The sequence below is a fragment of the Pan troglodytes genome, chromosome 1 (genome assembly GCF_028858775.2).
Source record: "Pan troglodytes isolate AG18354 chromosome 1, NHGRI_mPanTro3-v2.0_pri, whole genome shotgun sequence".
Taxonomy (NCBI): Eukaryota; Metazoa; Chordata; class Mammalia; order Primates; family Hominidae; genus Pan; species Pan troglodytes.
Window position 1 is genome coordinate 208,464,184 of NC_072398.2, and position 144,179 is coordinate 208,608,362.

Genomic DNA, 144,179 nt, shown 5'->3' on the forward strand with positions numbered 1-144,179 from the left:
GCACGATCTGGGCTCACTGCAACCTCCACCCCCCCCGGGTTTAAACAATTCTCCTGCCTCAGCCTCCTGAGTAGTTGGGATTACAGGTGTGTACCACCATACCCAGCTACTTTTTTATATTTTTGGCAGAGATGGGGCTTCACCATGTTGGCCAGGCTGGTCTCGAACTCCTGACTTCAAGTGATCCACCTGCCTTGGCCTCCCAAAGTGCTGGGATTACAGGCATGAGCCACCACGCCCAGCCCAAAAAAGTCCTTTTTAAGCGTCAAGTACTGAATGTGATTTAGCCTATTCTTAGCGGTTGAGAGTCATGACTATGAACCAAGAATCACTGAATCTTGATGTGGAAAAAGACCTAGAGTTCATCCAAGCCCCTGCTTGTGGAGTATGAGACAGAGGTGCCTTCAGGGCCACGGGGCTGGGTGGACTTATTTGCCCTGGCATGAAACGCCCAGGCTTGAATGAGTTTCTATCTCTTCCTTCTCCCTCAGGCTGTCAGCTGCCTTTTCTGTCTGCTGCAGGTCTCCTGCCTCTGACAGTTTCTAACTGCCTCCTGCATTGTGGTTTCTATCTCTTGTGGACTTTGAAAATAAAAAGGAATGCTTGTTAGAATTTTTTGTAGAGTAAGAGTCAATGGGCTATAAGTGAGCAACTGCCTTATGGGTAGAGTGTGAGGTTAGGGCCGATGGTGTGGCTGCCCAGAGGTCTCTTCTGCTTATTCCTGGCGGTTCTCCAGACATTTGTTCTCGGGTTGAAGGGTAAGGGAGGTGTTGTTCTAAATACATAAGAGGCTTATTAATGGCCAGGCATGCACAGACTAATTGCTTCCTGCTGTTTACACATAATCAATCACGTCCACAGTTTGGAACCATTAAGCAAGCAGCAGAGCAGAGTGGAAAGATGACTGGATGGGAAGGGGCCTCAGAGGTCTGGGCTGCTCCATCCTTCACATTCAAGTCTGTCCTGTCCTAACAAACCAGAATGAAAGCCTCCCTCACTCACCTGCCTTCTCCCTCTCTCCTCCCCTTCCAGCAAACTGCTGTTCTCATGGCCTCCCCATTTCCTTCTCTCCTGGTCTCCCCTCCACTCTGCTCATCTCCCAGTCCCTGCACAGCCCTAGATCACCTCCATCACAGTCCCTGCACAGCCCATTGTCACCTCCACAGCCCTTCAAACACCACCTGCCCCTGCCCCAGATGACGCCCTGGGCCTCTCCCAGCACCATGGGCCGCCCAGTTGCACAAGTCAGGAAACCGTTCTTTGTCTCTGTGCCTCCTTCTCCACCAGCCACGTGGCCAGGACAGCCCAAGTCATATTGCTGATACCACCTGGACATGTCTGGAGTGTATCCATGCTTCCAGCCTGATCTCCATCTCCACCGCCATCAGCCTGCTCTAAGCCTCCCTCACCTCTCACGGGGACAGCTACAGTGGCCACATCCCTGGCCTCTGTGCACACCCTCTGGCCCCTTCCAGCCGCTAGCCACACTGCAGCCAGGAAGCCATTCAGTGCACAAGGTCATGGTCAGCCCTGCCCCTGCCCTCCCCTCCTCTGACCTGATTGGAGCTTTTCCAGAGCTTTCCATCACTCTCTCTGGATAAAGACCCAAATCTTTATCACACCTGCAAGTGCAGGGAGAGAGGGGCGGGGTCTGGCCCCTACCACCTCTCCAGTCCCCGCCTCTCCCTCCCCAAGGTTTCTGGAAGGTACTGTGCCCCTCCTTGCACACGGCCTTTGTCTCTGCTGCTCCCTCCTTCAGCCTCTCCTCCCCGCCACCCCTCACTCCTCCTTCAGCTTGGCTCAGGCAGCCAGTCCTCAGGGAAGCCACCCGCCCCCTGCCCCGCCCCCTGGCCCAAGTCAGCTCTGTCCCAGAGCCTCGTCTGTCTCAGCGGCACTCTTGGCTGGGGCTGGAATCCTACCTGGATTCCTCAGCTGGCTCCTTGATTCTCACCACCCTCCTGGGGAGCAGGGGCCCCTTCTGCTCTCGCTGGATACCAGCTCGTCAGTGCCCGGCCGGCAGGTTGCCCTCCACAAGGGAGGCCCTGGCTCCTCCTTGAGGCCTGGCCCAGCCCTGGAACTGAGGCTGGATTGTCTTTGCCACTGCCTGCCTGTGTGACTTAAGGCAAATCACGTTACCTCTCTGGGGTGCTGCTCCGCATGGGGGAGGGCCTCCAAGGGCTCTCTGCATCTAGGATAAAATGACAGAATAGTCACTATTCTTATTAATCTTAATAACAATCCTTTGAAGCGAGTTCTATTATTATCAACATTGTCTCTATGTAAATGGGGATCAGGCAGGAGGGGGGAACGTGACGTGTCCAAGATGCCACAGCTATTAAGTGGCCAAGTCAGGATTCGCACTCAGATCTGTTTGGTCCCAAAGCCCAAGCACATAGTCATGAGACAGCTGGGGCCAGGCGGCAGGGGGAGGACTCCGAGCATGGAGAAGACCTGGGCGAGGGGCCAGGTTGGCAGTGAGGACCGAGCAGGCACCACGTGGGTGCTGGGTTATTGATTCGGGGGTTACCAGGTGGGTTGGCTGACCCTTCCCTGGCCCCTCAGACTTCTATGGGGAAGGTCAAGGAGCTCATGGCCCTGAGGAGAGGCCGAAGTCTCAGTGGGTGGAGCAGGGAGGTTCTGCCAAGTCCACGGGTCAAAGCTGGCTTGACTTCTAAGTGTGAACACGGGGCGGTGCAGGGGCCCTCCCTGGGGACAGCCAGGGTGACAGGGCTCCCAGGAAGCGGCTGAGGAAAGTCTCTAGACTGTTGGGAGGCAGCAAGGAGCTCTGGAGTCAGACCTGGTTTAATAAAAACCCCATGCCTGACCCTTCCTGTGTGCTGTGTGGCTTTGGGAGCTCACTCTACCTCTCTGAGCCTCAGTCCAGATCTGTAAAATGGGGCCACCACCCCCTGTCCTTTAGGGTTGTGAAGATTAAAAGGATGCCTGGCACAGAGTAGGTCTTCGGGCTTCACAGGACCTTTGCCCGCCTCTCCCTGCCCAGCCCCAAAGCCGCCCCCAGGGAGCAGGAGGGAGAAAGCCTCGGCTGGGTATGAGAGAGAGGAGCGTTAATGTCCCTGATATTCAAAAACAACCGTATCACCACTCTGCCTTGTTGGGGTGACAATGCATCGGCATTCTCACATATGGGAGGAACTCTGTGCACGCCAGTGTTTTCTAGAGAGACAGACAGACAGAACGAGAAGGAGGGGGAGAGAGCGTGTGTGTATGTGTGTGTGTGTGTGTGTGTGTGTGTGTATGAGAGAGATGAGAGAGAGAAAGAGCAAGCCAGTGCCTGGGTGACAGTGACTTGTGTGTGGGGGCGGGGATTGCGTGGGTGTGAGTGGGTGGGTGGTGGTGAGGGCACCTCTCTCGAGCAGGGGAATGGTTTAAGGAGAGTGACTTGGTAATACCCAATTCCGAATGTATTGAGATGCTAAGCAGCTCTAAAGATCTGTGTCTGATTCTCATTCAAGCTGCCGAGGCAGAGGGCGTGATGGGAGGGGCAATGGCTCCACCACTGCAGGGCAGGTCTGATTTCAGGAGCCAGAGCCAGGGTCATGGCCAGCACTGGAGCCACCCCCACCCACACCACGGCGGCCGCCTTCCCAGCCACTGCCACCATTGTCGTCACCACAGCCAGTGCCACACAAGGGATGCTCTGGCCCCTGTGTTAGGCCATGTTGGTTGCTGGACATCCGGGCCTCAGTCCCCAGTGCTGCAAAGGAACGGAGGGAATGCCTGCCCAGTGCTCTGCATTCGGAAGTCCCCCTCCCATGCCTCCTGGGCCCACGTGCTCATCTGTCACATGGGCAAAGAAGACCCCTGTCCCACCTCCATCCCGTTCCATCCACCCACATTTTCTGAGGCCTGACAGTGTGGAGGACCTGTGCTGGGTGCTACGTACTGGTGACACATAACCTGCCCTGCAGACACTCCTAATCTGATGGTTCAGACAGACTTATGTAGACCATTTCCTGGCAATGAACAAGCTACTGTAGGCTCCAAAGGAGGGAGAGCTGAACAGTGGTGTGGGCGTGGTGTGTATGGAAGGACGAAGGGAGCGATTGCAGGGCCCAGAGAGGGAAGGTGACTTCTCCCAGGTTGTACAGCCAGCAGCAAATCTGGGACCAGAACCCAATCTCCTGGCTCCTCATCCAGGGCTCTGGCTGCTACCTTGGGCCATGTCACCATGGAGCAAGCAGATCATGGAGAAGGAGCCAGGCTGTGGGTCTGTTCACTTGTCAGCCTCGGGGGAAGGAGGGATAGGGGAGTCTGTGTGCTGATCCCCAGCAGGGCAGGTGGAAAGCAGCAGCCGGAAGGGGCTGTCATCTGTGCGGTGCCCAACATGAGCTGGGTGCTTTGCAATTCCCCTCCTCCACTCACCTCTCACCAAGGCTGCTGGGGCATCACATCATTAGGCTGCCCAGAGTCTCAGAGCAGGGGAGCAACCTGTCCAAGGTCACCCAGCCAGGAAGCAACCGAACTAAGATGTGAACCCTCCAGCCCGCGTATGTCCCCTTGGCCAGAGAACTCCCTGGGGCAGGTTTGTTGGGAGGGAGATAGAGGGTCACTTGGACACTGGAGACCCATGTGGTTCAGGGATCACCTAGGAGCAGTTCTCGGGAGTCTAGTTTAATTTGGATTTGTCCCAAATGCAGGGTTACTCCCTCGGATGCGAGTGCAAGAGGGGGTGAGAGCCCATTTCCGCCCCGACCGCAGCACCCAGGGCCGCTGGGGATCCAGGCTGTCTGGATCCCAGCCGAGCTATTGCCAGTCCTGGCCCAAGGTCATTTTTTCCGGGAAGAAAGGCAGCTTCTCAGTCCGGCGTGTCCCGCCCTCCCTGGCTGAGCTGGGAGCTGGGGCGAGGCTGAAGGACGTTTCTGGTGAAAGCAGATTACCTGGTAAGGGGGCTGGCCGGGTGGGATGGCACTGTGGTGGCAGGTCCATCAGATGTATCTCCATGGGGATGTTTCCTAGGCTGCTGGTGACAGGCCCCCGCCTCAGGCTGTGGAGGGACTGCTGCTGAGGTGGAGAGAGTCTGGCCCCACGCCTGGGCTCGGCCTGCCTCCTCTGTGGCCTCACGGGCAGGGGCCCAGCCTCTCTGATGCCTCCTCCCAATAAACCCCAGAAATCGCCCAGGGACCAGCCTTGTTCTAGCTCGAGCCCATCTGTTGAATCCGTCCCCTCATTAACTCCATCACCTCCCTCTCTCCTGGCCACTGCCTCTGGGTGGCGGGGGCGAGGGGGGTCTTCCTGCCTCCAGGTGCCCCACCTCCAATTTCGCCTCCAACCACAGCCAGGGTCATCTTTCCAAAGCAAGATACTTCCCTTGGCATCACCTGCAGCGATCCCACTGCCTTAGGAGGAAGCCCCGGCTACGTGGCCTGAGAAACGAAACCCTTAGTGGCCTCTGCTTTGCTCCTCGCAACATCTTGGACTCCTGTCCTTTCTTCTCTGCTCTGGGCTCGGTGTGGGCTACTCCTTCTGCCTGGCACCCTCCCCTCACCCCACCACTTCCGACAGGGCCTAACTTGTACATCTCCTGCAGATCTCAGCTTGGACATCACCTCCTCCTTGAAGCCTTCCCTGAACTGAACCTCTGAAGTCTGGATGGGTGCCCCCCCAGGCCCCCTGGCCCTCACCCCTTGGTCATCCCATCATCATAACGGCTCACTGCGATCAGACTCTCAGGGGGAGTGGGCTGTGCCAGGCGTTTTGCCCACACTGCCTAATTCCATCCTGGCACTGACTGCAGTGTGGAAAATGCGATTGTTCATCTCACCCACCAAAGTGGGAGTGCCTGATGATCACCCCTTAATGAAGGAGGGAGTTGGGGAGGGATGCACTCAAAGGCAGGCAAGTGGCTGCTGTGGCTGAGTTCAAGGATCCCGACTTAGCCAGCACCCCACCCTCACATCCCACCCTGGATATCTTGGCTTCCTGGGGACTGTTCCCAGGTTCTGGGGATGCCAGCTCTGTTCAGATTTTAGCTTGAGACCAGCTCTCCCAGCAGCTCCTCCAGGCCCCAGAACTGAGCCACTTCCCAGGGAATGTAGCCAGGATTCACAGCCCTCTCCTCTCTGGTTCTCCCCCCTCCACTTCCCAGTCCCTCTGCTGGCCCCTAAAGTTACTGGCCTTCCCCAGTCACGACCTCCTGGCTTTCAGATGTCACCTCCTGCTGGTCCTGGATCGCCATCCACACTTCAGAAGCAGCCTCTTGGCCCACCCGGCCTCCAGCTCGCTGGCTCTATGGAGTGGTTTCAGAGAAAGGTTTCTGACCTTGGATCCCACCCAAGGCCCCACCCTGCCCTCAGTCTGCACCTGGGCTTGTTCTGTGAACCTGACCCCCTACCAGAGCTTGTGAACTCAAACGCCGGAGCTCAGCGCTCTGGCCCCACCTCCTCTCCCCATCACTGCCTAGGGGCTGGGGGCGCTGGGGATGATAAAGTCGTCTGGGAAGAAGGAAGCTAAAGATGTAAAGGAGCCCGTGAAATCCCCGGTGACAGCCGTGACCACTGTGGCTCCAGCCATTAAACACGGAGCTTTAACGGCCCCCAAAATACACCTGGGGCGCTTGTCAGCGGCTCCTGCTCATCACATGTGCACCTGCGGGCCGTGCACGCGCGCGCGTGCCTACACAGGCTCAGCGAGCGGCACAGAGGGTAGGATGGGAAAGCCCAGGAGGTGGTGCCACAGTCCCATGGCTTAGGGATGGACAGACCTCCTTCCATAGTCTGTCCCTCGTGGCCTCCCCTCTTCCACGTTACACTTTATATTTTCATAGCACTCGCTCATTCCCTGCATCCTTACAAAAAGGTTTTGATGTCAGTCGGATGCTATTCAGTATCTGCTTCCCTCTCGTTCCTCGGCATAGCCCCCGAGGACGCAGCACACACCTCGCACACAGCAGGCACGGGGCCATGGCTTGCTGCCCTGCTGCATCCTGTTGCCTTGGCCATCAGTGAAAATCCCTAAACCAGACCCTCAGGCTTCAGCTGAGTTCCACGTGGTCGTGTTGAAAGCCCTGGATGGGAAGCCCGGGCTCTGGGTCCTGGCCTTGCTGCTAACTTCTGTGTGACCAAGGCCTCCCTGTCTTTGGGCCTTGGTTTCCTTATCTGAAAAGTACTTTCTTGCCCTGGTCATAGAAGCATCCTGCGGATGGCTGGCTGGAGCCGAGTGGTGGGTGTGGGCAGCCTGTGGTCCCTGCAGCCTGGGCAGAGATGGTGGCCTGGCAGCTGTGGGACCCCAGAGCCCGGGGTGCACTCAGGGCTGAGGAGGCCCTGTGGGGACAGGGTGCTTCCTCTGTGGGCAATCGTTTTTGCTCAGACAGCACTAGGCTCGAGGCATATGGTAGAGACTCAGGTTTCTTAGGCCTGAACTTAGCCACCAAATCCCATTAGAGTGAATCTTCAGGAAACATTCAGGAATCCCTTCTGGGCCATTCCCCACCAAGATAGTACAGTGGCCCAGTTCTTGCTTCTCTCTCCAGCTGAGGGTCTCACCACTCCTACCTCCCCAGCTCCAGGGAAGAACCACTCTGAACTTCCCACTCCTGTCCACCAAGGACTCTCTGGTCCCCTCAGCTGCTTCCCCAGCTGGCGCACTCCTCTCCTGCATGCCCTGGCCCTTTGCCTGTGAACTCCACTTCAAACGACCCCAACTTCAGGTCTCCACAGCCTTCCCTGCTTCCGCTATCTGGGTCAGGTGTGTCCTTAGAGCTGCCTCAGCCTCCTGAATGTCCACATCACAGAACTCATCACAGCGGCACAGCCATGCTGCGTGGTGTCTCTCTTCTCCAGGCCCTGGGGACTTGAGGGGGCCAGGTGATGACTTCAAGGCTTGGCCTGGCACATGGTGGGGGTCCACACAGGCTTGCTGAGTGAATGAAAGACCCCAGGGCAACTCAAAGTTGGCAGGCTCTGGCACAGGCCCTGGTCATAGCAGCATCCTGGGGATGGCTGTCTGAAACCGAGTGGTGGCTGGGTGGCTTCCCACTGGCTCTGCAGCCACCCAATGCCTGACACGTGTGGTCATTTCTAGGGCCGGGGCTGCTCCATGGGGCCGCTGCTTTCACAGTGTGCTCCACTGACTGTGCCACAGGCATGCTTGCTCGGGGGCCATCCTTCTAAGATGCCAGGCACGGGGTCGGGTGGGACCCATGCCAGCCAATCCCTCCTGGGCACCTTTTCCACACACAGTGGGCCTTTCCCTCACGTCCCCGAGGGCTGCAGGGCTCAATCCTTCCATCTCAGTGTGGGTTAACTTTGCCCTCTCCAGGGGTCATCAGTCATAGATAACAGGAGGCAGGGTGTCAAGGACTTTTATGTTTTAAGTTCCTGAGTAGAAAACTGCCTGTCATTGCCCGGTGGTGGCCTGTAATAAGACCAAATCCCCAGTGGATGATCTGTGATGGAAAAGGTCAGACTAGGGTGGGCAATGGGTGATGGGGGAAAAGCAGGCAGGTCTGGCTGGAACGGATGGAGACCCCAGGCAGGCCGGCCATGTGGTGACAGCCCCGTCTGGCAGGTCGCCCCCTTGGAAGGGACTGACTATAGGGTTAGGGTCCTGGAAGGGGCAGGCAGAGGTGACCAGAAAAGATTTAAGTGCAGGCAATTGGCAAAGGGCAGGCTCAGGACAGACCTCCAGGCCTGGGGTTGGGGACCCAACAGGAGAGACTGGAAAAGAGGCTGGGGAGACGGTAGGTGGGGGAAGAACCGCAAGCCAGTTACTTAGCTTCTCGGGCTCCATTTTTCTCATCTGTAAAATGGGGATAATAAGAGTAGCTTCCAGCTGGGCATGGTGGCTCATGCCTGTAATCCTAGCACTTTGGGAGGCCGAGGGAGGTGGATCACTTGAGGCCAGGAGTTCATGACCAGCCTGGCCAACATAGCAAAACGTCGCCTCTACAAAAAATAAAGAGTAGCTTCCTCATAGGGTTGTTCTGAGAATGGAAGAGTTAACATAAATACAGCTCTTCAAACAATGCCTGGCCGGGCACGGTGGCTCACACCTGTAATCCCAGCACTTTGGGAGGCTGAGGCAGGCAGATCACTTGAGGTCAGGAGTTCGAGACCAGCCTGGCCAACATGGTGAAACCCCGTCTGTACCAAAAAATACAAAAATTAGCCAGTCGTGGTGGTGCGCGCCTGTAGTCCCAAATACTTGGGACGCTGAGGCAGCAGAATCACTTGAAGCCGGGAGGCGGAGGTTGCAGTGAGCCGAGATCACACCACTGTACTCCAGCCTGGGCGACAGAGCAAAACTCTGTCGCAAATCTCTGTCACAAAACAAACAAACAAAACCAAACAAACAAAAACAATGCCTGACACGTATTTGCTGTGCCTGTTATTATTAATGACTGCATGTGTTGTTGCAACTGTTACTATTATACGAACAATGGTCATTTATTGAGCAGCAAGGATGTGCTGGGTGCTTTTCATGCAATACCTTACTACACCCTAGGGATAAATACTCATATCCCGCTTTGCAGAGGAGGCCTAGAAGGATGAGGTCAGTTGCCCTGGGTCACACGGCTAGGCAGCAGCAGAGAGATGGGGACCTGGAAGCTGGTGTTTGACCCCAGAGCCCACAGTCAGACCTCTGCCCCAGGGCTCCTTTCTCTGTGTGGCAGTGGGATCTTGGTCTGGCAAGGGTGGGGGCTGACCCAGAGAGCCTGCTGTGAGGGAGCCCCCAGATAGTAACCATCAGTGCTGGGCATGTCTGGGAGGGTGGTTGGGAGGAGGGGCCCCCACTCCCAGGCCCCAGGATAGATGCCCTGCCTGAACCCTCCTTCTACCATCTCATTTCCAACAGGGACTCTTTTAAGAGCAATGACCAGCTTGCTAGCGGACTTCAAAGATAGTATTTGATGAGTTTTAGCAGCTTCAGCAAAACTCTAATTTGAATTTCAGGCGCTGGTGTGTGATTTCCTCGGTGACAGCTCCGAGGGATGCTTGGGCTCGGCTGTCATCCAGTGGGGCTTCTTGCTGGCTGCCGCAGTGCCTGCCTTCCCAAGGAGGAAAGGCGGGAGGCCGAGAGGAGCGGGGCGCCACTGAAGCTGGGGAGGAGAGGCGCAAATAAGTGACAGGGAGAGAGGGGTGTGGAAGGGAGAGGGACATGGGAGCAGATGCAGAGGGACAAGAAAGAGGGAGAGAGAGAGATGGAGAGAGAGGGAGAGAGAGCAGGGGAAGAGAGGGAGAGAGAGAGGGGTGGAGAGAGAGAGAGGGATAGAGAGAGATGGAGAGAGAGCAGGGGAGAGAGAGAAAAAGAGAGATGGAGAAAGAGAGATGGAGGGAGAAGGAGAGAGAGGGGGAGAGAGAGGGAGAGAGAGATGGGGGAGAGAGAAGAGATGGAGTGGGGAGAGGGAGAGAGAGAGAGAGGGATGGAGAGAGGGAGAGACAGGGAGGAGAAGAGAGAGGGATGGAGACAGAGAGAGAGGGAAAGACAGGGAGGGAGAAAGGGGGAGAGGTGGGAAGAGAGAGATGGAGAGAGAGAGAAGGAGAGAGAAATGGAGTGAGAGAGGGAGGGGGAGAGAGAGGGACAGAGAGATGGAGATAGATGGAGAGAGAGAGGGACATGGAAGAAGATGCAGAGGGACAGAGAGAGATGGAGAGAGAGACAGAGAGAGGGAGAGGGGGAAGAGACAGATGGAGGCAGGGGAGCGAGATGGAGAGGGAGGGGGGAGACAGAGATGGAGATAGAGGGAGACGGAGAGAGATGGAGAGAGAGGGAGAGAGATAGATGGAGGCGGGGGAGAGAGATGGAGAGAGGGGGAGATAGAGATGGAGATAGAAGGAGACAGAAGGAAAGAGATGGAGAGAGAGGGGGAGAGAGAGAGGAAGAGAGAGACAGATGGGGAGAGAGAGAGAGAAATGGAGAGAGGGAGAGATGGAAAGAGAGAAAGAGATGGAGAGAGAGATGGAGAGAGAGAGAGCAAGAGAGAGAGATGAAGAGAGAGGAGAAGGCCAGGAGAGAGTCAGAGTATGAGGGTGAGGTTGGGGGCCTTGGGGAGAGACAGCAACAGAGAAAGGAGATGGGAAGAGAAAAGAGCCAGAGGAGAAAAGGCAAGAGACGTGTGGAGAGAGAGATAGAGAGAGACAGGCAGCCAGAGAGAGGCCAGAAGAGACTGACCAGTCAAGCTAGACTGAGGGAGAGGGCAAGAGAGACCCAGATAGACAGAGGGACCCGCAAGGAGCTGGAGGGCAGAGGCGGAGACAGGGATTCGAGGAAGGCCGTGGGGAGCAGTAGAAGGACCAGGAGGGGAGGGAGGCAGAGAGGCAGGCTGAGGACAGCAGGAGCACCTGCTCAGTGCCAGCCCCATGGGTGCGGGGCCTGGGGTCCCAGCAGGAACCAGACAGGCAAGATCCAGAGGGCCGTGAGGGGGCCTGGGCTCAGGGCATCCAGTGAGAAAAGAAAGTTCCACCTCCCAGCCCCCGTTCCCTCCCACAGCCCCACTCCCACTTCAGCTGTTGTAGAGTCCTGCTCAGCACAGGTCTCCCCGCCACCCTGACCCCCCAGCATCAGGCAGTTTGCAGCCCCTGTGGGGCTCTCAGAGACAGGCCAATGAGTAAAGAAATTTATAAAACTTTTTTTTTTTTTTTTCCTGAGATAGAGTCTGTCTCTGTCACCCAGGCTGGAGTCCAGTGGCGCGATCTCAGCTCACTGCAACTTCCGCCTCTCGGGTTCAAGTGATTCTCATGCCTCAGCCTCCCAAGTAGCTGGGATTACAGACACATGCCATCATATCCGGCTAATTTTTGTATTTTTAGTAGAGATGGGGGTCTGGCCATGTTGGCCATGTTGGTCTCGAACTCCTGACTTGAAGTGATCCACCTGCCTCGGCCTCCCAAAGTGCTGGGATTACAGGCGTGAGCCACCGCACCCGGCCTATAAAACTTTCGATCCTGCTGGGTGCTCTGTAAAAAACTAAGATGGTGAGAGGATGGGGAGTGGCATGGGACTGTTCGGGGGAGTGTGGACAGTGAGGGCTCTGTCCACACTGTCGGAGAAGGTGATGTTTGAGAACCCCAGTGTCACTGAAGATCTCTAAAGACTGCAGACCTCAGACTCACCTCACCCCATGAGTGCTCTGATGCCAGACTCAGGGCTTCGATCCCTGCTCCACCTCCTAATACCTGTATGACCTTGGGCCAGTTACTCTCCAAGACTCCATCTCTTCACTTGTTGAATGGGGAAGACAGCACTTGCCTTGGCTGCTCTGGCCTTCCTGTGAGGACAGCCACGTGGGCAGTCCACACCCAGATGCTGACTCTGACCTGGCCTGTGCTGCTGAGGCAGACACAGATGACCGCAGTAGAGCCTAAGTTCAAGGATCAGGAGAAGGACAGGGTGCAGGAGCAGCACACAGGAGGACTTCCTGGAGGAGGTGACATCTGAGGCACGGCTCAAAGTGTCAGCAGGTGTTGGCCAGGAAGAGGCCAGGGAAGGGCCCTCTGGCACGGGGGCAGCACATGCAGAGGCTCAGGGAGGGAAGGGCCACTCTTCCTTCTTGCCTCAGAAATGGGGCTGGGCAGAGCTGGTGGGAGGATGGAGGCTGCTGGTAGTCTGCTGACCTGAGCGCGAAGTCCAAGGCAGGGGAGATTGAGTGACAAGCCTGGAGAGGTCGGGTCTCAGAGGGCACTGTCTGGCTAAGCTACCAGGGTTTCATCTCAGGCGCTGTGGGGGGTGAGGGTGGGCCACGGCGTGGCCAGATCTGTGTCCTAAATACATCCCTCTGACAGTTGAAGGCCTGTGAAGACAGCTCCAGGGCCCCGTGGGCCTTCCCTTTCCCGGCTCAGGGTCTCTAGGGCCCCCAGCTGCCACTGAGCCATCTCCTTAGCATGTGCTCTGCTTGTAAACAGCCCCCTGGAAGAGTGATGGATCGTGGCTCTCGGGCGGACAGCCCAGGGCCACCCGTGAGACAGCTGAGCAGAGGGCCTGTAGGGCCAGCGCATCCATCTCCCCTGAACCACCCCTGCCTCTCCCCACTCACCCCATCAGTGCCATTGGGATACGATCCTGGCTCCCTCTTACAACAGGTGTGATCTTGGACAAGTGACTCACTTCTCCATGCCTCAGTCTCCTCGCCTGTAAAATGGGGCAGAAACCTCTCATCATAGGTGTGAGTGAGCTCACAGATCTACAGGCTGTGGCTGATGACATCTGTGGGCCTCTCCTGCCCTCTCCTGCCTGATCCCCATGTGATGTGGTGGACGGGGCGGGGAAGGGATTTTAGAGGTAGGGAGTCGAGACTGAGAGGGAGCTGGCCTCTCCCAGGATACTCCGCACATTAAGGGCATAGTTGGGACCGAGACTCCATTCTTTTGGCACCTGGCCTAGAATTCTTTCCATTCTATCAGGTTGCCATTAAGATACATCTCTCAGGTTGAGGGACAAGGCTTTAATGGGGGGATTCCAGCATCTTCCAGGCACTGGCGAGAAGGTATACTGAGCTGAACTTGAAGGCCTCCCTTCGACCCCCTCTGCGCCCCACCGTGCCCAAGGGGATCAGTCTGTGGAGGCATCTGTGGACTGCATCTAGACACGGAGTTGGGGTCAATGGGCTGGCTTTCCCCGAGCTATCTAAATTCACTTGCTGCAACCTTGCTTGGCCCAGTATCGGGAGCCTCCCTGATGTGAAGCCCCTCCCCTGCCCCACTGCCCTCCCTACCCCGGCCCTGGCATGGCTCTGTCATTGGGTATAATGATTGCCTGTTTTATTGACTGTCACTCACTAGATGGTGAACTTCTTAAGGGCAATGTCTCTGAGCTTGGTCACCCCTCTGTCCCTAGTACCAGGACTGTGGCCAAATGAGTGTGGCTCCCAGCCCTGACCCTCCTCTCCTTCCCTTAACATGGTGTTGCTCACAATTTTTTCCCAGTATTATTCCCCAGGGATCCTTTTAGGACATCTTCTCCCCTAAACACTTTTATTTTTATTTATTATTATTATTTTTTGAGACAGAGTCTCACTCTGTTGCCCAGGCTGGAGTACAGTGGTGCAATCTCAGCTCACTGCAGTCTCCACCTCCCGGGTTCAAGTGATTCTCCTGCCTCAGCCTCCCGAGCAGCTGGGATTACAGGCATGTACCACCATGCCTGGCTAATTTTTGTATTTTTAGTACAGATGGGGTTTCACCATGTTGCCCAGGCTGGTCTCAAACTCCTGACCTCAAGTGATCCACTTGCCTCGGCCTCCCAAAGTGCTGGGATTACAGGCTTGAGCCACCACGCCCGGCCTCCCGTAAACATTTTAATACTACAGACATACAATATATCTATGTATGTACTACGTATCTACTTTATAAATAAAAAGAGCAAGATTTTTCTTCCCCCAATAGCCAGCCCCCTTGAGAGTCCATGCCTTGACCCCATTCACTTACTCATGAGTCCTGCGCACTGCAAACCTCACTTGCTAGGTTGACTTAATTGCTTCACCCAGTTCATCACCTCTCGGTGGAACATGACGACAGCAAAACCATTGTCAGAGCACATTTGTTGGTCAGATGGGTGTTCTGGGAGCAGGAAGCCAACACGGATCCATCCCCCAGCTCTGCCCAGGCTGTGGGGGCCTGGCCCAGAGGAGGGCGGGGATGGGCAAGTTGAGGTTATGGGAGGGCCAAATTGGTGGGGCACTTAAAGACTGTCTGATCCAAAGACGCTTTACCGATGGAGAAGGACTGAGGCCAAGGGAGGAATGAGGGGCAGAAGCTGGAGGAGGAGGGTAGAGAATTTGTAACCAGACTGTGGGCCTGTGGAGGGGAGAGGCCACGTCTTACTCCTTCCTGTATTTGGTACTCTGCCTGACATAGGTGGGATGAGCAGGGCGTATTGGATGAATGGATGGACAGATTGACGAAGAAGAGGCACATTGTGACACCTGGTCTCTGCCCCACGCCGAGGAAAGAGTGAGTCTGAGCTGCAGCTCTGGTGATGCCAGGTGCCAGCCTGGACCCAGAAAATGAAAGAGGAACAGTGGACAGGGTGACCTTACCACTTGAGTCCAGACTCGCATCTCTCTACCTGGACGTGCAGTAGGCTCTCGAGCTCAGCCTGCATCCCCCGTGTGCGCTGCCTGTCTTCCCTGCCTTCTTGAGGTTGTCCCCAGCATAGCACCTGGCAACTTCATGCTTCCACTTTCAGACCAAAAATCTTGGGAATCATCCTTGAACCTCTTTTTCCTTAAATCCCACATCTAGTCCATCCGGGGACCCGGTGGGCGCCACTTGATCACTCCTCACCATCGCCCGTGTCCACATCATCATTTTCCTTGCTTGGCTAACAAAGGAGCCACTCAGAAATATTTTCTGGCTGTGGCTTCATTTTCATTTTTATGAAATTCTGCTGCGATGAGATATTGCAATAGCCCCTTAAGTAACCTCCCAGCACCACCCCCCAACTCCCCACCTTATATCTATTCTCTGCACAGCAGCTGCAGCACCTCTGCTCAAAACCCTTCACTGGCCACAGCCTTAAAATGACCTAGAAGGCCCTGCATACTCTGGGCCCTGACCACTTTCTCACTTTATCTCTTACTACCCTCTCCCATGCCCACTCTGCTCCAGCCACCCTGGCCTCCCAGGCATCCTCAAGCAGGCCGTGCATGTTCCTGCCTCCAGGCCTTTGCACTGGCTGTCCCTCTGCCAGGAACATCCTTCCCTAGACATTCACACGGCCACTCCCTCAAAGCCAGCAGGTCTTTGCTCAAGTCATTGAATCAGCGAGGACTTTCCTGGCCACCCTGGAATTGCAACATTGCCTGGTACTTCCTGTCTGCCCCCTGCCCCCCAGTTTAATTTTTCTCCCTGGGGCTCACCATTATCTAGCAGACTATATATGTATTCACTGTCTCGACTCAACTGTGAGCTCCATAAAGGCAGGGACTGCAGTCTGTTCTGTTCACTGTGGGGTCTCCACATCTACGATGCTGTCTGCCCATCATAAGGGAATGAATGAATTCTAGGAGTTTTGGAGCTGGGTGAGGCAGGGGACTGTGCCTGTCTCAGGAAGTCTCAGGCATGGTGGTAGCATTCTTTGCCTCTTCATTTGCTCTTTTTGCTCAGTCACTAGTCACAAGGCCCTGTGGAGGATTAAGACGTGAACATGTGCTGGGTGCGGTGGCTCACATCTGTAATCCCAGCACTTTGGAAGGCCAAAGCAGGAGGATCACTTGAGCTCAGTAGTTTGAGACCAGTCTGGGCAACATAGTGCGACCCCGTCTCTACTAAAAATAATAATCAAAAAAAAATTAGCCGAGAGTGGTGGCTCCACCTGTGGTCCCAGCTGCACAGGAAGCTGAGGTATAAGGATCACTTGAGCCTGGGAGATTGGGGCTGCAGTGAGCCACGATGGCGCCGCTGCACTCCAGCTTGGGCGACAGAGACCGTGTCTCAAAAAAAAAAAAAAAAAAAAAAGACACGAACACAGACAAATACTGTATGATTCTACTTCTATGATACACCTAGACCGCTTAATTTCCTAGAGACGGGGTAGAATGGTGGTTGCCGTGGTGGGGTGGGGGTCAGGGTGGTTCAGGGAGAGGAGAACAGGAAGTGACTGACAACAGATACGAGGCTTCTTTCTGGAGCAAAGAGAATGTTTGATGGATACAGAGCTTCAGTATGAAATGATGAAAAAGTTCTGGAGACAGGTGGTAATGGTGGTTGCACCAGTAAGAATGTACTTAATGCTACTAAACATGACACTTAAAAATGGTTAAAAAGGTAGACTTTGTTACATATATTTTATCAAAAAAAAAAAGTAATAAAAAGACATGAACACACATGACCACATGCTCAATACTATGGGCTGTACAAAGTATGGGAGGAGTCCAGGGAAGGAGTTCCCTGGCTGAGGTCACAGAGGCCACTTTCTGCAGTGGGAGACATTTGGGCTGCGCTTGCAGGACTGGAGGGAAGCTGGGTGGGAAAGGCTGGCAGAGGGTGTGGGTTGGTGGATGGGGAGGAGGATGGCCCTGAGTGTGTGTGCTTGGCTGGGGGTACTCACAGTTCCATGTTGGGAACCTCGAGGCTCTGTGCCCCCTGCCCCCCTGGCAGTCTAGGTCCAGGTCCCCAGGAAGGCCTGTGAGAAAGGTTCTGACCAGAAGATGGGGGTGACCCATGGTGTCCAGGGGATCCTATCCTCAGGGCTCCTGAGTGTTCAGATGAGGAAGCCCTCCCCAAACCTGGGGTTCTGGTCTTGTTCACTCGGCCAGCCAGGCCTAACCCGAGAGACTTGGACTCCAGCATCCCCAGACCTCAGGCCCTGGTTCTCCCAGTTGGTGCCGAGGTCACAGCCTTCCCGAGGTCAGCAGTGGGGATCGCAGCAGACTCACTCCTCTCTGTTGCCTCATGGACACCAGAGGCCAGAGCACCCAGCACAGCCTTCTCCTGCAACAGCTGGGTCAGGCCCCAGGAAACTAATAACCACTACTGAGCCCACTCTGGCTGGCATCACACAGGGGCCTTCCTGGGTATTACATCCTACCCCCTACCCTCCCCATTTCACAGAAGATGCAAATAAGGCTCAGAGAGCTTAAATGGCATGCTTAGTCACAGTGCCGGGCAGCAACAGTGTTGACATTTGACCATCTGACTCCATATCCCTGACTGTCAGCCTGGGGGCTATCCTGGACTCTAGGCTTGCTTCAGACCAGGGCTGGCAGGGATGGCTGAGCCACTGTCCTCGTGCCCTGCTCCTCTCTTGAGCCATGCCCTCCCCTCAGCTCTGGGAAACGTCCCTCTTCCAGGACTAAATGCTTCTGTTACCTGTCCCTACCAGATCCTCCCAGCTGTGCCACTGGTGGGCACAGCCCCCAAGGCCCACACCCACTAAGGTGAGGGAGCAAGGCTGCCCTGCAGTGAAAGCTGCCACAGGAGGCTCTTTGGTGCTGTTCTCAGCACTGGTGCCATCTTGGCCCGAAGAGGGCATGTTTCTCCTCCCAGTTGAGGACAGAGACTTCTTCCAACATCTCTTCCTTGTTCCTTGAGATGGGGCCATGGGGTATCGCTGGGTCTTGTGCATGCAGCACAAAAGCGTTATCAGGACCTTCACTGAGCACATGCCCCATGGCAGCCCCATGCCAGGCTCTTCTTGTGCCAGATCTTGCTGGGCGCTCCCACTCCACAGGAATGGCATCCTTACAGATGAGAAGCCCAAGGCTCAGAGGTAAGTCACACACCGTGAAAGTGGCAGTCCGAGCCAGAACCCTGGTTTCTCTACTTCCCATGCTACCCAAGGAATCAGAAACGTTAGAGGAGGGCTCGTGGAGGCTATCTAATCCACTTGTGGGGGTGGGGCTGAAAAGACTCGACCAAGGTCACACAGCTCATGAGTGACAATGAATTGCGTCTTCTCATGACTTGCATTGTAAGTGTGCTGGAACTAACACATCTTGTTCCATGATGAAACAAAAATCGTATTTAAGATTACATATGCTTTTAAAAAAAACATTTACTTGAGGCAAGTGCTTTCTAGAATAGTTGTGAGAAAGCTGCAAATACACAGGCGAGGCTGCCCCCCAGGAGTGGCGTGCCTGGCCCTCTGCCCACTCTCTGGGAGCAGTGGCTGTGCCCAGACAGCATGCTCAGTACAATGCTGTCTTCTCAAAGATAGGGGCCAGCGAAGTGTGTGATGGGAAGTGGGAGGGCTTCCTGGCTGCCTCTGTGGCACTTTCTAATTTCGCTTTAGCTCTGGTCTGGAGCTGGTGAGAAACAGGAACAAAAATAGGGTATTTTGTATTTATGCCAGTGTGACCCTTCCAGTAAAAGCTGGTGACCTTGGGCAAGTTTCTCAATCTTTTTGAGCCTCTATTGACTCCGGGAAATGGGGTCACAGTAGTGTTATTGTAGATTCAGTATCAGGCTCAGTCCTGATGGAAGTAGAGCCCCGGCGCCCAGCCTGGGGGTGACGGGTGGTCAATATAACGGCATCAACACTGACGAGGATGAAGATGCAGGAGGGTACAGTGGTGATGTGGCTGTCCGAGCGCACAGCCAGGGAGTGAGGGGCAGCCTTCACAAATGAAATGAAGCCTTCTGAACCTCGCAGCCAACGTCCACCACTCGCGCGCATCTCCCTCCCGACACTGGGCGCCAGCGGAAATGCCACAGGCTTTGCAATCTCACAGATCCGGACTTGAATCTGGACTCAGCCACTTCCTGTGTGACCCTCAACCCCCTGAGCCTTCATCCAGTTCTACGCTGTCCAATAACAGCAGCCACGAAGCTACATGGGACTACTTAAATTAAAACTATGGTTCCTCAGGTGCACTAGACACATTTCAAGTGCCCCACAGTCACACATGACTAGTGGCTCCCACACTGGACAGTGCAGAATGGACCACTGTCGCCATCACAGAGAGTCCTACTGGCCAGTGACTGTGGGTGTGGCACCTGCATTGGGGATGAGGTACACACGCTCTGGTCCAGGGCAGAAGTCAACAAATGGCGGCTCTCACCCATCCCTGCTGCTAGGACTTGGACTTGAGTCTCCTCACTTGCCTGGCCTAAGAGGCACTTCTCCTTGCCAAGTGGATGTAATGCTGGGTCCAGCTGTTCTCACTGCAGTTCTGCTACTGACTCACCATGTGATGGAACAACCAACTGTCCTGAAACCTCGATTTCTTCATCTGCAAAATAATCATCCGCGCCCCTCCAGCCTCAGAGCACTGCTGCCAGAACCAAGCATGTAAATGACTGAAAGTGCTGTGAAACACAGGGAGGTGTAACAGGCAACACAGCGAGGTGGAGAAAATCCTGCGTTCTGTGTCAAAAACCTGGACTCCAATTCCACCTGTCACTAGCGGAGGAGCCTTGCGTCTAAGGCTGAGGTCTTGTACTGTCTGAATCCCTTTACTGTAAAAAGAGGTAACAATAAAGATACCTAAACTTTCATGTGACTGTAAGGATCAAAAGAAATAATGTATATGAAAGTATCTAAAAATAGCAGAGTGTGATTCCAGAATAAGGCATTATGGGACTACCATTATCCATGCAAAAGGGAGGGCAGGCCAGGGGGGTCACGCATCTGCCGCCTCCTCTCTTTCCGTGCTCCACCTGCCCCACAGCCCTACTCCTACCAGGTGAGGCCTCTGCTGCTCCAAGTCAACTGACCGCTGGTTGGGACAGAAATGGGGACACCATATGGGTAAGACGACCCACTCCTCAGCCATAAAAAAGAATGAGATCATGTCGTTTGCAGGGACATGGATGGAGCTGGATACCACCATCCTTAGCAAACTAACACAGGAACAGAAAACCAAATAAATACCCCATGTTCTCACTTGTTAGTGGGAGCTAAATGATGAGAGCACATGGACACATAGGGGGTACAACACACACTGGGGCCTTTTGGAGGGTGCAGGGTGGGAGGAGGGAGAGGATCAGGAAAAATAACTCATAGGTACTAGGGCTTAATGCCTGGGTGATGAAATGATCTGTACAACCAATTTCTGTGACATGAGTTTACCTATGTAACAAACCTACACTTGGATCCCTGAACTTAAAGTTAAAAAACAAAAGACAACCCATTCTGCTGATGCCAGAACAAGAAGCCAACTCCACTGGGGCCACATGGCCCAAGCCGTTGGGAAGCATGAGGTCCAGGAAGCCCCCTGCATTGACTATGCGCCCCCTGCATTGACTGTGCGCCCCCTGGGCTGGAGGGGCTTGTTCCAGGCAGGCTCCACAGTGCCACTGCAGCAGTGGGAGGAGCGCAGGTCTCAGGTCTCCGAAGAGCCCAGACCTACTCCCGATTCTGCTGCTTACCTGCTTATACGAGACATGTCTCCTCAGTGCCAGGATCTCTGGCTGTCCTACATCTCAAGGAAGAGCCCCAAGTGAGCTGTCAAGTGTCAACTGAGGACCGGTGAGACTGAAGAGCATAGGGGTCCAAAAAAGTGACAGGACCCAGGCCACTGATCCCACGCAAGGCAAAGGACATGACCCTTTGCTCCTGGACACATTTCTGGCTGATAAAAGCAGTTTTAGGCCTGCCTGGCTGTCTCAGGCAGGATGGACAGAGGGGACGGGAAAGGAGAGAGAGCAGGTGGAGAGTCCTTGGCTCTGTGACAACAGTCCAGGTGTGACAGCAAGGCTGCTTAAGGCATAGGAAGTGGGGATAAGCCACATTTTCTGGCTGATTAGGTATTAAACAAGAAATGCTTAAAAATAGCAAGGGATTTAAGAGCAGACTCTGGAGTCAGACAGCTGGGTTTGGACCCCAGCTATGCTGCTCTCTAGCTATGTAGCGACTTCACCTCTCTGGTGTTGGTTTCCTCATCTGTAATGCAGGGATAATAATAGCACCTACATTGTGGAGTTGGTGCTAGAATTCTAAGAAATAAGAATTACTGGGCCGGGCACTGTGGCTCATGCCTGTAATCCCAGCACTTCGGGAGGCCGAGGCAAGTGGATCACCTGAAGTCAGGAATTCAAGACCAGCCTGGCCACCAAGGTGAAACACTGTTTCTACTAAAAATACAAAAACTAGCCAGGTGTGGTGGTGCACACCTGTAATCCCAGCGACCTGGGAGGCTTAGGCAGGAGAATGGTTTGAATCCGGGAGGTGGAGGTTGCAGTGAGCCGAGATCGTGCCACTGAACTCCATCCAACCTGGGCAACAGAGTGAGACTCTGTCTCAAAAAAACAAAAAATTACAAAAAGCTCTTCATCCAGTGTCTAATGTGTGGTAAGCATGTAATAACACCAATTATTAATTAGGATATTTCTTTTTTTTTTTTTTTTGAGATGGAGTCTCGCTCTGTCTTCTCCAGGCTGGAGTGCAGTGGTGTGATCTCAGCCCACTGCAGCCTCCGCCTCCTGGGTTCAAGTGATTCTCCTGACTCAGCCTCCCAAGTAGCTAAGACTACAGGCATGCACACCACGTCCGGTTAATTTTATATTTTTAGTAGAGATGGGGTTTCACCATGTTGTCCAGGCTGGTCTCGAACTCCTGACCTCAGATGATCCACCTGCCTCGGCTTCCCAAAGTGCTGGGATTATAGGCATGAGCCATCGCGCCTGGCCTATTTCTAAAAAATATTAATCCTCCCCTTCCTTCCCCTACCCATGAAAAAGACCAACCAATCAACCAACTAACCAAAACCCCCACAGAATTTGTAGGCGCTGGGATCTTTAGATCTTGAGTCTGGACAGGCATGGGTGTTTTGGTACCTGTTTCTCATATATAATCCTTAACTGGCTGATGAGTCCTGTAGGAGCGGGAGCCAGGCACCATTTTAGCCTGGTAACAGGACCTCACCGAGTCCCAGAACTTCAGGTCTAACACACCTGTGCAATCAGGCACCTGATGTGCCAGGCTAACTGCTGGGTACACACGTGTGCATGTACGAGAGAGAACGAGGATAATGCACAGTCCTTGCCCTTGAAGGGGTCGCAGTTTAGCGAGGGAGGATCTTAAGTCATCCTGTGACAATCTAATAATCCCATGCTCCCAAACCCACATGTGCTCTTGACATCTCTCTCACCCCCACATACTCATACATGCACACACAGCTCCCGTCTCCTCAGCTCCAGCTCTGCCTTTCTGGAAATGCTGGCTTGGTGTGGACCCTGTGTGGAGCACAGGGGTTTCAACCTTAAACAAAACGAAAAGCTGTTTGGTCCTGTGCCAGCCCCACAGGCCCCCTTCCCCGCCCCCTGCCCATTTTTATCAGACCCTCCTGATGGCAGGGCTGTGAAATCTCCCCTGGAGGGGACCGTGGGTCCCTGGACTGACCTTGTCCTGATGTGTTTGATCAGCTGTTTCTGGCCTGTGCCGGGGGAGCCAGAGCTAGAAGAAGCGGCAGGAATGGTGTTTGATCAGAGCAGCTGGGAGTGGTGGGGCCTGGCTGGCTGCTCTTAGCCTTCTGCTAATCTCTTCTCAGAGGACAAAGAGAGGAGGATGTTCTGACAGACCAGCCCACGGGTAACTTGGGGTACAGCCTCAATGACCAGAGTAAAATGTGGAAGTTGGGTTCTCCCTGAGCCGAGAAATGAAGGTAAGCAAGAGGGGTACCACTTGGTTCTGGCAGAGCCTCTGTGTGCCCAACACAGCACTCCTAACTCTCAGAGAAACGAGGGCAGTAAACAGGATGTGGTCCCTGTCCTCATACTGGTTAGAATCTCAAATAAGATGAAGCTGTGTGAGGATTAAGGCACCAAATACACAACTGCATACCTAGGGTTTCAATCGTGTAGTGGATGGATTTGGGACATCGCAGAATACAGATTTAGGGAGTGACAGGGAAAGCTGGGGGAAGTTCTTTCTCCACGATGGAGCTCAGGATTCTAGCAGCACACGCAACCCCGCCAAGTGCTGGCTCTGCCTCACAAGGTTGCAGACATGAGGTGGATGGAGAGTAGATGGAATAATAGCGTATTCCACAACTGGCTAGAAACAGCTCATACTGAACATGTGGTGCAGAGCTGCAGAATAGGAAGCAGCTCCTCTACCCCTCGGAAGAGCGAGCCCAAGGTCAGAGTCCCTGTCTCCAGCAGTCGGCAGCATCTGCTAAGCATCCACTGAGTACTGCCCAGTCTGAGTATGCGGAGGAGATACAGAGGTCTTGGTGGGCATGGGACCTACACCTGCCCTGGTGAAAGGCCAAAAGGCAGGACAGATGCACGAAGAAAAGCCTGCAGAACATTCTCGAGAACATGAACTTGGTTTCTATGTCCACGTCCTTATAACCTCTTCATCTCTTAATGAAGAGTAAAGACCCTGGTCTAGGACACCTCTGCATGGCACCAGAGCCCCTTTAACCTTTCACTCCAAACATATCCTGAGCATAAGCCCATGGAGAAAAGGATAGACAGTGAACACTAAAGAGGCAGAGAAGCCAAAAATCACTGCAGACTTAGTTTTTCCATTTCCTTTGCTCTCACTGGATGTGTCCCCACCCAACATTCCCAGGTTTCTGCCTTTACTCAGATGCGACCCCTCTGCTGCAGTGCCAAAGAGCTGAGAGCCCCTGTTCCAACCCGGGAGATCCTGTTCCCCTCGTACCACTGTTCACTCTGGCCTGGGCTGGGGTCTCTGGGTTTATGCCTCCTCTTACCCTGGTTTTGGAGACCCCTGCACTGGGTTTCAGATCCTGTATCTAGGACACATTAGGTACCTCCTTTCCAGCTGTCCTCCGCCCCAGCTCTTCCTTTCCAGCTGTCCTCTGCCCCAGCTCTTCCTCCAGGCCCTTCTAAAATATTATAAACACGAACAGCCATCATCTACGAAGCGTCTATACTCTGTCAGATATTTTACAAATGTTAACTTTCTTCTCATAGTCACTGTCAGGAAAAACTCGCCCAAGGTCATCTGTCTAGTAAGATGTGGAGCTAGGAAGCTCCCAAGCCCATGCTTCTTTTCCACCATGCTGCTCAGCTCCTTCCAGCCAGCCACCTTGGCCCAGAAGATCACTGAGGGAACCCCTCGGCCCACTTCCTAGCTCTGCTCAATCCCACCCGACCTGCAGCAGCACTTCACCTCTGCATACCTTCAAATGTGGCTGGGGCCCAACTGTATGTTACAATTACCCAGTGCAGCTGGCTGGGACACTCTCAGGACTACTGCCCAAAATATGACATAGGCAGCTCCAGCCCTGCTCTCCAAAGACAGCACTTAGGCAGGGGAGCATTCCTTCCTAAACACACTTGCGGACTCTGAACAAGGGTCCATCTGTGCTCCTCCAGAACTGTCCCAGGAGGAGTGAGCACAGAACCTCCCCAACTCCCCTGCTCTCTACAGCATCAGGGCTGCGGGATCTGATGCCCCTCCCCTCGTCTTAAACACTGGGTGCTTCCTGCAGAAATCATGTACATCCCATCCGGGTCTCCTGCTCTTGTTTCCTTGTTGGCTGCCAGCAATGTGACATTTTCAGCTGCTCACCAAGAAAGGTTTAGTTTATTTTACAGCTATCTGCTCAGCACTTTGTACTTTGGGGGCAGTTGAGATTCAAGAGATAAATGAAAAGTGGGTGTTATAAGGATCCCCTAAGGCTTCAGAGAGGAAAAAGACTACATAAAGATACAGGAATGAACATTCTCTTTAGTGCCAGAGAATGCAGGGAATAGTTAACTTGTATGCCAAAAACTTTTATTAATAAAAGCTAAAATTTTCTACATTAAATACATTAAATCCAGACTTTTAATTGATATTACAATTCTGTAGGGCAAGCACAATCATTTTCCCCATTTTATAATAAAGTTGGGAGCCAGGAGGAGGGAGCTCAGAGAGAGTAAGCATCTCACACAATGTCAGTTAGACAGCGGGACAGCTGGATGTACCCAGGCTGGACACCAAAGCCTGTGCTCTGAAACCCTGCCCCACACTTGCTCCCTGGGAAGGAGGGTTTAGGAATGAGACTCCAAGTGACAGGAGAGCTTTCTTTCCCCCAGGCCATGTTAACACGGCCTCAAGGTACACAAATGGCCCCTAGGACACCAGGCCTATCACCCCTGTCCCCGTCTGACACTGGCCCAGAACCAAAGAGAAAGCAGGTCTATAACATCCCAGTCCATTTGAAACTCATGTAGCCTAATTTTTTTCAAAGTACATATTTTATTTATATAGATTAGTGCAAGCTGAACATGAATATGGTTTGTAATCCAATTTATACAGCATCACGTAGTGGCTGGCTGTCCTGGCCATGGGTGGAAGCAGGGCTGACTGGCCTTGGTAAAGGAAATGACACACATTCCCCCAATTTGGAAGCAATCTTAATTAGCCAGGGAGTGATTTTCTTCCTTCAGCAATGTAGTCCCCAAAGTACAGACAGCTTCTCTCTTCCTTATAGGCCGAGTCGTAGGAGTAGCAAGCTTCTAAATTTTGGCTGTGCCTCTGAGCTTTTGGCCTAAGTCCCACCAGCCCCAAAGTTTCCGTGACAACAAAACAAGGATCAACTTGCCTCTGACACTCCCTTCAGCCCCAAATTGTTCTCTTACTCCCATTTTCTTCCTACCTCCCAAGTATCACTGGGATACAAGCAGAACAGGGCTGGGGTGCTGAACTCACCCTTGGGGAGGACTCATTATAGCATCCCTGCCTTTTCTCCATTATCGTCCAACTGCCTAGGCCCAATTTAATAACATGCTGCCTGTCTCCCTGGAACCACCTGCCCACTCTATACACGGTTAGCAATTCCCTCCCTCCTTTGGTCAATGTGCAGCTTCCAGGCACGTGAGGTTTAAACGCACACCCGCCACCCCATTAGCCTGTCTTCAGCTTGTGGTGACCACGTCACCAGCCCGCAGGTGAGAGAGGAACTCTTAGGGCCCTTCTCACCATTCTCCTTCCTTTCTGGGAGTCCCTGATTGATCCCGCAAATAAAGGGCAGGGACCTGTCTCCCCACTGTCTGTCTGACTGGATTTCTTTTCACCCCTCAGCCCCGGTTATCATAACTCTAGCCCGAGGCATGAAGCTGACATGCCTTCCGTGGTCAGTGGGAAGTCAGAATGCTTCCTCAGAGGAGACCTGGATTGCCAGGGAAACCTGGTACTCACACTGCAGACCCTGCTACTCACTGGGCTCAAAGTTTCCCAAACACAGAGCTTCTGAGACAGAAGAGAGAGGCTGTCTCTTCATGTCTCTTTACCCATAAAATAAATGAGTAAAGACCCCTGGTCCCTGCCCCTCTGGTTCCAGGTTCTGCTCATGCGCGTGGACAGTAGGAGTCTCACCTTCCCGCAGTAATCCTTGCTCTTGAATCATCTATTTGCTGTCTCACTTACCTATGATGGGCAAATCCTGTTCCATAACTGACCCCAGTATTCCCACAGAATCACACTCCAGCCTGGAGTCTGACTGCCTTTCCCTCCTCACCAGCTGGGCCATGAGCTCTGGGAGCAGAGGTCTGGGGACCCACCGAACAGATCCATGTGTTCCAAGAAGCCCACAGACTCCTTCACACCACCCCAAAGGCCCCAGAGTTCAGTCCAGAGGCCATAAGGGCAGCAGCCTATGGGGAACGAGGCAAAAACAACACCGGGACCCTACGGAAGCGAGCGATGTGGACTCAGGAGACCACACAAACACTGTCCTCTATGGCAGCAATTCAGGTCTCTTGGGCAGAAGTAGGAGAAAAGGATAAAATGGCCAAGCAGAGTCAGAAAGTTTTCCTATAAGATCCATGCCTGGGCTTCTCTAGAGAGCAAGACTATAAAATCAGTCAGCCAGTGCGGAGCCCGCTCAGAGCACAGTAAACTCGGGAAGGGCCTTCCCCTCTTTCTTGATGAGAACCAGCACTGGGTTTGTGCCTTCTGCTGAGTGTGCCATGGGCCAGAGGGCATCTGATGGGCCCCGGCAGCCAGTCCACTCTCGGCACAGTAAGCTGCAAAGCTGGTGATTCCAAAGAAAACAAATGTCTTGTCACAATCTGGGTCTCCAACAGAAACCTGGCCAGGCGTAGTGGCTCATGTCTATAATCCTAGCACTTTGGGAGGCCCAGGTGGGAGAACTGCTTGAGCTCAGGAGTTTTAAACCAGCCTGGGCAACATGGCGAGACCCTGTCTCTACAAAAAAAAAAAAAAATACAAAAACTGGCCAGCAGTGTGGCTCACGCCTGTGGTCCCAGCTACTTGGGAAGCTGTGGCAGGAGGACTGCTTGAGCCCACAGAGGTTGCAGTGAGCCAAGATCGTGCCACTGTATTCCAGTCTGGGTGACAGAGCAAGACCCTGTCTCCCCCAAAAAAAGAAACCTGAGAAAGAATTTCTCAGTGCTTGAAAGGATCTGACACTGGAATTCAAAATTTACAGCCCTCTTTATTCCGAAGAGTTTTTTTTGTTGTTGTTTGTTTTTTCTTTTTAAATCACTTCCCTATAAGCCCTCAGCAATTATTTCTAGTTTTGTTTTGGAAGAAATTTTAATGACATTCACTGCAACTCCCAAGCCCCATCCCACAGCTTGTGAGGGGCTGGATTCTCATCCACTGGACTTGGCACCAATGCCCTGTAAGCATGTGCCACTCTACGACCTTTCAGTGGGTTTTCTCTGCTGCCAAGGGGATATTCAGTGCCATTTTGCCACCTGCAGATCAAGAGCTCTCCCAGACTGACAGTTCCCAGGACGGAAAAGCCTTAATACAGGCACAGCCTTGGTAGAAACAGTGAGCCCTTCACATGGAGATGAAGTCTTAAAGGTTTGAGCACCATCTTCTGGTCAGTTTTTGGCTTCTGAGGCCAACTCTGCTTTAGAAACTTCATTTATTTCAGAATGACAGAACTCTAATTGACAAGCTCAAGTGATCTGCGTATCAAAATGTGGACAGGACCAGAAGCAGGTGTAGTTGGCTGGGATGAGCTGTCCCAGGCTGGCCGGAGCTGGCGCTCGCTGTGGAAACCGTTGGGGCTGCCTGCACAAAGCCGGCAGATGCCAGTCAGTGGGCGTGCTGGTCAGTAAGGCTGTGCCTTCTGCGCTTCAAGCAGGGTGAGACCTGACCATGTGGGAGCAATAAAAGCTTCCATGGTGACCAAACGTGACTCCTGCCTCTGTACATGGCAATGTGAGATGTGCCTGGAAGGAAGGGGTGGCCCCATCTCTGCCAGTGTGGGATCCAACCAGGCACTCCCCTCCACAGGGGGTCAAGCCACACAAGGTGGCAGAGAGCCCTGCCTGGTGTGTAAACACTGCACCAGCAGACTCCAACCTTTGGCATGGAAGGAAAAGAAGATAAATGCTAGTCATTCTCTCCAAACGGCAGGAACCTACATCTATCTAATTGCACTTCATAATGGATTCCACAAACCATTAATTATCAGATTATATTTTAGGAACTGAAGATAAAAAAAGCTTTGTGAAATTCAGACTCCAAAGGATCACTGACCTGCAATAAGTGTGGCGGCCTGCGGGAGGTGAGGCAGCAGGCCACTCCCAAGGCAGGGAGTGGGCGGCAGCAGAGCCACGGGCAGTCACGGCTGCTCCTCCACACGCAGACAGGAATGCCTGCCTGGTGCTGGTCACGGTCTGCACCATATGACCCAGAGGGAGCGAGGCTGCCAGGTCAGGCAGAGATTTCAGCCTTTGATTAAAGGAAGGGGATGAAGATGACACGGAAGAGCTGTGGGAACCAGGCTTCGGGTAAGGAATACCAAGAAGAATGTCCTGGAAAGGCAGACACTGTCTAGCAGCTGATGCCTCACATTAAACACTTCCAGCAGAAACTCCAGAGCTTTGTTTTGGGAAGAGCTGACAACTGACAAGGGGTTATCAGGCATGGAAATGAGGGCTACCTGTCCTATAGCCATCAGTAGGGTGCTGGGCATGGCCACTGGGTGGAGGGGGAACCCCAGCAGAGGGTAGGATGATAGGACCGAGGAAGGGGCCAAGTGTGCCTCAGGAAGGGGCCTGAGGTCCCCAAATTGTCTGTTGGTGCCCCTCTCACTTTAAATGGCCAGAGGCAGTGGCAGCATTTGCAGCCCCCACTGTGGGCCAAGTCCCATATCTAACTGCCATTCTGCCCACTGAGTGCTGTCGGCACATCACGCCTCCTGGGGTACCTGGTCACCAGCTCCCATCCCACTGCTCTTTCAGACTCTACTTCTGAAGCCACATGTCACTTGGGGATGGACAGTGTCATAGAGGCCGCAGCAGCGGGCCTGTGGGCAGGGAGGCCTGTCTGCTACAGAGGATGGTGTTATTGGTGTTGAGGGCTCAGATGCTATTGGTTCTAGGAGAACAACGAAGCTTCCGTCTGTTTTCTAGGTGAGACTGTGTTGGTTGGTGCTAAGCTAAGATGCTCACCACTCAGGACAGCCAGGGATGGAGGGCAAAGGGCAAGCTGTGGGGCCTCCTCTCTGCTGCAAACGCAGGAAGGCTCTGCCGGATGAAAGGCTGCTCATTTGGCCTCACCACAGATCAGCGTCACTGTGCCATCCAGCAAGTCCTCCACAGTCACCGCCACGAGCTCAGAGCTGGCCTGAGATGCCTGAGAATCTGGCAACGTCACAAACACCTGCGACCCGGCAAGCTGGGTCTCCTCCAAAGTGATCACCTGCTCTGTCGGGGCCACCGGCTCTGGGGTTTGGATCACCTGAAAGAGAAAGACCGTGAGGCTGCTCTGGGCAGTGTTCACAGTTGGCTCCCTGATTTACATGGTTTTCATCTCATGCTGTAATGATGATATTTATGTTTTCACCTGAGGAGAGCACTTACATGTGCCTAATGGGAAGAGGCAAGTCTAACCCACTGGCGATGCAAAAGAGAAGGCCAGCAAACAATTTAAATAACTGTGCACTAAATTGCTATAATTTTGCTCAGTACGCCATCTCGGGGCGCCCGGACTCTGATTACACACCAGCGAACACTGGCTCTGTTTTTCACACTGGGCTTTCCTGTCTTGGGATGACACTGCGGAGGTGAATGCCATGTGAGAGGAATGCCACTGAAGCCAGCTGGTCTCATGCCTGGAACATGGGAATGGGATTGATCCACCACAGGCCCCGGTAGGCCCGGGGCAGCCTCTCTGGACCTCTCGCAGGCTCACAGCCTTCCCAGGAGGCCACACAGTGACTGAGCTTAGGAGGAAGACTGGATGAACCGTGACTCCACGCATTCATTCAGCTCACCAGCCTGGCGGGGCCAGTGCCCCCTTCTCTCCTCCACAGCCCACCTATGTCCCTTCCAAATCTGCATAATCTGTTAGAGACCACCTTTCCAACTGAGAGAGAATGAGTCTGTGGTTAGGCATATCCAATTCCCGCCTAAGCCTCCAAGTTGATGTTTCTGACCCATAGATCCCAGAAGAGCTAGATGCCCTTGATATTTTTAAACTAGAGGCCACAGCCACCTTGCTCTTGAGAATCAGTGAAGAGCAGAGAGCAGGAACAAGTGAGGAAGCCAAGCCCAGCTACTTCTCCGTGCTACAGGAGAGAAGAGATCAACTGTGATGTTCAATCAACAATGATCCAGGATAGTAGTTTTCAAACTGCTTTTCTTTCTTTTTCTTTTAGAAATGGACGCCCCAGCCCCACCTTTTCCCCAAAGGACATATTATCAAGAACCATAATATACAAAAAAGATAAAAGCAGAGCACCTTTGGTTGATATGACAGCAGAGTGTTGGCGGGAGTCCTGCCTACCTGACTTCCCCTCTGTTCCCCAGAGGCCTGTAAGAACCTGGTTTATAAATGACTGATCTGGAACTGGACAGCGGGACAGTCTAACAGACCAAAACCTCAATCAGTTTATGGTTCCTCTCCAACCCACCCACAAATTACTGACGATGGATGGACCTGAGTTTATTTTCCTTTTCTGCCCACCCTCTCTGCAGAAGATGGGAAGAAGAGTAAACGAGGATCTGGGAAGCAAAGAGAAGCTGGATCAAGCTTAGCCCTGAAGCATCAAGAAGAGGTGGTTTTTTTGCCCAGGTAAAGGTGAGAGGCCCAGGTGTGTGCAAGTGTGTACTGTGTCCTGCCCAGAGGCGCTCTCCAAGCACTTCAACTGCAGGCAGTCCCTGCCCAACAAAGTGTTCCTCTGTCTCCGAGGTTTCCTGCAGTTCTCACCACACCCCACGGTGTTTCTCAGGAGGCAGGGACGTATGCACTGGGAGGAGGAACCAAGCTGTTCCTCTTTTGGAAATTCTTGTTCCAGGCTCCCTCTACCTAAGGGCCACTTCCCATGTGGCCACCAGGAGACTAGAATTTTCTGTTCTGTTTTGTAAGAAGTCCAGAGAGACTCTCTACAAGATCCCCAAAGAGTATCGCTGGGTACTATGACAGAGCCACCTCTAGAGAAGCCTTAGGAACCATGCATTAGCATTCTATGTAGCTGATGACCCCAGAATCACCTGCGCCATCTGTGAGGCTGCGGCCTGGGTTTCCGTGCTCATCACCTTTGGGTGCTCAGATTCCAGGTGACTGTCAAGCTGGGCCTGGGAGGTGAAGAGTTCCCCACAGAGCTCACAGGGGAAGGTGGTCTCTGACTGCTTGAAGTGCTCCGTGGTGACATGGTGCTGCAATGCTCCAGGAAAACGGAAAGTAGCAGCACAGTACAAGCACCGGAATGGCTGGGACCCTGGAGGAGAGGGAGACAGAAGGGGAGGGCTGTGGGTAAAATTCTCTGGGTAAAATGAGAGAAATGAGGGCAGGAAGACATGAGAGGAAAGAGCAATGAGGATCGAGGCTTGGAGGCGGATCCACGTTTTGTGGGACACGAACGTTATTCAATCTGGGGGGCCTTAAGAAAAATAATACAAAATGACAAGAACAAAGCCTTGGAAGGGTCCATGCAAGTGAGGGGCCCTGAGATGACAGTTTCATTAGTATCAGATTCAGGCCAAATCTGCCTCTGCAGAAGCCCATTATTCATTCAACTGCAGATAAAGATGCTGACGATACTATATTTCATCAATTCTAAGAAATACATTTTAACATCTCTGAAGTAGGATCGATGGCACCTTATGACTTCTGTCGGCTAAGGCAGTCAGGTGCAATCGTCAATGCACACACCAACATCAAAAGTGGCAGCATCAAGACTTGCAGAATGGGCATCCACGGCTTGGAAGAAACTCCCTAAGACAGGAATGGTGCACGTTTTTAACTCATGGAAACCAAATGGTTTAGAAGGGAGGAGGTAAGTGATGAAAGGTTAGCTATATTCCCAAAGCAGGAATCAAAAGTAGACTAGTTTTACATAACGCTCAAGAGACCAAAACGAATGGCCTTCAATTCTTGATGGAATCTTCTATTATGCATTCCATCATCAATGTTCTTGATGGCAGAGTAAACACTGTGTGGAAAAACATGCTTGTTGACAATCTGAATTGAACGTTACTCTGAGAAGCTGGATTCTTCCCTTAATCAGTTTTTTTATGTTTTCCTTTTTATGTATGCACACTAGAGTGAGTGACATGATAAAAATCTATGTCAAATCAGTCCAAAACAGCACTTAGAATAACGTAGAAATTCTAAGTGATAAGAAAGCACAGTTTAACTGGCAGTAGTTTTTCTTTTTTAATAGTTCCTTAAAAATGGGACATCTTGGCTGGGCGCAGTGGCTCACGCCTGTAATCCCAGCACTTTGGGAGGCCGAGGCGGGCGGATCATGAGGTCAGGAGATCGAGACCATCCTGGCTAACATGATGAAACCCCGTCTCTACTAAAAATACAAAAAAAAATTAGTCGGGTGTGGTGGTGGGCGCCTGTAGTCCCAGCTACTCAGGAGGCTGAGGCAGGAGAATGGCGTGAACCTGGGAGATGGAGCTTGCAGTGAGCCGAGATCGCGCCACTGCACTCCAGCCTGGGTGACAGAGCGAGACTCCATCTCAAAAAAAAAAAAAAAGTACATCTTATTTAGTCGAGCATGGTGGCAGGCACCTGTAATTCCAGCTACTTGGGAGGCTAAGTCAGGGAGAATTGCTTGAACCCAGGAGATGGAGGTTGCAGTGATCTGAGATCGCACCACTGCACTCCAGGCTGGGTGACAGAGTGAGACTCTGTCACAAAAAAAATAAAAATAAAAATGGTATATCTTGTAACTGGAATTGTATTTATTTATTTTTAACTGGCACTTTAGATTTGATGAATATAGCAATAACAATGACAATCACAGTTACGGCTTAAGGGATGCTTATTGATGCCAAGGCCTTCAGTTTTTCACACTACTCTATGAGGCAGGTGCTACAACTGTTCCCATTTTATAGATGAAGAAACTGAGGCACAAGTTTGTTAAGCGATTTAGCCTAGGTTGCAAAGCTGCAAGTGGTGGAGGGGAGATTCAGGCCCTGAGTCTAGCCTAGAAGTATGCTGACAGGGGTACTGACCTGAATGCTGGCACTTGACATGAACCTGCAGCAAGGCTGGCGTGGGGAAGAGCTCCTTACACTGGTCACATTCATGGAACTTCATATCTGTGAAGTGCATAAAGAAAGACGTGCTGGGAAAGAACAAATGGTTGGCTCTCCAAGGCTGAAGAGTAACAGGGCTGGGGTTGGGGCGATGGCCAATACTTAGCAAGCATCTACCAAGTGCCAGGAATCTTATAACCTATGGTATATTTGTACAATCTAGTGGTAAAGAGCACGAGATCTGGATCCAGACTGCCTGGATGCTCAGAGGGATGTTGTGAGAATGAAATGAGAAAATATACACGAGGTGCTTAGCATAGTGTCTTGCACATAGGAAACACTCTGTAACTGACAGCTGTTGTGATTATCACCAAATTTACCTGCAAAGTAGGTTTTAATAACTGCCATCCTGGAGAGAAGGAAACAGGCTCAGAAAAGGGAAGTCACTTGCCAAGGTCATGTAGCTGATAAGTGCTGGAATCAGGATTTCCACTCAGGCCTGCCTACCACTGAGGCTGACACCCTTCCCAGGTGCCCCAACAAGCTCTCACTCAGGGCTGGTGGGAGCTTACACTGCGCTACGCTTCCAGGTTTGAGAACCACTGCCACTCAAGCTGCTGCTACTGACTGCTGCTGCTACGGACAGGTGCGCTGGGGCAGAACAAAGGCAATGACCACTGCACATCACACTAGACTATTAGAAGTGGGGATTTCTGGTGGGGCCCAGGAGGCTACACCATCAAGCCCCTCCCGCTCTCTGCCGGTGGTACCCAAACTCCACCTGCATGTTCTGCTTTGATGTGCTTCTTGTGCTCAATGGTGTTGGGGAAGGTTTTGTCACAGGAGCTGCACTGGAGTGATGAGAACTTGGAAGATCGGTGGTTCTGAGCAGCAAATACGTCAGGGTGGTGGGTTCGATTGTGGTACCACAAACCAGACAATTGCTGCAAGGAATTTGGCAAGTGTTAGGTCTTAGAAAGTTCCAGCAAGCTGGAGAGCTCACGAGGCGCTCATGAGGGAAAGAAATACATTTTTGGATAAGCTGACGTTTCTAGTATCACACACTCTTACCTATCACACCGGGTGCTGATGTGAGGAAAGCCTGGTGTTTGTGAGAATAAGGCAACTACATATTCATTGAGAAGCCACTACATGGCAGGGCTCCCAGGAGTCCTTCACATGCCCATTCCTTACAACAAGCCTATGAGGGAGGTGTTAGAGTCTTCCTAGTGAGCTGGAAGCGGAGACACCGAGGGGTTAAATGACTAATCATAACATCAGGAGATAGCAGGACCAGGATTCAGGCCCAGGCCTTCCAACTGTAACACCTGTGTGCTTTACCAGTGAGCTGCATCTCACGGCTTCCCAGGGAGCTGGGGCGCAGCTGAGCAAGCTGCTGGAGGAGTGCACACTGCCCTTGCCCCATAAGCAAGAGTCCCTCTCCTTCCCGGGTTCCAGAGCAGCACTGGGAATACTTTCCCTACCATTCCACGCCATCCTAGGGCTCAAGCCCAGGTCTCCGTTCTGGAACGCTAATGTCACAACATGAGCGTTGGCACAAAGTTAGCTCTCAGTTTTCGCTGAGCTAAAGTTAGCAGTTATGCTTCTTTGTCTATACCCAAATCTTATAGATGCCACAAGGACCGTTCTTTTCTCTGTAGTTTTAAAGCTTCTGATAGATGTAGTTTCTTTTTAGTTCTGTATGGGGCTTCACTTTAATTACATATCAAATCCTAAGGTAAAAAGCCTGAGCCCTTCCCTGGGAGTTAAACAAACACACACTAATTGTGCCAAACAAGGTAATTCCAGGTAGTGTTCCACTCCCCATTGCCGCTGTCATGCCCATTGACACATGGGAGCAATGGGTTCTATGGAAGGTGAGCATCCAAGGGGAAAAGCAACATTCAGTTCACGACAAGTCTGCTGTCTAAGAGAAGAAGTGTATGAACTCTCTGCTCCAATAATGAGCTCCCCCACTGCAGCACTCTGACCAGATCTCCTTAGAGAATCTGGATCACAAGCTGCATCCTTCATGAGAATCAGCCAATTGTCACATCCTGGATACAAGATATGATCTGCAAGCCACCAACCCAGGCATCAGGGAAGATCAAATGAAGAGTAGGTCAGGGGTGAGGGGAAGAGCTCCCAGTGGCACCTGAGGTCACCTGGTAGGCCTTGTTGCAGATCCCGCAGCTGAAGGGCTTCCCTCCAACGTGGGTCACCATGTGCCGCTCCAGCATGGACGGGGCACTGAAGATCTTCCCACAGGTGGGGCAAGGGTGGTACTCTTTGGAGTGCACCTCATGGATGTGCTTCCGGTGATCCTGAAGAGTGGGGAAACTCATCCTGCACTTCTTGCAGTCATAAGGATCTTCTATGTCTAGTTTCACGGGACATCCATGAGAGGAAGAGGTGGAGAGGAAAAGAAAACACCATAGGCAGCCATCAGTGAAACACTGGTTGTTGTGTACAGCAACAAATGTGAAGACTCTGCTTACATAACAAGCAGGGTCTTAGACTCCAAGGATCAGAAATCAGTGTAGCAGTCACCTGACTACCCCCACCTTCATCCTAGGAGGTGGGATTCCTCCAGGGTTTCGAGATTAACTATCTCTGCAGCATCGTGTAGTTCATCTCCATTCCTCATTTTACATCTTACAAGTTAAATTACACTTTATCACTTTCCAGGGAGTTTCACCCTGGCTCGTCCTGTTTGCAGTGGGCATTCTGGAGTTTTCTAATTCTCTGTAGAGGATTTCCAGCACACTCCCCAGAGCATCACTAATTCCTTTGTCATCAACAGCACAAGTGGAGGGATGCTTCCTTTCTCCCCACTTTAGATTCAACAATAAAAAGATTAGCATAATGAGTGCTCTATGACAGGCATATTCTAAGTGCTTTATGTAAATTAACTCACTTAATCCTTCCAATAACTCTATGAGTAGGTTCTATTATCATCCCTATTTTACAGATTAGGAAAATCAAGGTTTAGAGTGGTAAGGCAGTATCTTGCCCATGGGCACAATTAAGAAATGGCTGAACTGAGAAACAATCCCATCTCTCACTCCCAAATCCATGCTGTCTGAGAGCTACATGCTTAATTGGATATGCCAACCCTTCAGTGAGACCCCCACAATAAAACTAGTAGTGATGAAGAATACATTTGCCATCCTATGGCAGGAAACTTTGGTCTTTTTCTTAAAGCAACAGAAATCAAAATGTTTTAATAAAATCCTTTGCTCACAAGCCAATCTTTTATGTGCATTGATTCAGATTAATTCAGGAATTCTGACATGCAGCAGCATTCGGTATCACTAACTAGTTTCCCTGTGGACATGAGCTCTTGAAATCTCAGTTTTACACCATCTTCTAAGACACTTTGATGCAGCTTTCCATAAGCAATGATGTGGTTCTATGAAACAGGCAAGAAATGGGAGAGAGAGGGGGGCCTGGATGCTAGGCCTGCCACGGATGATATAGTTTAAGGGTATGGCAAAGTATTCTGGGTCTTCTCCCTTCTGAAAGTTAATAACGTCTTCCCCTTTTCTGACGCCCAGGTAATGCTACTGGGAAAGGAAGACTAAAGCAGAATGTCATTAAAGAGGTCAAAAGGACATCAAAATTGTGGCACTGGATCCAAGCCAAATCTCTCATCTGGAAGCCTACTGTAACTGGATTTTTTTGGACAGCCTTGTAAACTGCTTGGAGGGAAAGGGCCACACTTTATTTTCCCCCTGCATCACCCAATGTCTAGCCACATGCTGGGCACATAGGAGCTTTGGCAAAGTCCTTGCTGGCTGGCTGACGACAGACTTGGATGTGTTTACATAAAGCGCACTTGTGAGACACTGTATCTGCCAACAGCTAGAAACTGGTGTGTGGGAAGAGGGGTGGGGAGGGAAGAAGAGCATGTGAGATGCATGGCATGCAAAAAAGACAAGTTTTGATGGTGACAAATGGCATCTGAGAGGGTTGCTCTTGTCACCAGTAATAATAGTATCTGGCATTACTGAGCATTTTCTATGTGTCAGGCGTGGAGTGTCATGCTTTACATGTGATCTCATTTAATTCTAATTACAATCCAAGGTGGTGGCATTATTATTTGCTCTAGTTTACAGAAGGGGCATAAGAGGCTTAGAATGGTAAATAAATTTAAGGCCTCAAGAAAAGTAAGCGTCAGGGTCAAGATTCAAGTCCGAGCCTGTGTGATTCCAGACTCCAAGCTCTTAACTCCCCTGCTGTGCTGTGCTGTGCTGATTACACTCCTGCTGCAACAAGAGAGGCTGAAGAAAATGTGATGTGGCCAGCCAAATGCCACGCTGGTGATTTCCCGATGGTGTAACGAGGAATCACGGAATTTCTTTGTCCTTCCTTCCTGTGTGTGTATATATATGTGTGTGTGCCCACGCATGCATGCATGCCGAATAAAAGTGTGTTTCTGTCTGTGTCAGTTCTCACAGAAGGGGAGAAAGACAGGGGCAGACCCCACTAACTGTGTGAAATACAATGGCATTCGGAAGAGAATGCTGGGCAGGAGGTTTTTAAGGGAACATAACCAAGGCTCACTTACGAAGGTAGACATTAACTCAGAAAGTGTCTGGACTGCTCCTACGGGAAAAGGCAAATGGAAGATGGACTAATGGAAATATTCCAGTGCTCTGTGAGCCAATCAGTTATAGAGGCTTTCTCCTTCAAACAAAATCTGCCTCTGTTGGACAAATGGTGCCAGGTGGGCTAAAAAGGAAGACAGGGAAACAGCCTGGCCAGAGAGAAATAAGCGTTATATGAGATACCTTAAAATGAGATTCTTCCTGAACTAGGAATGAGGGACTCTGGGTTTTGCAGGGGAACAGGTAAGGGGAATGCACTGAATGGAGCTCGGGTCTGATGGATTGGCACCTCTGCTGCAATTGACACGCTTTCCCAGTGCCAGGCTGGCACTGAGGGCTTGAGATCCACAGTCTCTACATACTGTGAAAGGTGTGCAGATGGATGGAGAGGCCATTGGCTTGCCGGAAGCCCTTGCCACAGTCCCTGCAGACATAGGGCTTGTCCCCGGTGTGGGTCCTCACGTGGCGGGACAGCTCAATAGACTGGGCAAACACAGCATCACAGTACTGGCATGCATACATTTTCCCTGCAAATACACAGGAGCTTATTAGAGTCAGCACTAAAAATTTATGGCATTGCTACAAACAAAATCTAATTCTACAGCACGTATCAGGGAAATATCATCTGGTAGATGACATTAAAACATCAGGCAGTCTGCAATACGCTGGGTGAGATCTGAGCCGTCTCATCACATGGCACCTCACAAACACAGCCGATCACACGGAAGGTGCGAGTGTGGTTGGACAAAGGAATAAGGACGGAGTTCTCACTGCACAAGACAACCCATCTGTTCATCAGCCACCACAAGTATGGAAGAGCGCACTCTACTCCCGCAACCAGATACATCCCTGTGCCCAGAAACACGTGGGTTTGGATCCTCTGGCGACATATACAGTGTGGATCTGCAACTGTGCACAAAGGTGAGAGTCGTGGATTCAGAGAGGAATGAAAGCCTTCTTCCAGTTGCTTGCTATAAAGTTATTATGTATCCCTTGGTTTCTCTATTTTCACATGCATATAATGAGGATATAATGACCAGACTGCCAAAGATTATTAGAAAATGTGGATAAAGAACAAGTCTGGAGAACTGGCATTTGTGAGAAATGCTAGACCAACTGAACCTCCAAGCTCCCTTATGGGCCAAGAGAGCAAGCAGGGCAATCGGTGAGGCAAGGCTCCAGAACCCCGGATCCCAGGGTCTACCACAACTAAGGCAAGCAGCCTCATTTTCAGTGTTTATGTATTGGGCTGCCAAATAAGACTCTGTTAGGAAAAAAAGGGTTCCTTGAATGGAGAGGTGAAATTATTGAGGAGCCTGGGGCTTAGTCCTTGACGTTCTCAATCCTCAGTTTCTAGATGATCTCTCAGTGCCTCATACACCATCTGTAATGGATGCCTCCTGTAGTATAGCTCCAGCTCCCACCTTTCCCCAGAACTGCAGACCCATATGTCCAACTCCCCACTGCTCTGCTCTCTACCTGGATGTCTAGTAGGTATCTCCAATGCATCAAATAGGCCACTATTTGTGGTAATTTGTTACAGCAGCAGGATAAACTAACATACTTCACATAAAAACCCAAAGTCCTCATCTGTTTTGGGAGCTCAAAACAGAGCTTCCAATGCTCTATCCCCATCACCCCCACAGCCACCATCCACACACTCCCCCATCTCAGTAAATGGCAGCATCATTCACTCAGTTGCTCATGGCAAAGTCCCAAAGCCTTCAGTTCCTTTAGTTCCTTTCTTTCCTTCACATCCCACATCTAATCCACCATGAGTCCTGTTACCTCCATTTTCAAAAACATATCCTAAAACTTGAACATTCTTTACAACCCCCACTAACACAACTCTAGTTGAAAACTATATCACCTCTACACTGAACGGTTCTAACAGCCTTCTGTTTCCCTCTTGCCCTACTATAGCTCATTGTCTGGAGTGGCCAGAATTAACTTCTGAAAATGTAAATTAGATCCTACCACTCATTCTCTGCTCAAAACCCTTCTATGGCTTCATGTGGTAGGCGGGATAATGGCCCCCAAAGATGTCCATGTCCTAATTCCTCAAACCTGTGTGTATGTTACCATACATGGCAAAAGGACTTTGTGAATGTGACTGGATTAAGGATCTTGTGATGGGGGGGTTGTCTTGGATTATCTAGGTGGGCTCAATGTAATCGCAAGGGTCCTCATAAGAGGGAGGAAGAAGAGTCAGAAAAGGAGGTATGGTGATGGAGGCAGAGGTTGGGGTGATGTGGCCAAGAGCCAGGGAATGCGGGCAACGTCTAGGGGCTGGAAAGGCAAGGAATGAGATCTCCCCTAGAGCCTCCAGAAGGAACTCTGTCGAAAGCTTAAATTTAGCCTCACAAGACCCATCTTGGATTGCTATCCTCCAGAATGGTAAAAGAGTATATTTGGGTTGTTTTAGGCCAGCATTTGTGGTAATTTGTTACAGCAGCAGGATAAACTAACACACTTCACATAAAAACCAAAAGTCCTCACCTTGGCTTATAAGACCCTCCAAGGTCCAGCCTTTGCTAGCATCTCTGGCCTTATCTCTTAATGCTCTTCCTCGTTGATTCTGCTTTAGCCCCTTCTAGTTTTCTGTGGTCTCTCATGCAGGTAAAGCTCGTTTCCACCGGGGAGGCAGCTCTGCACTTGGGATGCTCTCCTTCTAGGTCTTCCACTGGCTCCATCTCTCACTTTGTTTAGGTTTCTCCACAAGTGCCATCTCGCAGAGGCCTTCTCTGATGATACAAATAGTGTCCCCCAAGCCCTGTCCTCTCACTGTGTACCCTGCTTTATGCTTCTTCATAGTAATAACTGCTATCTAAATTTATACTATATATTTATTTGTTTATTGTCAGTTTTACCCAGTGGGATGTAAGTCCCATGACAGGGGTGCGTATATTTACAATACCCCCTGCTGAAACAGTGCTTGTGAAATTCATTCACTCAGCAAATATCGATTGAGGGCCTACTATTGCCAAGTACTAGTCTAAGTCCCATGGATACAGCAGTGGGAAAAGAAAGACTAACAGCTTGCCACTCATGACACTTGCATTCTAACAGGGAAGACTAAGCAGAAATAAATTACTAAAGTAGATACTACATCATATGAGAAGCACTATGGGAGAAAAATACTGCATGGAAACCAGGGGTGGGGTGCTGAGACCTTACAGAGGGTGGCCCAGGAAGAGACTCACAGAGAAGGTAAGTGTAAGTAAGGTCTCAAAGGAGGTGAGGAAGTGAAACGTGAGGTGTCTGACGGGAAGCGTCCCCAGCAAAGGGAAGGGTAAGAATAAAGGTCCTGGAGCAGGTGCCTGCGGGCCTGAGGCCTGGCCAGAAAGCTAAAATGTGCAGGCCTAAGAGAGGAAGTCAGAGAGGAATCAGGAATGTTAATCACAGAGGGCCGGGGAGGCTATCTTAAGGACTCTGGATTTCACAACTGAGTGGGACAAAAAGCCATTGAAGAATTTGGAGCAGAGAAGTGACCTGATAGGGTTTATTTATTTTTTAAGTATCAAGAGAAATGGTGAAAGCAAGACCAGCTTTGAGGCTACTGTGACAGTCCACATCAAACAATGGTTACCTTATAATTTATAAAGAAATGCTCTAAACAATAGGTAGACTGCTCCAAAAAGCCTTCCCTGACAATGTACCTCCTCCTCCCCTCCAACTGGACTAGAGACCCCTTCTCCATCCTTCCTCATCACGCTGGTGTTATTCCACATTATACCGCTGACAATCTGCATTGTAACGGGCACTACACTCCCCTCCCCCTGCCCCCTTCAGGCCACAAGCTATGGGCACACAGGAATCCCAGCTCAGCCACTCGGCATCTGCCACTGTCTGATCCACAGTAGGTGCTTAGTCAGGGTCCTTCTCATGCTTGAACTCGACCTCAAAGCTCAAATAATTTTATGTAAATTCTCTATAACTTTTAATGGCAAAAACCGCAATGACTTTTCCACAAGACCTAATATAAAGTCATAGGAGGTTAGCCAGTCTCTTTCAGAAGCTCTCCCAGTAAGCAGTTTACGTCTGTGCACAGAGCTATTCCCAGTCGTCTGTTTGCCTAGAGGTTGTGCATTGTTTTTTTATTTTATTTATTATTATTCTTATTTTTGAGACGGAGTCTCACTCTGTTGCCCAGGCTGGAGTGCAGTGGCACAATCTCAGCTCACTGCAAGTTCCACCTCCCAGGTTCACACCATTCTCCTGCCTCAGCCTCCCGAGTAGCTGAGACTACAGGCGCCCGCCACCACGCCCGGCTAATTTTTTGTATTTTTTAGTAGAGATGGGGTTTCACCATGTTAGCCAGGATGGTCTCAATCTCCTGACCTTGTGATCCGCCTGCCTCGGCCTTATTTTTTTTTTGATACTTAACTTTTGTGGGTACACAGTAGGTGTATATATTCACAAGGTACATGTGATGTTGTGCTACAGGCATGCAATATGAAATAACTGCATCATGGAGAATGAGAGATCCATCCCCTCCAGCATTTATCCTCTGTGTAATAAATAATCCAAATTACACTGTATTTAAAATGTACAATTAAGTTACTATTGACTTTAGTCACCCTGTTGTGCTATCAAATTGTTTTGTTTTTGAGATATATATCACACCTAATCCAAATGGGGTTTAGGCAGTTCGCAGTGAAAGTCTGCAGGAGAAATGAACTGTGCCCCACCTTACCTTCCGAGTGCTTCTTCTTGGTGTGATAGGCCAGGGCGGAGGCCTGGGTGAAGGTCATGAGGCAGTGCTTGCACATGAACGGGCGGTCCCCGGTGTGAAGGCGAAGGTGGTTCTTCAGGGTGGAATTGGCTGCAAACTTCGCCCCACACTCTTCACAGGAGAAAGGCTTCTCATCGAAGTGCTCTGTCAGCTTATGGTACTGCATGCCTAGGGAAGCCAAGGACACCAGAGGCCAGAAGAGATGCTACTAATCAGTGTTAGGAATCTAGCACAGGATACCAAGAGCACTGTCTCAGCCCAGGCCTCCTGGTACCCACTGCACACAGCCACGCTGCTCTCTACCCACCAACTGGCATCCCCAAAGTCACCTGGCCTTACTCCTGGATGGAGCCGGTGGAAAGTAATGCTGGGCTTATCTTCCCCATTCCCTTCTCTCTCTTAAATAGGACCCTGCCACCCAGAACTAGGGAAATTCAACTTGCTTTTATATTTCGTTAGGTTTATCCAAATTCTAGGACAAGGGAAAACCATTCTGACTGTACATCCCATGATTTCCATGACTCTTGTTTGTTACCAAGAAACAAGTGGCACATGGAAACATGAGCCAGGTATTAAGTAGCTGGTTATCACTGTAAACAGTAAGAGCTGTAAGTTATTGTGTGCTCACTCTGTTACAGGCAGTGCACTGGTGTTTAGCTCTGTTACCTTAAGTCTTCATAACAATCCAACAGAGTAAGTGGTATCAGGGTGCTGCTTTAATAGATTTGGGGAAATCAAAGCTCGGGGGCTGATTCCAAAGCCCATGCTCTTAAAATATTCCCCTGCCTCTGTAGGAACCTGCTCTATTTTCTAAGCCCACCCACAGCCCTCACTGCACACAACTAAGGGAAAGGCCTGAAATCCAAGCTATAAAACCCACAATTATCATCCTCTGTTCCTTTGCCTTCTTGAACGTACCTGAGGCATGGGCAAATTCTCTGCCACAGAGGTCACATGTCACTGGAAGCCTCTTCTTCTTCTTCTTAGGGGCATCGGGCTCTCCACCTGCACCATGGGCCTCCAGCTGATGTTTGTCCAGCTCTTTCTTTGAATCCTTGGTCTCACTGCACTCCTTACACTGCACCTGTTTGCTCTTAGCCACCCGGCAGCGCTTCATGTGCACCTTTAGGCGGCAGTAGAAATGGAAGCTTTTGTCACAGGCCTTACAGATGAAGCTCTTCTTGGCAGGGTCTGGGGAGGCTGAAGCCTCCTTCTCTTGCTGTCCTGGCAAGGAACCAGTCTCTCCTTGATCATTCTGTTCCCCAGGCTGGCTGTTTTCTTTGGCTGCCTTTTCATCTTCTTTGTTGTTGGCTTCAAGGTGAAATTTATTACTCACCTTCCACGTTTCCTTCTCTCCATCTTCCTTAGTAAGGACACCTGCATAAAAGAGACATCTCGTGGCTCTGCGAACTCTCTGTTTCTATTTTGCTTTATAACGTTTCTAACACACTTCTTACAGGAGACTAGAGACTACTTGAGATCCTCAAAAACACTCTGAAGTAATATCATTGTCCGCCTTACTTTCCAATAAACACAAAGAACATTTTCCCCCTATGTCTCATGACTTTTTTAGGTATTGAGAGCATATAAAATGAATACGTAACTTAAGGTTGTGATAAACTATGATATGAAATGCTGTCTCTTTCTTCAAGAAACAACCTGGTGTGCTGACAGGAACCCCCTTCCCACCTGGCCCGTTCCTTACCAATGTATGCTAACTCCTGCATGACAGGCTGCAGGCCTGGAAAAGATTTGTGGACACTGCACAGGAGGTGGCATATTTCAATGGCCGGGACTGATTTTTCCATGGCTCTGCTCAGCACTGCTCTCAGGGAAGCTTCAGGGCTGGCTGTCTCAGAGGAAATGCTCAGAATCTAAATGAATACCAGGAGACAAAGGTGTGGGGTTAATCTCAGCAGATTTTCCCCATGGTTTTCAACCTAAAAAAAAAAAAAAAAAGCTAATCCCAGGAAGGCACTGCTCCATTTATAAGCAGTTTATACATCGCCTTGTGATAAATGTAGTGGACAGCTCTGCTTGCCAAAGAACAGGAAAACTAACAAAACAGAAAAAAAGAAGCATGTATCCAGATAAATGTGCAAATACAAAGAAGATACATGCAGGGAAGCATAAAGCATTTTCTCTAAGAAATAGCTTATCAGAAACTAGGAGTCTCCCAAAGACCTTTTCTGGATCTTAATACTAAAAGCTTGAAAAGCTATAGGATTTGGTCGTCGGTGTGTCTGTCTTGAAAATCAGAATAGGTTTTCATAATATATAATTGTCTCAATGTCTGGAAGTAATTCTGCATGATCAGTGGCTTCATATTTTTAGATACTTAGATGTACCCATTTAAACGTCATTTTCTTTCACAAAGAAACTCAGCGTTTTAAAGAAGGTTCAAATAGAAGCTTTAAAGAGTCCAAGAATATTATTTCAAAGCTGTCGTCCTCTTTCAGAATGTTAGAGCTATCAGCAGAAAGAGTCGGTACACTGAGAAAATAAAGCTAAACCATCCACAGATGGCCAAACGGAATTTTCATTTTGGAAGATATTTTATTTCTGCTCTTTTCAAGTCTATCTAAATAAACCTGATGTCCCTGGAGGCAGGCATGAGACTAATTAGTGAGGCTAAAACTGATCAACTGCAGAAGCCCCATCTCTGAAGTTACGGCGTGCTGGAGAGAGTCTAACAGATGAGTCTTTCCTCTGAAGCCCCACAGAAATGTGTGCCATCTTCTTCCCATCTGAGTCAGACCAACATGTGGCTGTTACCTGCATAGAGAGAGTTAGAAACCCGCCCTTCTGCACATCTTCCACACCTACCTGAATCAAAAGGGCACTACATTTGAATCTGTAGTTTAATTTCATGTTCCTTTCTTGTTCTTCCCCACTCAGGATGCAAATGATCCTGGGCTGGACACCCATGAGTTCCCCCAGTCCCCACTTGGTATTCCTGGGATGCTGGCCACATTGTGTGAAGCCTTACAGAAAATGAGCTGGCACTATTTGCTACCCCATATGGGCAAAAGCTTTGTTTTATCTACGTTTATCTTGGCTCTTTCTAGAAGCCAGAATAGAACATGTAATAAGACCAGTTTTACTTTCCTTCATCTGAGAGAAGCTGCTTCTTAGAACAGGTAAGAGAACAGTATCATGGCTCCAGGGGATACCAGGTTTAGATAAATGGAATAAATTGGTTTGAGTCATAGGAAGCTGGGTTCAAATCCTGACATCATCTCCTCCCTGCCGGAGCATTTTAGACAGGTAACTTAACCCTTTGGGGCCTGAGAACCCTTGTCTATAAAATGTGATAACATCACCTGCCATGTAGAGCTGGAAGGATTAAAAGAGCAAATGTGTTAGGAAGCATTAGCCTAGCAAGGGGTACAGATATTAGTTCTGGCCAGGCACAGTGGCTCACACCTGTAATCCCAGCACTCTGGCGAAGCTGAGATGGGTGAATCACTTGAGGCCAGGAGTTCGAGACCAGCCTGGCCAACATGGCGAAACCCCGTCTCCACTAAAAATACAAAAAATTAGCAGGGCACGGTGGTGCTCACCTGTAATCCCAGTTACTTGGGAGGCTGAGGCAGGAGAATCACTTGAACCCGGAAGGCAGAGGTTGCCATGAGCCAAGATCGTGCCACTGCACTGCAGCCTGGGCGACAGAGCAAGACTCTGTCTCAAAAGAGAAAAAGGAAAAAAAAAGAAGGAAAAACAACCCAACCAACTATTGGTTCCTCTCTTAGGAATGAAGACAGTCCCAGGCAACAACTGTAAAACTCTCTGGCATTTCGCTTTTTATTCCCACCACACCTCTTTCACAGTCTCTGCCAGGTGCTCCTCCTCCGAGGTAAAGAGTTTGCACTCAATCTTCTGTTGGATGGCCTCCAAGATCAATTGGTTATGCCTCAGGATTGTTTCTAAAGTGGCACGTTCTGGGGTGGTCACTGAAAAAAAGGGGGATCAAAAACTCATTAGGCAAACAATGAGCACCATTTTTTCCTACACCCTTCCTCCACTCAACTCTTCATAATGAAAATGCATTTCCCCTATCTCCTATCTGAGGTTGGCAGTGGGGAAAACGGCAAATAGCACTGTAATCAGAGTATAATAATGAATGTAAGCTTAAGATAATTACTGGATCTATTTTTTAAAAGGTTTACAAACTCTTGTGTCCTTGAACAAAACTGCCAGTCCTTACTTCTAATAGTAGGGATGTAGGTGACTACCGTTAAGAGAGCTCTTCCTATTTTCTAGGAAGACTGACAGTCATCTCTAGTGGGGGCAAAACCCCCCCAGAGGTCAGGTAACTTACCTGCCCGGAAGAAAGCATCGGCACCAGGCTCCCTTCGTATTTCCTCCGTGAGCAGGTCCAATGGGCAGGTCTTTGTCTCCTGAACCACCAGCAGCAGTTGCCAAACGGCTGCGGCAGAGAGAGTCCGCTTTTCTAGAACTGCTGATATCAGAGAATTGAAACCACCTGAACCAGAGTCACGTTTCACAAGCTTCTCCATGACCTTCAAGATGTAACACAAACACGTAAGAGACTCTCCAGCCACTAGCCCAGCTGCAGAGCTGCAAGTCTAGATATTGGGTTACAGTGAATATGTTTGGGGAAGGAGTTTTTCAACATCCTCACCTCTCAGTCTGAGAGATTTCTTATACATGACAAAGTTCTTCATTTCTCCTTTTGAATGCCTTTCCTTATTACCACAGAAATTAGAACTATTCTATTTGTTATTCCACCTTAGAAACTGAGATACCTTCTATTTCTCCTCTACTTAGCAATTCTCAACATGGCTACATATGTATATTTACAGAAAATATAAATGTGTGTGTGTATTCATATTTTTTCCTTCTTTCTCATTTTACCCTCCCCTCCCTCTGTTTCTCTCCCTCTCTTACCTCTCTTTCTCCAGGGGCTAAACTTGTCATGTGTGAGATCATCTTTAATAAAATCTGGTTGTCTGTGAAAATCTCAGAGAGGTTTTCATGATAGCGTCTCAATAGCTCAGTCCCATAATCATCAGGGCTTGGTTGGACTGTAAGGATATTAGCAAAACAATAATGTTTGATGCAACAAAACCTCCTACAGAAGACTCCAGGATATTACCAATGAGAGAGGAAGAGAGCAATCAGCACAAGGGCTCAGTGTCCTCTGCAGAGCCCTGGCTTGGGGCCTCATACACATATGTTCGGAGCTCCTCTGCCTACACTTAATCGCTTGGCGCTTCAGGGTCATAAAGCCGTTAACACTTTGAAAGTCAGTGCCTGGTGGTAGGAGCTAGCAATTGCTCACCAGGGGGGTAATTAGAAGGCTGTACTTGTAAGAGACTCAGATGTGCAGGTTCAAGGGGGGGTGTTTGTCAAGCCTGAGGTAGAGGATCCGTGTGGCGATCCTAAAGACGAGCACGAATCAAGGCTGTGCGTGTGAAGCTGACCCGTGGTTTTTCTATTTAGGTGCCCTTTGGGCCAATTTGTTAGGTTCTCTCTTTTAAGAGGTCACATTTACTTGGAAGTTAAGAAAAATTGAAACTATCAGGCATTTCTCTTAGCTTTGCAGATATTTAAAAATGTACCCTTTTCTTTAGCTCAGTAACTCCACTTCTGGAAATCCAACCTTAAGAAATTATCTGAAGGTCTTTGTCTATGTACAAAGACAACTATCAAAGCATAATCTTTGCCGATGATGACAGTGAAGATAGCAACTAATATTTACTGAGTGCCCATGTGCCGGGCACAGTGCTAAATGTTTTACATGTATTATACTAGCCACACAAAAACGAATGTGATAGGTACCACTCTTACCTCATTTCACACAGCAAATGAGGTTCAGAAAGATTAAGTCACTTGCTCAGGGTATTACAGCTACAGAATGGTGCAGTGAGGGTGCGGCCCCAGGTAGTCTTGACACCAACGCCTACAGTCCTAACCATTATGCTACATCCGCTCTGAAATAAGGGCATGAATAATACACCATATACATCCTTATGATGGAAAACTACACAGCCTTCAAAAACTAGGATTGTGGGGAGTTTTTCTGAACTGTGGAGAAGGCTGCTGCAATGTTACATGGGGAAACCATAAAATTATACAATATGATAGTATCTCAATATTATAAAAGTGATGGATAAAACATGTCAAGGTGTTAATATTGGCATCCTTGAGTGGTAGGATTTTAAATGGTTTTCTTCCTTATATTTGGAATTGTCCAAGCTTGTGTAAGTACATACTACTTTTATAGGCTAGGAACAAATATCCTTTTTCTGAAAACCATCTGAGTCCTAAATGCTCTGGGACAGGGAAGAGTTGGCTTGAGCTGGATTGTCTTTCTAAGAAATAGGATATGGACTCATTTCCCCAAGCTGAACGGACACCAGAATAATGAGTTCTGGGGACTGCTGGAAGCAAACAGCACTCTAGTGGAAATGGGGCGATGGAGATTTGAGGCTTTGCTGCTCCTATTTGCGAATATGGCTGACAGAGTGCTGAGCCTTATGAGCACATTTGCTCCTCTGGCTTTCACAGGTGATCCTGGATAGCCCTGGGAAAGTCACACGTTAATAAATCCTGAACCACAGGAACACCATGAAGGAGCTTAACCGAGAAGAGTCACTCTCAGATTTCAGACCTTAACTCCAGAGAGATCGAGAATTATCAATTTATGATGGCTAGTTTCTATTCTGCAATGACATTTCTTAATATTATCTTATCTCCCCAGCATGGAGCCAAAAGGGTGTTTCAAGCTACAATTTTCTGGAAGAGTGGTTCCAGTCCAGAGAGTCAACAATTAACTAATACCTGTGGCGCTTGGAAAAGTGGCTGATTTCTGCAACTTCTCTAGCAGAAGGCCCAGGTTTGGGAAAGTCGCCTTCACAGCCTGGAGGAGTTTTACCAAACCCTCAGCAGTCAGTGTCTTCTCTTCAGTCATTCTGTGCAACAAATTTTCTATTGTCTCCTTGGGTGTTCTGCCCTCACAGCAATTCAGAATCACCTGCAGTGGCAAGCAATCAACAAGACACCAGTTACTGGCAATTCAACATTTATCTGACACACTACTGGAAAACCTAGCAAGATAGCATCACAAGATGCCTGATCTCCAAGTCCTCTTCTGTTGGTCTCTAGCATTACTTTTTTTCATAGTTTCTTCCTTATTCTGTTTCAATAAAAATCTTAAATATTTTCCAAACAAATAACTGTGAAAATCTTTCTTTCTCAATTGCAGGTCTGTGTATCTGCTCTGCCTCCAACAGCTTGCATTTTGTGAAAACATTCCTAAACTAGGCCTATATGATACAGCAAGTAGCATACCTCTAACCTGGTTCTTTAGATGTGGCTTGTCTGGACGCTAAGATTGAGAAACACAGATTGATAATTAATATAGTTTAATTTTTTTGGTCTTTTTTCAGTAAAGTTCATAGTATTAGCATAGGTTATAATTTCATAGGTTATAATTCCATTGTTTTACTTTACTTGCATAGTTATCTGAATACTCAGATAATTTGTATAATTAGTCTGTGGACTCCAAAATATTAGATTTAAAGTGCCTTTCTGGATTATTTTTCTTGTGGATTCCTTATTATCCATTCCTCTCATTCTCAACAGCCACATACATCAGCTCCAGTCATAATTCAGCAATTCCACTCCTTTGTCCTTCCTTGGTGTGCTAGAGGATTTTGAGTCAAAAGGGCACAGAACTCTAGCAAAAGGATGAAAATAAAACACGTGACAGATATTTTACAGATATTTTTATATTACAATAGAACTATTTCTTAATGGACTACAGCATAATATGCATAGCTTAGCTCTTATGGAACTGATAAAGCAGGGGATTATTTCAATACATGTAATCTACAGATTCACAGGAACTGAATTTTGAGCTTTCCTTTGGGAAAATGCCAGCTCCTAGTCATGGTAGTATGCCAGAGGCTGCCATTATCAAATTAACTTCTATTTTAAAATAATGATTTTAGCTTTAAAACCAAATTGGTTTTATATATATGAAAGGAATATATACATAATAAATCAAGCTGTCATATTCTTTGTCAGTACAGAACATAGTCATTCTCTTTAAGGTCTAATATATAGATTTCTACTAAATAAATCATAATTTAAAAATTAAGAGCTTGTATCTAAACACCATACTGATTTCAGAGCTAAATCTTGGTTCCTAAGCAATAATCTGATACACAAAGAGGCAGCCAGATACTGGTAAGAGTAAGCATAGGCTTTAAAGCCAGACAGACCTAGTTCAAATTGCACTTCTAATATTTATCGCCTGTGTGACCTTGGGCAAGTTATTTAATTCTTCAAGCCTTATTTTCCTCACTTGCAAAAGAAGATAATACCAACTCTTGCACAGTTGTTACTGTAAAATGAAGGTGCTGTTCATAGGGCCTTGCCTAACTCCTAGGACATATGTGATCTTTAAGAAATGACTGTGTTATTGATATGATTAGGGAGAAGTACTCATAGGGGTTAAGAGAATGTGCTTGGATTAGAAGTCTAATTCTTATTACCAGCCCAAACAGCTGTGTCTTTGGGTGAGCTGCTTCACCTCCCTATGCTCTGTTTCTTCATCTTTAAAATAAGGGTAATATCCATGATGTCATAAAGTTGCTATGAGGGCAAAACTTAATAATGTTTAAAAAGTCCTCAGCACACTGCCTGGCACACGGTAAGCAATAAATAAATGACAGCTATAGTAATTACCTTTTTTTTCTGTTTCCAGTCCTCATGTAAATATGTTCCTGGTTACTGCTTCTTACAAAACCCAACATATTTATAAAGGCCATGGCATCCATTATTAGCATAGTTTCTAACCAGAAAAAAAGTTCGAAAAGGCCTGGGTACACATTCCACACGATGTCAAAATACTGTGGCTATTCAATCAACATTCACCTCTCCACTCCCACTTTCTTAGTCTGCTTCAACTTTCATGAGAAGGAATCATTTAAAGAAGCTCTGGTGGAACCCCAATCTTAAGAAGTGTTTTTGTGATTTATAACTAATTTAAGCTCTTCTGCTTCAGCTTTCTCTGTCAAGTAAACTGAAAGTGACAGAAGAAAATGACAGTGTGGTCTATCTTGCTGCAGAGAATGAAGCTTTGGACTCTATCTATAAATGCTGTTTTACCAAGATAATGAAACAGTTCAAAGGACACATTCAATCTAGCTAATAAGAAAAAGGTCTGAATGAGTAATCGAATGAAATCACTAAAGAGGGAATCAGGAACTGTTAGAGCTATAAGCAACTTACTTAAATTGAGTGCCTGAAATTACACTTAATTTGAAGACTAAGGAGAAAAAAACAGAAGTTTAATCTTTGTATATTTTCTTTCTCTAAGAAGTTCAAAGGACTTAAAAATTTAAAAACAAATCACAAAATGTAATTCTGAGATTAAAGGTTGTTTCCATTGTGTGTGTGTGTGTGTGCGTGTGCACATGTGCAACATAACATCACTGAGAAAAATAAAATCGAGGATCTAGTCCTCACTGTAAATTCAGGGCTTAGCCATTATACCAGTGGCTTCTAAACGTTTTCTCTCCTGAACACTTAAGTCGCTTCCCACAGTTTTAGGAATTGATGCCACAAAAGTACTCTATCCCTATTCCTTCCTTCCAGATATAAAAGTATTTTTAGCACAAAGTTGAAATCAATAACACCAACAAACATAGTTATCTAGTTGCCTTGAGAAGTCATGCCAGCAGTTTTATAAGGACTTTAGTAGCTAGCTGGTGGGAGAGTAAATTGGTACAACCTTCCTGAAGGGCAATTTGGCAATATATATCAAACACTTGAAAATTTTTATACTCTTGATTCCAAAATTCCACTTCTTAGAAATTATAGTAAGGGAATAATTTCAGAGGTATGGAAAGATTTATGTGCAAGAATGTTCTTCACAACATCAATGATAAAGAAACAAAATCCATATTATAGGTATAGCCATGTATTAAGATATTAGGTAAAAAGTCAAGTTAGAAAACCATATGTTCTATATAACCTCATCCTGGGATGACTCAAATAAGAAAGAGGGGAACACATGCTTCAGCATGTTAGCAGTGTCATCTCCGAATGGTGAAATCTGAATTTTTTCTTTTTGATCGCTTTCCCCATTTTCTACATATTCCAAATGTACAGTACATTTCTATAAAGAGGAAAGGTGTCATAATAATTACAAAATTTCCTTAACATTTTAATTCTTGATACAGTTGTTTACAGTAAAAATTGAGTCACAGCAGGAATAGCATATATCCATCTGTCCGTCGGTCCATCCGTCTGTCCGTCCATCCATCCATCTGTCCAACTGTCCACCCATCCATCCATCCACCCACCCACACATCCATCCATCCATCCATCCATTTTCCTTATGGCTCCATGTGCAAGGCCCTCAGCAAGCTACCGTGAGGAATGCAACAGGATATGAAACAAGCACCTTGACTTCGAGATGCTTACTATGCAGTATGTATTAAAATACTGCAAAGTATAAAGTGCTATGTGCCACAAAAGAATTTTTTTAAGTGCTATATGAATTCAGGAGGAGGGAGGAGACACTTGACACAGTTACCCTTTTTTCAGTGCCAGTCAGGAATTCCTCCTTGGCTGTTTCCAGGAACTCCATAATAGGTCTCAGCTGTGTTACACACTGTATCAGGTCCTCTTTGTGTTCTAGTAACAGAACAGACAAGGTCTTTCCCTCCTCTGTGCTCCCTGAGGGAGAAAGAGTTAGAGACACACAAGAGAAGCTAGTCAATTTGAAGAAAATGACAGCATGGTTTGTCAAGAGAGATCTAACAGAATAGTAAAGTAAGTGATTTTCAGCTTATTCTGAGCACCTGAATGCAGAATCGCTTTTACAGAGAAAAATACTTTATTATTCTGTTTAAACTCTATGAAAGGAAAAATGTTTCATTTATCTGTCGAAACACAAAGCTGCAGAGCCAGCCAGAGGTTAACTTCTGGTTGGCAAGGCCACTGCTTTGTACCTAACCCAAATGAGAGAAACTTCAGCCTTAAAGTGCTGTCAGCGAACCAGTCCAACCTGGGTACTCAAGTCATTGATTTGGATGTGTGGCTTTTTGAAGGGCAGGAGAACGTGGATGATATTCTCCAACTTCAAGGTGTCAGACTACTTAACTGTGGGATAGAAATGGAGACTCAAATTTAGTTGGTGTATATTTAACATGCAGCTTCTGGAATTTACATGTGAAACTTATGTGAAAACCACTTAATAACTAAGCCACCAAAGAAACATATCATTGGAACAAACTTTATAGCATCATCCCAAAATAAAACCCTGCCATTCCAATGCATAGGATCTTCTCCTACCTTTTGGCTGCACTGTGTCTACATCTTCTGGCTTCCTGTCTAATAGTGCTGTTTTTACTGCAGGATTAGAATATTGGTACAGCCTCAACAGGGACACAACAGTTTGAACATCCAGGCTTTCCTCTCTTACTTTACCCAGGATTCTCTGGAATGCTGAACGTCCTCCTTCACCCTCGAAACATTTCACTATCATCTATGGAACAAAAGTACCCAGAAAGATAGATTAGCGAACCACAAGAACCATCCGCTCCTTGCATTTGGCAAACAAGGCCCTCAACAGTTTGATTCCCGCCAGCTTCTCCTGAAGCTCCTCACCCACTGCACTTTCTTCCCCAGCAGCAGTTCCAACAAGCCCTGCGGCCCCATGCTCCTGCCCCTGTCTTCTGGAGGACTCCAATTCCACGACTCCATGCTCTAACCTTGCTCAGGGGTTACCTCTGCTGGGAGGCCTTTCCTGGCCACAGGCCCTACCTCCTCTTCACTGCTTTTAATTTGACATTTGTCACACTATATTATAATTATTTTTTTTTCTCCTACTAGACTTCTTGAAGACAGGAATTATGCTTTCTAGGGCTCTGTATCCGCAGCAAATAGCATAGCCTGGCACACAGTAGGGGCTCAGTGAATTTTTAATAAACTTAATGCACTTCTTACCTAATTATACCTTTCTGAATCTGGCATTTTAAGTATTTCATGGGCAAGGATGTCTGAATTTAAATTTAATGAACTGTCATTTTATTATTTGAGAATGCAATTAAAATCTCACAATTTAGGAAAAAAGAATACCTTAAATCATTTACATTATAAATGACAGACTATTTAAAAAGACACGGGCCTTATTAATTTTAGATATAGTCTGTAACAATTAAGGCTAACAGTGTGTTGGCTTGTAGTTGCCAGCTGTAAGAACATATGACTCACATGTTAATTACCCCGTGTGAATGACTTGCTTTCAGCCTGAAGGGGCTTCACAGCTTCTTCCCCTAACCAACATTTATACAACAAGCCTTGCCTCTGGCTTTGTGCCACTTGACCTTTCGGTGGCACTTGGCAGTGCCTCTGTATCACAATTCTCTTCCGATTTCGGCAGCACTGAAGTATGTGGGATAAGAACTTGCCTTCCTGACCACTCCTTTTCAGCCCTTCCCACTGGTTCTTCTTCCAAATCCATAACCATTAACAGCACCTACGACTGGTCTCAATCTTTTATTTTTTTCTCCTTTTATATGCTCCCTTTTGAAAAGCTCTCACGTGTATAGCTTTAACTATCACCTTTATGCAACCTTCTCTGAAAAGCAGCTCTAACCCTGCACTATTTCAATCCAGAGCTGCCACACAGATTCTGCTGGACACACCTTGTCCTCCAGAGGTCTCAGGGGCGCATATAAAACCAAACTCATCATCTTGACTCTTCTAGACCCTTCTAAGACATCAACAACCCCAGTGGTAAAATAAACAAAATTAGCATTCCTTTCTTTGGTCTGACAGAACATCTCTCACACAAATGCAAGGAAGGTCAATTGGAAGGTAAGGTTCACATTTCCACTTTAGCAACAATGAATTTACTTGAAAAAATCTGGTAACCAAAACTGAATTTCACGTGTACAGTCATATGTATAGGCTTTATGTTTCTACTTGACAAAACTACAATCTACCTTTCATGTTTTTTAGTGTCAAGATTATAAATAGAAAAATTTTCTCACCAGTCTTTAGAGAGCAAAAGGTTAGTTTTCTACACACACATGTCTCCCCACCACACTAAAGGAGCTCATAAATACTGTATCAACACAGCAAAATTTAGCTAGACAGCTGTTATTACAAATTCTGGTAGTAAGTATATGTTTAAGATTTTTATTTAGAGAGATTTTATCTTTCTCCTCTCCTCCCAAATAGAAATTATAAACGAGTTAGACCTTGTGTTTCTTGGCTTTGCTTTAGCTTGCTTCCTAAGCACAGGATGTCTGTATAAAGCTAAATTAAACTTTAAAAGTTTCCTGTGTTTTTCAGTCATCTCCAAAAGTACACATAGACAAAACACAGTTTAATAATCCACATCAACATATCACTAGCGTAAGAAACTTCTGAGAACCTAAGGTAACTCATCTTGTATTTAAAAAATAATAAACAAGAAATGAAGATGTCAGTTGAAAGCTAAATTAAATCAACTTTTCATGCTTTTGTTAGTTGACTTGAAATCTCTTTAAAATGCCTTTTCACTGACAGCAGTAGGGAACCCAAGGCAGGCAGCACCTAAAATGGACCCTAATACCTGACTCTGGGTATTCATGCTGTTGGATTGAACCTCGTGACTTGCTTCTAAGAAGCAGAATATGGTAAAAGTTACAGGATGCTACTTTTGAGGTCAGGTTAGTTTGACTACCATCTTGCCTGTGTTTTCTCTCTCTGCCCTCGCTCTGTGAGATGCAAGCTGCCATGTTGTGAGCTACCCTACGGAGACACCCATGTGGCAAAGAACTGATGTCTCCAGCCAACAGTCAGGGAGTAAGCTTGGAAGTGGATCTTCTGAAGCCTGCCAACAGCCATGAGAGTGGGCTTAGAAAAAGATACTCCCCCAGTTGAGCCTTGAGATGCAGCCCTGGCTGACACCTTGACTGCAGCCTGTAAGTGGCTGAGCCAGAGGATTCAGCTGAGCTCTACCTGGATTCCTGACCCACAGGAACTGTGGGAATAAATGTTTGTTGCTTGAAGTTGCTAGATTTTAGAGCAATTTGTGATACAGCACTGGATAACTAATACAGAGCCACTTGCTGCTAATACCCTCAGTAAACATGTTTCTTCCTTTTTATTTTCCCTTTCCTTCCTGCCTGCCTTTTGTGCATCTCAATTGATACAGCATATAGCTATCTCATTCTAGCCTAGGCCAGGCTTCTTTTTTTTTCCACCTGAAACTCTCCGAATATCCCAAATCCACATCTCTCAGTATCCAATTTGTCTGGCATTATCATTTGAGCCAGTGGGGAAGGGAAGCCTTCATCAATGGTGGCATCTGATATGCTTCTCATTATCCTCTCTGCTGTCTCCCTCTCTGCAGAACTACTCAGCAGTGAAATTAAAGCATTTGTTCACTTCATTGCTCAACAGTGATGCTAGGGAGGCCATCTGGGAAGAGAAGCAGGGGTGGGCTAATGAAAGGGCCAGGAGAGGGCAGTTAGCTGCATGGACAGCCCTGCTCTCTCTGCTCTTTCTTTCAGAACCTACTGGGGACCTACACCAGTGCCAACACTACAGCAGTTACTCCATCAGCCCCCTAAAGCTGCCTAGGGCTCCACAGTGGAATAAGCAAGCAGGCCCTTTTCTGCAACAGTTTCTCTGCCTAAACAGAAGAGTATTAGGATATTAGGATAGGCAGGGGTTCATCAATTACTATCATGTAACAGAACTCCAAAAGCTGAACCAAAACAGAGTTCTGTTGAAAGGGCTAAGTTCTTTAACCATACATTTGGAACTAACTCTTAATTCTCAGGGGTAAAGGTACTTCAATAAATTCATGTTAATAAGGTCACAGAAGTAATCTAAATACTTTACCTAGGAGTGAAATATAAGTAAATATATTTCAAGATGAGACCATTTCTTTTCCCTCTATAAGTGAAAAACCATTTAATCTTTCCCTTAACTCAAGCCTTTTAACTGAGTTGACTTATTTACCCCAATTGTTCGCCTACTGCCTTCAGATCTGTTTGAGTTACACTATATTCTTGTTCACTCAGGCCTCCCTTGACTGCTGAGGGGTGGGTGATGGCAATAATGATAGAGACTACAATCGCTCCACATCATCCTGGACACTGTGCCATCTACCTTCTTCCTCACACCAGGCCTGGGAGGCGTTACTACTACTACTTTAGATGAACTTCAAAGAGGTTAAGTAACTTGCTTAAGGTCACACGTCTAGTAAGTGGAGTAGCTGGCACCCCTTTCACCTAGTTCTACCTCCCAGATTTAAGCATAATCAAATCTATTTACACTGGGTTCTATTAGACTTACCAGAATCAATACCGGTTTGAATACTGGGTAGTATGTAGACAATCTGTAACACTTTTCTTGGTCTCAATGAATATAAAGACTGGTACATAGTAGGTGCTCAATAAATGTTTAATTGAATAAAATTCCCTTGCCATAAAACCATTAGCCCTTCTATCTATGGCTGCATATCTTAGGCTTAATCATTAACAGAAAGGAGATTTGGAAAAACAACAACTTATTTTCACCTTTCATAGACCTGTAAAATGAATCTCATTAACTCACTCTCAAGAGGGCTACCCAACCCTGTCAGTGAACAGAGCCCTCCAAACACATATCTGCATTTGACAAACCTCCAAAGCAGCGACACGGCTGAAAACATCAGATTCACATAGGAGAAGAGATGTGTTTGCCTTTGAAATAAAGTTGAAGGAGAAAAAAATGCTACTAGGCCTTCAGCTTTGGGAGTCTTCTAGATTTTTAGGTGAAGAGTGGACCAAAAAGCACAGAAATCAATAGTAGAAAAATTATCTCCTTATTCTAGTTAAAGATCCACTTTGCTGTATACACAATTAATTAAAAGCAGAGACATGGCTAGGAATAAAGAAGGAAGACAATTTCAGCCTTCATCTTTCTCCCATGCTGGATGCTTCCTGCCCTCGAACATCAGGCTCCAAGTTCTTCAGCATTTGCATTCTTGGACTTACACCGGTGGTTTGCCAAGGGCTCTCCGGCCTTTGGCAAAAGACTGAAGGCTGCACTGCCGGTTTCCCTACTTTTGAGGTTTTGGGACTTGGACTGATCCACCACTGGCTTCCTTGCTCCTCAGGGTACAGACGGCCTATCGTGGGACTTTATCTTGTGACTGTGTGCCACCTACCACGGCTTTGGCCACTTTCTGTTGGATTGCACCTGAAGTTAGAGCAGCTGCTGCCATTTCTGTCACCATGAGGGCAAGCCTTTCTGAAAGTGGAGGCCACAGAGAGGAAGCGTTGCTGAGAGACAGGGAGAAAGAACCCAGGTCCTGATGATGGTGTTGCCATACCTGCAGCCAGTCATGGCCAGAGCTATCTCTCCTTCTACACTATGAAGTCACAGGAGCCAACAAGTTAACTTTTTGCATAAGCCAGTTTGGACCAGTAGATTGCACACAGAAGGCGCTCAAAGGAATCCCAGAAGCCCAGCGCTGGAAAGGGCCCCACAATTCAGCTGGTCTGGTGTTCCTTGCGGTATGTGAATGGGTTTACAGCGTCCCCCTACAACTGTCTCTGATATTCCCATGTCTACCCTAACTTAGTTGTTTTATATCAATGTGGTGCCTCCCAGGCAACGTAGTGTCCTGGATGAGAATGGGATCTCTGATGCCTCCATGCTTCTGAGCACTGCCTGGTCTGCAGGGACCATGGGTGGTGTCTGAATCCCCAGTGAAATTCCCTGAGCCTCACAGTCCCAGTGGGGCTTGTCTGTCACTGAGTTGCAAGCCACGCTCAATCCCTGGGGATGCTGAGTGCTGTTAATGGACACGTGATGCCAGCTAAATAAAAACAATTTTCAACCTCCAGAAAGTATCCCAGCCACTCACAAAATCATCCACTGTGTCTCATTGTATGCAGGTCTTGTTAGCTCCATGCTGTTCTCGATCTATAGCATCCCTGCTGCCTGCACGTCAGGAGGCAGACACATGTCAGAAAATACAGATGAGAGAACTGGAAAATGCCAGTGCCAGCGTCCTGTCCAACCCCTACCTTGCCTTTATTTGTTTGTTTTTACCCACATGAAAACTGGCACAAAGAGGCAAAACAACTTGCCTAAAGCCACAGAGCAAGTAAGTGGCAGTGTTGAAACTTGTTAGTGCTAATGTCCAGAAGAGTTAAATGATTCCTAAAATATAAAAAAGGCTGGGTGCGGTGGCTCATGCCTGTAATCCCAGCACTTTGGGAGGCCAAGGCGGGTGGATGGATCACCTGAGGTCAGGAGTTCGAGACCAGCCTGAACAATATGGTGAAACCCCGTCTCTACTAAAAATACAAAAATTAGCCAGGCATGGGTGTGCGTGCCTATAGTCCCAGCTACTCAGGAGGCTGAGGCAGGAGAATTGCTTGAACCCAGGAGGTGGAGGTTGCAGTGAACTGAGATTGCACCACTGCACTCCAGCCTGCGTAACAGAGCAAGATTCCATCTCAAAAAAACAAAACAAAACAAAACAAAAAAAACCTAGCACAAAAACTGAAAAAAAGTATGAGTCTGGCTCTAAATAACAGTTTTACTCAGCTTAGCCAGAGGTCAGAAGTGACCTATTAGGTCACTACTTGCTTTTCTAATGCGTAAGGGCTATTACACTGATATAAAGACAGGCAGAAGACATGTTCCCATCCCAGCACCCAAGAGATTTCTCTTTAATAAGTTTTGGCTTTGGTTTCTCACAATTCAAGTAGCCCAGCTTCTTCTCATGTTGCTGCAATCACTGTTCAGGGAATGGCTTTGCCACCTTTCATCACTGATCTCAGGAAATAAAATAATCAGGACACTAGTTCATGGTGTCCTCCCTAAACTCAATCCTGCCCAGGTGCACACCTCACAGCTGTGTTTCAGAAACGGAATGACACATCCAGGAGTAGACTGTTTTTAATGTTAAGCTGTCCTCAAGTTAAGATTAACTAAACAACAACTAATCACAGGACACCACTCAAAGCTCTTGGGGAGCTAAAAATGTATAAACAGAAAAACAAAATACCCCAAACTGTAAAATTGTACGGAAATGTGAAACAATGTTGTTCTAAGTGAACAGCTCTTAAATGCGCTCATTGCCGAAGCCTTACGGTGAAATCTGTAATTTGGCGACTCCTCTGCATACTTCCCCCAAAATAATCACACATGTGGCAGGATTTCTCTGCTGTCAAGATACTCTTTAAGGACAAGGATCAAGTCTTATTGAAGTTTCTCTGCCTAGCAAGCGGCTCAGTCTGGCACATATCAGTTGCTCAGTAAACATCTGCTAAATCAAAGGGTAAGCAAATGAGGAAAATGGGTATTCGGTGGCCTCTCATGCCACTGAAAGGTGCCAGCACAGACATTATGACATCTGCCATCACACACTAAGAGTTTTGTAAGCCATTCACTTCTCCAACTATGCTTCTCAAAATGTAGTCTACAGGTTCCAAAACAGCAACCCATGGGGGAGCCTGTTAAATATGTAGATTCTCAAGTTCTAACACAGCCTAAGAATCAGACACCACGGAAATGAGTTCTGGAGGTATACATTTTAACAAGCACCTCAGATGATTTTTCTATACATTGCTAGAGACTGATTGCTACGTACTAGACACTACCCCTGCAGTACAGGAAGCTACTTCCTCTAGACACTGTTCTAGAAAGTGATTGCTTCAGACTAGACACTGCCCTTGAAGTTTAGGAAGCTACTTCCAAGTGGATGGTGGTACCTATCTGAAAGCATGCCTTACAAATTAAGCTTAAAGTAACAGCAAACCATCTCGTGTCAGAGTAAATGGCCATGGCACCAGGATATTATAAGACATTCAGTGAAAAGGGGGTTTCAAGGTCTATTAGGTCTAAAAATACTGAGTTAATGTAAAAACAAACAATAGCAGTTGTTACCTACTGATCTCCTACTGAGTGCCTGGCATTTTACTATGAGTTTTATATAAATAATCTTAATTCACAATGACCCCATGATGTAGGTGATAGTATCCCCTTTTTACAAATGAGGACACTGAGGCTTATAAAGATGAAGCTGCCTAAAGTCACAATGCTAGTAAATAGTAGAGGTAGATAAATGAATTGTATATCCACACAATGCACACAACTCAGCAATAAGAAGGAATGAACACAGAACACTAGGGGCGTATCTCTGCAGCATTCACAGAAAAAGAAAAAAGGAAAAAAAAAATACATGGGTGAATCTCAAGATACTTACGCTGAATGAAAGCCAGACAAAAAATACATACCATATGACTCCATTTATACAATACTCTAGAAAATACAAACTTACGTACAGTGACCGAAAGCAGACCAGCAGTTACCCAGGGCATGGGTAAGTGGAAGGGGCAGGAGAGAGGGGTAGTACACAGGGACAAGAAGAAACTTTTGGGGGTGATGGAGATGTTTACCATCTTAACTGTGGTGATGGTTTCAGGGCATATACCAAAAGTAATCACACTGTACACCATACCTAGCTACAGGTTACTGCATGTCAGTCATAGCTCAACAAGGCTGTCTGAAACAAAGTATGAGAGAGAGACAGAGAGAGAGAGAAGTAGAGGCCCAAGTACAAAGCAGCATCTCCCTAACTCTCTATTTAATCATATGTTCTTAAAGTATCTGTTCCCTTTTTCTTTCTGAAGTTCAAAGATTATGGACTGTAACAGAATTGGCTTTAAAAACAGCCACCAAGTGATTTGCAGAGCTCCTACTCTGACCTCTAAAACTGAGGAAGAAATAACATAAGCCTATAATGATCACCAACAGCAAATCAGTGTTCTTTTGAAGTACTATTAATGATATTGCCATCAAAAGATTAGAACAAGAAATGGAAAAAAAGAAATGTTGAACGAATGCATGTATAACAGACATTTCTTCATCACCTGTTACATGCCACATACTTTTAGGTACCAATGTTAAAAAAAATGCATAAGACACAGTTCAACTAAGTATAAAGGTGACACTAACAACTTGAGTATTGCTGATCTAAGGAATAATGTTACTCCTCTGTAGCCAAAGTTAAGTGGAGAGGAAGCCTTAAGAGAAAATGAAGAGGTGTGTTTAGAAGCTATCAAGGTAACAAACTAATGACAAAAATGATGGATTGAACAGTTAAGAGAACACGCAAGTGCAAAAATATAAAACCATAATGTCCTTCAGCATAATCAGTACAAAGAGTACCAAGGATTTATGACTTGAAACCTCCCAAAGAGAGTCATCAGGGTTAGCCTAGCCTTGTAAATAGCTTGTCTCCCAAGAAAACAATGTATAGCCGACTGTCAGTTAACACAGCTAAAATAAATACTAGACCTTGACTTTGTTTTTTAAAAAAGTTGCTATGAATCAGGAAAACATTTAATTATTAGAAGGCATGTATTACTTGGACTAATACAAAATTGCCTATAGCAACATGGGAGGACCGACCCACACTACCCCCTACCAATCAGAGGAGCAAGCCTGCCGGGGCAGTGCCCTCTCGCTCTGCCAGCAGCCTCTCAGAAAGGGGAAGCAGGGCTGGGAGAAAAGGGAAATAAATGGAATTCTAAATTGGTTGTGGAGTTGAATCCTGCAGGGTCAGGTGTGAAGAATCAAGTATTGAGAGATCACACAGGTGGAAATGCGTCTCAACTGAGTTACTTAAAAAAAGAGGTCAGCTAAGAAAGCATGATAGCCATTTGGCAGTTTCCTGTCAGGCGATTCCTAAACACTTATACATATATGCATCACTTTTACCCTGTTGGGAGGCAGTATAAACTCAGTGTGTAAGCAAGCAGCTCTAAAGTTAGAATGCTGAGGTTTCAATTCTGGCTCAGGGTCATATGAGCTCTGTGACCTTCGCCAAATTACACCACCTCTTTGAGACAGTTTTCTCATGCATAAAACAGGACTTAACAATAATACTCACACTGATGATTTTTGTGAAAATTAAATGCGGTAACAAATATGCCAAGCTTAATACAGGAAGTGTTCATTGAATGTTTACTATTACTGTTTTTATGTCTGAAAATGGCCACTGTTATTCCTAAATATTAGATGCATTTTACCAATAATTTATAAGTTTATATAAAGTCCTTTTTGTTCATGTTTTGAGTATCTATTGTTTTGTTTTAATTTTAATGGTTTAAGTCTCAGGTTTGAGGTTATACATGGCTACCTTCTTAATCTTATCTGTGATTAATCAGGAGGAAATGGTATGATCAGTTAAGTAGTCTGGATCAAAACTGGTTAGAAGCTAGGATTCTCCTGGTGATCAAGATGTAATGTCATTTTGAAAGTATCCTGCCTAAGTACTTTTGCAAGACTGCCCTTTAGGGAATAAATGTCCAAAAAAAAAAATTAAAGTTTCAAAACATTGAAACCCTGGGCTATTTCTGCCCCATATAAAAAGTTAGTAAGGTATCCTGAGAACACTAAACTAGCAAACAAGTACAAAAGTCAGAGGTGCCTACCTCCTTCTGTGGACCTTTAATTTCTGAACACATTTCTAGTTTTTTTAAAACATCCTGGGTAACCATGAGTGCATCTGAGAAGATACCTTCATTTTCTAGAAGAAAATTCAGCTGGTAGTGTTTCCTTTCACATGCTAAATGTAGAACAAAATAAAACAAATCAGAAATTCATTACTTGAAATAAGTTTTTACAAGTTTAAGCTGTCTGAGCACCTTCAGGTCATATACTGCACTTAACTGATCTCTGTCTAGCACATTAGTTATGAATAACAGACAACAGTATCTCTCACAGCTTCCTCCTTTGTGCTGTCCTCAGCCTGGTTAAAATAGCAGATAATCAGCAGGGCACGGTGGCTCACGCCTGTAATCCCAGCACTTTGGGAGGCTGAGGCGGGTGGATCACGAGGTCAGGAATTCGAGACCAGCCTGGCCAACATGGTGAAATCCCATCTCCACTAAAAATACAAAAAATTAGCTGGGCGTGGTGGCGCATGCCTGTAATCCCAGCTACTCAGGAGGCTGAGGCAGGAGAATTGCTTGAACCCAGGAGGCGGAGGTTGCAGTGAGCTGAGATCATGCCATTGCACTTCAGCCTGGGCAACAGAACAAGACTCCGTCTCGAGAGAAAACAAAACAAAACAAAACAGATAATTATCGAAATGGTACATCATTATTCCAATACTGCTTTTCTGCTCTGTAGTTCATGTTTGGACTTTCAATGTTCAAAAACACAGACACTTTTAAAAGAATGGCCCAGTACGGTACTGCACTGAATTTTGGTTTTCTACCTAACAGTGGTCTTTGATAAATTTATTAATCAAACATTAAAACTGATAAAGATCATTGAAAACAGAAGGATGGAATATAAAACAATGACTGTTACCTGGTTCTGTGCTTGTCTTCTTTGCCTCACTAAAGGTTTGCACAGCAGGGGAGGGGGAACAAGCTTTAGCTGTAGTAGGAGTCTCCGCTGGGGTTTCTGCATTCCTCTGGCTCTCCTGGGCTGTGGGAGAATTCACACTCATCTCTTGTGAAACTGAATGGGCTGCTTCCTCAGTCTCAGCTTTCACAGGGCCCCCTGGAGTGGCAGCAAGCTCTGGGGAAGAATGAGGCTCTCCAGCACCTTCAGATGAAAGGATTTCTACTTGAGGCTTCTCTGGTTCCTTTCTGAATGTCTCTGAGGATGGCGCAGAGACATCCCTTACCACCTGACCCTGAACCGAGCAGTTTACAAGGCTGGTCAGAAGATTTTTGCAGCTAACAGCTACATCAAACATCTGTAGACTGTCTGCTAAGGAGATGATTTTGGAGAAGTTGTGCTTGCCCACAGGTAGTTTGCCCGTGTACATCATTTCCAACAAGAGCGCAAACTCCTCGGGGCTCACCACAGATGCATCGATGGAGATGGTATCTGTGTTATCCAGCAGGGTTTTGAACAGGAGGCTGGCAGCAGCCAGGACAAGCTTGTGAGCCCTGAAGTAAATGGTACCAATGGAGATGGTGCAATCACAGAACTGCTGCTCCTTGCACAGAGTGTACAGCTGCTGCAGCAGCTGCCGGCTGTAGTTGGGGAGCTCCATTGCGTCAACTCTGCCCCAAGAACTGCTCTTCCTCTCCTCTCCTAGAGTTGGCTTTGGGAGGACAGGCCCTAGAGAAACCCACAAAATACCAGGTTAAAACTTCAAAAAACCATAGGGAAAGGCCTTGAATGAAACGCTAAATGAACAGAAAGGCATTTCACCCATTCATCCAACAAATGTTGCTTAATAGGAAGGGACAGTATGCCAGGTATACTAAATCAGTAATGATCATTATCATTATGTGTTTAAATATATGAAAGAGACTGTGCATAATGCTTTGTATGGACGGTCTCATTTGATTCTCACAACGATTCAGTGGAAAAGATATTATTTCCTCCCCATTTTACAGATGAGATTGGAGCTTTGAAGGACCAAGAGAATCACCCTAAGGAAAAACAGCCATCTCACTGACTTCGAAGCTCTAACTACACTACCATTCCTGCTCCCAAAGAGCTCTCAGCCACCTAGAGGAGATAAATATGTAGACGGAGACTTACAATACAATGTCCTTGGCTTATTCAGTCTAGCCCTAACAAGGGACGGAAGTCATCATTCTCTTCCTCTGAAAATACATTTTTCACTTGGTTCTCCTTCTCACTCACTAGCCATGCCTTCTCAGTCTCCTTGGTTGAGTCCTCTGCATCAGCGCAGCCTTTAAAGGTTGGAGTGCTCGAGGACCCAGTCATCCCGCCTCTTACCTTCCCTCTCTTCTGATTCCATAGCTTTGAAATATCATCTAAATGCTGACAGCTTTCAGATTTATGTCTCTGGCTCAGCCTGTTCCTCTGAACTCCTGATGTAGACCTCCAACTACCTATTCAACATCTCCAACTGGAACCTGGTTTCTGAAACGTAACATATCCAAAACTCTCCTGCCACTTTCCCACCTCACAGCAATTCTGTCCTTCTAGTTCTTCAGACTAAAACCAAGTCATCCTTGACTTTTGCTTTTTCTCATACGCTATATCCAATCCTTTATAAATCCTGTTGGTTCTACCTTCAAAATATATCCAAAATCCAACCGCTAATTTCCTTCACTGGCTCCTCTCTAGTCAGTCCAAACTGCCATCATCTCTTACCTAGATTACTGCAGCAACCTCCTAATTAGCCTCCATGCCTCCATCCTCCCCTACTGCTACCCCTACCTCATCCTATCTTCGACCCAGTAGGCGGAGCAATCTACTTAACACACAGCCAGATCTTGCTGCTTCTTTGCACAAAAAGCCTTAAATGGCTTCCAGTCTTAGAGTAAAAGTCAAAGTTCTTACAATGGCCTAGCAAGCCTTTAATCATGATCTGGCTGTCATCGGCTCCTAACCTCATCTTTTACCACTCACTCTCCCCCTCACCCATTCTGCTCTGAGAACTCTGCCTTCCTTGCTGACCTGGGAATATACTAAGCATGCTCTGCGTTCTCTGACTCAGGGCTGAGCATGCTTAGTATATCTGTGCCTGGCTGGCTGGCTCATTTCTACCAGCCCTTTGCTCAGAGGCCATGTTAGCAGTAAGGCCTTTCCTGACCATGTTTTTTCAACAAGCAACCTCCCCTCCAACCTCAGAACATCCCGCTCCTTCGTCTGCTTTGTTTTACAGCATAGCACTTATCGCCTACTGACATACTATATTTTTATTTGTTATTATCTATCTTCCTTCACTAGAATGTAAGCTCCATTAGGGTAAGAACTTAATTTTATCACCTGCTGTATCCCAGTGCTTAAAATTCTGCTTAACACAAATACTGTTGATTACTTGGTAGAATGAATAAATAACTAAAAGGCAACATAATGATGGATTTGTACACACAAACACAGTTTGGGGGATAGGAGAGTCCAGGAGTTAGAGTAAAGCTTTGAGGGAATAACAGCTGACCTGTGTCTTAAAAGATACGGACGCACAGATGAGGTAAAAAGAATGGGAGGAAAAGGCAATCCTGGCAGGGACGCCTGCATGAGGCACGCAGATAAGAAAACATCCCGTGGTAGCAGGCAGGAGGATTAGGAACTGAGATTATTACTGGAACATAAAGCAGGGAATAGGAGTGTTAAGAGATGAATCTGGAGAGGCAGGCAGGGGTGTTGGCCACAGAGGGATATATAGGCCATGCTTACGAGTTTGGAGGTTATCCTAAAAGCAATGAGCAGCCATTGAGGCGTTTGAAAGGCTTTAAGCAGCAAAGTCATGTGGTCAGATATGCATTTTAAATATACCACCTAAGTAACATGTGTACAGAATTTGAGGGGGATAATGCTGGAGACGGGCTCTATTATTGCAGGAGATCAGGAGAAAATCAATGAGGGCTTCAAGCAGGAGAACTGGTAATAGGAGAGAGCCAAAAAAACATTGCGAAAGTATAGCTGTCATGACTTAGGGACTGAATGGATGTGAAGGACGGAGAGAAACAATTCCCAGGTTCCTGGCTTGGTGAATGGGTGGATGATAAGATGATCCAGATAATACAAGAACAGACAGTTTAGGGGAAGAGACATCTAGTTCAGTTTTGGGTTTGAGGATCTTATCTTTGAGGATGTTTGAGGAAATTATATAATCTCACTTGTAAAAGAAAAAAGTACGCTAAGAAAAGGGCGGAAAGACATATGTCAAAAAACCAGTAATTGCTTTTGTTAGAGGATTATGGATGATTCTCTTTCCACTCCACCATTTCTACATTTACTGACACTGAAATTGACAGATAAAAATATAAATAAAAATATTTCAGAGTTCCAGTTTCCATTCTGGTATGTCAGGAGCTTAGAAGTCACCACGTCCTAAAAGCAAACAGACTGAACAAACTGAAAAATCAACAACTCTTCTTTAATTCGTCAGAAAAGAAAGGTCACAGGGCAAATCACTGTTCCTAAAATTAGAGACAGACAGGCAGACACAGAGAATCACAACTTATTGAACAAAAAACACAAGCCAGGCGCAGCAGCTCACGCTTGTAATCCCAGCACTTTGGGAGGCTGAGGCGGGCGGATCACTTGAGGTCAGGAGTTCGAGACCAGCCTGGTCAACATGGCAAAACCTCGTCTCTACTAAAAATACACAAATTAGTCAGGCATGGTGGCGGGCACCTGGAACCCCAGCTATTCAGAGGCTGAGGCAGGAGAATAACTTGAACCTAGGAGGCAGAGGCTGCAGTGAGCCCAGATCATGCCACTGTACTCCAGCCTGGGCAACAGAGGGAGACTCCGTCTCAAAAAACAAAACAAAACAAACAAAACAAAACAAAACAAAAAAAACGTATGAACAAACGCCTCTGTAGGAACAAGTGCCAGGTTAAGAAAACCTGAACTGCAATCGAATCACTGGAGGCTCAGTGTGCACAACTCTGAGAGTTAAAAACTCTGGGGGGGACTCAGTCATAGGGGTCCCCCAACACTTCTGTGAGCTTTACCTCCTAGAGCTCTAACAAGTCCTCACAATGAATAGTGAAGAAAAATCCCCTCTTGCTTCCAGCAGCGGGAGAGGGAAAAGGAACCATTTTGAAATCTGCCAGAGCACTCTGTTTTTAACAAGGCCTGCCTTCAAGAAAACTATTTTACAAGAGCCTAACTGGCTACAGTTTTCTCAGAGCCTAACCTACCTGGAAAAAAACAAATACCCAACTCCAGCTCCCTCTAGCCATCCTGTACCATCTAAGGAGCAAAAAAGCCTGAGAGCACTTGGGAAGTTCACAGCCCAGGGGCACAAGCTCACCAAAAGATTGAGACTGAATCCCAGAACTACAGAAAGCTTCTCCTCCCCTGCACCCTACTACCACATCACTAAAGGCCTAGCTATAGCAGTTCCTTTTATGCAGTACATCATGTCCACCTTTCAACAAAAAATTACAAGGCATACTAAAAGACGAACAAACAGACAAAACCCAAAAACAGTTTGGAGAGACAGAGCAAACTTCAAAACCAGACTCAGATATAGCAAGAATGTCCGAATTAGCACACCAGGATTTTTTTTTTTTTAAGACTATGATTAAATAGCCAGGGGCTTTAATGGAAAAAGTACAAAACATGTAAGAATACATGGATAATGTAAGCGGAGAAATGGAAATTCTAAGAAAGAATCAAAAAGAAATGCTAGAGATAAAAAACACCATAACAGAAATGAAGACTGCCTTTGATGAGCTCATTAGTAGACTGGACACGACTGAGGAAAGAATCTCTTAGCTTGAAGACGTAACAATCCAAAACGAAAAAGCAAAGTAAAAAAAGAAGAAGAAAACAGAACAGAATATCTAACAGTGGGAAGACTAGAAAAGAAATAACTAATGCAAAATGGGGACACCAGAAGGGGAAGAGAGAAAAGCAGCAATATTTGATGCAATAATGACTGAGAATTTCCCCAAATTAATGACAGACACCACATCACAGATCCAGGAAACTCAAGACATTAAGCCTAGGCATATAGTTTTCAAATGTCAGAAAATCAAAGATGGCCATGGTAACAAAGAAAAAAAAAATAGACAATACAATGTATTAATATCAGTATCACTGTATACCCCATATACATTAAAAATATAAGGTAATTTATGAATGTCCACAAATATAACCTAAATAAAATGACCCAATTCCTTGAACGATGCAATCTGTCAAAACTCACACACGCAGCAATAGACTATCTGAATAGGCCTATATCTATTAAAGAAGGTGAATCAATAATAACCTCCCCAAAGTGGAAGCAACAGGCCCAGATGTGTTCACTAATGAGTTCCACCCAATATTTAAGAAAGAAATTATACCAATTCTCTACAAACTCTTCCAGAAGATAGAAGCAGAAGGAATATTTCCCAACTCATTCTTTGAGGCCAACATTAACCCTCTACCAAAACCACACAGAGACATTACAAGAAAAGAAAACCACAGACCAGTATCTCTCGTTAAGATAGATGCAAAAATCCTCAACAAAATATTAGCAACTTGACTCTAACAATGCCTAAAGAGAATTATACATCATAGCCAAATGGGACTTCTCACAGGTATGCAAGGCTGGTTCAACATTCAAAATCAATTAATGTGATCCATCGCATCAACAGGCTAAAGAAGAAAAATCACGTGAACATGTCAACAGAAAGCTGCAGAAAAAGCATCTGGCAGAAATCCAATGCCCATTCATGATAAAAACTCCAACAAACTAGAAATAGAGGGGAACTGCCTCAACTTCATAAAGAACATCTACAAAAAACCTACAGCTGGCATCACTCATAATGGTGAGAAACTCAAAGTCTTCCTGCTAGGATTATAAACAAGGCTGGGACATCCCAGTTCACCACTGATCTTAAACACTGTACTGGAAGTCCTAGCTAATGCAACAAGACAAGAAAAAGAAATAGAAGGTATACTGATTGGGAAGGAAGTTAAAACTGTCTTTGTTTGCAGACTACATGATTGTCTTTACAGAAAATTAAAGAGAAATGACAAAAAACCTCCTGGAACTAATAAGAGATTATAACAAAGTTGTAAGACATAAGGTTAATATACAAAAGCCAATTGTTTTCCTATATACCAGCAATAAGGTAGAATTTGAAATTAAAAACTTTACCATTTACACTAGCACCCCAAAAAGAGAAATACTTAGGTATAAATCTAACAAAATATGTACAAGATCTATATGAAGAAAACAACAAAACTCTGATGAAAGATATCAAAGAACTTTAAAAATGGAGAGATATCCCATGTTGTTAGATAGAAATATTCAATATTTTCAGAGACTCAGATCTTCCCCATGACCAAAATAGCTAACTCAATATTGAAGGAGAAGACTGAAGTTGGAGGACTGATACTGACTTCAACATTTACTATTTTAAAGCTACAATAATGAAGACAATGTGGTATTGGTGAAAGAATAGACAAGTAGACCAGTGGAACAGAACAGAAAGCCCAGAAACAGACCCACACAAATATAGTCAATTCATCTTTGACAAAGGAGCAAAGGCACTAAAATGAAGCAAAGAGCATCTTTTCAACAAGTGATGCTGGAACCAACTGGACATTCACATACAAAAAAATGAATCTAGACATAGACCTTACACCCTTCACAAAAATTAACTTAAAATACATCAGAGACCTATATGTAAAATAGAAAATTATAATTCCTAGAAGTTAACATAGGAGAAAACTTAGTTGACTTTGGCTATGGCAGTCTTTTTAGGTACAACACCAAAGGCACAATCCATGACAGAAATAAATTTTGCTCCATGAAAGACAATGTCAAAAGAATGAAAAGACAAGCCACAGACTGGGAGAAAATATTTGCAAAAGACACACCTGATAAAAGACTATTATCCAAAATACACAAAGAACTCTCAAAACTCAACAATAAGAAAACAACCCAATTAAAAAATAGCAGAAGACCTGAACAGACACCTCATCAAAGAAGATATGCAGATGACAAATAAGTACATGAAAAGATGTTGTACATGGCATGTCTTTAGAGAATTACAAATTAAAACAAGATACCATCACACACCTATCAGAATGACCAAAATCCAAAACACAGGGAATACTAAAGGCTGACGAGGATGTAGAGAAACAGGAACTTTCATTCAATGCTGGTGGGAATGCAAAATAGTACAGACATTCTACAGATTAACAGTTTCTTACAAAACCAAACATACTCTTGCCACATGATCTAGTAATCACATTCCTTGGTAATTAACCAAAGGGGTTGAAGACTTATGGCCACACAAAAGCCTACACATGATGCTTATAAAGCAGCTTTATTCATAATTGCCAAAATTTGGAAGCAAGCAAGAAGTAGATATAATGAATAAACTGTGGTACCTCCAGACAATGGACTAAAAAGTGCTAAAAAGATATGAGACATAAAGCCATGAAAAGACAGGGAAGAAACTTAAATGCATATTTCTTTTTTTTTTTTTTGAGACGGAGTCCTGCTCTGTCGCCCGGGCTGGAGTGCAGTGGCGTGATCTCGGCTCACTGCAAGCTCCGCCTCCCGGGTTCACACCATTCTCCTGCCTCAGCCTCCTGAGTAGCTAGGACTACAGGCGCCCGCCACCACGCCCGGCTAATTTTTTTGTATTTTTGATAGAGACGGGGTTTCACTGTGTTAGCCAGGATGGTCTCGACCTCCTGACCTCGTGATCCACCTGCCTTGGCCTCCCAAAGTGCTGGGATTACAGATTACAGGCGTGAGCCACCGCGCCCGGCCTTAAATGCATATTTCTAAGTGAAAGAAGTCAATCTGAAAATGCTACATACTTTATAATTCCAAATATATGACGTTCTGGAAAAGGTAAATATATAGATAGTAAAAAAGACCAGTGATCGCCAGGGGTTAGAGGAGAGGGAGGGATGAATAAGCAAAGCACAGAGGATTTTTAGGGCAGTGAAATTATTCTTCATGAATCTACAATGGCAAATATAAGTCATTATACATTTGTCAAAACCCACAGAATGCACAACACCAACAGTGAACCCTGATGTAAACTATGGACTCCGGGTAAGAATTATGTGTCAATGTAGGTTCATCAATTATAAGAAATGTACCAATATGGTGTGAGACATGGATGGTGGGACAGGTTGTGCATGTGTGGAGAATGGGAGTGGGGAGGGATCTGCAAACCCTCTGTAATTTCCGCTTAATTTTGCATGTACCTCAAACTGCTCTAAAAAATAGTTTATTAATTAAAATAAAGATTTGCTGAAATAAATATAAATGTTTCAGTTCTAACTACCCCAAGCCCCTTCTATACCATGTACCTAATATTGTTGGGCATTCATATGAATTCATATGATTGTTTTCAGCTTGCTCAAAGAAAATCTTTAAGAATGTCTACCCCTACTTTTTGAATACAGTCTGTTTTAATCTATATTATAAAAATGCACATATATTTTTAAACAAATGAAGAACAGTCCTAGGAGGTAAGTGGCTTTTATCTAATAGAAGTAGCTCTAGTAGGTGACTGGAATTTTTATCTCTTGGTGTTTTATGGAAAGAGGAGGGAAAATTCCATAAGATTTAAAACTAGAAAAACATTTTTTTCTAGTTTTAATATTTAAATAAATATTTAAATTAATATTTGAGAAAAATCTGAACAAGAATTCAATTTGCAAATAACAGAAGACCATAAACAGGCACTGATGAGGTTTTTCTAAGAAACAAATTACACCAATGTAATGTGATTTTTTTTTTTTTTTTTTTTTTTTTTTTGGTAAAACAAGACATAAGTCTTACGGATTACAGTAAACCAAAAGACTTACCTGGACATACATTAGATCTTTTTAAACATTCTTATTAGTAAGAAACAAGTGACTGGAATTATATTTTCGGGATAGACTCAAACTTAAAAGGTTGCTTTTAAGTTTCTGGGGAGGGTACCCACATCAGATTAAACAAGAGAAGATTCACCCAAGATGCAGAGGGAGATATTTCAAGCATTATGTGGTCAGAGCTATTTAATGTTTTTGTGAACAACTAAATAAGAAGAGAAAAAGAAAAACTTCAGCAGAATGAGCAACTGGGCAAGGTTAAAAAGAAAACTGAACCTAATTATCTGGCTTACCAATATATAGATACTAAAAAGATGATTATAAGCTTGAGCAATGAAAGGAAAATGGGAACCGTTAAGGCCTAAAACATTCAAGGGTGGTCAATGGCTACATAATGAATCTAAGTTGGCAATGTCTAAAATTGAAAATTTACTGAGATTAATGCAATAATAATTAAAAAACAGACTTTTGGCAAAATGGCACACTGAGCTGAAGTAAATGGCTCTTTTTCTCCCACTACAAATACACAGAAATGCTGGATAAAACATAAAAATGCTTTTAAAATACATAGGCTTGAAAAAAAATTAAAGAAAAGAAATCCCTACGTACCTGAAATGAAAGAAACATCAAAATCAAAGCTAGAACAGTAAGTGGGAATTGAGACCATGGTGGCCTACAGGGGTTTCAAACTCCTGTACAGGCCCTAAACTGCGAGGAGGAAGCATTAATACTCACATGGAGACTGCAAATGTAGCTTCAGGCAGGTAGAAGGTGGGGAGTTAGCACTGAGACCCTTGCATAAAGCCCAGAGCCTCAAATGCTGATCCTTCCTTGATATGCAGTCTCAAAAATCTGCTCACTGGCTCAGGGAAACAGCAATAAAAGTTGCTTATTATCTAGGCCATCAGCAGGAAAAAAGGTAAAATGCATGTCTATGCCATACAGAGGTATAGCATCCAAATTTATACTCTGTATCATACAGGAATCTCAAGTCAAGAAATTAACATAAAAACTGGTCTCTAGCATGCAGCAGAAAAAACACAGGGACTCACATAGAGAAAAAGAAAAACACAGAAAAAGGCAGGGCGCGGTGGCTCACGCCTGTAATCCCAGCACTTTGGGAGGCCGAGGCGGGCAGATCACGAGGTCAGGAGATCGAGACCATCCTGGCTAACACGATGAAACCCCGTCTCTACTAAAAATACAAAAAATGACAACAACAACAACAACAACAACAACGACACAGAAAAGAAGCTCATAATTACAAACCATATGAGGAAGACCTGGATGTGAAAAGTAAATCTATAAAAGCTAATAGCAGAAAATGTCAGAGGGGACCTTTGAAACAGGTAAGGCAAAGACTTCTGAAACAATGCCCCGAAAGCTGAAAAAAGAAAATAAATTAGACTGTATAGGTATTAAAGGTTTCTGTCAAAGGATACTAGAGACAGATGGACAAATGACAGAAATGGCAGATATTTGCAAAGTTTAAAGGCAACAAGGAATTGATATCTAGAATATATAAGAAATTCCTGGCTGGGCACAGTGGCTCACGCCTGTAATCCCAGCACTTTGGGAGGCCGAGGCAGGTGGATCACTCGAGGTCAGGAGTTCGAGACCAGCCAGCCAACACGGCGAAACCCCGTCTCTACTAAAAATATAAAAACTAGCTGGCGTGGTGGGGGGGTGCCTGTAATCCCAGCTACTCAGGAGGCTGAGGCAGGAGAATTGCTTGAACCCAGGAGACGGAGGTTGCAGTGAGCTGACACGGTGTTACTGCACTCCAGCCTCAGCAACAGAGTGAGACTCTGTCCCAAAAAAAAAAAACAAAGAACTTACAGGACTACAAAATTAAGTCACTGAAATCCATCAATGGATGAATAGATTAGATGAAGCTAAAGAAAAAATGTGTGATTAGGAAGAAAAGTCTGAGAAAACTGCTTATAAGGTAGTAGTTAAAAAGAAAATATGAAAAAGAGGTTAAGGGACATAGAAGATAAATGAGAGAGCCAAACATGCATCTAATAGGTGTTCCAGCTGGAGACACTGGAGAACATGTGGGAGAAGCAATTTGAAGACATATCTAGGAATTTTCTAGAATTAAAGAATGAGTTTTAAGAATAAAAGCTTCAAAATATCAACACAGAAAAAGATATTTAAGCAAACCAAGAGAAAACACATTATTTACAAAAGAATGACAACTAGGCTGATACAGACTTCTCATTAATAATAATAGATGTAAAAAGAAAATGGAGCAACAGCTTTCAAATATTAAGGAAAACACCAATCAACCAAGTATTTATATGATAAACTATCAGGTCAGGCTGACTTTATAAACAAACATAAAAGACTCAGAGACTGTCACTGAAAGAATTACTATAAGAAGGAAACTGAACCAGAAAGAAGGGATAAATATGCTAAGAAAAAAATAGCAAGCAGCAAACAAAAGAATTATCAAACATCATCTCCACTAAAATAATTAAAATCAGAAAGACTGATAACACCAAATGTTGGTGAGAACGTTGAGTGACCAGAACTCTCATACACTGTTGGTGGAAGTGTAAAATGGTACACCTACTTGAAGAACAGATTGGCAATTTCTTATAATGAAGACTGAACTATTATACATGCAAGAACACAGATAAAATTTTAAAAACATGTTATGTCAAAGAAGCCAGAAACAAAAGAGTACATACTATATGATCCAACTTATAGAAAGTAGAAATACAGGCAAAACTAATCTACCATGATAAAAATCAGACAGTGGTTCTAGAGGTGGTGTGAGTAGTAAAAACATTAAATGTAAAGAGACACCAAGAAACTTTCCATGAGAATGGAAAAATGTTCTACATCTTAATTTGGGTCATGGTTACAAGAGTAGATATTTGTCAAAACTCTTCAAATAGAACACAAGATTATTGTAATGTATGTTAATTATATCTCAATTTAAAAATTACTTAATATGTTAATATATCTAAAATGCACCAACATCTAAAAATGAGTATGGGAAGGGGAGATTAAAAACAAAGTAGAATAATGACAATCATAGTAGCTACCACATAATGAGTGCTTACTATGTGCCAGGCACTGTTCTAAATGCTTTGCGTATATTAACTCATTTAATCCTTTCAACAACCCTATGAAGTGGGTACTCATCATCTCCATTTTATAGGTAAGAAAATTATAGCACAGAGCCGGGCACGGTGGCTCACGCCTTAATCCCAGCACTTTGGGAGGCCGAGGTGGGCAGATCACGAGGTCAGGAGATCAAGACCATCCTGGCTAACACGGTGAAACCCCGTCTCTACTAAAAATATAAAAAATTAGCCAGACGTGGTAGCAGGCGCCTGTAGTCCCAGCTACTCAGGAGGCTGAGACAGGAGAAAGGCGTGAACCCAGGAGGCGGAGCTTGCAGTGAACCAAGATGGCACCACTGCACTCCAGCCTAAATGACAGAGCGAGACTCCGTCTCAAAAAAAAAAAAAAAAAAAAAGAAAATTATAGCACAGAGAGGTTACATAACTCACTCAGGGCCACACGGCTAGTATGTGGCAGTGTGGGGTTCAAAACTGGGCAGTCTGACACGGAGTTCTGTACTGTTAAACACTGTAATCCACTGTCTCTCTGAAATTAAAAATCAACAACAACACAAAAAGTGAGAGAAACTAAAGTTAGGGTGTTCTAAGAGTCAAGGACGAGAAAATAACACCTTTAGCCTCTATTAAGTAAACTATGTACGTTTATGTACAAGGATACAAGGGAATAGAAACTGAATATTTACAAACAAGAGGTATAAAAGAGAATAAAGAAAATGTGATTAATCCAGTAGAAGGTGGGAAAGGGGAAGAAGGAAGGCAAGAAAAGTACGGTAAACAAAAAACAAATTAAGATGGCTGGGCACGCTGACTCACGCCTGTTAATCCCAGCACTTTGAGAGGCCGAGGCGGGAGGATCACTTGAGATCAGGAGTTTGAGACCAGCCTTTTAATAAGAGACTTTAATATTTATTTATTATGATGAGTAATATATTTGGACTTATTTCTACCATCTTAATTAGCTTTCTTTCTTTTCTTTTCTTTTCTTTTTTTTTTTTGAGACAGAGTCTCGCTCTGTTGACCAGGCTGGAGTGCAGTGGCGCAATCTCAGCTCACTGCAACCTTCGCTTCCCGGGTTCAAGCTATCTTCCTGCCTCAGCTGCCCGAGTAGCTGGGACTACAGGCGCGTGCCACCATGCCCAGCTAATTTTTGTATCTTTAGTAGAGACGGGGTTTCACCACGTTGGCCAGGATGGTCTCGATCTCTTGACCTCGTTATCTGCCCACCTTGGCCTCCCAAAACTGTATTTCTTAAAAGCCAGCTCTATGTTGCTTGTTAGTGTGTGGGTGTATTTACACTTAAAACAGTGCCTAGCATATTGTTAAGCACTGTATGTGTTAGCTCTTATTATTGGCTCCGAGAAAGGCTATGAAATCATCCTCATTAAACAGTTTTGAAACTAGCCATCTGACTTGATAGCTTAAGTATTTATCTGTAAATAAACAATTAAACTAGAATCTGTACATACCACTTTCAGGAACACAATTCTGTTATTAAATAAATATATATAATCATGAGGGATACACTAGTGATTTGGGGGCTATGGAAATACACTATACAGGCTAAACTATATTTTGCTCATGTCCCAACTGAAATGTAAAAGTCTCTAATATATATTTTACTGTTTCTGCCTAACTTTCTTTGCAAGGAAGTAAATGGAGGAGACAGAATATAGCACTAGATGTCATGTGGTGAAAGGGCACTTTCCGGAGGTAAGAAAGCATAGTGGAACACTGCATGTTGGAATCTCGAAGTCCTGTAGACTCAGGTATAGAGGGAACCTAAATTATGTTATTAAGTACTTAACTGAATTGCTAGGCTCGAAAAAATTGTCAAAGGTCCCATGGGAAGAACGTTTAAGCAACAGAAGAGTACCAGAAAGATGAATGTTCCTCAAAGGAACAATATTAAAGCCTCAAGAAAAGACTATACTGATATAGAATAAAGATACTTAGAAAGAGGAAACTTAATTGGCTGAACCAAGTGCCGCATAATGACTCAAAACACAAATGGGAATTCAACACAAAGTAGAAACTAGGCCAGCTTTCCAAAAGGAGCACAAAGAATATTTATTCATTTAAATTTTTATTCTGTCTACTTCCAAAAAGGATTTGAAAGTTTGAGGGCTGGGCGTGGTGGCTCACGCCTGTAATCCCAGCACTTTGGGAGGCTGTGGTGGGCGGATCACTTGAGCCCAGGAGTTTAAGACCAGCTTGGGCAACACGGCAAAACCCCATCTCTAAAGAACACACAAAAAAACTAGCCAGGTGTAGTGGCATATGACTGTAGTCCCAGCTACTCGGGAGGCTGAGGTGGGGGATCACTTGAACCTGGGAGGCAGAGGTTGTAGTGAGCTGAGATCACGCCATTGCACTCCAGGCTGACAGAGTAAGACTGTCTCAAAAGAAAGTTTGAGGATCCTCTAAGTTATAAGGAAACAACAGTCATACACAGGAGAAAAACCAGAAAAAGTACAAGTGAGAACTAAGTTTGTACAAAACATGGAATCCCTTTAATGAATAGGGAGGAAAATAATACTAAATATTTACAGTCTCAATCTACGTTGCTTAAATCAATAAAGTGGATGTTCTGTAATCCGCAATTGCTGGCAAGTTCCCTAACAAGACAAAAGCCTTTGCCGCTACTACTAGAGGGTAAGGGGCTCTCTTCTGTGCCTCAGGGAACTGGACCTGATATTCTCCAATTTATTGTACTAATTTTCCCCTAAGTCTTCAGCCAGCAATACACACATGTCCTCATACCAATCAGTGGTAACATACATAAATAATTAACTATTTGTGGGTCAACTGCCCACCATTTACTCAGTACCTTGCTAGGTGCTGTGTGGGAGCAAAAGGAAAGGTAAGTAAAACAAGATCCTTGTCCACAGGGAGATGGTAATCCAATCCTGAATCCAACACTGGAATGATTGAAAAGAGAACTCTTAAAAGAACTCAATCCACAAGAGACAAGAAGAGGGAAAGGAAGAAAAGGAGAGAAGAAAAAAACAGATTAATCCCAGTGAGTGGCAAGGGAAGGACTAGGGCTGGTAATTTCAAGGTTCAATTTCAACAGACAAGGTGAAAAGAAAAAGAATTGCAGACAAAGGAAGAAACATGAACCCAGACCTAAAGAGACATACTTGGCACATACGCTGGAAATAACATATGCTTGCAGGCAACTGGCACCGCACCTGGCTTTGGAAAGGCACCTGATAAGTAACTGCTATCGCTGTTATGGACACTGGGATGGCCAGAGGTAGATCTCCAAAAACACCCATGTAAGAGGAAGTATGGAGCATGAGTCCAGACAATAGCAGAGGAACTTAAATGCCTGCTTTCTGAGAAAGGCACACTGAACTAGGAACAGCATAATTAAAGCAGAGCTTTGCTAGTGACCAGCAGAATGGACTAATAAGGGAAACACATTAGCACTAGGAAGGAGTAACAGGCTTCCTATATATATTGCCTCCCAATAAACAGTTTGAGGTTCATGAAGCAAAAGCTAGACCCACCTCTGCCTGGATTTCCATATTTCAATATCCAAGAGAGAAAAGTCATTCTAATTCTTGATCAAGGTCTTCGATTCTGTCTCCCCTAACAATTCTGCACCCTCCTATGGGCAGACCTATCCCGTGGTCTGAGACATCTTTTTGGGTGTTCCAGCTTGATGCAACCTTACCTGTTTGTTTTTTTTTATTGTTGGTACTGGTAATCCCTATCTTCTGAATAAAATCTTGACTTCTCTTTTGAGGCCTGGGCTCTGCTGGAACCAGAAAGCTGAAAGGGACCTTGGAGAGCCCTATTCATTGCTTTCACCGAACAGAAGTTCATTACTTTATCTATCACATACTCTTGTCGCATGACCAAATGACCTTAGTCCAATCTCCTTCCTTTTTAAAGGAGGAAACTAAGGTCCTGAGAGGCTGAGATGCTCTCTGATCCTAGTCTGTTTTAACCTCATGGCTACTTAGTAGCTCACAAACAACCAGAGTCAGGTGAAATAACAGGCACTCTCAACATAATTAGAGCAAAGATCACACATTCAGAAACAAGAAATGGGGGGTTTGCTAAACACAAAAAGATGACTTAAAATGTAAGGTATCTAAGGGATGAGCTAAGTTAAAAGAGAACTCCTAGCAATTATTTCTGAGGATGCAAGGAGGATTGGTAAGGTTAGGAAAGGGTGACTGTAGCTTTTAGTAGGCCCAGATTTCTCAAGTTCAAAAGCTGCTGTAATTTGGTCTGTTCTCTTGTACCGAGGGCCTGAAAGGCAACAATGTGGAGTGTAAGAGATGCAGATTTCTGTATTTCACACTCCTGGGTTCATGATAGTATCTCTCACATGTATCATCATTGTTTCAAATGCTTTCACTGTCATCATGATTCCTTCCCAAACGCTAGTGTGCTTCGGTTCCACTCCCCAAGATTTGGAGCGATACTCGAATGGCCTGTATGCCTTCCTAAGGTACATTCTATTCTAGTCATTGGGAAATCCAGGCAGCCAGGACAGCTCTGAAGAATGCCAGCACTGAAGATTCTAAAGGGTGTGAATCAGGCATAAAATTCACCTTTGGGGATTTGGGAGGCTGTCTAGTGAGCTCTGTTGTAGATATCAAGTAGGGATGATGCTAATAACACTTTGCTTATATACTGGGATTTACAGCTCATAATCCCACTTATCCTCGTTTTACAGATGAGGACTAAGGCTCCGAGATGTTAACTGCCTTGTTAAGGGCCACAGAGCTAATAAATGGCAAAATCCACACTCGAACTCAGGTTCAATTCCTAAGACATGGTTCCTTCCTCTATAATGCCAAGGCCTCACTGAACGCTAAGATTTAGCTACCACTTTTGCAGATAATTTCTCCCTTCTAAGAGCTTACAAGCCATTAAGAGTATAGCTGTCAACGCTTGGTTACTTAAAATGAGCAGTTACAGTCTCATCCTGAGGGAACTGGTCAGTGAGCCAAACACATCCACTGCCCCATCCGCTCAGGAGACCATGTTTTTCTCAATCACCAATTCACATCGCATGGCTGGGTCAGCCCTAATGATATCCTGCACTCTCTTTTCATATTCTAAATAATACTAGAATATTATTTATCAAATAACCACTAATAGCTACTGATATTTAAGTACCTTACTATGTTTCTAAGCTCTTTCTCCATATCACCTCCTTTAATACTAACAAGCCAGCAAGACAGTTAAACCCAATTTACAAATAAGCCCCTGATAGTGAAGTTAAGTAACAGACCCGAGGACATATAGCAAATCAGTAGAGGAACAGAAATTTTCATACAGTCAGTCTGACCCGAAAGCTCATGCCCTTTATCCACTAGAACAGTTTCTCACACTTTAATGTGCATAAGAATCACCTGCGGATCTTGCTAATGAAAAGATTCTGATTCAGAAGTTTTGGGTGGGGCCTCAGACTCTTCATTTTTAATACGCTCCGGGTGACCTAGCTGCTGTTGGTCCAAGGAACCATCTCTGAGTAGCAAAGTGCTGTACAACAATACCTAATCTAAAATCACATCTAATTATTATCAAATATGTTTTAAGCAACACTTCACCTCTAGAAAGTCACAAGTCACCCTCAAATCCCTCTTTTGCACCTGCCCTTGGCTCCAGACAGAAAAACAATGTCCAAAGTATCTCTGGGAATAAATCCATATGACATGGAGGATCCTAACAACCAGGCCTTAGGCAAATAGCTCTGTGGCCTCCTGGTACCAACCCAAACTCTTTTGGAATGCATTCCAGCAGCCTATCTTCTAGGGCCCCAGGCTTTAGCCAGTTGCTGCCAAAGTAACTAGACCTAACAGGATCCTGTGCCAGGACACACTGCTCCTGATCTAGGAAATGGTCAACCAGACCTAGTTAAGCCTCGAAGGACCTAGAATGGTACAGCCAGCCAATAAATATATGCTGAACTGAACACAGTGAAGATATCTTGGCTCATGACACAATATATGACCTACTGTGACATTTCCTTTCTAGCCATTATGCCATCTGTCGTCTCTCACAGAATCAAACACCTCTACTTCTCTCCCATAGCCTCCTACTCAGATCCCCTGAAAGCTGTATTCAAAAGCATTTCAAGGTTAGTATTCTCTTTTGTGGTGTAAAGTCTAAAATTAAAGCTCAATATGAGGCTGGACACAGTGGCTCACACCTGTAATCCCAACACTTTGGGAGGCCGAGGCAGGAGGATCACTTGAGTTCAGGAGTTCAAGACCAGTCTGGGCAACATGGCAAGACCCCCGTCTCTACAAGAAACACAAAAAATTAGCCAGGTGTGGTGGCCTGCGCCTATAGTCCCGGCTACTTGGGAGGCTGAGGTGGAAGGATCACTTGAGCCCAGGAGGTTGAGGCTTCAGTGAGCCATGTTTGTACCAGTGTACTCTAGACTCCAGCCTGGGCAACACAGCAAGACTCTGAAAAAAAAAAAAAGCAGCTCAGTTACATGCTTACTTGACATCTAGTACAATCTCAAGGGCCTCAAATGGCCTACCACAAGTACCCCTCCCCATTGTGCTCCACGGATAAGGTCCCCTGCCCAAACAATCCTCCTTACTAAGGGGACCAGGTACAGCTCTTGCTTATTCTTGAGAAGTGAGTGGGTTACAGTTCCCAGCCAGCCCCTGGAATTATTCAAACAAGCCAATCATATCCTCTGGCCAGAACCAGGGGGCACCATCCGCTCTTGACACTACAAAGGCTGCTTCCCACAGCCCCTCGCCGGTGGCTTACTCTGCTCTCGAGTGCAGCTCCCGTGTGGGCCTACGTGGTGTGTGGTATCGCAGCTTCCAGGCTGTGAGTATATGTGACTACAGCTGTCAAGCTCATCTGTCCACTGTCAGGTGTCATGTGTTCAGCATCCCCATAACCCTACAGTGGAAATCCCTCTCTCTTCGGATGGGGTGAATAGGAGGTGATTAAAACATCTTTTTTGCCCAATCCACTGGTCTCTGCCCTTTTCCATATCCTTGAGGCTCTCAAATGCCTTTGGCAAGGTCATCAACTGCTCTATCATGGTAATAATGTCTGGCATTGTGCTAAGCACGTTCCACACACTTTCTCATTTAATTCCCCTAACATCTCAATGAGGTAGATAGCATTATATCCCTATTTTATAGATGAGGAAACTAATGTCAAGCAAGGTTATATAACCCACAAGACCACACAGCTAATAAGTTTGAGCAGAGCCCAAATGCAGATGTGCCTGGCTCCGTGTTCTTAACTACTACTTTAATCTCTCTGGCTGACAGTATTTCTGGGCTCACTGCCATCATTCCCCAATCCCTCACAGGCAGAGATGGACTGCTGGGTGGCCTGGCAGGAGTGCCTGCATTTGAGGCTCCTTGTTTTTTCTGCTGGTCTCTGCTAAAGGATGGATGGTGATATGTTATCTGGGAAAGAGTGCTATTGGAATAGGCCAGCTGGCTGGCTGCCAGAAGACTTTCCAAGATGGCTTCAACTTAATTTACCAAAAGGTCTAGTTTGGTTGTCAACCTTGCTGATACAGAAATTTTAACCTGTCAAAGTCTTAAAGTTAACTGGACTTGAGGAGGTTGGATAACACTATCTAGACACAGAAGAAGCACAAATCAGAAAGGCAATTCATTAATTCACAAGGAGAAATATAGCTATTCTTTGCAGTTATCTGTGAAAAAATTCAAATGGCAAGGTCAAATAACATCAGAAAGTCTCTTCAGAATCATAGAAGACAGCAAAGGAAGTTAGGTGTATGCAACCAACATTTAGTGGAAGCCTGGTGCCTCTGTCTTTACCATTAAAGTAAATGCCTTGCCCCACAACCCGGCAGGTGGAGTCTGAGGGCCAACTACACGGCACGGGCACTGCCAACTGACATTCTCTGATGTCTCGTCTATTACGGGGTTCCTAGACTCTTCTGTGGCTCCAGTTTCTATTGATGTAGTTGCATTGCTTTGTCTTTGAGATAACTTTTGGCAGGTATCTAATAATCATGACCATGTGCTAATTTTTCAGTCTCTTTCTCTCAGAGTACCCTCCTACTGGCCCTGACCATAGGCTTTTCTTTTGGCGCTCGGGACATCTGTCTATACCAGATCAGAACTACTCCTCCTTCAAGAAGCCGAAGCCCAATGAAGCTCCCAGCTCACTTCAGATTTATCCCCCTTCTAGCTTCCTTCTGGGCCATCTGCCATACACTGGCTGTGGCAGACTCATTCCTTGTTCCCTTTCTCTGTTCCCCCACCCACTCCTTTCTCCCACACACTTCATTCACTTGTTACTACTCTCCCTTCCTTCATGCCACTTAAAACTTTATAAAAAACTTATCGATACCAAATGTACATGAAATGATTCCTTATCAGAAGGATAACAGTCAGAATTATGCAACTAGAATTATCCTCAGAGATTATGTAATTCAGCCCTATTATTTTACAGATGAAAGAATTGATAGAAATCAAGTGACCTGCTCAAGTCATAAATCTATAACAGGCAACAGCAGGGCCAGAACCAGGATCCAGGTTTCTGAGCTTTTAAGCCAGTATTTGAACCAAGATACCAAACTCCTAAGTACACACAACAGGGCTTCAGTGGGGAGGGCTTCCACGCATCTCACATGCTGCTGAAGCACTAGGCTGGTTATACAGCCTGTTTATCATTTTTTTCTTCGAATGTTGATTAAAATTCAACCACTGATGGCTCTTTCAGCAAAAAAATAACTATCTTTAAGTCATAAAACTGCCCAAAATATATGCAAACATATGATTGCAAATTTCCCAATCCACTGCCACTAGAACTATAAGGTGGGGCCAGGCACACTGGCTCACACCTGTAATAGCAGCACTTTGGGAGGCCAAGGCAGGCGGTCACTTAAGGTCAGGAGTTCAAAGCCAGCCTGACCAACATGGTGAAACCCCGTCTCTACTAAAAATACAAAAATTAGTCGGGCGTGGTAGCTACTCAGGAGGCTGAGGCAGGAAAATTGCCTGAAGCCAGGAGGCGGAGGTTTCAGTGACCCAAGATCGCACCACTGCACTCCAGCCTGGGTGACAGAGTAAGACTCCGTCTCATAAAAACAAACAAACAAAAAAAAAAAAACAAAAAAACCCTATCAGGTGGATTTGTGACTTGACCTCAAAAACATTTAGGTGACTATTAACATAATATAGCTGGGTGCAATGGCATGTACCTGTAGTCACAGCTCCTCAGGAGGCTGGCGCAAGAGAATGGCTTGAGGCCAGGAGGCCAAGGCTGTAGTGCTCTTTGATCACACCTGCGAACAGACACCACACTCTATCCTGGGCAACATAGTGAGACTGTGTCTCTTAAAAAAAAAGAAGTAATACATTAATGAAAACATAACTGGAAGAGGCTTTTCTATGCATAAAGGAAACAGAAGAAATTCACAAATGATCAATAGATTTGACTACATAAAAATGTAAGCTTTAAAACAAAACACCATCAACAAAATTAAAACATAAATGATAAACCAGTGAACACTTCATGGCATGTAAGAAGTGACAACCAGGCACAGTGGCTCAATGCCTATAATCCCAGCACTTTGGGAGGCCAAGGCAGGAGGATCCCTTGAGACAAGGAATTCAAGACTAGCCTGGGCAACATAGTGACACTCCATCTCTAAAAAAAATACCAAAAAATTAGCCAAGTGTGGTGGAGTACACCTGTAGTCCTCGCTGTTCAGGTAGCTGAGGCGGGGACATGACTCGAGACTAGGCAGTCAAGGCTATAGTGAGCTATGATTGTGCCACTGTATTCCAGCCTGAGTGATAGAGCAAGACCCTGTCCCTACTAAACAAACCAAAAAAGAAAGATTATACAAATCAATAAGGAAACGCCAAGCATGGCAGCCCATGCCTATAATCCCAACATTTTGGGAGGCCAAGGCAGGAGGATTACTTGAGCCCAGGAGTTCGAGATCAGCTTAAGCAACAGAGCGAGACCCCATTTCTACAAAAACTAAAAAAAAAAAAAAAAAAAAAAAAAAAAAGCCAGGCATGGTGACACATGCTTATACTCCCAGCTAGGTGGAAGGCTGAGGGAGGAGGATCACTTGAGCCCAGGAGTTTCAAGCTGCAGTGAGCCATGATTGTGTCACTGCACTCCAGCATACGCAACAGAGCAACATCCTGTCTCCAAAAAAAAAAAAAAAAAAAAAGGAAACATTAACATTTTAAATTTTAAAAAGAAAAATATAGATAATTCACAAAAAATTAAAAGTCAATAAACTGATTAAAAATTCAGCCTGGTGAATAATTAAAGAAACACAAATCAAAACATGGAATCAAAAGTTTTTCAGTGACAGTATTTAATTGGGAAATAGTGTTTTAGACCATGGACTCGGATTTGGCAGAACTAACTTGAACACTCACTCGGTGACCTTGGGCATACCACTTTAATCACTGTGAGCCTTAACATCCTTATAGTTTTAGTGTGAAGATGAAATGAGAGAATGCACCTGAATTGCTTTAGCAAAGTGACTGTCAACAGTAAATGCTCAATAAGTATTAGCTTCTTTTCTTTTTTTTTTTTTTTTGAGATGGGGTCTTGCTCTGTCACTCAGGCTGAAGTACAGTGGTGCGACCTTGGCTCACTGCAGCCTTGACCACCTGGGCTGAAGCAATCCTCCCGCATCAGCCTCTCAGGTAGCTAGGACTACAGGCATGAGCCACTACACCTGACTAATTTTTTGATTTGTAGACAGGGTCTCCCTATGTTGCCCAGGCTGCTCTCGAACTCCTGGGTTCAAGGGATCCTCCTGCCTTGGCTTCCCAAGGTGCTGGGATTACAGGCATAAGCTACTGTGCCCAGCCTGCTATTATTATCAGGAAAAACAAAAAAAACAAAAAACAGGCCTGACACAGTGGCTCATGTCTGTAATCCCAGCACTTCGGGAGGCTGAGGTGGGAGGATCACTTGAGGTCAGGAGTTCAAGACCAGCCTGGCCAACATGGTGAAACCCTGTCTCTACTAAAAATACAAAAATTAGCCAGGTGTAGTGGTGCCCACCTGTGATCCCAGCTACTCAGGAGGCTGAGGTGGGAGAATTGCTTAAACCAGGGAGGCAGAGATTGCAGTGAGCAGAGATTGCGCCACTGCACTACAGCCTGGGTGACACAGCGAGACTCTGTCTCAAAAAACAAAAACAAAACTACTTGCACTAATAACATAGGAGAGGGAGCAATGGGCTAGGTACCCACGCAATGCTGATGGAAGTATAATCTGGTAAAACTTTTTAGGAAACAAGGCTGGTAAATAATCTGGGAGTAATCTGCTCATCTAAAGCTATAAAAATGTCCTTAGAGACTCGAGAATTTGCAGGGTGGGGAAAAGTATACTTTACTTGCACTGCTTGAATGTTTTACCAGAGTTACTTTATATACAAGCTGTATAATTCCAGATAAAAAAGAATGAGAAATCCATGATAGTAGCAGGAAAAAAAATGTTAATGTTTATGCCTTTTAGAATCACTTCTAGGAATCTATCAGAAATAATTAATTATATATGCAATGAAATATTTATGTACACTATATTCGCAGCAATAGTATTAATGGTTAAAAAAAAACCTGCAGACAAACTTAAATATACGAGGTTTTAAAGTAAATATGGCATACAGCCATATTATGGAATATTATGCAGCCATAAAATTAGGCTCTCTATATGACACTAAAAGAACATGTAATCCCCCAATAAATAAATAAATCGAATTTCATCATATTTTTCAATGTCTGTTTATCAAAGGACATCATCATGAAAGTAAAGAGACACTGCACAGAATGGGAACAAGTATTTTCAAATCACATATCTGATAAAGGTCTAGTATTCAGAATACATATAGTGTACCAGAATCTAGTATCCGGAACTCTTACAACTCAACAATAAAAGGACAAATAAGCCAATTTTAAAATGGGCAAAGGATTTGAATACACATCTCTCCAAAGACAGGCAAAGTGGCCAATAAGTACATGAACAGATGTTCATCATCAGTCATTAGTAAATGCAGATCAAAACTGTAGTGAGATACAACTTCACATAACACTAGGATGGGTATAATAAAATAAAACAGAAAACAGAAAATACAAGTGTTGCTGAGAATATGGAGAAACTGGAACCCTCATGGAATTGCTGGTGGGAACATAAGATGGTGCCACCCCTGTGGAAAACAGTCTGGCAGTTTCTCAAAGAGTTAAGCACAGAGACACCATATGACCCAGCAGTTCCACTCCTAGTATATATCTGAGACAAATGAAAACATGGATCCACTCAAAAACTTGTACATTAATGTTCATTGGAGCATTAAGCCTAACGGCCAAAAAATGCAAACAACCTAAATGTCCATCAACTTATGAATGGACAAACAAAATATTATATATGTAAACAATGGAATATTATTCATCCATAAAAAGGAGGTACTGATACATTCTACAACATGGATGAATCTTGAAAACATTATGCTAAGTAAAAGCCAGTTTAGCCAGACATAAAAGGCCACATATTGCTGTATATGATTCCATTCATATGAAATGTCCAGAATAAGCAAATCCATAGAGACAGAAAGTGGATTAGTGGTTACCAGACCCTTTGGGGAAGAGTAAATGGGGAGTGACTACTAACAGGTACGGGGGGGTTTCAGAGTGATAAAACACGTTCTGGAATTGGAAAGTGGTGATGGTTATAATGGTGGCAGCTGATCCAGTTGGCCTGCCATCATCCTGGCTGAAGCAAGGAGGCCTGGGCAGGGCTACATGTTCCACGGAGCAGGCAGGGGCACCACCCAAGTTGTGGCTGCAGATATGAGCCTCCTTGTGTTCTTGGGGAGCCAGAAGCAGGCAGAAGCCCTGCCCCCCATGGGGCAGCTGAAACCCCCCAAACCATGGCTGCAACTCAGGCATCCCTGCACTCTTGGGGGCCTGGGAAGGCCCCACCCTCACAGGCTCAGAAGTGCCTGCCCCCACTGTTTGGCTTCTCCCTGCTATCAGCACCCACTCCGATCTCAATCTGGAGCAAAGTTGGGCAGAGCCCAAGCACCATGAACAACAGCAGGCAGACAGAGTCCCAGGTAGAAGGGGGCAGGTCCCAGTAAGGTCCCTCCTTCAGGCCAGGGAGGGGCCTGAAGGCTGGGGGCCTGGCTGCCAGTCCCACTGACCAGAGTGGGAACTGGTGCCTTTTCCAGGCCCGCCCATGGCCACCCATGGGCCAACTGGCACATACCGCACTTCCTCCCCTCTGAGGCCCATAAGAGCCCCGGACTCAGCCACAGCTGAGCAGACATGGGATGACTAGCTGCAGAGAGGAGCTACCCTCTCTGCTGAGAACTTCAGAGACCTGCAGAGACTGCCAAATGACCTGCCCGCAGAGAGGAGTTACCCTCTCCAGGGCGTCCTCTTTGCTGAGAGCAGCTAGTCAACCAGCAAGCAGAGAGGAGCTACCCTCTCCAGGGCTTCCTCTCTACTGAGAGCTGAACACTCGACAGACAACCTGCCTGCCTACAGAGGGGAACTAACCATCGCGGGTCTCCTCTGAGCTGTTCTAACACTAAATAAATCTGCTCTTTGTTTTCTTCACCCGTCACTTGTCTGCATACCTGGATGCAGGACAAGAGGTTGGGCAAAGGCGCCAACAGCCAACAGAGGTTTCCAGGAAGAAAATCGACACCCTAAAGATCCCATAACAGTTACACAGATGTTTGAATTGTACACTTTAAAATGGTAAATTCTATGGTATGTAAATTACATATAAATACTTTTGTGGGGGAAAAAAAGGCACTTGAAGGTTTTTAATGACGTAGGAAAATGCTCTCGATATACTAAAAAGAAAACAACCAGCATGCAACTGAATACGTGTATAATTCCAATTTGGTTTAAAAATATGTGTGCATGCATATACATATTTGCATTTAAAAATATAGAAAATACAGAAAAATGCTAAGAGTGGTTATCCTAGGTACTGTCATTATGGCAGACTTATTTTCTTCTTCATATGTTATAAAATTTTCTATAGTAAACATGCATAAACCTTATAACAGGAAATTTAAGAATAAAATCCCAGACAGGTGGGGCTGGCTTTAAAGCTAGTGTCATTTCCAACGTACCATTCATTCATTCAACATTTATTTAGCTCCTACTATGTACCAAACACAGATATAAGACATAATCTCTGCCTGAAAGGAACTGACATAAGTCTAGGGTAGGGTTTGAACCCAAATCAATGGACTGGATAGGGGAAGAAGAGTCCAGAAGCTCTTTAAATTACTGCCCATGTAATGTTGCCCAACTACACCCTTTCTGGGGGAGAGGGCCCACAGCTTTCATGAGCAATGTAGCTTAGTGGTTAAAGGCCAGAGCTGGAGCCAGACTACCCAGGTGCGAATCTTGAATGTTCAATTACAAAGTGTGTGATCCTGGGCAAATTACCTAACCTATTAGGAGCTCTGTTTCCTCATCTACAAAATGCAGATAGTAATAGTACCTTTCTCATTGGGCTGCTGGAAGATTAAATGAGTTACACCTAAAGCACTGGCACCATAGGCCAGGGACGTAGCAAGCACTCAATAATTAGCTGCTAGCTGCCATGATCAAGATCATTGCCCCACCACTATCATCTCACAGATTGTCAAGGAGATAGAGACATGGAGAAGATTAAGGACCACTAGAAAGGTTTGTTTTCAAAACTGGTAGGTAGCATCTGATTCCTGATGTGCCTATAATAACCATTCTTTTCAATTAATTTCTTTTTCCAGATTCTCTCCATTTCTAATGAAACTTCTTTTGAGGTGTTCTACAAAATACAATGAGGCAAAATATCAAAATGTTCAGCGTAACAAACTGCTTATGTCCTCTTATCTTCTGACTAATTCATAGAAACAAGCAATTTTCAAGACTGTTATAACAGAAGGAGGCTTTGAGAGATTTAGGTGCCTTTCCAGGCCATGCTGCTCTGATCCAGTAGTTCATCCAAGATAACTCTTTACAGACCAAACTGCAAAATCTCCTGAGCGACACATGTATCTAATGAGTGATTAGGGATTGTGACCACATTATACTTAAGGCCAACTTTTCCATCCTGCAGTCAGGAGTCTCAACAAGCAATTACCACTCCAATGCTTTCAAATCCAATCTCTTAGGTATCAAAAAGACCCTTTGCTTTGTCACTGGTACTGAAAAGCATTTTGCTCTGCCCTGAAAACACGGATGATACCTAAGTTTTCATCAGCTTGATTATAATACACTTTTCTTCATCAGGGAATAAATCTGGGTCACACATAAATACAGTACCAAATTCCAGAATTCACAGATACCCATCTAATGTAAAAATTAAGGGGCCCTGGCAACTAAAGAATAACACACCAGGCACTGTGATGCCAGCGGCTATGTGCTCTACAGTAAAGGTGTGGCGCGCAGGCTCTAGAGAGAACCAGGAGCATGAATCCCAGCTCTGCCCCTCTTACCAGCTAAATTTTAGTCAAGTTGCTTAACTCTCTTGGCCTCAGTCTTCTCATATGTAAAATGGGGATAATATTAGTGCTTATTTCATGAGGTAGTTGTATGAATGAGCTACTACATGTAAATGAGTCAATACACATAAACAGCAGTTCCTGTAACACTGTTAACGGTCACTAAATGTTAGGTGTTACTACCTTTGGAAAAGGAAGCATAAAATACACCTATCAAAGTATTTGCTTTTTATCATTCTGCTTCATCACTTTCAAGTTACATATGTATCTTCTATATATGTCAAATGTCACATAATTTTTTTAAAAGAAAAGAATTCATAGACAACTGCATTGCTCATTTCATACAGCTGGACTGGAATGAGACTAAGCCAGGAAAGAGAGAAAGTGGGGAGAGTCCGACTTCTCATAACAAGACGGCTGGGCTATAATCTGAGATTTCATACAAAACCTTAAACTCATTAAAAATTAGAAGATGCAAAGGACTTTGAAATCACCTGGCCCAATTCCCACATTTCATAGATGAGGAAACCACAGCCTTGAAATGTAAAGTGTTTTAAGATCTTCCAGTTCATTAATGACAGAAATGAGACTCTTCCCGTTACCTATGGCTTAGATATATATTCTAAGTGGAACGTAAAGAAGACAACATTTTGGAAAAGGGAAGAAGAATGCGTTTGAGAGGTTAACAATAATAGCTAACATTTATTAAGCATTTATTATATCTCAGGTATTGTGCCAAGCACTTTACATTGGTGGCCTTAAATAATTTTTGCAAAACCGGTGAGATAGTTACTATTATTAACCCCACTTTCAAATGAGGAAGTGGAGGCCTAGAGAGATTAAATGACCTGCCCCAAATCACAAAGCCAGTGAGTGGTAGAGTCAGTTAGTGAACTCATGCTGTCTGACTCTAGAGCCGAAACTTTGACCACTGAGTGATACTGCCCAAACTTTAAAATTTAAAAAGCGGTGAAGTTCTTAACCTTAGCTTCTTTCTCCTACTTTTTTGATAACTTCTCTGTTCAGAGGCATTACAAGGATACCCTGTTAATGAAGTGGTTTTTAAATAAGAACAGATAATGGAGATGTAGAGCCTACGTATTCTGTGCAGGTGAGACACCGCACACACATTCCTCAACCCTCCCTGCCACTTCCTACTTGTTCAAGGCTGTGCACCTTGGTAACAGGGCAGCTGAAGGATGTGGGAGCCCATGTGGCCCCAGTGTGACCCCAAGGCTGTGTCCCAGCCCTATCAGCGAAAAAGATGTGCTTGTCAATCCAGCAGATTATCACTGAGCTCAGCCGAATGACCTTAACTGAGGCTTGGCACTACACAGAGAAGAAATTCAGCATAATCCCTGCTCTCAAGGAGCTTATGGCACAGCTGGGAAGAAGAGACCACTTTCAGCTTAAATCCTTCTTTTCTCACACTTTTGTAGTTAAGTACCAGAGCACTGAAGAGACTACAGACCCCCAACTTCCAGCAACACTGTCCTATCACACTACTCAGATCACTCAGCCTTCAGTACCCCTCTGTGTACATTTCACAGATCAACTCCTTTCTCGTCTCCTCCTAGTGTTATAGGCTTTTTCTTTTGTCTTTGAAGAAGTGGGAATTATTTTCATCTCTCTATTTCCCTCTATCATCAGGGAGTATGTCAAGAGGGTTAACTTAAGGAGCTAACAAAAAAACGTAAAAGAGGATAACTTCTCTATTGCTGTTAATGTTGGGAAAGAGCCTATGGGATTCTATAGTATTTGCTCAAAAATGTTCAAAGGAATGTACGGAAATTTCATCCTCAACATTTTACTGTCCAGAAAAAAAAAAAAACAACAACAACGGAACTCTAGGGGCCAATTATTCTGCTGTCTTGGACTCTGACCTTAGCAAGTCTCCCTCTGGTTTTAACCTGACTACAACTGAGGAGAACTGACAGCAGAGTACCAACTGAATGAGCAGCTTGTGTCTAGAGTGGTCAAACTGAATGACTTCAGGCCTTCAGAGCAACATTCAAAAGTAACAAGTACCACGCCAAACTTATAGGCTAAATGATTAAGAGCAAGTTTCACTGTTATTTAATTTAAATGTATTGGTTCCCACTATGTTCACGACATCATACTAGGAGGTAAGTATTCAAAACAGTGGCAAGCCTTTGAAAACCAACCAATATCAGATTGTAGTAATACAACTAGAGAAATAGAAGACAGAGTGAGAAGAGCACATGAGAAGCAGTAAAGGGGGGAAGATGGGAGGGTTTACTGTCTGCAGTGAGTAGAGAAGGAAGTATCTGGGTGTGAATTCGTAGATGGGAAGACTACTATTAGAGTCTTCTATAATACTATACTAGTTTGAAGAGTGGCTCTTGACTCTCTCCTTTCCTTCTGCTCTTCCCTGGCCAGCTAGAGCCTAAAATTTGAAAAACAATTTTTAATAAGGAGCTATGAAGAGTTGGGTTCTAAATCTGACGTTAGCTTTGTAACCTTGAGTTACTTAACCTTTCAAAACCTGTTTTCTCAAGGGTAAAATGAAGTTAACAAGTATATGGGAGTTCATAATGCTACTCTCACTTTTATATTTGAAAATTTTCTTAATTTTTAGAAACGGCAGTAATAATACCTATTGCTTAGTTGTTGTGAGGGTTACATGAAACAACACTGTAGAATACCTAGTACACTGCCTGGTATTTTGTACGTGTTCAATAAATGGTAACTATTATTATCAACATGATGTGAAATGTCATATAATGTTGACATGAATTATTATATTTTAATATTATGAAAATTTTAAAGTTCACCAGAACTTTTAAAAAAGTTTTGGAATGGAGGAAAGAGGAGAACCAAGTACTATGACCCAGTGAATCAATGGCTGCAGACTTAGAAACACAACAAGGATGACCTTTCCAAATAGAGTCTGACGGGCTCTCACTCTTTCACCCACCTTCATTCTCCCCTCACTACTTTATTCATCCATTCAGCAAATATGTTCTGACTGAACTGTACGCAGGACACAGTGCTAAGAGGTGAGAGTGAGAAAGAGATGAAGGTGGACAAAAGAAGGAGATTTAGGGAACAATATAATAGGATGAGCTTTAAGGGGGGAGGTATCTAGGAATAATTTGAAGTCGCATGCAAAATGTTTGGAATATGTGGGTGTGTAGAACTTCTCTAGGATCTTCTGGAGGGATTCTAAACAGAATTATTATTTTTTAAATGTTAAGAATAAAGGTCTAATAAACTGAAAAAGAAGCATACAGCTTTTATATAAGGAAAAACATGTAACACTCCTGAAAAATCACCAAAGTAGCTTTGAGCAAATGAAAAGACAGACCATAATCTTGGATAGAAGAGTCAATATGGTAAAGATGCTAGTTCTCCCTAAGCTAATTTATAAAATGTAACACAATCCTAATAAAAATACCATCAAGTCATCTCCTCTTGAAACCAGACAAATTGATTATTAAGTTCATATGCCAGAATAAACAAGCAAAAACAGCCAGGAAAACCCTGAAAAAAGAGCAATATTTTAAAAATTGGCCCTTCCAGATGTTAAATGATAAAGCCTCTAAAATTAAGATGATTTTGTAACAGCATATGAATTGGCAATCAAACCAATGGAACAAAACAGAAAATCCAGTAAGAAATCTAAATGCATACAAAGGCTTAGTATTCAATAAAGACAGCATCTCAAATCAGTGAAGAAAAAAGTTTTTAATAAGTACTGTTGAGACAACTGACTGGCCATTGGGATAAAGATAAAATCAGATCCTTCCTCAAACCAAATACTAAGATAAATTTCAAATGGATCAGAGTCTTAAATGTTTTTTAAAAAGTGAAATCATAAGCCTTACATGTACTAGAAGAAAATATAAATGGATGCTCCATAAATTGAGAGTGGGGCAAATATCCTAACTATGACTGCAAATCCAAAGCAATACACGGTAAGACTGAGAAACACAACTATATAAAGATATAAAACTTGGATAGAAATAAAACAATATATACAAAGTCAAGCATATGACAACTGGAAAAATATATTTGCAATCTGTATCACAGACATGATATATCCTTTATCTCATAAAAAGAAACAACAAATTTAAGCTATACTGAAATATTATTTCTTACCTGACAGATTGGCAAAACCCCAAAACTTTAACAGCATACTTTGTTAGCAAGACAGGAGAAACAGAGAAGAAGGGTTTAGGTATGAAATAAAAACTTCTTGGTAAAAAGGAATTTAATTTTTAATAGCAATCCTTAAAGTTTAAAACCAATGACGGCCTGGCACAGTGGCTCACACTTGTAATCCCAGCACTTTGGGAGGCCGAGGCAGGTGGATTGCTTGAGGCCAGGAGTTCAAGACCAGCCTGGGCAACATGGTGAAACCCCATCTCTACCAAAAATCATAAAAATTGGCCAGTTTCCTAATCCATTCTCAAAATTAATTAATTTTTTTAAAAAGTATTCAAGAAAAAGAGCCTGTTTATGAAGTTGGTGATACAACTACACAGAAGATAATTACATCAAGTGACTTTAAGACAATATCTGACTACACATCTCAAGTAGCATATATTCTAAGGAAAAAAGGAATAACAGAAAACCCAAACAGCATTCAGTAATATAAAGGTCAGTGTAGATAATGGCATTGCTACTGGCCTGGTTGATACCAGCAGCAGGGAAGTCCAGGGAGAGGGAGCAGCCTTGAAGCCTTGGAATGTGGCCCACTGGCCCCAGAAAGGATGAAGTCCTGTGGCCACTGAGAGATTTCAACTGGTGCTCAATATAAGGTGAATTGTGGGAGGAGGGGCTGCTCAGAGGCTTGAGAGACAGGCACAGCCACAGTTGGAGGGTAGCACTTGCTGGACCATCCTAAGGGCAGGCAAGCCATCCAAGAGTTTTAAAGCAAGGGAATCACATATTCCGATCTGTGCTTTATAAAGACCACTGGTAACAGTGTACCAAATAGATTGGAGAGGAATGAAGCTGAAAGCCACTGACCAACTAGAAGGCTGTTTCATAATCCAGGACAAGAGATTATAGCAACTCTAACCAAAGGAAGAGAAAGGGTAGAAGAAATCAACAGTCTTGTAGCCTAACTAAATATGTGCTGAAAGAGAAGATCATGGCACCATTCCCAGGTTTCTGCCTTTGGCAACTCTGTGGTGCCATCCACTGAGCCTAAGAACCAGGGAGAAGTACCAGGTGGAAGAAAGATGGCAAATTCACTGCTGCCAATGCCCTGGAGACCATCTTCTGGAGCTAATGGGGACAAGGAGCAAAAGGAGTCAAAAAGGAAAACTCAGGAAGACTCAATGGTCAGGCCCCAGTCCTAGAAAGCTGAGAAATAGGACGAAATTAGCAGGTTAGATTACCTCTTACAGTATTTTCTCAAAATAAGAAATAGAATCACCTACCGTTCACCTTTGTTTTTATGCTAAAAATAACCCCACTATAGCTAACACTAGCTAACAAATATTAACCAACAAATAACCAATATTTGGAGCCTGAAAAGCTATTATTTACAGTTATAATCCTTTGTTTCTAATTTCCTCATCCTTCTTGGCCCATTTCTTGCATAAAGCATCCTCTACTGTTTGGTCCTGTTCCAGAACCACGCTAGTGCCTGCAGCAGAGGTCGCTCATGCAAACGCCTCCAGGGGTCAGACAGATGGAAAATCTCTAATGCTTAAATGGAAGTAACTACTTTTTAAACACTCTATGAGCCAAACTCTGGCCTATAGGAGTTTTCTATTGAGGTCCCAGTTTTACAGAATATCCTAAGATAAAGATATTTCCTTGTTTTTGTTTCCCTTTGGGTACTAATAAAACCAGAAATTACATTTATGAATTGACTTTTTCAGAAGTCCAAGTATTAGTTAAATTCTGAGATAGGTTTTGCCTCAATATAGCAGCTTTTTCTTTTCACAGACATAAAGAGAGGGGACTCTCTGGACAAATGCAGGGAAACAGCCCATCTTTCTTTAATCCTCTGCTTCCTCAAGTCTATCCCCTCCCCTCTTCTTCTTTCCTTTAAAAAAAAAAAAATAGAGACAGGGTCTCAACTGGAATGCAGTGGTCTGATCACAGCTCACTGCAGCCTCAACTCCTGGGCTTGCATAAGTGATCCTCCTGCCTCAGCCTCCCAAAGTGCTGGGATCACAGGCATGAGCCACTGTGCCCAGCCTTCTTTCCCTTTTAACCCAGCCTTCGTAAGTCTGAGGAACTGACTCCATCTGCAAGAAGCTGATGCCTAGAAACAAAGCAGTGAGCTTCCACTACCTCCTCCTTTCCTCTATCAGTAGAAACAGTTACGATATCTGCTAAGGAGGTTGCCTAGACAATAGGTCCACATCTCACCAGTCTCATGTAAATTAACAACAACCATCTCTAAGGCATTTATGAAGCAGTTCAATGGGCAGATATCTATGTTACACAAACATTCAACTATGCTTGACCACTTTAGACAGAAAACAAAGCCTGAAAAGACTTAAAATCTGAGATTAAGGTTACAGAGCAGTGAAACAGTACCTGGTTTCAGGGGAGATTCTCATCGCGCCTTCAGTTAGGTGATGTTACATGTGATGTTTCATTGTTGGTTCTGCACCTTTTAAAGGGTCAAGGGCCTTTCTGAGATCAGATTAAAGTAACTGGCTCTCTCCCCAGAAAAAATGACATTCACACAAATTTGCAGGCAACTTCAAAGGATTCATGGGTCTCTTGAAATTCAACCATTTACCCTGAGATTAACAATCTCTGACTTACATGGATCAGCATAATACATTTATGTGAGGAAATGAAATACGTGGCATCATAATTTTGAGGATTTGGAGTTAAATAACAACATTAGGGAAATGTAAGGAAAGCTGGCTTTCTTTCCTTATCCTTCTCTCTCTTGAGGGCTGCCAGAGTCTCAAAACTGCATGCTCTCTGCAAATGAAATACTGCACTCTCTGCTAGACTTACAGAAAGTGACAATCTCATCTCTCAATTTAAATGCCCTTAATATTTAATTCTTTCCTCTATGTGGTTAGTAGCTTGCTTTCTCCACATTATCCAGATGATGGCTTTGGAAGGCAGACTATTGGAGATCCAGAAAACCATATATCCCAATTCAATTTCCTTGTGAAAATCAAAGAGCTCACTCTGCTGAAGAGTTGAAAGAGGCTGAGGGGTCACTGCCTTCCCTCAGGGTGCTGGTTCAGGCAGTACTCGAGAAGGGTAATGTAAATACTCAGTACGAGGCAACAGGGCATACTAATTTGTTTTTCAATCTATTTTATTTCAGTTCAAAGCATCATTGCAGACAGATAGTCCAAGAAAACAAGCCACACTTGGGTTATACTCAGTCTTCCTCAATCTCCAAAAGCAGGTGAGTGTTGCCAAAGTGTGGCTCGTTTTCCGGGGCTGCCTGTCTGCAATGATGCTTTGAACTGAAATAAAATAGACTGAAAAACAAACTGGTATGCCCTGGCTCTTCTTGCAGTTTCATATTATCCTTCAAAGCTAGTGTTAGCACCTGCTCTTTACTGGAACCCAACAGACCCAAATCACAGAGTAAAACTGCAATACTTTAGATGCAAAGGTCCCACCCAAACCTAAAATAGCAATTTAATTCAGGGCTTGTTGTTTAACATTGCATTAAATGACACTCTCTGTCCAGTTCTTTGCTCCGTTTGCAGGGTTGGAATGTGTCTTCTGATGACATGTGCAATGTGGTTACTAGGGAGAGTTTAAAGCGAAACCTGCCATGCTGTTCTTCTTACGTAGTTCCCTTGATTTATTATTGCTTCTAATTTCTTACATTTATGAACCCGAACATTATCCTATTTTTACTTAGTCAAAAAGCCTGCCATTTGCCTCAAAGCATTCAATACTGTTTTAGAGTATGTGACATTATTTTGAAAACTTTTGGAGGAAACTTGAAATCATGCACAAATTTTTAAATCGCCACCAACTAAAAGTCTAACATTTGTTTAGAATGCCTTAAGAGAATACATACACCTTTGATGGAGGAACATAGTTTCCAACTTAAAACACTAAAATGCTGAAAAGTGTTCTGCATAGACAGCTGTACAATTTGGCTTTAAAAAAATTAGATGCCATTTGGAAAAGTTCCTCTCCAAGCAGAAACACTAAGAAAAAACAAGATCTGCTCCCCTCTTTCTGGAGATAGAAAGTAGAGGGCTTCTATTTTTAATTGGATTCCCCCATTCTTAATTTTGTCTGTAATGTATTTCTGGATTTTTGTTATTAGTTAGCACTATAAAGTTTCCATTTGGAGCTAAATTGGGTTATTCAGCAATATGTGTAACAACAACAAAAAGAAAATACCATAGCTATGAATACAGTTTCTCTTATTTAATCTGCACAACCCTTTGAGGAGGCACCATTATCCACATTTTCCAGGTCAGATAACTAATCTGTAACTTGCCCTTGGGCGTGCAGTTCTCTCAGTAGTAGCTGGGTTCACGGCCAGGGACTGAGCACAGGAGTGAACCACAGCACAGTGACTCCCTTTGAGTTCTCCAACATCTCACGCTGTTACCCACCTTAGTCTCTGAACCTGCTGAAAAGTTCTTCCTCCCAGCTTCGTCTCTCCCTTTCCCCTTCTTGCTAGACTGGTTCCTTGTCACTCAACAAGTTTCAGCTTAAACTGCCTTTCTTAAGAGAGGTTTTCCCTGACCACCCAGATAAAAAGTGAGTCTCCCAGGTTAGTGTTTCTCTCCGTGCTGTTTTATTTCCTTTAGAGCAGTTGCCACAATTTGGAATAACTTTGTTATTTCTTTACTGTCTTGACACTAGGCTTTAGCTTCCAGAACAGAGCCCCAGGTCCATCTTGCTCACCCTGGTAATCACAGGACCTAGACAGTGGTGCTTGGTACATGGAGACACTAAAATATTTGTTCGAGGCCGGGCGCGATGGCTCATGCCTATAATCCCAGCACTTTGGGAGGCTGAGGCGGGCAGATCACTTGAGGTCAAGACTTCAAGACCAGCCTGAACAACATGGTGAAACTCTGTCTCTACTAAAAACACACAAAAAATTAGCCAGGTGTCGTGGCATATGCCTGCAGTCCCAGCTATTCAGGAGGTTGAGGCAGAAGAATCACTTGAACCCGGGAGGCAGAGGTTGCAGTGAGCCGAGATTGTGCCACTGCACTCCAGCCTGGGCAACACAGCGAGACTCTGTCTCAAAAAAAATAAATAAAATAAAATAAAATAAAATAAAAATTTGTTCAATGAATGACCTAGATTTGTTTACTTGGTATTTACCTGCAAACACCAGGTTGTGCGTACTGGCTAGCAGCTGAGGATACAACAGTAAGGTGTGGTCCCTGCCCTTAAGGACCTCCCAAGCTAGTAGGAAAGACAATAAACAGATGGAACAATACAGGGTGGCCAGTGTGATCAGATTAGCTTCAGCTCTCAGCTGAATGCATTAGCTATGTAACCTCGAACATCTCCGCCGTGAGTTTGTTTCCTCTATGCATAAAATGGTAATATTAATACGACTTATGTCATAGTATTGGTGTGAGGATTAAGTGATAGTCCATATAAATAAAGCATTTAGCACAGTACCTGGCACAAAATAATCACTCAGTAAATAGCAACTAATAATTTTATTATGATGATGCTATTACAGCTGTATTTGAAATTATCTTTGTCTACCTGTATACCACTTGTCCAAGCCCCATATAGAATTTAAATTCCATGGAAGGGCAGAAATCATATTTGTCTTGTTCACCACTGTATTTCCAGGAATTTGAAACGTCTCTGGTACACAGTAAGTGCTCAACAAACACTAAATGATTAATGAATGCATGCGTACATGCATGGGGTGTTCTGAAACCATTTGTTAAACCACTAATGAATAGCTAAGTTTGGGGACTACTGACATAGAAGATAAGTGTTTATATTAGAAAGGAGGGGCAGAAGTTTGATGATTTAGCTAAGTAGAAAAAAATTTCACTTTGAGATTGTAATTAAATCTCCATTAACCATACAAAGATCTGGGTACAATTCCAGGGAAGAACAAACAATTCCAGGTAGAAAAGACTTGAAAGAATAAAATCCAAAGCAGTTTGACCGGTGCCATCAGGCAGGGGGCTCCCAGGGACGGGCTCAATTTGGCAGCCCTATAACCTAGTACACCTATACATATCTTAACCACTCAGAACAAATTTCTTCCTCTTTTGTAAAATGGAAATACCATACTTATTTATAAAGCGTCGTCATAAAGTAGAACAACACTTGTATGAATATAAATAAAGCACCTGGTTCATTGTAGCACTGGCTGCATGGTACCAACGCTATTCAAAGCAGGAGAAACTCTGAATAGTCAGTAAGACCAGAAGGGAAGCCAGAGTGTTCTGTCAACTAAAGTGCTCTCGGTGCATCGGGCAGTTTTAACTCTTTTCCCACTCCAGAAGAACCGACGAGAGGAATAGCTGAATGACAACACTGATCCAATCTCCTTGTGTTTAGGGCAGGGATCAGTAGACGTTTGCTGTAAGGGACCAGACAGAAATATTTCTGGCTTTGTGAGCCAGCCGATCAAAGCCAAGCAACGGCTGCGCAACTACTCAGCTCTGCCCTCTTGGCAGGAAAGCAGCCATAGACAATACATCAACAATGAACAGGGCCATGTTCCAATAAAACTTCATTTATGGACTTGATTTCATAGAACTTTCGCAAATTACATGAAATATTCTTCCCCCTAACATTTGCAAATGTAAACAAAGACCGAGAGGGGAAGAGAGAAGGGGGGCATGGATTAGGCCCAAGGCCATAGTCCGCTGACGCCCGGCGAAGGGACCTGAAGGGAGGGGGAGTGAGACAGCGACAAGAGGCCTCCGGACGGGCCGAGAGGGAGGTGCGGGGCGACAGCGAGCCCCAGGCGGTGTCAGGTCGGGCCTGGCGCCCTGAGTGGGTCCCCGCGGTCTCTCCCCTCCGCAGTCTACAGCAGAGCCGGCGCCAGGGGTGCGGACCGCCCCTGGAGGGGGCACGTCCGGGGTGTAGGTGAGGCGGCCGTGATTCGGCCGAGTCCCGCGGAGTTCGCCACGCGGAAGGGTCTGTATACACCCCTCATTTAGGGCGCACCCGGGCCTCCGCTGCAAGAAGGGTCTCCACGCGGAGTCCCAGCCCCGTTTCTATGGTTACCTGTTCAGCACCGATTCAAACTGCCGTTCTTTATTGACAGCGCCATAGAGGACACGAACACTCCTGCCCGAAGGGAACAATAAAGCTTTCGCCATTCAACAGCGCCGGAGACGCCAGAAGGCGGCCATCTTGAGGCCGGCGCGCAATGGGTATCAGAGGGGAGGGGGCGGCCCGACCTGCCCCACGCGCTGCGGTCACGTGCTGGGGGCGGGGCCTGCGTCACGCGCTCGCTCTCCACCTATGCTAGGACGGCGGGGCCGGCCGGTTGCTAGGCTCTTCTCTGACCTCTGACCTTGGCCACTCCCTCCTTCCCTCCCCACACTTCCTAAGTAAAGTTTTTTTCTTTTTTTTTTTTTTGAGATGGGAGATTCGCTCTTGTTTCCCAGGCTGAAGTGTAGCGGCGCGATCTCGCCCCACTGCAGCCTCCGCCTCCCAGGTTCAAGCGATTCTCCTGCCTCAGCCTCCCAAGTAGCTGGGATTACAGGCGCGCGCCACCACGCCCTGCTAATTTTTTTTTTCTCTTCTATTTTTAGTAGATACAGGATGTCACCATGTTGGCCAGGCTGGTCCCGAACTCCTGATCCCAGATGATCCACCTGCCTCGGCCTCCCACCATGCCCGGCCCTAAGGAAAGTTCTAATGGAGCTCCGCAGTCTCTCGCTCCGGCAGCTCTAGGATTAGGATTTTGTTTCAAAGGAGGGCAAGGAAGTGAACACAAAAGGCTTCGTTTTTCCAAAACAACACATTCACGTGCGAGGCGGAGAGGCGACCTGAGCCGCGTCCCCAGCCCGCACTCTTTGTGGGACAGGCTTGGCGCTGGTGGGGCGCAGTGGGCTGAAGGCATCCTGGAGGCATCCTGATCCTGCCTCTCGCACCTCCCAATTTTGGGATTTAGGGGTTTTGGGATTTAGTTCTAGCTTTTCTTTTGCTCATTTTCCTTCTCACACACTATGCGTTCCCTGTTGAAGCGTCCCCTTGCCACCCTTCCTTACACAAACATTTAAATCAGATCCAGCAGTAACAAACTGAGTCACCTCCGCGCTGGCCCACTGAACACAGTCACCCTGTCACTGACATGCAGCCACTTTTTCTGTCCCTGACAGTTACGTGCCCAAATCCAGCCATCTTAGTGCAATGTCCAGCTTCCTCTGTGGTTATACCTTTTCCATCTGCAATGTCAATATTCAGTCGTTCTGAGAGCTGTCTCTGGCCGACTGACTCACCCCATCACCGTTTTACATCACAAATTCAATCTACTGGGCAGAACTGTCACTTGCATTGTTGCTGTCTCCCGGTCGATCATATTTACTGTCACTGTCTGACATGCAGCTACCGTCAATGACCATAAACTTCAAACGGTTCTGTTCAAAATAGCACTTTGTTTGCCCAGCCGTTGCCCTTTCTGTTGTTTTAACTGTCATTGTCATGCAGCCACTTCTGCTGCCACACAGTCAAGCCAGTATTTAACAGGTCCCTTCAGGGTACACTGTTGTCCTCATACCCTTGTGCCCAATTAGTCACTTTCACTATTATACTCATGTCACTGTTACATTCAGGGTCGGATTTACTGTAGCTGTTATTTAGTCACTTTTGTAGTCACTGGAACCACGCCTACAGCTGTTGTGTCTCCTAAGCCCTCATTTCCACCAGCCTCACATTGTCTTTTAGTGGGAACGTAGGGTTGCTAGATTTAGCAAACAAACACCTAGAAGGGTGCTTGGCACATAGTAGGTGCTCTAGAAATATTTATCGAGTTAATGGGATTACAGGTGTGAGCCACTGGGCATTTTGGGAGCATTTTGGGAGGCCGAGGCAGGCGGATCACCTGAGGTCAGGAGTTCGAGACCAGCCTGGCCAACATGGTGAAACCCCCGTCTCTACTAAAAATAGAAAAATTACCTGGGCATGGTGGCAGGTGCCTGTAATCCCAGTTACTCAGGATGCTGAGGCAGGAGAATCGCTTGAACCTGGGAGGCGGAGGTTGGAGTGAGCTGAGATCACGCCACTGCACTCCAGCCTGGGCAACAAGAGCGAGACTCCGTCTCAAAAAAAAAAAAAAGAGAAATATTTATCGAATTAATGGATTTTAAAAAACAGTATCATTGCCAATGTGCTGTATGTGAATGCAGATGGCTTGAAGCTCAGGAGTCTCAATAGGAATAAGTTTTCAGGCACCATCTGTCCCTCCTGTTCCACTTAACAAGACTTCAAATCCTATAGGGACTAAACGAAGAGAGCAAAAGAAAAGTGGCCACCAAGTGTACTCAGTTATTGGGACAGCAGTGACAAAGAAGAGGCTTTCTATAACTTTTTTTTAAATGAATACATGCTTATTATAAAATATTTAGGAAATATAGAAAGGAATCTTTCCCTGGGGGGATTGTTTTAGACATTTCCCAACACACCCCACACACGTATCCACAGTCAGTGGATCAGTAGCTGCAGTTTCCCCATCACCATTTACTTAAGGTTTTGCATTAACAGAAATTCTCATGGGGCTGACTTGCCTACAGTTCATGAACAACGACATACTGTCATGGAGAGCAATGGCTCTGGCTTCTGGCTGGTCATGATATGGAAGAATAAGAAGACAATGGCTAGACCTTCTAGACCTTGTAAGGGCCTCATCTCCCCACAGAGCTTCGACAGCTGCGGAGAAATAACCTGTGCTTCCCGATCACCGGAAGGACCCAAACCTTGACTTTGAGGGGGAGGGTTGAGAACTTTTCAACTTTTTTTCTACTTTAGAAAAGAGTGTTCCCATGCCACCACCCAGTGTAAGATGCCCGAGGTGCCTCTGCTAAACTGCCAGCTGTTTCCAGAGTGACTACTATATGCCAAGAACACTGAGGTCAACAAAACATGTTCCTGGCCGTAGTAAGAAATAACAACCGGCCGGCTGCGGTGGCTCACACCTGTAATCCCAGCACTTTGGGAGGCCGAGGTAGGCGGATCATGAGGTCAGGAGTTCAAGACCAGCCTGGCCAACATGGTGAAACCCCATCTCTACTAAAAATACAAAAAAAATTAGTTGGGCATGGTGGTGCTGGCTTGTAATCCCAGCTACTCAGGAGGCTGAGGCAAGAGAATTGCTTGAACCTGGGAGGCAGAGGTTGCAGTGAGCCGAAATCACGCCACTGCACTCCAGTCTGGATGACGGGGCAAGACTGTCTCAAAAAAAAAAAAAATTTTTTAAGAAAAAAAGAAATAACACAACCACCACGACTTCTCCTGCTAATAATAGCAATCATTTATCTCACTCTTTCTGCCAGGTACCATGCCAAGCCCTTTAATTAAATTATCTCATTTAATTCTTGTAACCACCTAATGAAGTAGGTAACATTTTTACCCCCATTTTATACAGGAGGAAACAGACTTAGAGGGGGTAAATAATTTGCTCAAAGAAACACAGCTACTAAATAGTAGAGTTAGGGTTTAAACCTAGGAGGTCTGACTGCAGTCTGCACTTTTTTTCAACCTGGTAATAACTTTTGGGTTTTACAAAATAAATGTGTTTATTATAAAGAATTTAAGGATTACAGAAAAACACAAAAGAAAGAGTAAAACAGAATCGCTGTAAATCCTAGCACTTAGCAGCAACGTATCATTATAGATGAGAATTTCTCCCAACTCTGGGCATATTTACATGGGTTGATGGGGAGATAATAATGATAATAATGACAGCTTCCATGCAATAAGCACTATGTGCTGGACATTGTTTTAAGCGCTTTCCATGAATTAACACATTTAATTTATTCCAAGAGAGATAGATCGATCGACATAATTTTATTAAAATGAACTCATTTGACATATTCAGGGTTCACATCAGCAGCCAACCACCTGGTGATGTTTTTCCCCAAAGCTGGTTCTTTCCTCAGTTTTGCTGTCTTCTCTCCACATTCCAATCAAATTCTATGCCCAGAGTCCTTGGGCTGCAAAAGCTGAGTCTTTAAATAGCACCCTCTGCACAGCTGCTGTCCGGTCAAATGTCTCTGCTGTTCCCCAAGGCAGTGGTGTTATTTGTGGAAGTGAAGTTTGCTGGAGGCTCGACATATGCTTTTTATTTGTTCGAGTAGGTGTCTGGGCCTTGGCATTCACTTTCCTGGCTTTCGAAGTGTTAGAATTTCACTACCTTTTTTCCAGTCCAAATGAAGCTCAGTCTTCAGCTCTTGCCCAGTGGATACCAGACAGTCTCAGATGAGGCTGCTGTTGGAATTTGCCAAATGACTCAGAAAGGTCAACTGCCTGCCTGCTTATCCATCCCAGATGACAAACGCCGAGGAGGAGGGAGACTGCCTTGCTCCAGCAGGGCTGCCCAGACAACAGTAGCACTTCTGCGGGCCTGACCCTATGAATCCCTCGCCTTGGTTGCCCCTAAGGCAAAAGGCACTCACATTTAGAAGGATGGAATAGTTTCCACTGAGATGGCTCACAGGCCCGTCATATTTACCTGATCCAAAACTGGAGTGATGATTTCCCAGCCAAGCCTGTTTCTCCCCTCAGGGTTTCTAGCTCCGAGATGATAGCCCACCTGCCATTCTCTGCCCGCTTGCTCAGGTCAGACACCTGGGAATTGTCACAGACATCTCTCTCTCTAACCGTCAACCACTCACCAAGTCTTGATTTCACCTCTGATACACTCTGTCCAGGTCCACAGCCAAAGTCCAAATCACCTTTACCTCTTAACTACTCTACTACCCTCCCCCTGCAACCACTTTTCATATCCTTTACAATGTTCTGCAGACAGCAAGCCAGCATGATCTTTCATTTCCTTTAGAATCAACTTTACCAAGGTATAATTTACATATAAAAATGTACTCATTAAAAATGGAATTTTGGCAAATATATGCACCTGTGTAACCATTACCAACCATATCAAGATTTAGAACTCTTTTTTTTTTTTTTTTTGAGATAAGGTCTTGCTCTGTCGCCCAGGCTGGAGTGCAGTGACACTATCATGGCTCACTGCAGCCTCGACCTCCTGGGCACAAGTCATCCTGCTGCCTCATCTCCCTGAGTAGCTGGGACTACAGGTGCATGCCACCATACCCAGCTAATTTTTGTATTTTTTGTAGAGATGGGATTTTGCCATGTTGCCCAGGCTGGTCTCAAACTCCTGAACTCAAGGGGTCTGCTTGCCTCAGCCTCCCAAAGTACTGGGGTTACAGGCGTGAGCCACCGCGACCAGCCTCTAACCTATATAATTTTCCTCCTCTCTAAAGAACTTCTTTTCACCTTTCTTGCAAGTTAGGCCTCCTGGCAACAAATTCCCTCAATTTTTGTTCGTCTGAGAAAGTCTTTATTTTTCTTTTACTTTTGAAGGATAATTCCACAGCATACAGAATTCTAGTTCGGTGGAGTTTTCCCTCAACACTTTCAATGTTTCTCTTCATTTTCTTCTGCTTGCAAGGTTTCTGGAGAACTTTCATGGAGAAGTTAGATGTAATTCTTGTCTTTGCTCCTCTGTAGGTAAGGTTTTATTTTTCTGTGGCTTCTTACAAGATTTCTTCATCTTTGGTTTTTCTAAACTTTGAAAATGATATGGTTAGGTAGAGTTTTTGTTCTTTTGCATTTATCATACTTGGTATTCTCTGAGCTTCTGTGATCTGTGGTTTGATGTCTGACATTAATTTGGGAAATTATCAGTTATTCTTGTTTCAAATATGTATTCTCTTTCTTTCTTCTTCTGACATTCCCATTACATATGTTGCACCTTTTGCAGTTGTCTCACAGTTCTAGGACATTCTGTTTTGTTTTTCTCAGTCTTTTTTTCTCTTTTTTTTTTTTTTTTCAGTTTTGGAGGCTTCTACTGACATATCCTTAAGCTCAGAGATTCTTTCCTCAGCCATGTTCAGTGCATTATAATAAGCATATCAAAGGCATTCTCCATTTCTGTCACAGTGTTTTTATCTCTAGCATTTCTTGTTGGTTCTTTCTTAGAATTTCCATCTCTTTATTTACATTGTTCATCTGTCCTTGCACGCTGTCTCCTTTATCTATTAGAGTTCTTAGCATGTTAATTCACAGTTGCTTAAAATCCCTGGTCTGATAATTCCAACATCCCTATGCAGTGGAGCTGGTTCTGATGCTTGCTTTGTCTCTTTAAATCATATGTTGTTGTGTTGTAGTTGTTTCAGTTTTTTGTTTTTCTTTTTTTTTTTTTTGAGACGGAGTCTTGCACTATTGCCCAGGCTGGAGTGCAGTGGTGTGATCTCAGCTCACTGCAACCTCCACCTCCCAGGTTCGAGCAATTCTGCTGCCTCAGCCTCCCAAGTAGCTGAGACTACAGGTGTGCACCACCATGCCCAGCTAATTTTGTATTTTTAGTAGAGATGGGGTTTCACCATGTTGGCCAGGCTGGTCTTGAACTCCTGACCTCATGATCCGCCCACCTTGGCCTCTCAAAGTGCTGGGATTACAGGCATGAACCATCGTGCCTGGCCAGTTTTTTGTTTATTGCCTTTTGGTATGCCTTGTATTTTTTTCTTGACAGCCAAACATGATGTACTGGGTAAATAAGATCTGTAAATAGGCCTTTAGTGATGTGGTGGTAAGGTGGGAGGATATGGGAAGTGTTCTCCAGTCCTGATTAGGGCTCAGTCTTTTGGTGAGCCTCTGCCCCTGGACTGTGAACTTTACAAGTGCTTCTCAGTTTTTCCCCTGATTTAGATGGGGCAGGATGGCCTCAGTGGGCTGGAATTGGATATTTCCCCTCTTCCACATGGAAAGCCAGAAGGGGTTAGAGTTGGGTTTGTCCCTGTTCCCAGATAGTCTAGTCTTTGGTAAAACCTGTAAATCAAAAATAAAATTCTAACCCCCCAAAATTGGCTGAACGTGTTACAGTAGGTAGTTTGTCAGACATGAGCAGGGCAGGAGATGATCTCCCCAACCAGGAATTTTGGGCAAGTATGTTAGCCATAGGAAATATATTCAAGTCACACAGCACCAAAGTATGTTAGCACTAAGGAACGTACCTAAATCACATGGCACCAAAGTATGTTAGCAGCTGTGAATCTGTATGGGTCTGCGGCAACCTCAGTTCTTGCCTCCTCAGAAGAAAGAATTTGACCAAAGGGCATAAGGCAGAGTGAGAGACCAAGGCAAGTTTTAGAGCTGGAGTGGAAGTTTACTAAAAAGTTTTAGAGCAGGAAGGAAAGGAAGTAAAGTATACTTGGAAGAGGACCAAGCGGGTGACTTGAGAGATTCAAATACATGGTTTGACCTTTGACTTGGGATTTTATAGACCAGCATGCTCCTGGGGGGTTGTGTTTCTTCTCCTTTCATTCTTCCATTGGGGTGGGCTGTCTGCATGAGCAGTGGCCTGCCAGCACTTGGGAGGGGAGCATGCACAGTGAGTTTACTGAAGTTGTACGCACGCTCACTTGAGGCATTCTTCCCTTACCAGTCAAGTGTTCCTAGAAGGTCATCTATTAACACCAGTTAAACTCCACCATTTTGCCTCTTAGTGCACATGCTTGAACCCACTCGCCCAACTCCTGAGATCTTATTGGGAAGCTGCTGATCACCAGTTTCAGGCTTTTTCTATCTATTGGGAGACTGCCTTTCCTTGGTAACACTGACCAATTATTATTTTATTTTATTTTGAGACGGAGTCTCTCTCTGTCGCCCAGGCTGGAGTGGCATGATCTCAGTTCACTGCAACCTCTGACTCCTGGGATCAAGTGATTCTCCTGACTCAGCCTCCCAAGTAGCTAGGACTACAGGTGCCCACCACCACGCCCAGCTAATTTTTATATATATATATTTTTAGTAGAGATGAGTTTTCACATGTTTGCCAGGCTGGTCTCGAACTCCTGACCTCAAGTGATCCACTTGCCGTGGCCTCCCAAAGTGCTGGGATTACAGGCATGAGCCACTGCACCCAGCGACCAATTATTATTTTAGAGAGACAGTGTAACAACCACCTGACCATTACCTGATGGTCACCTAACATTCCTGGCGGAGGAGTCCCTCTCCTGCCCTGCTTATGTCTGACTACCTACTGGAACAAAGGGACCCCCATTCTTCACCAAGGGAATCCCAAAGAAACCTGAAAAACTAGTTCAAGCCATGATGGGAAGGGAGGTTGGACATGCCTAGTTATACACCCTACCTTTGGAGTTTATACACTACTGATCAGCATTAACATTAAAATAGAGATCATAAGACTGACAAAACAGACTGTAGCAATAAGATACCAAATTCCAACCTGACATCACCTGACAGATAGCAGGCCCTGAAGGAAATCAAAGTATTTTACCCCAAAATATATTTCTTTGACATATTTTGAAATGGCCTTGCAAAGCCGTCTCTTGCGGGGGAAATTTGCATTCTATAGAGAATCTCCTTCTCTTTCTAGGTCTTTTCCGGATCCAGGAGAGATTTAAGTAAGAGTCTGACACCTTTTAAGATCCGAAAAGAGACATTTACCATCTATTCTCTCTGAAGCCTGCTACTTAGGGGGTTCATGTGCATAACAAGAACAACTACTCTTATCTTAACTCAAGCATTTCTTTCTGCTGACTTCAACTCTTTAGATAAAGCTTAACTCTTTCAACCAATTGCTAACCAGAAACTCTTTGAATCCACCTATCACCTGTAAGGCCCTTGCCCCTGCTTTGAGATGTTCTGCCTTTCTGGGCTGAAATAATGTATATCTTACATATATTGATTTATGTCTTTGCCTGTGGCTTCTGTCTCCCTAAAATGAATAAACCAAACTGTAATCTGATCACCTTGGGCACATGTTCTGAGGACGTTTTGAGACTACCCTGGGCCATGGTCACTCATATTTGGCTCAGAAAAACCTCTTTATATATTTTATAGTATTTGGCTTTTTTAATCAAAAAACCCCAACAGGTTAGATTCTGTTTAAATAATTTTCGTTGAGACTTTGTTCGAGAGAGAACGTAACGTTCTGGAGTATTTTGAAATGATTATTTTTTCTTCTTCCCCTGTTGGAAGCATCAGGAGATTTTTTCTCAGATATTCACTCTGAGAACCTGGCCAGAGCTCCAGGAGGTAAAACTCACAAAAGTGTGGGAGCCTTCAGATTAAATACAACTGGAAGATGTAGTAATTATAAATATTTATGCACCCAATTACACACCATCAAAATATGTAAAGCAAAAATGGACGGAATTGAAGGGAGAACGATATAGTTCTTCAATACAGTTGGAGACTTTGCTACCCCACTCTCAACAATGGATAGAACAGCCATATAGGAGATAAGAACACAATAAACCAACCAGATCTTGTTAGGGACAAGCTGCCCCAGGACTCCCCACCTCCACCCAATGCAGCTGACCCTTACCCTGAATACTCTGCAGCTGCATTCCTGGACCTTTATCTAGGTGCTACAGCAAGGTCACCAGACTTGCTTACAGCCCTCCGGGTGGCATGGGGGAGGTCACAAGAAACATGGATAAACCTAAGTTACACCCTCTTGTAAATTCCTATATTGTAAGCAGTTCTCAAGATGATATGTGGTAAAGTTAACCAACATACAACCCCAAGGTCTCTCTTCCCCATATAAACCCATCATTTTGTAAGCTCAGGGCTACCTCCTCTGACTGTGGCGGAGCAGCCCAGCAGGTTAATAAACTTTCTCGCCTGACCTTGGGTCTCTCTCTCTCTTGTCCTTTCTCTCGGCTAACCTTACAGATCTAACAGAAATACACAGAACAGTCTACACACCACTGCACACACATTCTTCTCATGTGCACATGAGACATTTTCCAGGATAGATTATATGTTAGGCCAAAAAGTAAGTCTCAATAGACTTAAAAAGATAAAGATCATATAAAGTATCTTCTCCTACCATAATGGAATGAAGTTAGAAGTCACTAATAGAAGTAAAAGTGGAAAATGCACAAATTTGTGGAGATTAAACAACGCATTCTTAAACAACCAATGAATCAAAGAAAACATTAGAAGAGTAATTAAAAAATACTTAGAGAAGAATGAAAATGAAAACACAATATACCCAAACTTGTGTAATGTAGAAAAAGCAGTTGTTAAGAGGTAAATTTATGTGTATAAATGCTTACATTAAAAAACAAAGATCTAAAATCAACAACTTACCTTCACAACTTTAGGAACTAGAAAAAGAAGAACAAACTAAACTCAAAGCTAGCAAAGAAAGCAAATAATAATGGCCAGGCACAGTGGCTCATGTCTGTAATGCCAGCATTTTGGGAGGCTGAGGTGGGCAGATCATCTGAGGTCAGGAGTTTGAGACCAGCCTGGCCAACATGGTGAAACCCTGTCTCTACCAAAAATACAAAAATTAGCCAGGTGCAGTGGTTTAGGCCTGTAAACTCAGCTACTTGGGAGGCTGAGGTAGGAGAATCACTTGAACACAGGAGGTGGAGGTTGCAGTGAGCTGAGATCATGCCACTGGACTGCACTCCAGCCTGGGTGACAGAGTGAGACTCTGTCTCAAAAAAAAAAAAAAAAAAAAAAGAAAGCAAATAATAAAGACTGAAGCAGAGATAAACAAGGGAGAACAGAAAAACAATAGGAAAAAATAAACCAAAACTTGGTTCTTTGAAAAGAACAAAATTGACAAATCTTTAGCTAGACAGGCTAAGAATAAAAGAGGAGACTCAAATTACTAAAATCAGAAATGAAGATAGGGACATTACTACTAATTCTAGAGAAATAAAATGGAGTATAAGAGAGTACTACAAACAATTGTATACCAACAAATTGGATAACCTAGATGAAATGTATAAATTCCCAGAAACACAAAACCTACCAAGATGAAATCACAAAGAAATAGAAAATCTGAACACACCTATAATCAGTAAGGCGATTGAATCAGTAATCAAAAATATCCTGACAAAGAAAAGCCCTGGACCAAATGGCTTTACAGGTGAATTTACCAAACATTAAAAGAACAACTAATACCAATTATTTTCAAAATTTTCCAAAAAATTGAGGAGGAGGAAACACTTCCCAACTCATTCTATGAAGCCAGCATTACCCTGATACCAAAGCCAGACAAGGGCACTACAAGAAAAAGAAAACTATAGACTAATATCCATTATGAACATTAATATAAAAATATTTCTCAAAATACTAGCAAACCAAATTCAGCAGCATAGTAAAAGGATTATACACAATGACCAAGTGAGATTTACTCCTGGAATGCAAGAATGGTTCAACATACAAAGCTCAATGTAATATACCACATTAACAGAATGAAGGATAGAAAACCACATGATTATCTCAGTTGATCATCTAAAAAAGCATTTGACAAAACATAACACCCTTTCATGATTAAAAAAAAACACTCAACAAGCTAGGAATGAAAGGAACTACCTCAACACAATAAAAGCCATACATAAAAAATGCACAGCGAACCTCATACTCAGTGGTGAAAGACTGAAAGCTTTTCCTTAGGATCAGGAACAAGACAAGGATCTCCACTTTTACCACTTTTGTTCAAAATAGTATTAGAAGTTTTACTTGTTTTGTTTGTGTTTTGGAGACCGGGCTCTTGCTATTTTTCCCAGGCTGGACTCAAACTTCTGGGCTCAAGCAATTCACTTGCCTCAGCCTCCCACATAGCTGGGACTACAGGCATGCCACCTCATCCAGCTTAGTATTAGAAGTTTTAGTCAGAGCAATTAGGCAAGAAGAAAAAAATAAAAGGCATTCAAATTGGAAAGGAAGAAGTAAAATTACCTCTATTTGCAGATGATATAATCTTACATATAGAAAACCGTAAAGATTCCACCAAAAAAACCTGTTAGAGCTAATAAATGAATTTAACAAAGTGGCAGGATACAAAGTCAACACACAAAAATCAGTTGTATTTCTATATATTAACAATGAACATCTGAAAAGGAAACTACAAAAACAGTTCCATTTACAATAGTGTCAAAAAGAATAAAATAATTTGGAATTAACCAAGGAGGTGAAAGACTTTACAATGGATACTATAAAACATTACTGAAAGAAATTAAAGAAGACATAAATAAATGGAAACACATCCCATGTTCATGGATTGGAAGGCTTAGTATTGCTAAGATGTTAATATTACCAAAAGCTATCTATGGATTCAATACAAAACACCAATGACATTTTTTGCAAGAATAGAAAAAGAACACATTCTAACATTTATATGGAATATTAATGGTCTCCAAATAGCCAAAACAATCTTAAAAAAGAACAATGCTGGAGGACTCATGCTTCCTCATTTCAAAACTTACTACAGAGCTACAGTAATCAAAACAGTGTGGTACTGGCATAAAGAAAGACACAAACACTAATGGAGTAGAATAAAGAGCTTAGAAATAAATGTTCCCCATATATGGTCAAATAATTTTTGACAAAGACACCAAGGCCATTCAATGAGGAAAGAATAGTTTCTTTTCAGCAAATGGTGCTGGGAAAACTACATATGAAAGAATAAAGTTGGACCCTTATTTAACACCGTATACAAAAATTAATTCAAAATGAATTGAAGACATAAATGTAAGACCTAAACTATAAAACTCTTAGAAGAAAACATGAAGCAAAAGCTTTGCAACATTGATTTGGTAATGTTTTCTTGAATATGATGGCCAAGGCACAGACAATAAAAGAAAAAATGGACAAATTGGACTTCACAAAATATTTAAAATTTTGTGCATGAAAAAAATAAACATAGTAATAGGGAAACCCATGGAATGAAAGAAAACATTTATAAATCATATATCAGATAAAGGCTTAATATCTATAACATACAGAGAACTCTTAAAACTCAACAACAAAAATAAGTCCCAATTTAAAAGACGCAGGCCAGGCACGGTGGCTCACGCCTGTAATCCCAACACTTTGGGGGGCCAAGGCGGGTGGATCACAAGGTCAGGAGTTCGAGACCAGCCTGGCCAATATGGTGAAACCCTGTCTCTACTAAAAATACAAAAATTAGCTGGACATGGTGGCGGGCACCTGTGGTCCCAGCTAATCGGGAGGCTGAGGCAGGAGAAGCACTTGAACCTGGGAGGCGGAGGTTGCGGTGAGCCGAGATCATGCCACTGCACTCCAGCTTGGGCAACAGAGCAAGACTCTGTCTCAAAAAATAAATAAATAAATAAATAAAATGAAATAAAAAATGGGCAAAAGAATATTTCTCTAAAGAAGATATACAAATGGCCAACAAGCACATGAAAAGATGCTCAACATTAATAATCATTAGGAAAATGCAAATCAAAACTTCAATGAGATACCCTGTCAACACTCATTAGGACAGCTGCTATAAAACAAAAAACCAGAAACTAGTAAGTGTTGGCAAGGATGTGGAAAAACTGGAATCCTTGTGCACTGTTGTTGGTAGTGTAAAACAGTACACTTGCTGTGGAAAACAGGATGGTGGGTCCTCAAAAAGTTAAAAATAGGATTACCATATGATCCAGCAATTCCACTTCTGGGTGTATACTCCAAAATTGAAAGCAGGGTCTCAAAGAGATATTTGTACACCCATGTTCATAACAGCATTATTCACAATACATAAAGCATCAAAGCAACTCTAAGTGTCCATTGACTGATGAATAGATAGCAAAATGTCATATATAGATACAAGGGACTGTATTCAATATTAAAAAGGAAATAAATTCTGCAATATGCTTCAATGGGGATGAAACTTGAAGACATTATGTTAAGTGAAATAAGCCAATCACAAAGAAACAAATATGATCCTACTAATATAAAATACCTAGAATAGTCAAACTTACAGAGACAGAAGGTGGAATGGTGGTTACCAGTGGCTGGAGGGAGAGGGACATGGGGAGTTATTGTTTAATGGGTATAGAGTTTTTTGGGTTTTCTTTTTTTTCGAGATGGAGTTTCACTCTTGTTGCCCAGGCTGGAGTACAGTGGTGCGATCTCAGCTCACTGCAACCTCCGCCTCCTGGGTTCAAGCGATTCTCCTGCCTCAGTCTCCCAAGTAGCTGGGATTACCAGCATGTACCACCACACCCGACTAATTTTGTATTTTTAGTAGAGACAGGGTTTCTCCATGTTTGTCAGGCTGGTCTTGAACTCCCGACCTCGAGACCAGGTGATCAGCCTGCCTTGGCCTCCCAAAGTGCTGGGATTACAGGCGTGAGCCACCACACCCGACCAGAGTTTTGGTTTTACAAGACAAAAAGAGTTATGGAGATGGATGGTGGTGATAGTTGCACAACATTATGATTGTATTTCATAACACTAACTGTACACTTAAAAGTAGTTAAGATGGTAAATTTTGGCCGGGAACAGTGGCTCACGCCTGTAATCCCAGCACTTTGGGAGGCTGAGAGGGGCAAATCACCTGAGGTCAGGAGTTCGAGACCAGCCTGACCAATCGGATAAAACTCTGTTTCTACTAAAAATACAAAAATTAGCCGGGCGTAGTGGTGCGTGCCTGTAGTTCAGCTACTTGGGAGGCTGAGACTGGAGAATTGCTGGAACCTGGGAGGCAGAGGTTGCAGTGAGCTGAGATTGTGCCACTGCACTCCAGCCTGGGCAACAGAGTGAGACTCCATCTCAAAAAAAAAAAAAAAAGATGATAAGTTTTATGGTATTATTTTGCCACAATAAAAAAATCGAAAAAAAAAAGTATGTGCACTCCTCCAACATGACTGGGTTCCCTGGAGTTTTTATGTCTCAAACTTGTCCACAATGAGCCTCTAGCAATTCATCAATTACAGTTCAGGTTTCCTTACCCAGCACTAGTTTCCACGGAGGTTTATTATGCTCTGGTAAATTATGATTTCTGTATCTACCTGTCTGTTTCTCCAATTCTGGGGCAGTAATTTGCCCTATGACATCACTTCTCTACAAATCTAAGGGTTGTTGATGTTTAGTTTGTTTGGCTTTTACTTATTGTTAGGATGGAGTAGCAACTTCCAAGTTTCTTACATGCCAGCTTGGAGACTAGACATCCTAGAACATTTTCGTCACTTGCAGAAGTTCCCTTGTACTCCTTCCCAGTTCAACACTCTCCCTCCCCCTCTAGACTTGCCCATCTTCCCATCTCTCTAATCCTCATCTCCCAACAACCACTGATTTGTTTTCCGTCCCTATAGATGACTTGCTAGAATTTAATATTCAGAATTTCTAGATATGAAATTTTAGAATATGTTAACATATGTTACATGTTATATAACACTACATATTATATATGTAATATATATGGAATTCTAACATATCCTAGAATTTCATATCAGCAAAATTATATAATATGTAGTGTTTTGTGCCTGGCTTCTCTCACTCAGCATAATGTAGTTGAGATGTATTCATATTGTTACATTTATCAGTTTTGTTTCTTTTAATTACTGGGCCCACTGATATGGATATACAACAATTTGTGTATTCATTCACCTGTGTGAATGTATGAATTTGTGTGTTTCCAGCTTCAGGTATTATGAATAAAGTTTATGAGTATTTATTTTTATTTTTTATTTTTTTGAGATGGAGTTTCACTCTTGTTGCCCATGCTGGAGTGCAATGGCACCATCTCGGCTCACCGCAACCTCTGCCTTCCGGGTTCAAGCGATTCTCCTGCCTCAGCCTCCTGAGTAGCTGGGATTACAGGCATGTGCCACCACACCCGGCTAATTTTTTTGTATTTTTAGTAGAGACAGGGTTTCACCATGTTAGCCAGGATGGTCTCGATCTCCTGACCTCGTGATCCACCTGCCTCGCCCTCCCAAAGTGCTGGGATTACAGGCATGAGCCACTGCGTCCGGCATGAGTATTTATTTATGTGCAAGTCTTTGTGTGAACATATGTTTTCATTTCTATTGTTTAAACACTTAGGAATGTGAAGACTAGGTCATATGAACCCAAGAGGCAGAGGTGTTTATGCACCTTTATAAGAAATTACCAAACAGTTTTCCAAAGTGGTTGTATCATTTATACTTCCATCATCAATATGCGAGAGTTCTAGTTACTCTACATCCTCATCAACAGTTGGTGTTGTCAGTTATGATTCTCCTGCCTCAGCCTCCCAAGTAGCTGGGATTACAGGCACCCACCACCATGCCCAGCTAATTTTTTTTTTTTTTTTTTTTTTTAGTAAAGATGGGGTTTCACTATGTTGGCCAGGGTGGTCTCTAACTCCTGACCTCAGGTGATATCCAAAATATATTTTGGATTCAAGTCCTTTGTCATACGTATGTATTATGAATATTTCAGTCTGTATTATGAATATTTTCATCTTCATAAGGTATCATTCAAAAGCAGAAGTTTTTAACTGCGATGAAATCTAATTTATCACTTTTTTTCTTTTAGGAAGAAAATTATTGTCACAGTATAACTGCTTCATTGGGAAACCCTGGTGCATTTCTCCTAAAATTAGGAGCAACACATGGATGCCCACTCTCACCACTGTTCTTTAACATTAAATTGAAGGTATTATTCTGTACAATCCAAGAAAAATGAGAGATAACAGGATTATATAACTAGAAAGCCCTAAAGAATCAGCTGAAGAACCTAATATATTGAGAGAGAGAGAGAGAGAGAGAGATGTGGGGGAAGGAAAAAGGAGTAAAATGTGCTAAGATAAGGTGGAGATGGAATATTAAACAAATATACAGAAACCAGTTAGAAGAGAAAAATGGAATAAAAGACTGCATTTACAATAGCAAGGAAAGATAAAATACCAATGTATATGCTTCAAAATATTAGTGAAGGATAAGCTGGGCACAATGGCACATGCCTGTAATCCCAGCACTTTGGGAGGCCAAGGCGGGAGGATCACTTGAGCTCAGGAGTTCAAAACCAGCCTGGGCAACATAGTGAGACCCAATCTCTACAAAAAAATACAAAAATTAGCTGGGCATGGTGGTGGGTGCCTGTAGTCCCAGCTATTCAGGAGGCCGAGGTGGGAGGATCAGTTGAGCCTGGGAGGTAGAGGTTGCAGTGAGCCGAGATCACACCACTGTACAGAGTGAGATGCTGTCTAAAAAAAAAAAAAAATTAATGAAGGATAAAACGAAAAACTCGAGCAAATGGAAACACATACCATTTCTTGAAGCAAGAAAGGTAAACAACATAAAAATGTTAACTCCCAGCAAACATATCAACACGTTTTTTTCTGAAACTGGAGAAACTGACTATCAAGTTCAAATGGAAAAACAAGCAACAAAGAATATGGAGAGCCAGCCCTGCCAGATATTAAACTATATTTTAAAGCTTCAACAGTTAAAATAGTGAATAATTAGCACATCAACAGACAAACCAATAGAACAAAAAGAAAGCCCAGAAATACACCAAGATACATACAGAAATTTAGTTTATGCTAAAGATGTGAAGTAAAGATAAACTTTATAATTAAAAGTTGGGGATAACTGGGTAATAATTTGAAAAAGAAGTTTTATCTATACCTCACATCTTATGCTAGGATAAACCATAAAAAGATCAAAGACTTAAAGCTAAAAAATTGTAGACATTAAAGTACCAGGAAAAAATGGGCAATTTCTTTATAACCCTGAGGTGGCAAAGACCTAATTGAGTCAAATTCCCAAAACCATAAAAGAAAAGATTGATAAATTCAATCACATTTTATAAAATCCATAAATAAAGTCTAAATGCAAATAACAACCTGGGAAAATACATTTGAAACTCATATTACAGACAAAGGATTCATTTTCCTAATATATGAAGAGCTTTTAGAAATTCACAAGAACAAGACCAAAAATCTTCAAAATCTTAGAAAAATGAGCAGAGACACAAAGAAGCAGTTAATACATATGAAAGGCACGAAAATGACTTATAAATACACAAAAAGATGCTCAATTAATTCATAGTATTATTATGCAAATGAAAACTACCCTGAAATATCTTTTCTTCACCTACTCATTAGGAAAAATTCTGGAAGTTTGACAATGTGATGGTAAACGGGCATTCCCATCCATTGCTGGTTGAAATGGAACTCCACTCTACGATCCCTATGCAGATTAATAATACTAACATTTTAAAATGCATTTTCCCAGTGACCCAATAATTGCACTTCTGGGATTTTATACAAACCTGCATGTGTACTAAAGAATGTATATACAAAGTTATTCATTGAAAGGATTCCTGAAATAGAAGAAAAGTAAAATTCAAACAAACAAAAAAAAAAACTAGCTTAAATACATTGTGATACATCCATATAATGGCATATTATGCAGTTTAATTAAATAATTAATGAATTAATTTTTGAGACAGAGTCTCACTCTGTCACCCAGGCTGTATTATGTAGTTTTAAAGAAGTGAAGAAGCTCTAAGCATCTTTATAGGGAAATAACTTCAATACATAAAGTAGTCCTAGAACTAACCCTCCACCCCCATATATCAAAATCCATGGATGCTCAAGTCCCTGATATCTATAATGGCTTAATATTTGCATATAACCTACACACATCCTCCTGTATACTTTAAGTCATCTCTAGATTACTTATACTACTTAATAAAATGTAAATGCTAGGTAAATGGTTGTTATACCGTATTTTTAGCTGTCTTTTTTTTTTTTTTTTTTTTTTTTGAGAGGGAGTCTTGCTCTGTCGCCCAGGCTGGAGTGCAGTGGCGCGATATTGGCTCACTGCAAGCTCTGCCTCCTGGGTTCACGCCATTCTCCTGCCTCAGCCTCCCGAGTAGCTGGGACTACAGGCGCCCGCCACCACACCTAGCTAATTTTTTGTATTTTTAGTAGAGACGGGGTTTCACTGTGTTAGCCAGAATGGTCTCGATCTCCTGACCTCATGATCCACCTGCCTCGGCCTCCCAAAGTGCTGGGATTACAGGTGTGAGCCACCACACCCGGCCTAGCTGTCTTATTTTCTATGATTGTGTTGTTCTTTTGTTTTTTTTCCCCAAACATTTTCGATCTGGTGTTGGTTGAATGCATAGATGTGGAACCCAAGGATACAGAAGGCTGACTGCATGGTTAACTTTACAAAGATATAGAACAGGGATCAACAAACCTTTTCTGTAAAGGGCTACATAGTACATATTTTCAACTTTGTCTGCTATATAATCTCTGTTGCAACTACGTGACTTGCTTTTCCATTGTAGCATGAAAGCACTTAGACAATACATTCAACAAATGAATGTGACCAGAATTGGCTCTGGATTTGTCCTACTGGAAGTAATTTGTCAAACTGCTGCACTTACATTACAGTTGCTATTTGTGTGCTAATGGTGGTGATGGGGGGCAGATATAAGAATATACATTTGTATTTGTTTAAAAACATTGGAACAATATATAAGAAAAATGGAGTATGTATCAGTCAGGAGACAAAAACCATGGAAATCTGAACAAGGAATCTGAATAGAGACCTCGAAAGCAACACTTTCCAACAGGACTTTCTGCAATGAAGGACATGTTCTATAACTTTACTATCCAATGTACCTGTATGGCTATGAAACACTTGAAATGTAGCTAGTGCAACTAAGAAACTGAATTTTTAATTTTACTTCATGTTAACTTATATTTAAATAGAAGTGACACATTTGGCAAGTGGTCGCCACATTAGATAGAGCAGCTCCAAAGAATACAGACGGAGCAGATATTGGGAGTAGCTGCTGCCTCTAAGGCTGAGTGTACCCAAGGAAGGGACGAGGTTAGGAGAGTCCTTTCCCCAACCCACCCCAAGGTTGAGATGCAGACCTCATTGGGGAGTGTGTGGCTATAGCCCACAGGATGCTGGAGTGTGTCTATCACTATATTTCCTACACACCTTTTGCAGAGAAGCCATCCATTGGTAGCTGCATTATACAAGCCAGAAGAAAAGCACCCAGAACCAGGAAGAGAAGCCCTTCCTCTTTCAGTTTCCCTCAGTACCCTCTACATAAAGTCTAGCATTTTGCCATCTGCAAAATGGGAGAAATGTTCAGAGTCTACCCCCAGAGTCAGAAAGCAGCATAAAGAAGAGTGAATTTACTCCAGAACTATGCAAGAGTAAATGTCTGTTGTTTCAATATATATATATTTTTTAGCTGAAAAGTAAGAAATTGAAAACTGGCACAGGGCAAATGGAAACCAGGTGGGAGCAAAACTTTTCATTGTATACCATTTCATATTATTTTGAGTTTGAATCATGTAAACATATTACTTACCCAAAAATTAAAAACAAGAAGATAAAAAAATACCATCAAATACAAATTTTAAAAAACCTAAGACAGCAAAGCATCCATACAAAGAAAAAGGGCCACATTTATCAGCAAAAAAAACCTTTTTTTTGAGATGGCATTTCGCTCTTGTCGCCCAGGCTGGAGTGTAGTGGCACGATCTCAGCTCACTGCAACCTCTGCCTCCAGGGTTCAAGAGATTCTCCTGCCTCAGCCTCCCGAGTAGCTGGGATTGCAGGTGCCTGCCACCATGCCCAGCTAGTTTTTGTATTTTTAGTAGAGGGGTTTCACCATATTGGTGAGGCTGGTTTTGAACTCCTGACCTTAGGTGACCCACCCCTCTTGGTCTCCCAAAGTGCTGGGATTACAGGCTTGGGCCACTGCACCCGGCCAGTAAAAGATCTTTACACTGAGGACGTATAACAATTACTATATATACATATATATATATACACACACACACACATTATATATATATGTATATACACTATATATATAATATATATACAATATAAATATATACTACATATTGTATATATTCAATATATACTAATATTATATATATTTAATATATACTAATATTAGTATATATTTAATATATACTAATATTGTATATATTCAATATATACTAATATTGTATATGCATACTATATATAAATGCTCCTAATAACTTAGAAATACATACATTAATCTGCTGATAGACTTTACAATCTACTGAAAGACTTTACTGTCTTTACACGGCAAAGCAGGTGAATTCACAATGGCAGTTGGAGATATAAACATAACCCTCTCAGAAACTGATAAAGAAGAGAGAACAAAAGCAAGGATACGGAACATTTGAACAATTAATGAGCTTAAGTGAATATATATATAACTTCATCCACAAACCCAGAATACAAATTATTCTCAAAATCATATATAACATGTACAAATGAATTATGTGCTAAGCTACAAAAGAATTATTAATAAATTACTAAGAATTGGCAACATATTGGCTAGTTATCTAAATCAAATGCAGTAGAAGTGGGAACTAATAACAAAAAAGCTCATATGTCTGAAAACTAAAAACTATATCCCTAATTAACCCATGGGGTAAGGACAATATATAATAAGAAAAACTGGCTGGACATGGTGGCTCACAGCCCAGGTAAGCTAACCACGGAGGCTGGGATGGGAGAATTGCTTCAGCCTAAGAGTTCAAGACCAGCCTCGGCAACATAGTGAGACCCTATCTCTACAAAAAAAAAAAAAAAAAAAAAAATTAGTCGGGTGTGGTGGCATGCACCTGTAGTTCCAGCCACATGGGAGGCCAAAGTGGGAGGATCGACTAAGCCAGGGAGGTTGAGGCTGCAGTGAGCCGTGATTGCTGCAGCCTTGGCCTCCCAGGCTCAAGCAATCCTCCCACCTCAGCCTCTAGTGTAGCTGAAACTACAGGTGTGTGCCACCACAGCCAGCTAATTTTTAAAAATTTTTTGTAAAGACAGGGTCTTGCTATGTTGCCTAGGCTGGTCTCCAACTCCTGAACTCAAGTGATCTGCCCTCTCAGCCTCCCAAAGTGCTGGTATTACAGGTGTGAGCGACTGCACCTGGCCTAAATGTTGATATTATAACCAGATAAGGACAGTATGAGACAAGATTATTATAGGCCAGTTTTACTTATAACTACAGATGCAAAATTCCCAACTCAAAAAACCAAAGTAGCATTTATTTTAGGAATGTACAGATGATTTAGAGTCAGATAAATCTATTGAGGTATTTCAGATTAAAGAAAAAATTACAATGTTTTAATAGATACAAGAAAACACTTATTAGTGATTATAGTAGCTTTCTTAAATAAAAGATATTTAGATAAAAGAACTTTATCAAAAACTTACAGCAGACATCATACTTTTTTATTTTTTTGAGACGGAGTTTCACTCTTGTTGCCCAGGCTGGAGTGCAATGGCCAATCTCAGCTCACCGCAACCCTCCGCCTCCCGGGGTTCAAGCGATTCTCCTGCCTCAGCCTCCCGGGTAGCTGGAATTACAGGTGTGCGCCACCATGCCAAGCTAATTTTTTGTATTTTTAGTAGGGATGGGGCTTCACCATGTTGGTCAGACTGGTCTCGAACTCCCAACCTTAGGTGATCCACCCGCCTCGGCCTCCCAAAGTGCTGGGATTACAGGCATGAGCCATCGCGTCTGGCCCGCAGACATCACACTTAATGGAAAAAAAATGTAGATTTCCCATGAATATGGAAACCAGCCCAGTATACTTTCCAATACCCCTACTGTTTAATGTGGTACTGAGAACCCGGTATATAATAGTGGCATCACAGTTCAGGGAAGAAAAATGAATTACTTAATAATGCTGATGGGAGAATTGGAATGGTAAGGTGAGGAAGAAAGTCAACATACTTCCAGCTAGATTAAGGACCTAATGTGAAAAAGCAAAGTTATAAAACTATTAGAAAAAAAAATGTAGGCAAATGCCTTTGTGACTTTGCGATCAGTAAGAATTTCTTTTTTTTTTTTGAGGCGGAGTCTCGCTCTATCGCCCAGGCTGGAGTGCAACGGCGCTATGTCGGCTCACTGCAAGCTCCGCCTCCCGGGTTCAGCCATTCTCCTGCCTCAGCCTCCCGAGTAGCTGGGACTACAGGCGCCCGCCACCACGCCCGGCTAATTTTTTGTATTTTTAGTAGAGACGGGGTTTCACCGTGTTAGCCAGGATGACCTCGATCTCCTGACCTTGTGATCCGCCAGCCTTGGCCCCCCAAAGTGCTGGGATTACAGGCATGAGCCACCGCGCCCAGCCCAAGAATTTCTTAAAGAAGAAAATATCTGGATTTGACTACTTCAAAATGAAAGACTTTTGCTTGTATCAGTTAGATTTAGACTTACTAGCAGTCCGGGGCTGGCATCCGGGATGTTTCCCCAACCTCAGCACATGGCTCTGACCTTTCAATCCAATATTCCAACCGGCAAGAAGGAGGAAACTGGAAAGAAGAAAGAAAGGAACTCTTTCTTTTCAAGAATATTGCCGACAAATTTCCCACATATTTTCTCTTATATCCTATTGGCCAGAACTCAGTCACATGGCAACACCTGCAAGGTATGCTGGGAAATGTAGTCTTTATACCCGGAAGCCTTGGATCCAGTTACAAATCAGAGTTTGTATTTATTTTAACTAGGAAGTAAAGGGAGGGCAGTTGTTGGAACTGGCTAGTAGCTATATAACAAAGAAATACCATAGACGGAGTTCATGCCAATTCGACTGAGATAATATATTTTCAATATACATGACTGGCATTAGTATCTGAAATGAACAGCAAAATCAGAAACAACAAAAAAAGTAGGGAGATAACTCTATGTAAAAACATGGAAAGGATATGAGCAAGCAACTCATAGACGAGGAGACCAGAATGGCTAATAAACAGAAAAAGAGATGTTTCATCTTATTAATAATCAAAGAAATGCAAAATAAAGTGAGAAATGGCTACTACCTTACATCCAATGATAAAATATAGGATAATATCAAACAGCCAGGGATGTGGGGAAAATGCAACCCTTATGCACTGCGGGGGTGAGCAAAAAATTTTTTTTCCACTTTTTAAAAACTATAGATTCAGTGGGTACCTGTGCAGGTTTGCTATATGCTTATATTGGGTAATGCTGTGGTTTGTGCTTCTAGTGAACCCATTATCCAGATTGTTCACATAGTATCCAACAGGTCGTTTTTCAACCTTTGTGACCCTCCCTCCCTCCTTGGGAGTGAAAATTGTTGCAGCCACTTTGGAGAGCAATTTGGAGGTATTTAGTGATATGGACAAAGTGCATATCACTTTATAATGTAAATCCTGTCCTGTGTATAAACCCCAGAGAAATTCTTGCTTAAGTACACAAAGAGATATATTCAGGGATGTTTACTGCAGCATGGTTTATAATAACAAAATTGGAAGTAACTTAGATGTTCTTCAATAAATAATTATTAAATATAATATGTATAAATGATGGAATATAATACAACAGTAAAAAAGTACTAAATCTATATTAATCAAGACCAATAGATGTCAAAGAAGCAGAATGAGCTATTAGCCATGTATCACTATATACATTAAACATACACACATATGTCATATGTTGTTTATATAAATGCACATGTATGCATTTAAAATGCAAATACAGTTATAAATGTAAATAAAATGGACAGAGAACCTTGGGACAGTGTCTATGGGGCAAGGAGAATGAGACTGGATATAGAAGATGAAAAGAAAAAAATTAAATTAAAAAATAAAGTAGGCCAGGCACAGTGGCTCACACCTGTAATCCCAGCACTTTGGGAGGCCGAGGCTGGGCGATCACGAGGTCAGGAGTTCGAGAGCCACCTGGCCAGTGTGGTGAAACCCCGTCTCTACTAAAAATACAGAAATTAGCTGGGCGTGGTGGCGCATGCCTGTAGTCCCAGCTACTCGGGAGGCTGAGGCAGAAGAATCGCTTGAACGCTGGGAGGCAGAGGTTGCAGTGAGCCGAGATTGCGCCACTGCACTCCAGCTTGAGTGACAGAGCGAGACTCCATCTCAAAAAATGAAATGAAATAAAATAAAATAAAATAAGTAATAAACCTGTGGCCAGACTGAAGCTCCTTAAGGGTAGATCTGAGTTTAATTCACCTCAGATTGAATTCATCTCATTCAAGTCACAAAGCACCCAGCTTTACAAATAATTGGGCGCTTGATAATATTTCATGAGTGAATGAATGACTACTCCCCAAACTGAGTATCGCTGAGTCTGATGTGCTACAGCACGGGTGTAATGACTTATAAGAATATTTTTCTCTTTGGGGCTTCCATTATTTGCCTCCAATGGCTTAATCTCATCAAGCATCGCACATACAATTTCAAGTTATTTCTTGTGAGGCCATTATCATCACTGGGTGGTGGTGGTGGTTGTCGTTTTTTTTTTTCATTTGGAATTATGTTTCTAAAGCATCTCCTTCCCTGCAGGTTTTGAGCCATCTGTGATAAAGGAGGTACTTAAGATTTCAATAACAACGAAAACAGATTAACTAAAGGCTTGCCTTTCATGTTGAGTATATTTCTGTTCAACTTTCAGGTGCTGTGCTACAAAGAGTATTTTGTTTCAGTCGATTGAAAATGAGGCCTCGTACGGGATGAAATGCATTGGTTCTCTTTTCAACTGTTTCCAAGTGTGGAAATCTCTTCCCTCAGATATCCACATGGCTTCCTTCATGTCTCCGCTCAAATGTCATCTTTTAGAGAGGCTTTTCACTATTTATAATAGCATATCCATGCCTCCTTTGCCCCTTTACCTTGCTTTATCTTTCTTCATGGAACTTCTTATATGATATTATATGTTTATTCGTTTATTATCTGTCTCCCTACACTGCTGTGTGAGCTGCATGAGACCAGACCTTGTCTACTTTGTTCACCATTCTATCCCCTTGCCAGGAACAGTGCCTGGAACAGAGAAAGTGCTCCATAAATATCTTTTTTTTTTTTTTTTGAGACAAAGTCTTGCTCTGTTGCCCAGACTGGAGTGAAGTGGCGCAATCTCTACTCACTGCAACCTCTGCCTCCCGAGGTCAGGTGATTCTTCTGCCTCAGCCTCCCGAGTAGCTGGGATTACAGGCATGCACCACCACGCCCGGCTAATTTTTGCATTTTTAGTAGAGACGGGGTTTCACCACATTGGCCAGGCTGGTCCGGAACTCCTGACCTCAGATGATCCTCCTGTCTTGGCCTCCCAAACTGCTGGGATTACAGGCATGAGCCACTGCATCCAGCCCACTAAATATCTGTTGACAGAATAAATCATGCATTGTTTGAAGAGTTTTGTGAAAACCTCTTCATTATACACCGATTTAGGTTAGCATCATTCTAATAATTAACCCAATAGACATTTCCCCCTTTCACTGTTAATTTCCCACCCTGTCTATATATTTAGTCATCTAATATTTATTGAGTTTCTGGTATGTGCCAACATTGTACTAGGTGCTGGGGGATTCTGGGACAAATGGGACAAGCCGTGCTTCATAATTTTAGTTTTTGCTGTCAACAACGACAGTGACCTCACGTTTCTAAAATCAGCACATACTTATTAATAAGTTTTCTCTGTGCCAAGCAAGCATAGAGGCAATCTCATTCCATTCATTATCTTTTTCAAACCTCACAGCAATCCTATAAAGTTGCTATTAGAGTGTCTCAAAACGCTTTCCTATAAGCATGCAGTTTATTGGCAATAAATAAAACAACAGGATTATCTCTTAGAATTCAGCCCGTGACTTGTCTAAATTGGATAGAGGCTTCTAGAGAGGAATATAGGGCACTGCCATGTGAACAGGTGCAGGCCCCCTGCAAAGATCCTTCACCCCACTCCACCTGCTCCCCAGGCGCATTTGATGCTCTGCACCCCAAACCCACCTTTGCCTTCAACTTCGCAGATTTGTTTAGTGACCATTTTCTCACTCAAGGCTTTTATCCAGAAGAAATGCAGGCGCACACAGTGATGAGGGCTTTTTTTTTTTTTTTTGAGACAGAGTCTCACTCCATTGCCCAAGGTGGTGTGTAGTGGTGCAATGTCGGCTCACTGCAACCTCCACCTCCCAGGTTCAAGTGATTCTCATGCTTCAGCCTCCCAAGTAGCCAGGATTACAGGCGCCAGCTGCCATGCCTAGCTAATTTTTGTATTTTTAGTAGAGACAGTGTTTCACAAGGTTGGCCAGGCTGTTTTCAAACTCCTGATCTCAGGTGATCCACCCACCTTGGCCTCCCAAAGTGCTGGGATTACAGGCATGAGCCACCATGCCTGGCCCATGAGGGATTTAAAACATATTTGTGTGTGATACCAAACATGTTTATATATTGTCACCTTTTCCATGACATAGTCAGAACTATTCCTTCATGAGAAAGGACTTTGGAGACACTTTAGTATTTTTTGCATCATTTTAGAGACAAGGAAATGGAAGGTTGCAGAGGTTAAGAAACTTACTCATGGTCAATAAGTGGCTGAGAGAGGCTTGGGAGGGTAATAACTCCAGGACTTGGTGACCGGGGGCAGGGCAGGAGTCCAAGATGGTCTCCATAGTTTTGACTTGGACAACTGGGCACTTGGGGTCCCATTGACAGCTTGTGACTGTGACCTGCTTGTAGTCAGAGATGAAACCTGAAGCCCATGAGAATGATGTTGGGACTACCTGGTGATATGGTTTGGTTCTGTGTCCCCACCCAAATCTCACTCTGAATTGTGATAATCCCCTCGTGTCAAGGGTGGGTCAAGGTGGAGATAATTGAATCACGGTGCGGTTTCCCCCATACTGTTCTTGTGATGGTGAATAAGTCTCATGAGATCTGATGGTTTTATAAAGGGCAGTTCCCCTGCACGTGCGCTCTTGCCTGCTGCCATGAAGATGTGACTTGGCTTCTCCTTTGCCTTCCTCCATGATTGTGAGGCCTCCCCAGCCATGTGGAACTGTGAGTGCATTAAATCTCTTTCCTTTATAAATTACCCAGTCTTGGGTATGTCTTTATTGGCAGCATGAGAACAGACTAATATAACTGGTGACTCCAGAAGACCTGGACTAAGGGCCCATGCCCCCTTTAAATTCACCTCCATCTTTTCCTAGGAAGCAAAGCGTGGGGGAAATGGCTCCCCATTGAAGAAGTGGGGAGCACCTGCTGTGGCAGGGGTGGGAGGGGCTGCTGGGCATAGATGATATCAATGGTTTCAGCAATGCAGGCATTTCAGACTTCCTGGCATTTGCACAATTGAGGCTCCTTTAGGACCCTGGAAGAAATATCATCCAATAACCAGCAAATACCCCTGGCCTCCCAGAGATGCAGTACCACCAGTGACCTTGGTGGTAATAACCTTCAGAAGAAAATCCAAGCAAGCACACAGCTGTTTGGAGAAAACTCTCCAACCCAGGAGCCATAGCCCCACAGATTTCAAAGAGCACAACTGCCTGCCTCTCTGGCCTGATAGCAATTAGAATTCTTCTGCATCAAGCATACCAAGATGAAACAGGTGGAGATTTGCCAAAGATCTACCTCCAGCCAGCACACCAGCTTTTATTCGGGTGACTTTCAGAGTGCAATGTGATGCTTCCAAGTTCCATTCCAGGTTCGGTTCTCCAATGGTGGGTGAATTCATATCCACAACAGCATAGAGCCCAAACCCAAGCCAGTCTCTAAGACAGAATCTTTCTTTATGTGCCATTGATTTGGCTCCTGCTTGGCAGTTTTGGTGAGCAGTGGTTTCTTTATGACAAAAGAGCTTCTTTCCTCAACTGCTTCTTAACCATGGCGGCAGCCATCACACTGGAGGGGGCTTGCTCCCCTACACAGGTCAAGGGCATCTTGGGGAGCATTTGGTTCACTAGGATAGAACCCTGGTCTCCTTGTGGTGGGCCCAGCAGAGGATGCTCTGTCCTTTCTTGTCTGGCCTCTAGGCTTCAGCACATGCTGTTCCTTCAGCCTGGAAGGCCTTTCCTGCTCCTTTTTTCCCTGGCCAACCCTCTTTGTCCTGATAGGCTCAGATCCATGAGATCACTTCCCCTAGCAGTGCCTCTCCGTCATTCCCGCTTCCACCAGCTGTCCGTCTTCTGGCTCCCACAGGCCTTGCGCTCCCTACTCCTGGTGCAAAGCATGCTATCTTTTGGTATCTTTTTTTCACTTTTTTGAGATGGAGTTTCACTCTTGTTGCTCAGGCTGGAGTGCAATGGTGCGATCTTGGCTCACTGCAACCTCTGCCTCCTGGGTTCAAGCGATTCTCCTGTCTCAGCTTCCCGAGTAGCTGGGATTACAGGCATGAACCAGTACGCTCTGCTAATTTTTTTTTTAATTTATTTTTATTTTTAGTAGAGATGGGGTTTCACCACGTTGGTCAGGCTGGTTTTGAATTCCTGACCTCAAGTGATCCACCCGCCTCTGTCTCCCAAAGTGCTGGGATTACAGGTATGAGTCACCAGGCCCAGCCATTTTTTTTTTTTTTTTTTTTTTCCAGATGGGAGTCTCACTCTGTCACCTAGGCTGGAGTGCAGTGGTGCAATCTCGGTTCACTGCAACCTCCACCTCCCAAGTTCAAGCGATTCTCCAGCCTCAGCATCCCAAGTAGCTGGGATTACAGGCATGTGCCATCACTCCCAGCTAATTTTTTTGTGTGTATTTTTAGTCAAGATGGGGTTTTATCATGTTGGCCAGGCTGGTCTCGAACTCCTGACCTCGAGTGATTCTCCCACCCGGGCCTCCCAAAGTGCTGGGATTACAGGTGTGAGCCACCATGCCCAGCCTATCTTTTGGCATCTACTTGCTTTTCTCCCTCTCTCAACAGGGCGGAGACAGGGGCCATGTGCCAAGGTTCTTTATATCCTGTGTGCCTAACACAGTGCTTGGCATGTGGCTAGCCCCCATAATGGTTTGTGGAGGGAGTGAAATAAATGTACATTGTACTGATGCAAAAGAACTGGAGGATTTAAATGCTGCTAATGACCTTAGAAGTGGTAGGATTCCTTTGTACTGAAAGGCGTGAGACAAATCAGGATAGGAACACTAGGAACCGGGCGCCTGCTGCCATCTGATGCCGATTTCTCTCTCTTGTTCTTTTAAGACAGCATCACAGACATCAGCCTGGAGACCTGGCATTGAGACTCTGCTCAGCCACCCGATTGCTGTGTGGTCCTGAGCGAGGCTTCTGGGCTTCAGTGTTCTCCTTCATGGAGCGAAGCAGTTGGTCTACAGACATGAGCTAGAATACATAATTTGGGGTGCTTACAAGTGCCAGGCACCGTTCTAAATATTTTACATGTATACTTCATTTAATGCTTACAACAACTTTATGACACGGGTATTGTTATTATCCCCATCTTCTTAATGGGGAAACTGAGGCACAGAAAGGTTGATTAACTTGCCCAAGGTCACACAGCTAGTAATGGATGGAGTTGGGGCTTTTACTCAACGATCTGTTTTCAGAGCCCACCTGTTAACCCCAAAGTCTCTTGGTTGGATGATGTATAAGACTCATTCCTGTTTTACAACAGAACCTTTATTATTCTCACATTGAAGATATTTACATCTGATGCCCTCAGAGCCCATTTTTAGCTGACCATCTCCCTGAAAGGCCAGAGGCATTCAGCATTTTTTTTCCTCTGCCCCTTGTGTTGGTTAGAGAGGGAATCAGTGAGGGTGCAGACTTGGGAACTGGGCAGGCCTGGATTGGCATCGCAGCCCCACCACTCACCCGCATGTAAAACACAGACCAATTCCTTTATCTCTTGGAGCTTCAGCTACAATGCCAGTAAAGTGGAGATGGGATCTTCTCCCTCTATGGCTGCGAAGATGAAATAATACAGATAGAGTTGCCAGATTTAGCAAATAGAAATACAGGGTGCTCAGTTAACCTTGAATTCCAGATCAAGGAATAACTTTTTAGCATAAGTATGTCCTATGCAATATTTGAGACATACTCATGCTAGTAAATTATTCCGTGTTGATCTGTAGTTCCAATGTAACTGGGCATCCTGTATTTTACCTGACAGCCTTACATGCAGAGGAAGCACTTAGTATGATGCCTGTCCCATTGGAAGGGATCAATACACTTTAGAAAGATCTCTGTTGAAACCCAACAGTTTGATTTCGTGGGACTCAGTTGGGAGGCCTGGACTCTGGGTAAAATCTGCATTCACAGCCGAGCGTGGTGGCTCATGCCTGTAATCCCAGCACTTTGGAAGGCCGAGGTGGGTAGATCACAAGGTCACGAGATCGAGACCATCCTGGCCAACATGGTGAAACTCTGTATCTAAAAATACAAAAATCAGCTGGGCGTGGTGGCGCGCGCTTGGAGTCCCAGCTACTTGGGAGGCTGAGGCAGGCACCTGAACCTGGGAGGTGGAGGCTGAAATGTGCTGAGATCGCACCACTGCACCCCAACCTGGCGACAGAGCGAGACGCCGTCTCAAAAAAAAAAATAAAAAAAAAAAATTCTGTATCCACCTCTTTGGACTCACCTGGCTGGGGATAACTGTGAACACCCCTGATTCACCCTGTGACTGTGCGTTTGAGTGGACAGGCCTAGGGTTTCAGTAAAGGAGTCTTGAAAGGGCCTTTCTGAAGCACAAGCCGATGTGCCCACTGTCCAGGGGCAGTGTAGAAACTGCAGACAGCCCAGTCAGCAGTGCTCACAGCCAATCACCAGTCTGTCCAGGCTGACTCCAGTCTGTTCCCCATCCAAGGGCGCCATCTCGTGCCAGCATCAGGGTTGCCAGCTGTATATGTGGCTCCAGCAAAGGCTGGGACGTGAGGAGGGGCCCAGAGAAGCCTGGACTGCCGGTCCCTTTACTGGACCCCCCAGAGCTTCCTTCCCCATTTCCCAGCCATTGTTCAGCTTTCCTTTTCCCACCCATCTGTGTTTTTCTCTCGCTCTCTATCGATGCTCACATCGGCTTACCAAACAGCACCTGTAACACACCAGGGGCTTGGAGAGGCTGCAGGTGTGTGAGAAACAGCACCGAACCAGGAATCGGAAACGTTTGTGTTGAGACTAGGGAAACTATTTGCTAACTATTTGCCCTTGGGGGAATCCATGTGACTCCTCTGCAGCCATTTGCTTTGTAAGGTTGTGATAGTCCCCGGCTTGCACATCTTGAAGGAATCGTGGGGAAAAATTGGTGGTACATGCAAAAGTGCTCTGGACACCCTAAAGTTCCCTAACAACATAAATAATGTTATAGTATATGGTTACATAGCATCTCTAATAATGCAGTTTATCATTCATAACAGTTATAACAGTGATACTTCCTGGGCACCTAAGACCCCAGCTCTGACCAATGACCCAGAGACGCCAATACCTTCCTCCCTCCACTGTTTGCCTTTAACTTTTAGACCCAGAACCCTCCTTCCAGGCCAGCACTTCTGTGCTGTAGATACTTCCAGCATCTGGAAACCAGAATGGCTCAGGCAGCAGTAAAGGGCTCTGGATCTGCCTGCCCTTCCCCAAACTCCCTGGGCCTCAGTTTCCTTATCTCTTTATGGGGATGGTAGATAGCAGCCTCCCTTCTCATGGGATTAAATAAAATAAGTGTGAAGCACCTGGTAACTTTAGAAATCTTTTTCTTTTTCTTTTCTTTTTTTTTTTTTAGACAGGGTCTCGCTCTGTCCCTCAGGCTGGAGTGCAATGGCAAGATCTCAGCTCACTGCAACCTCTGCTTCCCTGGTTCAAGTGATTTTCCTGCCTCAGCCTCCTGAGTACCTGAGATTACAGGCAGCACCATCACTCCCAGCTAATTTTTGTATTTTTAGTAGAGAAAGGGTTTCATTGTGTTGGCCAGGCTGGAACTTTAGCGATCTCGACATAAATTCTAGTTCATATTTCCTTCAGATGCGGCTGCTATTCCAACTGCTTCCTTTTAGGAAGCAGCGTGGAGAAATGGAAATTGCATGGGGTTTGTAACCAGGCAGAAGTGACTTTGAATATCGGCTGTCACCAATGTCATCACTATGGAACTCTGGCAGGTGTCTTCACCTCTCTGAGCCAGTTCCTCCCCACCATGAAACAGGGATAAAAATAGAATCAATCTCCGTGGTTGGGCTTGGCTGACATTGCTTTGTAAAGTGCTATGCACGTTTCTGTCACTGCCTAGTTACCAGCTAAATGGCAGCTCTTATGTATTTCTTCCTCCTCTTTCAGCCACACCATCCATCTATTTATCCATCCATCCATCCGTGTATCCATCCATTCATTCATCCATGTGAAAACATCTGTTAAACTTCTACTGTGGGCCAGATCACAGGGCTAGTTGCTGGGGATGCAAAGATAATTAAGACATGAGTCTTGCTCTAGGAATTTGCAGCCTCATGGGGAGATAGCCATAAAAAGAATCACTTTCATTTGCTGAGCATCTGTATGCAGCAGACATGGTGCTAGGACTCCACACGTCCTCTCAGTAAATCCCAGGAGACAGGACCCCAGAGGCATTGCTCTCATTCAGTGCTCTCGCCTCCCTCCTGGATTGCCTAGTCAGGTAAACCTGCCGCATACAGGTGGGAAGGGCCGTCATGGGGGTCTGAGAGAGGCCGGTGGGGCCTGAAGGAGAGAGTGCTTGGCTCCACGTGGGAAGAATTGGGCAGGTGGGAGCAGTCGCAGAGGGCTTGCAGAGGAGGTTGTCAGAGAGGGCGTTCTGGGTGGTTGGGGCAGGGGGCAGGGGGCAGAGGCTTAGAGGCACAGAGCAGCAGGGAGCCTCATCCTCAGGGAACACCGAGAGTTTGGGGAGGGAGAGTTGTTTTGTGTGGGAGGCAGGGTGGGAGTAGATGATGCTGGGGAGGTGGGAGTGAGGGGCCCAGATCATGAGGGACCTCGGCGTCCTGGCTCGGTTGAGCAGTTTGGACTTTGTGCTCTGAACATGTGTTTCAGAGTGAGACGTGGAGAGGGGCTGATGTAACCACCCCAGCAGGAGTAAGGAGGCTGGAAGGAGGAAACCAGTGATGAAGGATTTGCCATAACCTTGTCCTGGATGGAGAGCCATGGCCAAAGTGAGTGGAGAGGAATGGCCATGCAAGGCAGCTGTGATGGATTCACCTCTGTGCAAGACAGCTATGACGGAGTTGATAGAAAGTGTGAGAACATGGGCCACCCCTCCTTGGATGTGTAAGTATTATAGACATCCTAGATGTAAGTATTACAGACCCCTACCAGGACAGGGAATTCCAGAGGAAGAACAGGATTTGAGGGAAAAAGGCGGTAAATTAATTTTGATGTTCAATAAGCAAGTCAAAGTGCTGCATTCCAGGCAGTGGGCTGGACACCTTAATCCAAACCCAACAGTTCCGTACACTCCTATAACCACTCCCGCTTTACAGATGAGGAAACTGAGGTCCGGAGACATTCAGTCTCTTCCCAAGATCACATAACTCATGAGTGGCAGAGCAAGGATTTGAACCCACGTCTGCCTGGCCCCAAGCCTGATGTGAAAAGGAAAATCACAGAGGGCTTTTCAAGGTTCCCATCCTGAAACTCGAGCCTGGTGATGTTCAGCTGTTAGAGCTGGGCGCTTAGAATCATCTCAGGAAGGTACTGACCGCGCCCTTCAACCCGGTCTGCTCTTGGCACCAGAAAAACCCTTTGGGGTTTCAGCCCTTCTCTGAGACTCAGCCTTAGCTAAGCTTACCCTGGGCCAGAGTGGCAGGCTGACCCACAGAGGGGCTGTGTGCGTGGCACCGACTCCCCAGTCCCTGGCCAGGCCACACCGTCTTGCAGAGCCTTGAATGTGACAGACAAGAGATACAGGTACTGGGGATTAATTTGCCGCTTTGGGGTTTGGTGAGAAGAAATGAAGTGAGAGAAGGGGAGGAGAGAAAGGTGCGTGGGAGAGCTTGTGGCCCCTCAGAAGTGAACCAATGGATTAGAGGTACCAAACGAATAGTAATAAAAGCAGAAGCAGGGGCTGCCATGTTTGGGGGCTGCTTACCACCTACCAGGCCTTTTTTACTTTATGCATTATTTAGTCCTTACAGTAATCCTATGGCATTGAGGATTCAATTTCATTTCACAGAGGGGGGAACTGGGGCACAGAGAGGTTAAGTAACCTGCACAAGGTCACACAGCCATCAAGAGTTGGAGAGCCCATCACCATCATTCTTCTGCCTCAGCCCCTCCCACTCTACCTGGTGTGCCTGGCAGCCCTGAAGGCAGAGGAGAAAAATGGGGAGCGGGGAGGTGCGGGGCTGGTGAATCCAACCTCCATGAACTTCCTGCTGGGGCTGAAGGGGCAGGTAGGGGACCTGAGCTCTGAATCCATTCCACCCTGACTCCTCACATGACCTTGGATGATCTGTCTCCACCCTGGATTCAATCATCTTTGTGCAAAGAGAATATTCATTTAGATGGCGTTTCAGTTTCTTTCCAGATTGGAATGGTGTGATTCTAAGAGTCCTGGGACAGAAGGAGTATTGGAGGTGTCAAGGGGCTGGACCGGTGAGGACAGGAGTCGAATGTGCCCCTGATCTCTGTCCCTCTCCTCGGGGCTGCAGCCCTTGTGACATCGAAGTGCCCCACCCCCTCCTTCGGCTTCCCTCGCTGCTGCGCAGAGGCCACTGGAGGGCGCTGTCTCCTCACACTTCTGGCTGAGCTCACCTCCGCTGTCTGAACCTCCTTTTGAGGCTGGAGAGAAATTGAGAGGCCTGGAGCCAGTGTCTGGGAGGCCTCTGGACACAGCTGGACCCACCGAGGCCACATGGGGCCAGTAGGATCTGAGCCTGTGGAAGGAGGTGCCAGAGCAATGACTAGGAGTCAAAGTCCTGGGCTTCAGGGCGAGGGCTTGTGGTGAGCTCTGGACAAATGGTTTTGTCTGTTCGATCCTCAGTTTTTGTATCTATAGACTGTGGAGAGTGACCCACCTTATGGCACTGTTGTGAGAAGTGCTACAAATGAGAATGTACATGTGAGTGCTTCAAAGAACTCAGATGTTCTCCATGCCAGAGTGGGTTTTATTTATTTATTTATTTTTTGATGGAGTCTTGCTCTGTTGCCCAGGCTGGAGTGTGCAATGGTGCAATCTTAGCTCACTGCAACCTCTGCCTCCTGGGTTCAAGGAATTCTCCTGCCTCAGCCTTGCCGAGTATCTGGGATTACAGGTGCACACCACCACACCCAGCTAATTTTTGTATTTTTAGTAGAGATGGGGTTTCACCATGTTGGCCAGGCTGGTCTCAAACTCCTAAACTCAAATGATCCACCTGCCTAGGCCTCAAAAAGTGCTGGAATTACAGGCATGAGCTATCTCACCTGGCTAATTTTTATATCGTTAGTAGAGACAGGGTTTCGCCATGTTGAACAGGCTGGTCTCAAACTCCTGACCCCAAATGATCTGCCCGCCTCCGCTTCCCAAAGTGCTGGGATTACAGGCATGAGCCACCATGCCTGATCCACCAGAGTAGGTCTTGATGGTTATCACCCTTGAAGAATCATCCAGTAACCCAAGGAGAAGACCATTTGGCTAGGGCCCCGTATGACCTTCAAACTGGGATAGGCACTGAACTGTTCCTTACGTTCTCACAACAGCCCCAAGAGGTATGAATTATTATCATCTCCATTTCATAGCTGGGAAAACCCAGGCTCAGAGAGGCGCCATAGCTCCCCCTGGGTCACCCAGGCCACTGGGTGGCCTTACCGGAATTCAGACCCAGGTCTGTTTGGCTCCATAGACTTGCTTAAACTACTGGACTGTCCCGCACTGGCCCATGCCAAGTCAGGAAAGGGTTTGATGTGACCTACTAAAGTCCCTCGGGCTGAGGTTTCAGATGAGTGTCCTATATTTAGTCCTTTGGAGGTGTGGACCTGTATGTCTTTGGTATGGATCCACATTTCAGTGGGGTCAGTAACTCCCTGGATTGGTTTTGCCATTTTTTTTTCTCCCCTTGGACTTATACGCATGATTCTTCCCCCTCCCTGGGAAGCAGAGCTGGCCCTGTGACATAGGTGGCTTTACCTGCAACTTGACCTCTTTACCTCTTTTTTTTTTTTTTGAGATGGAGTCTCACTCTGTTGCCCAGGCTGGAGTGCAGTGGTGCAATCTCGGCTCACTGCAACCTCTGCCTCCTAGGTTCAAGTGATTCTCCTGCCTCAGCCTTCCCAGTAGCTGGGACTACAGGCACGCACCACCACACCTGGCTAATTTTTGTGTTTTTAGTAGAGATGGGGTTTCACCATGTTGGCCAGGCTGGTCTCGAACTCCTGACCTCTCTCAGGCGATCTGGCCGCCTTGGCCTCCTAAATTGCTAGGATTACAGGCATGAGCCACAGCACCCGGCAACCTTCTCATATGAGTGGCAGATGGGTGGAAGAGGCTGGACTTATGTCCATTCACAGGCTCCCCACCCTGGTCAGGGTGCAGGGTATTTGCTGTGCTGGAGGACATACCTCCATGTTAAAATGCCCAGTTGAAGCCTTGTAGCTTTTTTCACTTCTTATTTTCTATCTTGATGAAAGATTGTGCCGTCGGCAGGGTTGTAGTTAAGTCGAAGTGTGGCTTTGTTTTCACAATTTCTGTTCACTTTCCTCCCACTCTTAGGCAGCTTGAGAAGGGTGGAGGGGTGGGGAAGGAGAGTGACAGTGGGTGCTGGAATCTCCCAGCCTGGGGGGGTTCTTGAAGTTCCACAGTCATGGAATTGTGGCGCTGGAAGTGACCCTCCCAGGGCACAGAGGAGGCAACTGAGGCCAAGGGAGAGGACCCAGACCCTCCCAAGGTCGCCCAGCTAGTTAACGACAGGCTGGGACCAGAATCTGCCTTTCTGCTGGTCCCACGCCAACACATTTGCTAAGTCACCCAAAGCCTGGAGTGTGGTTAGTTTAGAAAACTCAGACAAGGAGCCAGGGGATGGGACAGTGGAGCGGGGACAGGGAGGTGCTGACCTTGTGCTTTGAAAGCGCTAGTGGGGAGTTGCTTGTCTTCATCTGACGTCAGCCCCTGGACAAATAATGGCCACAGAAAGCAAATATTATGAGAGTCCTTGTGTAAACACGGAGCTGGTGTTTCAGTGTCAGAAATGGGCCGAGGACTCCAGGCTCTATCAGACCAGCTCCCCAGCGCTGCCTCTCAGCAAATGTACCTCTCCCTGCTGGGGAAGAAGGACCTCCAACAAAGATGGGGGGCAGAGTCCCCCTAAGAGGCCACAGTGGGGCAGAAAGGGAGAAGCTAGGAGGGTTCTGGGAGAACTGAGAAGATGCAGCATACCCAGGGACTAAATTAGTTTAGGGATGCAGGAAGAAAAACCTGTCAATTACCAGGCACCCATCCTGTGTCAGGCCTGACTGAGCCCTTTATAGACATTGTCTCATTTAATCTTCCCAGGAGCTCTAAGGGATAGGCATTGTTGTCCACATTTTGTAGATAAGTACATTGAGGCTCAGAGAGGTTAAGCAACTTGTCTGCAGTCACACAGGTGGGAAGTGATACAACAGGGATTTGATCTCAAGTCTGTCTGATTCCACTACCCTGGTGTGTTTTGCAGTCTGGACCAAGGGCCTTTCTTCATCAGAGTCACCAGGAAACCTTGTCAAAGAGGAGATACCCAGGCCTTGCAGCAGCCTTTGGGGAGGGACTGAGAGTGAGCATCTCCCAGGGAAGAGGAAGGAGGAAGGCTGCTAACACCTGGGAATAATTGCTCAATAGCAGGAGCAGCTAAATTTTTCCTTAAAGGGCTAGATAGTAAATATTTTAGACTCTGCAGACCTTTAGTCTCTGTTGCAACTATTTGGCTCTGTTACCATTGTGTGAAAGCAGCCACAGACAATACGTATGTGGATGAGGGTGGATGCATTCCAACAAAACTTTATTTACAAAGTGGCATGCTGGATTTGTCCCTGGTAGTTTGCTGCCCCTTGTCTATAGCATGCAAAGTGCCCCCATAGCCTGTCTCTCTGGTTGTCTTCCCAGCAGCCCTGTGAGGAGGGTATGATTTTCTCCGTTCTACAGATGAGGAGATGGAGGCCCGGGGAGGTTAGACATCCAGGGTCCCACAGAAAGTGGATGTCAGAGCTGGGAGTAGAATTAGACCTCCTGATCCCAGTTCAGTGTGCTGGAAAGTATGAGCCTGGTAAGAAGGTCTGGGCCAGGGAGATTGCTATTAAGTAATGAAAGCAGCCACCACTCACTGGGTACTTGCCATGTGCTGGGCACTGAGTCATGACCTCACATAAGCTGCTACCCAGATGTTGAATGTCATTGTCTCTGTCACATGGGGTGGTCACAGCCTCCCTGGGAGGTAGGAAGGCATCTGCAGCATGTCAAAACCAGCTTATCTCGGGTGCCCCAATACACCTGACATGTTACAGCTGCACCACGGGAAGGTGGAAGCTGCTGACAAGATGTATTTGCCTTTCCATTCGTGAGAACGTATGCATTCTCTCTCTCTCTGTCTCTTTTTTTCTCTCTCTCTTTTTGTCCCTCATTCAAAGACACACACACACACACACACACACACACACCCCAGTCTCAAACAAACATCAAATAGACATGTGGTCACTTCAGTGACCTTCTTGTCCTAGGTAGGAGAATACAAAATACAAGGCCTGGAAATGACTCGTCTGGTTTACATGACATGTCCCTGCTGAGATCAGGAACCGGGAAACTGCCTGGTATGGGGAAAAGAATGCTGGACTTCCAGTTGGCCTGGATTCCATACCACACAGCCTGACCCTGATCTGCCGGGTGACTTTAGGTGTCACTCTCCTCATTTCTAAAAAGGATGTCACTTTCCTAATTCACAAATTGGATGGGAAGTAGGTTTGTTCATTTGTTCAAGGCATTCATTCATTCATCCATTCACTTCCAACTATGTAGTAAGCACCTTCAGTGTGCTAAACACAGCTAGATCATTTGATTTGAAACTCTAAAGATTTAAGATGTGATCCTTCCTACGCCTGATTAAGAGTTAGTACTTAAATGATAGGTCTTTTGACTCAAGGATGCCTTGTGCTAGGATTTCCCTCTAGGTAAAAAATTTATCTTTCTCCCATGCATAAAGTGGGCCTTGGCAGGCCAGGTGCGATGGCTAATGCCTGTAATCCCAGCTCTTTGGGATGCTGAGGTGGGAGGATCACTTGAGTCCAGGAGTTTGAGTCCAGCCTGGTCAACATGGTGAGACCCTATCTCTACAAACAAACAAACAAACAAACAAAAAAAAAAATTAGCCAGGCATGGTGGTGAATGTCTGTGGTCTCAGCTACATGGTAGGCTGAGGCAGGAGGATTGCTTGAACCCAGGGCGTAGAGGCTGCAGTGAGCCGTGTTTGCACCACTGCACTCCAGCCTAGGTGACAGAGCAAGACACTGTCTCAGAACAAACAAACAAAGTGGGCCTTGGCAAGAATATATTGCCAGCTCTGTGTGCCAGTTTATTCATCCAATCTTCCATCTATCCATTCTGTCCATCCATCCACCCACCCACCCATTCAGCCACCCATCCATCCATTCATCCACCCA

At 44.9% G+C, this 144,179-nt stretch overlaps 1 protein-coding gene across 5 annotated transcripts; it reads right to left on the minus strand.

Moving 5' to 3' along the window:
• Nucleotides 1-25,534: 25,534 nt before the first annotated feature.
• ZBTB40 (zinc finger and BTB domain containing 40) lies at nucleotides 25,535-104,332 on the minus strand. Of its 5 annotated transcripts, XM_016956019.3 has the most exons (19): nucleotides 104,124-104,332; nucleotides 86,685-86,819; nucleotides 65,481-66,245; nucleotides 64,598-64,731; nucleotides 54,453-54,645; nucleotides 53,692-53,834; nucleotides 49,926-50,118; nucleotides 48,030-48,166; nucleotides 47,440-47,641; nucleotides 46,938-47,071; nucleotides 44,824-44,992; nucleotides 44,037-44,495; nucleotides 43,080-43,286; nucleotides 38,746-38,910; nucleotides 35,939-36,153; nucleotides 34,555-34,717; nucleotides 33,750-33,836; nucleotides 31,776-32,002; nucleotides 25,535-30,021 (listed from the first exon to the last, which is right to left on the minus strand). In XM_016956019.3, exons 3-19 carry the CDS (start codon nucleotides 66,175-66,177, stop codon nucleotides 29,827-29,829), a joined length of 3,720 nt encoding a protein of 1,239 aa, XP_016811508.2. In that variant the 5' UTR covers nucleotides 66,178-66,245; nucleotides 86,685-86,819; nucleotides 104,124-104,332; the 3' UTR covers nucleotides 25,535-29,826. The 5 variants fall into 5 exon arrangements, 4 of the variants coding, with proteins under 4 accessions (XP_016811508.2, XP_513186.3, XP_063660519.1 ...); XM_513186.7 differs by lacking the exon at nucleotides 86,685-86,819; XR_010154770.1 differs by lacking the exons at nucleotides 34,555-34,717; nucleotides 86,685-86,819 and having other exon boundaries at nucleotides 104,124-104,326.
• Nucleotides 104,333-144,179: the final 39,847 nt, after the last annotated feature.

Bases quoted from the DNA above. Each gene is read 5' to 3' on its own strand.
- ZBTB40 (XM_513186.7), bottom strand. From the start codon at position 66,177: ATGGAGCTCCCCAACTACAGCCGGCAGCTGCTGCAGCAGCTGTACACT. The intron at 64,732-65,480 runs GTAACAGTCATT...TTCTACATTTAG, and splicing joins GAAGACAAGCACAGAACCAG to CATGTGAAAGGAAACACTAC. The intron at 53,835-54,452 runs GTAGGAGAAGAT...TTTCTCCCTCAG, and splicing joins AGACACAGTGCAGCCAAAAG to GGAGCACAGAGGAGGGAAAG.